The sequence below is a fragment of the Neodiprion fabricii genome, chromosome 1 (assembly GCF_021155785.1).
Source record: "Neodiprion fabricii isolate iyNeoFabr1 chromosome 1, iyNeoFabr1.1, whole genome shotgun sequence".
Lineage (NCBI taxonomy): Eukaryota > Metazoa > Arthropoda > Insecta > Hymenoptera > Diprionidae > Neodiprion > Neodiprion fabricii.
Genome location: NC_060239.1, coordinates 6,037,140 through 6,153,065, shown reverse-complemented (window position 1 = coordinate 6,153,065; position 115,926 = coordinate 6,037,140). Strand labels below are relative to the sequence as shown.

At 37.9% G+C, this 115,926-nt stretch overlaps 3 protein-coding genes across 4 annotated transcripts; 1 reads left to right on the top strand and 2 right to left on the bottom strand.

The window, feature by feature from the left end:
- Positions 1-8,272: 8,272 nt before the first annotated feature.
- Positions 8,273-111,554, top strand: LOC124184052 (RING finger protein 17). 2 transcript variants are annotated; one of them, XM_046573411.1, is made up of 28 exons: positions 8,278-8,677; positions 9,446-9,721; positions 10,210-10,292; positions 10,445-10,648; positions 10,987-11,067; positions 103,223-103,456; positions 103,600-103,727; positions 103,835-103,989; positions 104,214-104,330; positions 104,436-104,585; positions 104,803-105,082; positions 105,287-105,446; positions 105,553-105,666; positions 105,774-105,876; positions 105,978-106,150; positions 106,255-106,484; positions 107,117-107,711; positions 107,802-107,944; positions 108,154-108,500; positions 108,642-108,817; positions 108,923-109,042; positions 109,178-109,288; positions 109,373-109,669; positions 109,748-109,960; positions 110,322-110,415; positions 110,548-110,683; positions 110,837-110,999; positions 111,119-111,554. In XM_046573411.1, exons 1-28 carry the CDS (start codon positions 8,569-8,571, stop codon positions 111,227-111,229), a joined length of 5,103 nt encoding a protein of 1,700 aa, XP_046429367.1. In that variant the 5' UTR covers positions 8,278-8,568; the 3' UTR covers positions 111,230-111,554. The 2 variants fall into 2 exon arrangements, 1 of the variants encoding a protein (XP_046429367.1); XR_006871116.1 differs by lacking the exon at positions 111,119-111,554 and having other exon boundaries at positions 8,273-8,677; positions 110,322-110,405; positions 110,837-110,978.
- On the bottom strand, positions 11,886-43,259 carry LOC124184065. The gene is made up of 3 exons (XM_046573443.1): positions 42,919-43,259; positions 12,389-14,010; positions 11,886-12,295 (listed from the first exon to the last, which is right to left on the bottom strand). The coding sequence occupies exons 1-3, from the start codon at positions 43,010-43,012 to the stop codon at positions 11,957-11,959; spliced, it is 2,055 nt and encodes a 684-aa protein (XP_046429399.1). The 5' UTR covers positions 43,013-43,259; the 3' UTR covers positions 11,886-11,956.
- LOC124184245 lies at positions 78,849-102,128 on the bottom strand. Its single transcript, XM_046573760.1, has 3 exons — positions 101,776-102,128; positions 84,208-84,402; positions 78,849-80,165 (listed from the first exon to the last, which is right to left on the bottom strand). The coding sequence occupies exons 1-3, from the start codon at positions 101,834-101,836 to the stop codon at positions 79,819-79,821; spliced, it is 603 nt and encodes a 200-aa protein (XP_046429716.1). The 5' UTR covers positions 101,837-102,128; the 3' UTR covers positions 78,849-79,818.
- Positions 111,555-115,926: the final 4,372 nt, after the last annotated feature.

The following is a 115,926-nucleotide window of genomic DNA, read 5'->3' as shown; positions in this document are numbered from 1 at the left end:
AACAACGCGGAGTGGTAAAATTTTATTTTCTAATTTCTAATTAAATTTTGAATTTAAAAACTGTCCATAAGTAGATAGCCTGCAGCTCGGTAAACTTCGGGCCCAGCTAGGTTTATTATAATTCTTGAAATCTCGACCTCGCCAGATACTCGGAAAAATCATTGCGATCAGCTGTTATGGGATTTCATTTCTTATTTCTCCGAATACATATTTCAATAAAAAGAAAAATTTTACACAGCCATTCAGAAGACAGACTGAAGTGATCAACATTTTTTATCACCTGAGCTTCTTGATACTAGAATTTTAACGAAGATTATCATCTCGAGGAGAAAATTTCAAGCGAAAAGATGTACAGAACACTCGACGTTCAAATCAAGCGCGTTTCTTGGAGAGTTTTTACTGAACAGATTTACAGAAATTTAATAATAATAATTATTTATTATTATAATTAATAATAATAATTTAATAAAAATTTAATAATCACAGCCATACTGGGCAAACCATAAACTTTCATGGATAAAGAAATAAGATGGGAAAAGTGTGAAGAACCGTTTTTTTTTAAATAGCCTATACGATAGTATACAGTAGTCACGTAATTCAGTTACCTGGAATTGCAAAAAAAAGATTAAGATTTTTGTACCGAATATAATAAAAATTACAAAAAATTAATAAAATGGTAATTGAAAGCATTGAAGCGTCGAATTCAAGTTAAAAACTTTGCATGCCAAAATTTTTGACGCCACAGCTTTGACTCGACGTAGAAAAACATGGTTTTAAGACTATTTCGCAATGCATTTTTTACACAATCGGTGCAAACCGCGTTTAAGTTGATGTTATCGCTACCTTCATTTCCCGAAACGTATACATAGCGATTAATATGGTAATCAAGTAAAACGTGTCTACTAGTCGAAGACGGTTAAAAATGCAATGGTGCCTGGGTTAAAGCTGCAGACATATAAACGTAGACGACCCAGCATCCCTTACGCTTCAAATTATTAACAATGATTTGGGATGTCTCTATGCTTACTTCCTGTCTCTATGATATGCGTCCATCAGTGATACGAAAAACAGTATTCAACTAGCGTTGAATTCGTCTCGTCCAATTACGCTGATGATATTTTTTGACAGAATTTGTGGAAATAAATATTTTTCAACCGCAATCTCATTGCAGAACGGTTGAAAATATGTTTCTACAGTATTTCGGATGGGCTCTTTTCCTGGATAGAGGAATGTATAATACCTGTTTAATTCCCGGTTAAAATTACCGCAGCTCGAAATCCTCTGGTATTCATTACCTTTGACATTTTCCTACTCTACAAATACGTACAGGTATATATATATATACATATATATATACATATATATATATATATATATATATATATATACATATACCTGCAGCACTCTTGGCTGAGTACAACCCATCGACTCGATAATTTCTACCGATTGTATGTACGTACGTACAGGACAACCTGCGCTGTATCGTTGAAGTAATCAGTCCGTAATTAGAGCAATTTTTCACCCCCCTGTAACAAAGTATGTATAATTCAAAAATCGCGGGAGTTCGAGGATAAAGGTATTAAGAGACGAAATCCCAAGCATTAGTAAGCTGGTAGACGGAGAACGCGTACGCCTTCAGGGTACCATGGATTACAATTTTGCCTTTGAGTTTATACTTAATTGAATAAATTTTGATTCTATAAATGGTGTTATAACCAAAATCTACATTTCTTACTTATAAAGTTTGTTTTCGTCCTTTTTACAACGTGAATAAGTTTTTACCGCGTAACGTAAATATTTTTTCTTTTAGCAGTTACGTAGAAGGAATACAAATTTTACATCTAGAACCCGGACTGATAATTCGTGTTGACCGGTGTTTGACTCTCAAGTATGTATATTTAGGAATGAATATTTTTTCATACACCAAAGCGGTAAAAACGATTGGTTTATCAAATGAGGAGATTTGCACAGCGTTTGAACGACGGAGTGACCTCGCGTTACGTCACGCGTGTCAGACCAATCAGAGAGCTCGATATTGTCGCCATTGTTACGTCACAGCCAACTACGTTCTGTGGGAATTGCGTGAAGTTGCCGCTGTGGTGACATATGAGGCCCATACCGCCGTCTGGAAGCGATCAACGCTGTTTTCGAAAAGTTGGAAAAAATGGCGTGAATTTGAATTTCAATCAGGGAATCAAAGTGTGAAATGAGATTACGTTCGGAAGAGATTCGATACACGGCGAAAAGTCGGACTATTTTCGAGGAACTAATAATAGCGACATGGTTGATTATTGGGTCCTATTTCCGTCATTTCGTAGGTACAATATATCGAACGAATTCGAGGATTTTCCTATTTTATTTCAAACGAAACCGCACATCAGATTCAATCTAATGTAATGCGAAAATTGCCACGTGTGTTCTACATACGGCCATAATGTATTTATTGATCGCTGATTCCGAGTGCGAGTGTTAAAAACTCTCGCTATATCGAGATTTGAGAATAAACCTTGTAACATGTACGTTCCGTTGAATTTATCTTTTGCATTATACATACCTATATACATGTGGGTAACGACGTCAGATATCAAACAATTGCTATGGTTTATACATGACTATAATGTTCATATTTATTTTACAAGTGTCCTAATAGAAATTTATTGAATTAAAACCCTTATATTTAAATAAATTTCAAATGTATTGATTTTCGTTCACATTATATCGGATTTAATGTTATTACTTTCCACTTTCTAAATCTAGATATTATATCAGCCCTGATAACAAAAAAAAAAAAAAAAAGACGAGACGAAAATTCCATCGATTTGCTAATAATAGAAAAATTTTACCGTTTTTGTAGTCGGATTTTTGTGTCCAGTTCGTTGCCGTTGCGTAAATTATTCCGATTTCGCGTTAGCTGTTAAATCAATTTTGCCGGTCGCAACCAATTAACCTTTCCAGGATAGCTTTTACGCGACGATAAATTCCAAATAATAGCCCTGGTCAGCGGACTTGTAAAGTTCGATCTCTAATACACCGAAACGTCGGAAAAAAAAGAAAAGAAAAAAACAAAAAACAAATAAGGTAACAAGGAATAAGATTCCGCGGTCTTTTCCTACGGTAGAATTTTCACGTGAAATAAAAACGAATCATTTCCAGTTCATTCTCTGCACCGGAGACAGGATAAAACCTGGCAAATTTATTCACCCAGGTAACCCAGAGTTATTTTGCAATTCGGCTTCCACCGATTTCCATTGTTTCCTCCTCTTAATGTTAGCGACTACAGTCAGGGCTTGAAACCAAGAGTCGAGGCAGCTCCGAGCGACAGGTAGCTCACGGGAGCTATTAGCAACATGTAGTTCCCTGTATCCGTGTACTCGTGGGTGGTCGGCGGAGGTGGCCGACAGGTTCCGATAGGTGCCAAGCTTCTCCCTCTTTCCTCATTCTCTCTCTCTCTCTCGGTGTTCCTCACGCTTAGAGGGCGGATCGTCTTCCCATTTTCCCATTTTCCTCTTCTTTCCACCGTTCCCAGAATCACCAGGATCAAATGCCGCGGGTAGGGAAGTAATTGACCACTTGGTTCGAGGCACGTGTACAAGGACGAAGATTTTCAGGACCTACACCCAGCGCGTAATGAATTCAACGCGTGGGTTCTTACTCTCACGAGCAAATGTTTCCCTTGCTTGAATGATCGCCAAGGACCTAATCATAGTCATGTAAATTTTGTACGTACTGTAACGTACCGGAAGACCTTTCCGGGATTTTGTATGTACATAGAGATTGTTTGCTTGGAAAGATGAACACTCCTGAAATTTGGTATGGAAATTTCAGGAGTCTCTCTTCGAACCTTACACAAAGGAAAAATGCATTACGCATCTCTGATTTTATCACCTTAAGAATTAATGGGCTACAGAACGGGAAAAATTCTAATCTTTTTTCCAAAATTCATTCCAAAATATTGTTCGAAATGGTAAATAAAATAGGATGTGCTAGTTTCATCTCTCAATATTAATATTTAGAGGTAGTTCATCGCGATTTTATATTTTCCATTTAAATAACACGAGAAATTTTTATTTCGATCCTTAGTGTTTTATAACTCGTTAACGCGTCAGTGTACTGATAAGACTGGAATGTATTCTTGTAGGGAATTGAACGATGTATAAATAAGGTCCCTTATTATTCTGTGATCAATGTATTCTTTGAAAAGTTATTCAACAGGTATTTAAGGACCTTGAATATTTTTTGAAAGAGTAGATTCATCACAAACTTGTAAGGAACCTTTATTGCAGAGCGTTCGATTCGCTATAAAAATACGTTCTGGTATTATCAGTACACTAATGCGTTGAGGAGTCATAAGATTGGAAAGTGTGAAAAAACAAAAAACTTTCCCATATCATTTAAATGGGAAATATAAAATCTCAACAATGCACTTCTGAATATTAATCGCCGAAACTTGGGCAGCATATTTATTTCGTCATTTGGAGCAATATTTTGGACTTGAATTCTGAAAAAAAATAGTCGATTTTTATCGTACAGTCTCGGCTAGAAAAAAGACCACAGCTAATTCACATATTTTTACTGCAGATGTCGTAGTTCGTTTTAGTTTCTGGATCCACGGGGTGTGCAGTGAGTTTATTTGAACTTCGCAAAATCCCGGTCTCGGGTAGACACGTCCACGTAAATACATCCACGACGGTCCATATATATGGATAGGCGGGTATGTAAACAAGCATGTATGTACCCACTGTTACAGATCGCACACGTTTTCCTTCATTCCATTTCTTCTCCAGTGAACCGCTCTCCTCCTACCTCGCGTCCTACATTTGCCACTCTACATCTACATTCAGCAGCGTGCAATTTCAGACCCTCTTACGTCACGGCGCATTGTTCGTTGGGCTGCGAAGGTACGCTCACGGCACGTTGTTCCTACGGGTACATTACGTATTATACCTGTGCAGAGGAAAAATGTGTTTTATACCTAAACGTTGTCGCGTCGAGTCGGGTCACACCCGCGACACGAGTTGCAGGGATGGACGAATCAAGAAAATATGTCGATAAATATATCGTATCGATATTGATCGACTAAAAAACAATAATAACAATAATAATGAATACAGATAAACATCGATATTTTCACGCCAAAATCAGTAATTACCTAAAAGTATTCTCAAAGCGTGTTGAAATATTTGAGTAAGATTTGAAAAATTAAATACACGTGTAGAAGTTGTAGAAAGTTTTATTAATTTGTTTATTTTTACGATCAATCGAACCAGTGTTCCTCTGATATAGATATCGGAAGAATACTCTGTTTTATATGTTACATCCGATGTAAGTACGTAAGGCACGAAGTTGGATACTGAGATTAGAAATATGGATTATTTTATGAAGAAATGTCGAAATTTTGATACATCGACATATTTTGCCCATCCCTAACGCACTTTTTCAAACAGCGCAACGCGTTCTTCTCTTCAGTCGATCTGCTTCCTGTCGAGTACCGTTCGTGAAGTACATGAGTACCTGCAAGAAACTCACGGGTATACGTCCATACCCTTTTTATTATTATCATTTGCGCCATTTCTATCTGGATCGATAGAAAAAATAACTGATGGGGGAAAAAAACCGTTCATTCCATCCGAGAGTTCAATTCGCGATAAACCTTCGCCGCAGTCTTTGCGGAATGAAAAATTGATGAGGTTTATTTTTAAAGTCAAACCACAACACCCGCGGCTCCCAGCGTCGCCGTATTTCCTCAAATTACATAAGCGAGCCCTTCCTTATACATTCGCCCGATGCCGAATTCATCGATAAATATTAAGCTTGAATCCTTGTTATCCTCCCTCCGGGGGGCGATCGAACAATTTCTTGTAGAAATTTGTCTCTCTTTTAACAAAACTGCAGCAAATTAGATAATATCGCGCGGTATTTATTGCCACTGATTATACGTTATATATAATTATTATATATGTATACGAAAAAGGGTGGAAATAGCGTGCTACCAGTTATCGACCATTATAATCTGCATGCAGTCGCAGGTATAGGAAATAGGTAATTGTCGAGTAGGTTCAGTTGCATCGACGTAAAGAGCTTCGAGGAGGGCGGGAGTCGGAGTGATAGGGAAATAATAGATTGAAGCGCACGGTATTTTTATGGATAAATCGATGCTGCGGAGTGCACTGTGTGCAGAGCGAAATGTAAGGGCCGATAGTCAAGCCGTGCATGGATGACGGCTGGGAGGGAGGACGGGAGGGACGCGCGGATCCGGGCTTTGCGCTCAACATACGACCTTGAACGGCGAAAACAAGTGTGCAGGACACACACGGACGTCGTCCCGCGTCCAGGAGCGCGATTTCGACGTGTGTTCGCGAACGCACACCCTTACAACCATTACGTCGTGCACACGCACGCGTACAGGATGCGGAAATAAAATGCATCCACGATGTGCATGCATGTCCTATAGATCCTACTTGTATAATCTATATACGTATGGACGTGTGGCCTGAACGTAGTTATACATCGGCGCGCATGTAACGATGGCAACCTAGACCTTGTGCCGCAATTGCAATAAGCGATTGTGGCATATCTTACGGAAATTTAACAATTTTTTAAATCGTGTAATGTTGTGACCGAAATCAACGTGATTCGAGATCAACGCATTTTTCGTGATTTTTCATATAGGTATATTTTTCTCGAATTTAGAAGATAAATCTTGTAATAATTGCAGGTTGATTTCGGTACATAATATCGTACGATTTAAGACACGCGGGTTATTTCCAGTAGGATAAAGACCTGGTGGAGTGGAATTATGACATTAATAACGGCTCTTGCCTGCCGCCACGCTTATTGTTAGACCTGCAGGGTAGCGTCGCTGAGGATCGCTGAGGATCGCTGAAAGCTCGATTTGCGCAGCTCCAAGTGCTAATGCAATGGTTCCCGGGAAATAGTTGTTCCAGCTAAAGCTGAAGCTGAAGCCGCGCGAGTCTTATCGTCGAAGCGATCGAGCACACCGGATTTTACCGTGTGTAGATGGCGCGATACCGTACAACACCTTTTTCAGGCTCCGGTATTTATAGGATATTTATATTATTTAGGCGGATGGATACGTGGACGGCTTCGTTGGCCGGGAGCAACGCGTCAACTTTTAACGAGCCTTGCATACAAAGCTCTCGTTCCTTACTTCGGAGTACATACTTTAGACTCATCACGTGCCGGTCTGTCGCAGGCTGATAGTGAGCGTATAACAGTATTTAAATATGTGTACCTATACGTACACGTATAAATTCGTGTATACGTGAAAGGCGACGTAAGCGTTCTGGGGACGACCAGTTTTGATCCCGCGAACAAAAATAGAAGCAAGAACAAAAACAAAAATTTTATCGTCTGGTTCTCGGAGTAGTGAATGTAAAGGTCCTTGTAATATTACGGGCTAATACACGTCAGATTCTTGTCTTAATTGATTTTTTTCTAACGTTTATACCGTGATTGCGGTTGTACAAGACCCTCGACATTCGGATCGACGCTTGTGGTTCTAATTTCGTAATGATTACTTATACACGACGCTGGGTGCGGGCAGTGGAACGAATAAGTACCAGCAATGTAATACTAAAGAAAAAAATACCAAGAACGGCCGTCCCGTTAGATCTACCGTTTGTCCCTACCTGTATACTATACACGGAAACTCTTATTTTCCAAACGAATCAATTGTCAGCACATATTATGGGTGGTTATTTACTTGAAAGCCATATATCAACCCTTCTGACTGTTTATATCCGTGTGTTTTACTCCTTTGCAGGCTTTTACCCGTCATGAATTAAGTTCATCGAGTTATTAAAGATTCAGCGTCTCAGCAAGAAAAATTAATGAGTCAGTAGCCTTAGGTAAAAGTAATATTTTTGTACATGCGGCGTGTGGCAAGTCTATCACTTGTTTTCATAACAAGTTCTAGCACACTGTCGCCTTGAAAATACGATTTAAATTCTTGATACGCGAGATTCTCATGACAGAAGAATCTGCCTTACCTACACTTGCGATGTCAAGTCATGCTTGAGCGAAACACCGCGCTTGGTAAATACCACTACTGTAAAATATGTACTTTCGATTCTGACTGTCCAAGCAACGTGTTTAGAAACCGAGAAAAGAATACATGGTTCAGAAATACCGTTGATATTCTCTCACCATCAGATAATTGATTTTATTTGCGGTCGGCACGGTCGGTAATGGCGACCAGACTTACAATTTATCGATTTTATTTCAGCCATATTTGTCCAGTCTGTTTAGAATTCGAACATCAGCGAATGCCTTCTGTGAATTCAGCTGTAAGCAGCGTGAAGTGTGCGCTTTAAGACGATACTACCGCGTACCCGTACAGTTACGAACATTTCCGATCGTGTGAACAGTGTTGAATGAACTGGACAAATATTTGAAAAATTTAAGTTCGGGATTCAGATGGCAGTGGCTTAACATGTACGTCCGTAAGCATACCGCTGAGTGTGGTAACCCCCAACACTACGCATTGCGCGAGACGATGTAGGACCACGAGTGCAAAAGTGTTTGAAAGAGTAATTGTACATCGTGTAAATGCAGTACAATCAAAGTGTTAATTTGCGAATAAAAATGCATTCGATTCTTCAGACAAAACTGAAATACTCAACATGTGCCAATTGCAAACACACCTTCTCGTTTCGAGGTAAGTTAATTATACGTACACTTTTCATTTTATTGTTTTCGTTTCGAGGATGGATCCTGCATGCGTGCCGGCTTCATTTCGATACTTAACGCAAGAGGATTTCCTGGCATAGATTTTCGCATACAGAGAAAGAAGAATAATTAAGTTACAGGAAACTGGAGAGCAGGACCTGATAACGGCCGATTATCATTATGCATCGCGTTAATCTGACGTGCAGTTTTTGACGTACCTTGTACATGGAGCACGTGTTGACACATTGTCGTCCACGCTTGTTGCATCTCGATGCAAATTTCGCTATTATGGGTTTCTTTCTTTCACAGGCTGTAAGACGATTTATTCTACACAATTCTCATCAACCAATCTTTCGAGATCACCTAGTCTGTACGATATTAGACCATTTCTGTTCGCTTTATATCAACCTTTCGTTGTAGTTGTACGATTGATTCCCTCTGAAGTAAATCTACAGTCGCCAACAATCATGATACATGTCATTGGCGTTCAGTTCTTTACGACACTTTTTAAGGTAATACTTCGAGTCTAAACTCTACGAAGAGACCAAAAGCTAACGCCGAGATGGCAAAGCCGAAGAAAGCACAATTTTTTACTTTAAGTCTAGTGCTTCTTGAGGCATGGGTCATGCAGATTGATTTCTTAAATATACCTGATTTGCTGTTGTGTGATAGTACAGACTGCATTGATTGCCTGATTTTTGCCTTTTTTAATTTATCTTGTATCAATTTTTTTTATTATTTAATTTTTTTATTACAGGAACACATCAGTTTCGCGGAAAGACTCCGCTACTGCTACAATGTGGACACGCGATATGCGAGATATGTGTCAAGACTTGTACGACAAAGATGTGTGGAGTTTGTGGCACAATTTTTCAACCAAATACCAACGAGCAGGCCAATTTTTCACCTAACTTATATACCTTGGGGTTAATTACTGCAAGTCAATCCGCAGGATTGAATTGCGCTGAGCCAAATATTACTTTTCAGCAATCGGCGGCGGCTCGACACAAAAAATCTTTGAGTGAAAATATAGGTGCGTGGCTGCCTACGGAAACAATGAATTATAAGAATATACAATTTTATTGCGAAGACAGTCTGACTTTCGGCTTATCTATGCTTTGAGTTGATTGTAAAAATGAGAAATATTGAAGAAAATTCAGAAAAATTTTAAATTCAGTATGTCATGTATTAAAACGATAATCCATTCTGGTTGTGCTATAGTTTTGTTTGACGTTGGTTAATTCTGATATGAAAAGTTGTTCTTGTGAAACTTTGTCGAGGATGTGGAGTAGATATTTTTGCATTAGCATATGTACACACATTTTTTACTTTGACTTTTATTTGAGAGAAACTTGATTAAGTTTGAGGAGTAATTTCTCAGAGTCTAGTTAATTTTCTTTTTACCTTCCATGTAGAGAAGTACAGTAACATTTATATTGAAGATTAAAAAAAAACATTCTTGCATTTCATTGACTAGCTTTTTACGCGTATGCTTGATATAACTTATTTTTGTTTTTAAAGAGCATTGTTCAGAATGCGGACTCAAGGCAGATTTTCGATGTCGGCAGTGCAACGTTTTTTTCTGCAACTTGTGTTACACTAAGGTTTGTGTTAAATATTTCATGGAATAATTTTTGTGTTTTTTCTTTTAATCGCTTTCCGTATGCAGAATTCAATCGACTATTTATTATGCGACTTCGCTTAAGATGGTTGGCATTACGTTTTGAAATCGGATATGCTTCTTTAACTGAAACAGATTCATGGAAGAGCTCTGCAGAGTCATCAGAAAGTGTCCTTGATAGAAGATAGTCACGACTTCTGGAAATTATTATCAAATGAGTGTCACATCCATCCCAAAGAAAGCGTCCAATTTCATTGTCAAAAATGTAACGTATCAGCCTGCACACACTGCCTGCTTCTCTCTCATCGAGATCACAGTATAGTCACTCAGTCGGAGAAGGTTTGTTATTTTTTTATTTATAGGTTATCTCCAATTTGACTGCATTTAGTTTTACATTACCTGTTGTAAGTTCGAGCGTATCGAATTGTGAATAACAAAGAAAAGACATCTTTCTAAATTTCTAAAAAATATTTACATATTATATTTCATATTTTATTATAAAAATATATTCTACACTTGAAAAGGTATATTTTTAGAAAAGTGACGCCGAATGATTTAATTCGTTCATTAGTTTCAACCAAATTAGATAGTCTTCACAAAACTGCTTGGGTAAACTTTTTGGAAAAACCCTCAATGCTTCTAAATTTAATTTTATAAAATATGTTTTTATTTTATAGAATCAGGAGTTGAAACCGCAGCTTCAGGATGTAATCGAGAAATTAACTGAGATGTTGCTGCGGGTGAAACAGACTGAAAAGGTAAGAAAAATTAATCATATTGTTAACACGTACCTGTCCTTTTCTGTATTTGCAACTGATGACCAAACAACATACGAGGGATAAGTGTGTGCAAATAATCAGTGCATGAAGTATAGAAAAATGAATAAATATTTTTATTCAATAATTTTAATATAACAAAACTAAAGAAAAAAAAAGATTTAGGTACTCTTGTAGAATCAATTTAATGCTATAATCTCATTTTACTTCGTATCTTCGATTGACTGTAAAACTTGACGATAGTTTCTTTCGTCGTTAATAAGAACAAAATATGTTCAGCGTATTTGTGCGTTTACTACAAGCGAACGTTTTTTCATGAGTTAAACACAATCTAAAGTGAACATAGTTCCGATCGTTAAATTTGATTAGTAGATATATATATAATATTTATGTAACCTTCACCATAAATACCGTATCTGAGGAAAAAATGACAGCGAGGAAAAAAGAAAAATCTTTTTTCCTGCGTACCCATCGCTGGTAAAAATCGATCTATAGTCTTGAAAATTCTTTTCTACACAATATGCATAGCACCGAATATACGTAATAATGGGTTTGTCACAGTCTCGCATAAATATTTATTACACATACTTATAAAAGTTATTATGACTAGAGGAATCGAAGAAAACTCTTACAAAACACCGTTTATCATCTCCGTACAATGAAGCGACGAAAATATTTCACTGAAATCCATTAATTGCATCTATAGATTTAAGATTTAAGTCCGTCAAGTAATTATCATTTGCACGCGACTGTTGAGATTTCATATTAGGCAATTGTAAAATTTGAAATGCAAATTCGTTGCAGTGTCAATTGTTACCGGTTATTAGCAGAGGAAAATAAATATTGAAGAAGGGAATATCGAATCGTCAATCTATTGCTTAATATTGTCTTCAATCTGCGTGCTGTTCTTTGTCTTATTTTTGTCCACCTGTTGTTTTCTAAGCTTCTTCTCCTTCATTTTTGCCTCTATTTCTTTAAATTTCAATTCCAAGTATCGATCCACTTCCGGCCCACTAAAATCTTCTGGAAACTTGGGCATCACTGGAAGTATGTACTTGTACAATCGTTCGTTGAGCACGTAAAGCTGTGCCGTTGATTCACATTTGACGTTGAACCACCAGTCACAAGTCAGAGCTACCTGACTAAAGATCGTACCGTTTGGACACAAGAAAGAGGACATTCCACCGTTCAAGTCGCAGTAATGCCAGACCTAACAAACAAAAAATGGTCGTTGGTGAATCCACAATTCCTGTACAATCAATCTGATAACGATAAAAATGAATCGAATAAAAGATCAACTTACTTGACACCCCGTGTCGGGGTCTCCGAAGAAGCCTTTATACCGTTGGGTCGAGCAGCTGAATCCTGTTTTTGGTATCGTAGCGTATGCAGGGTAATCGACATTAGGTTTACCTCTGGTTGCTCCGTATTTCAGTGGCGTCGGTGGAAAATTTTGAACATGAGACGAGGCTCCGTCAGGTGGTGGATAATTTTGTGCCGCAGGTTCTTCGGTTGTCAGAGGAAAGATCGTCACTGCGACATTGTCGTCCACCGGAGGATCTCCAGGAGTTTCTTCATTTATTTTATACCCTTGCGACGTTGTGGTTTCAACGATTCGCGGTCGCTCCGAGAGCCCGGTAGCCTCTTTCTGATTCTCCGGCAAAATTGTCGGTAAGTATTTTCTCCCTATAATGTCGATCACATTGACGTGATAGGGTCCGTTAGATGGCCTCGTGTTATCTTGAACTACGATTGGTCTGATTCGAGTCGGTTTCAACGGCCTCTTCGTAGAGGGCTTGGGCCTAGCCTGAGCAACTTCGTAAGCGTCTTGATACTCCTGAACGTACTTCGGAGAGGAGTCGACAACCGGCAAAACAGACCCTGAATTTTGCTGAGAGTGCGGCAGCTCGTACTTCCTTCCATTGTTCAACAGACTAAGTATTTCCACAAGGGTCTTAATACTCTCGTCAATATTATCCGCGTTCAACATCTCTGGGAGCTGATTAGTTAGTTGAAGACTTTTTACTATGTGGTTCAGGGTCGCCTGTGTCGACGGATTTCGCTGTCTCTGGCCAAGCTGATGAGCAGAAGAAGTAAAGTGAGAAGACTGCAAAGATGCCGAAGCCTGTTCCGGGAGTCTGAAGGGCTGCGGTCTGACGTATCGCTGAGGTTCGAATTCAGCCCCAGGATAATTTATCGTTTCTCCTTGGTCATACTTGACGTAAGGCGGTCTCTGAGTGGGTCGTTTAGGCAGCGATTCCTTCCGAACCAAGATCTCGGCGTACGATCCAGCAGGTGTGAAATTCATCGTGGTTGGTCTGTGCGTTGTGAAGTACAACTGAAGCGGTCGCTGTTGGTGCTGATGTTCGTTGACGCGTAGAGTCGACGAGGATGTCGTCGGCCTCGGTGTCAGGTAACTGGGCCTCTGATAGTGGGACGATTGGTAGTCTTCAATATTGGGACTCTGGGTGTATCGCACAGGCGTAAAGTACTCCTCGTTATCGGTATCTTTCGGGTCATATTGGACAGACGGTATGAATTTTTCATGAGGAACCGTCGGCGGACTCACGTAGTACTGTTGGGTCTGTTTTACGCCGTTTCCAACCCCCTTTGGGTGGTTGTTTCTTGTTCCATAATTGTTGTATCGCAGGTGAGAAGCTGGAGGTACCGGTCTTCTTTGCACATTTGGTGAAATTCTCATCATTCCCTTGTAGGGAGTCGACGACTGCGATTGCGATTGCTGGTTCACGTTGTTGTTCGAGACGTAAAATGTCATGTACGGTATCAGTCTTCGGTACCGATCTTTGAATTCTGCATCCTCATCTACCGGCGACGATTCATCTTCATCGCCAACCGAAAACATTGTTTCCGCCAGGTTCAACCCCGTTGTGGAGTTAGCCGTCACATTCTTCATCGGCAACGCCACTGTGGAATAAAAAACAGAGAATATAAAAATTAGTACTATTGTTTGTTTCATCTCTAAATTTAAGTACGATACATAGTTCTTGAGACGACGAATAATATTTTGGCAAACTTTTTTTTATCTCAAGTATACTTGAACTTCGTACTTTTTTCTTTCAAGTTTAACATGTCTCTTGATTCGCTCTGAATCTCATACACCAACCGCGTTCTAGAAAAAGTTTTTTCTAATCAAAATTCGTAAAAATTGTCGTACCTTCTTTCAACCGTTTAAATATTCGAGATTTTAGGATAGTTTTTTGTCTCAGTTTTTTTATACCTTATTTTATAATATTTATTGTGCAGAATCTATGAAAGAAAAAATATTATTAATAAATAAAGGGTAAGAAAAATAGGTAGAAAATTTTCCGATAGCTCGAACTGTGCTGAACCGCTAAAATGTTTGAGTCTAAAATTAGAATAACTAGAAAACTGTGTAACTGGCTGAGCCTAAGTTTTTGCGAATTTTCATAAACAGATGATGCGACGGGGTCAATCTGTAAAAAAGATTGCGTAACAAATTGTCCGATACTCGTTTTGCGGTTACACGTTAAAAAGAATTCCAATGTATGCATATTGCATAACGATATACAACCGTGATTCCGCAGATTACTGTGGAGGATCGAAACACGTGCGTACACCGAGAAAAGAGTTTATTTATCGTTAATAAAACGTACACTTGAATGTGGCGAACTAAATGTTTCGTTATTATTGTCAAATTTTATTCGACAAAACTTTGTTAATCGTTGACAAATCATATTTGACTCAACCAAAATTTGATCCTAACAACGAAACCTTTGTTTTGTCGTATGAAAATATACGTTTGTTAAAAGTAAATAAACTTTTTTTTCACTTTATAATACCATCAATATTGTAAGAAACCGCGGGTGCAAAAATTTGGTAATTTTCCATTATTGAATGCATTTTTGCTAGGAGTTTAAAGCGCGGAAGGGGAAAAAATGAAAAAACCATTGCTTGTACCTCAATTTTAACGAAATTCTCGCTGCATCGCATTGGTGAAAATTTCCGCCACCTGTACACACGTTATAGACCTCTAGGTACATTAGGCACGTATGTATAGGTCGCTGTACCAGCTGATTAAATTGCCCCGACCCGTCTGCGGGACTAAATTACTACGTTTTACTCCGCAGGGAACAATTCGCGAAGATTCAGTTCGCGCTTCGGTCTTTACCTGTCGGATCAAATTACTTCGATGCATTTAATGTTCCTGCATGTTCGCAATCGCAAACGAGCCATTGATGAAACTCATTTTTTCACAAAAATTCTTTTTTGGGTCACGCGTGATTTCGTCATTGTTTTCTTTTTTATTTTTCCATTGCGTTTCTTTTTCTTCATTTCTTATCTTTATCGAACTTTCCCGCACCACCAGTTCTAGCGATGGCCACTAAGCTAAAAGTAATCGATGCGTCGATTAATCTAGTTAAAAAAAATAATCGAACACGACTCGATTGAATCGGCAAAAATTAATTGATTAATCGATTATATCGCTTTTTTTAAACTTTGCACGTGAATCCAAAATTTTATAAATTTCAATACGTAGTTTTAATAGCAGAAAAGTTCGTTGATAATTTACAGTTTTATTCAAAATATTTTTTAATTTCAGGTAAAAATATTCATCTATCTTTCACTTGTTATGTCAAACGGGTACTTAGTAAGCAAGACAATTATAATAATCGATATTTTAATCACATGAATTGAAATTGTATAGCGTCGTGCGTGAGAGTAAAAAACAAAAATCTATCATGCGGGAAAATGATCGAGTCCGTCGATTAATCGAGTTTGAAAAATGATTGATTATTTTTGGTCATTCTTTGCCAGTTCGATCACCTTCTCAATCTTTTTCCTCGTCTTCGATCCTTGAATCGCAGACACGGTCTCGTAATTGAAACAATATATCGACTCGGTGAACAGCCAAACTAGGCTATTGTTAATTTATAAGCACGTTATGTTGTTATCGACAATTCACTTCGTGCGATGCCTGAGTATCCGCACTCATTTGTGTTGTACATATATGTATACACACGACATATCGAAAGAGAAATGAGACACAGATTCGAGATTGTGGATTAATTTCACTTCCCTGGCTCTCGTGAAAGGAAATTAATCGTTTTTTTCTTTGTCGACGTATGTAAAAAAAGAATTGAGCAACCCCCGAACTCCGACAAGTATCTCTCATTCCAATTAGCTGATGAATTTATACCTGTCTAGTTTGAGAGGAGAAATTCTTGTCACTTTTCGCCTTCGTTCAATTTCTGTAAACTCAGGAACGTTTTGTATTGGTGATTCTACGAGCCGACGGATAAAAACTTTAAAATCGGTCCTGTACCAGGTTTCATTTGATTTTCTATGTTGTAATTGTTCATAGAAATTAACATAGAAACTCTCTTGTTATCTCTCTCTCCCACTCTCTGCCGTGAATTTAGGCCGGGTCGACTTTTTCACATATACATATTTTTTAAACAAAGAAAAGACCAATTCTATTTTCCGTGAAAAAATTCTGCATAATTTGTTATTTATTTTTTTCCTCTACGCATATTTGAATTATGTAAGAAATTACGCTGAACCCCGCTTTCTCTGAAACAAATTCAGCGACTAATAGAGCTTGACAAAATGAATATAACGGAGAGTTAGATATAAATTATAGACTCACTTGAGGCCGTGCAGTTTTTGAGATAATGTATATTATTACAGTATTCGCAAATTGTTTCGTAATATTTGAATGGAAATAATAATAATTGTAAAAAGAAAAACGCGCGATGATAGTTTCCGGTTACGACCTTTCCTACAATAAGTCCGCTTTCACGCAAACGCGTGCAGCAAGTAATATAATAATATCCCTGATCGAGATTAAGCGCGAGGCCCAGTTTCCGAGTTGATGTATAAAAAGAGGTAGAAAATCGTACTCGGAGAAAACCAGTTTCACGTTTCTGTCGAAAAACCAGAAATCAAGTCGCAGTAATTCGATTATATATTTATAATATATTAAATCAACATTCGGGGAAAAGGTTTCCCTTCGAATTATCCAAATTTTATCGCTGGACAAAATTTCCTTCATACATTCCTCTATTTTCACGCTGAAATTCACGATTCGAGGATGCAGAAGCAGCAGGAGCAGCAGCGGCAACGGCATGAATTATTCAGGTTGTTATTTTCACATTGGAAAGCTCTCTCGTTCAAGGTATATTACCACGGTCCAATTTTGCGAAACTGAAAATTTCCCCGCTCCTGCAGCAGACCGAGTTCTTGTTTCCGGTTCTTGCGACGGATTTGTTTCCTCCCCCTTTTCCTCGCCTCGACGAATTTAATCAATTTCGTATGTCCAGTTCGTCGGAACGTGTTTTTATAATTTCCCCATTCAGCGTGACTGGCAATTCTTTGTACAACAAGTTTGTAATGCGGGAAAACAGGTCTTGCATTTTTTTTTTATACACGTTATGCCGTACTTTCAAAGCTGTTTTCTAACGTTCATTAAGCCTCGAGTTGACCTTAACCGAGAATACAGTCGATCCTTAAAGTGTTACAACCAACATGTTTTCGTCACGTTTTCAACAGTCGCGTTATGTTTTTTTTTTCCTCCGTTAATGTATATAAATATAAATTCAAGATCGAATTCAATAGCTTCGATTTAATCGATGTTTCAATCAGAATTTCATATTTTCACGTACTTTTTACCGACGTATTTAGGCAAATTTACGATGAATAATTACGACGGTCATTATGTACGTATCACGGACATTTGTATATATGAGTACGTGCATACATTTGAGTGAAATTAAACCCGTATTGGGTTAGTTGGTTACTCGGACTTTCTATTCTCTCGCTGTATACCGTTAATCCACCTTGTTTAAATATTCGACGATTCAATTTCTTCTATTTCTTCCATATACGGTAAAAATTACGTTATCATCGTCGCGATGAGTTCATTCTGAATTTGCATTACCTATATCTGTTAAGTACACTCGCGGCTCGACGAGATTTTTTTACAATACTATGTGTAAACATTTGATTCCCCTCCGAAATTTGCACAATAATTCAAGACCCGAACGTGCTAAAAACATGAGCCGAATTTTTCCTCACGATTTCAACCTTAAAAAGTTTTTACATATATCGGGACCCGAGAGTTAATCCTTATTGCGTGTTGAAAAAAATATTTATAATACATTTAATAATCGCATAGTTTATGCTCTACCTGTTTCTTTGGGGGAAAAAAAAAAGAATTGTTAACAAAGTTTTCTTTTCATTTCAACGCCGTAAGAATAAAAAATCTACAATCGATAAAAAAAGAAAAGGTCCTAAAGATTAATAATCATTCATTGATTATCGTATCATATTTGCAGGGTTAATAATACGAACGAAATTAGGGTATAAATAAATAAAAATCGAAAGTACCGAATATGCCCGTATGGTTGTAAAAGTTATTACTTCGTGAATCGTCAGATCAGTATAATTCGAATATCGGCAATGATCCAGAAAGTAGGATAAAATAAGAGATGAACGATATCCAAGTAAAATAGGTGTTCGAAATTTTTAGCATCAGTTTATAATTCGCTCTTTAATTTTCGCACGCAAGGCAAAACGTGTTTTCTGTTAATACCGAGCAAGGAAGCAGGCAAGCAGCGGTTGGACTCGATTAATTTGCCGGACTTGCACAAATTAAATATTGGTGTTAACGTGCATTCGAACTTGCCTCATATATATATATATATATATGTATATATATATACACACACACACATATGCACGTAACGCAACGCATGCCGTGGTAGTCGTCGTCATATAATCGCAACAGTTGCAAACTCCTGAGGCAAAGTCTGATTGCAATTCTCACAGTTGCTGGTGCAACGTTTCGTCGGCCTTTTTTATCGCCTTGTGCGTGACGCTGTATTCCATGCACATTGCATACACGTAAACACATCGTCCGTTACATGTGCATGTGCATTGCGCAGAAATTACACGTGACGTATATTTAGTCGAAAGCGGGAAACTTCCATTCTACGTTACACTAATTGCACCGAACACTTTATTCTCTCTCTCTCTTTGTTTTAACTTCGCCGTGTATAAAATCAACGGCGATGGAAAAAAGAAAAGATGAAAAAAATATAGAAAGAAGGAGGAAACAGGAGAAGAGAAAGAAATGTAGTCACGTTCGGTTACGTTTCGTCGCTGTACCTACGCTCTGATTACTTTTAGTTTTATTTATTTATTTATTTTTTTTCTAATCTTCTTTTTCACGTCGCGGCAGCAATATTTTTGAACGAGTAACAAAATTCAGTTGCGCATCCCCGTTTTCCTATCGTTATTTTACGAGCATTGGTCACAGTTTACGATGTAGATTGTACGGGGTACGGTTTTTGCATCCGCTTTCTGTACCATCCGGTTGTAAAAAAATTCAATCAATCCAACACGCGGTAATTCTTTCATTCTTTCGTAAGGTAGATTTAGAGGGTGGACACACAGCTGAAAAACTTTTCAATATCAGGGTATTTAAAAAGGGCCATGGAAAACCTGGAATTGTTGGAGGATTTTTAATTGTCTCGTGGAAAAAATGAAAATATCAGTTTACTATCGTTGGAATTGGGAACGATTTTGTAGGGTAAATGATTTACTTTAGTAGAGGATTTTTTTTTTTTTTTTTTTAACAAAATCACAAATGTTGAGAGTCGGGCGTTGGTCGGGTTCGCATGGAATTCCCCTTACATAATATCCTTTTTTTATTTTTTATTTCAACAAATTTTCACGACCGACGTGTATCCCGCAGATGGACGTGTTTTTTAAAATTCGACGGCACGAGGGAGAAGAATAAGGCGGAACGGTAATTTGAAACGAGTAATTCGATCATTCCGATGCAGTTTGCTCTGATATGCGGGAAACTCGACACACATACATACGTACATACGTACGTACATACATAGGAAGGAACAAACCATGGGACCCGGGGTGATGTGGGATTTCAAACTGCACGGCGCGAGGAGAGAGAGAGAGAGAGAGAGTGAGAGGGAGAGGGCGGGGGAGAAGGGGATAGATACTAGAAATTGAGATATACCTGCGGTAAGGAGTTCCAGGAGTACACAGAGACAGACAGGCGGAGAAATTCAGTTTGACACAGTGGGTTCGGGTTCGGGGTTTGTACATCCATGTACGTACGTGCAGGCATGCGTGCATCGAGTGCATTCGAAATTAGTGGCTGGATTCTGTACTTTGCATACAGTTGCGAAAATGGCGAAACATCAAGTACGTGTGTGCAGGGTAGATCAGGGAGGCGAGCGATGCGCTTGCTTGTTTCCTTCCCTTGCAGGAGTTCGAATCGTACAATATTGGCAAGGGCTTCGGTTCTTGCACAGTTGGCCCCGCCGCCGTCGCACAAACTTGTTATCTTCTACAGTCTATTGTAAATTGTTGCTACAGAGTTTCGCCACCCCTTCGCGACCACCACCCCTATTGGGAATAACTCGCCGCAGCTTACTTATTGTACTGCTACAATTCCGCAACGCAGATCTACTTTGCCAATTATTATACAAATGTGCACCCGGCGAACAATCTTATTTGTTGTATATATGGGTATATTTTAAAAAAAAATTTATACGTATATCTACAGCTAATACTTTGTTAACGAGCGATTTCACCCTATCAGTCACAGTAGCATTTGTATCCATTTTTTGTAAGCGATCTTTTTAACGTACTTCTTTCCATTTTTTTTTTAATTTATTTTTTTTTTATTTTTTGCCGTTTCTGATAATATACGAATAGGTTTTTTCAATACTCGAGAATAATTATTGCGATATAATGTAAATTATTAATGTTAGAAAGAAATTGATTGAAGCGAATTTAATCGGCGAGCCCGAAAACATGAGAAGAGTTAAAGACGAGACAAACTAATCCGGTAAAAGATTGATTGATTGATTGCATATTTTTTTTCTTTATTCTCAGTTCCAAACACCCTAATTTGTGAAACTGAAAAGTATTATATAACTTATCGCGTCCTTTTTACTACGACGTAATATAACAAGGTTCGTACAGCTGGTATATGCATTTCCAGGCATTATTATATCCTGAACCCCCCGTACGCGTAGCTTACTATAATCTAAACTCGATATGACAATTCAGTCGCGAAGATCCCATATCTAATTAGCAATGCCGACAGGTAGTTTGCGGTTAGTTCTATTTGTGCTTAGCGGCGTTATATTCCACGGTATGTATAATAATATGAAGCATGTGTTATCTATGTACGAATATAGCGATGTATAAGGTATGTTATTATTGTGGAGGAATAATTAACCTCATTCGGTCTTTTTTTATTTTTTATTTATTTTTTTATTGGGTAAACGACAAGTCAGTTTAAATCATTCAACTTTTGAATTCTGTCCGTATCTGGTTTCTTGAAGCTTCTCTCAAAATTTGGTCATCGCGTTGTGATTTGTTTTCTTCTCTTATTATAAAAAAATGTTTTCCCTTTCTCCTTTCGACGAACAAACCGTTCGAAAATACGGTTAAACGCATAGAAAACAACGAGACTGAATTCCTGTTTCGAGGAGTAAAAAGTTTTTCAAAATCCGTTGAAAGTCTACACTCTCTTTACCTTCGTAAAGTCCCAATTACACAATTGTTATTACAAATAGAGAAAGGCAACGAAAAAAAAAAATAAATAAACAAATAAATATATATGAAAAACCGCTAACATAGATGCGGAAAAAAAAATGTTTCAGAATGCGATAGCGAGCTCGAAAAGACAAGCGTGACGCGAATTGCCGGGCGAGAGATTGCTTCGTATACCATATATATGTATGTATATATATATGTATATTATATGCATGCGGGGGGTGTACGGCAGTAGATCCAATTAGTGGACGTAGTGCAAACATTCAGAATAATATGATGCAGATCCGTGCTTTGGGTCAGGCTGGGTTTACTCGACTCTACCTACTAATTTAGACTAGGTGCGAGAACTCGGCAGGAGTCACGCAGCGTTAGGTAAATAATGCTCCGACTTGCAAGTATGAAACGTAGGTGCATCACGCGGAATCAGAGGTGCGGAATTCTCGCGGTAAGGTTACAACGTCTCTTCGATTTATCGAGACTAACGATAAATTAGTCGATGCGATCGGTAGCGAAAGTTGCAATAAATACATATATATATATTTATTTATAATTTTTATAATTATTTATAATTAAACAATGAAGCGAATGCAGCGTTTTGTGGAAATTCACTGTAAAAACTGCAAAGGATAAATTATACGGAGCTGCTGCTGCTGCTTTCTTGGACTTCTTAAACTTCTTGAAGAAAGTATAACGCGAAGGTTTTCATTAAAAGTTGCTACGAGGGTTAAAAAATAACATAGAGGGTGTTTGACGAACCGATCCGTTATATCACGGCGTATCAAACAACAATTGCAGCTGTTCGCACCTGCTGCGTTATTGCAGGCAGACTAGATTATGCCAAACGCATAAGTTTCTTGGATCAGCTTGCAGACTCTGTTTGCCATCCTTTTATAAACCGGCGACTACCCCGCTACACTTGAACGATTTCTAAACACGGTAAAATGCTTTCTTTCTTTCTCTCTCTCTCTCTCTATTTGTAAATGGGGCGTCAAATTTACATGATTTATTGGTAAATTACACGAAGAACGAAGTCAAGAAAAATAATTTGCGATTTTCCACCATGGCATCTCCTAAAAAATTTGTTTGGGTTAAAAGAAAGGTTCTGGAAAAAGATAAGCGTTTTACGTTATGTGGAAGATAGCGATCATTTGATTTTTCATTTATACATTTTTTTTTTTTTAATTCATGAAGAATTGGGAATAAATTTTTATTTTATCGCTTACATCAATCGTAATATCAATTTACGTCACTGAGCAGACCCAGACTTGTAATATCAAGTCTCCGGTTGATATTTGAGAAGTGGATCCGACGACTTTTTCATTATTAATCGATCTCATAAAATAGTTATAATTTAATATGAAATTTTAATTCAGAAACTGTGAAAAAAAAAGTGAAATATCGAGTGAGCGCAATTTTTTCACAGAATCTTTCTTTCGATCTAAACAAAATTTTTAAATGGCGCCACATTGGAAGATCGCAAATTATTCTCTTCTGAAACACCCTAAGGTACACGTATAATATTCTTATCATCATTCTAGCTTTTAATTGAAGAAATTCTGTTCAGTGAGTCGTACAAAATTATATGTGCACATATGTATATATATATATATATATCATCCCCTTGTACGCAACGTGGACGATTATAAAGTTAATCCGCGGAAAAACATCGAGTGTGAAAATCCACCGTCTAAAGTAAACTTTCCGTATTTCTCCTTCGGAGATGCTCGGATGGAACGGATGGATGGATGGATTGGGATGGTCATAGTTAGTCGCAGTAGCTGGAACTGAAAGGACGTTGAACGTAGCCGAGTGTAAGATGATGTCTCTTCTGCCATGCCTTTGGCCTCCTCCTCCTCCTTCTCCTCCTCTCGTCGTCTTTTCGCGCTCGCTGTATAGTAAAAGTTAAGTTCTTCTCTACTGGAAAATTTTAATTATTCCTATCGCAAGTCTTCTTCATCATCATCTTCTTCTTCTTCTTCTTCTTCTTCTTCTTCTTCTTCTTTTTTATTTCTTCCTCGAGTCAGCTTCTTCATTCACTTCGTCGTCCGTGCCATGCAGTTTCACCTCGCAGGCTACATTTTATCCGAATATACCTTCACGTATATCATGGTAATCACCGTAGGTACAATTCTTAACTATTTTCATTTTCTATCGGTAACCGAAAAAAATTGTTACAAGTACCTACTTCTGGTCAGTAGAGCGGAATGGAAATTATGGTTTCCTTAACTGTAATCAAAAAATCTAACGCTTGTTGCCATTATGTTTTTTCTTTTTTGTTTTATCATCGTTACTCGTACTACGATTAACAATAATATAATATATTCGAGGAATGAATTAAGTCGAGCGTATTTGTATTTGTATTTGTATTTGTATTGTTATTGTTGTTGTTATTATTATTATTATTGTTGTTGTTATTATTCCCCTTCTTTCATTCTTATATTTTCATCGTTTCGACAGAGACGGGGTGCCGCTGCGGCAAGTTTATTGCGGTGACAGCGTCTCCGCGGATGTGTGTGATACATGCGATGTTACCCGGCACGATATAAATACGCGTGGTTATACGACACAGCTGCACATGTGACCGTAATAACGCGTCAAGTGTAGTTGGAAAAATAATTTTGCACGATGGTGAAAACGTTGAGCGCAATTAACATAACGACCCCGTGTCAAAGTCGGTTAGTTTTTCCTACCCTCGAGTTTGAGGAAAAAAAAAGTAAAGGAAAAGAAAAATCGTCCACCTTTAGTTTTGTTTCTTTTTCTTCTCTCCTACTACCGTGACTTGGATACACACACGCGATGTGAAAACGATGAAAACCGGCGCATAATCCGCTCGCAAACATCTCAAGTTATATCTGCGAACGCCGGCGACTTTAATTTCTTTAATTATGTACGTATAACATGCCTGTATATGTATATATATGTATGTATATATGTATACGCGTGTGTGCGTACACGCTATTTTATACAGTCTCAGACTTCGTTTATACATTTGTTTATATGCATAAACACACATTTTATTACACATTACTGCAGCCGAGGTTGAGAAACAAGTACACACGTATTCGTGTATGCACGTACCTATGTATTATATATGTATTACGTGTGTGTATACATATGTATGATCGGAAACGCAACAGGTTAAGAAGCGTGTAAGTCGTATCTTAACCTGCGGAATTGATGCCGCGTCCCTGCTACCGCACAACGTGATTAATTTTTCAACAAGCTTTGCACCTGCCGCAGGCTTATTGTTAGTTTAATTTTATATCAGATACTGAAAAATGAAACACCGTCCACGGGATTGATACGTCTATAAATGCTGCAGCAGTCTGGAGGTGCATTTCTTCATTATAAAATCGTAAATCTGATCCTGGATATACTCAATAGAGGCGTTCTAATTCACATCTACAACGTAACGCGTATAATATATGTGCGCGTGTGTGTGCGTGTAGGTACACATAGAGTTGTAGGTCCGCTCGTCTCTCTTCTCAGCAGAGAGTTTACGGCGATACTTAATTGTCAAAAGACATCCTGAGTCCGCCGTAAAAGTTAACTGCTCTCCGTTTTACTTCCTTCGCTTTCGTTCGTCTTCTTCTTCTTCTTCTTCTTATTCTTTTTATTTTTCTTATTCTTCTTCTTCTTCTTCGTCTTCTTCTTCATCTTCTTCCTCCTCCGAAATCCCGCATGCACCTTGGCAGTATCTCTTTTACTCTTGATTTGCCCCTTCGCCATGCCTTCCCGCTATGCTTGATGGGTATAAAAGGTGCCGGAGGGATGGGAATCGCATGCTGCACAGTCTTCGAACCGTGTCTTAACGATCCAATCTTGGCTGCTGCCTTGGCATGCACGTCTTCCGACTCCGCAAATCGCAAAATGCAATTAGGGTGAAATGACGCAATGTCGTAGAGTGAAATTCGTGACGCGATACCAAAAGCGTATCGATCCAAAGAAAATTGGTTAATCGCCGCACTTTTTATTTATCTATTTATTTTTTTTTTAAACTTCCTTTCATCATTCTCGTATTATTATTACAAACCCAGGGTGTCTGGCTATTGGAAAAACGTAGAAAACCGAGAATTGTCAGGAGATCCGGTCATTTTTTCTATTTTTTTCCTCTATGATGTACGATTCTTATAAACGTAGGAAATTACTCGCAGTGAGACGTTTGAAGTGGAGGGATTTTGAAAATTGCTAAATCGATGTTGAGCACCGTGTAAAATTTATGAAAAATATAAACAAGTACCAGAAACAGTCGATACCTTCAGATCGATGCTTCTATCATTCATATTTCGAAAGAATGGTTAATCCTAAACCTCCGTTAGTTTCTTCAAATTCGAGTGTTTATTCACATATTTGGTAATTAATTTTAAACAAAATTAAACCGAAAGAAAAATTGGACTATTTTAACTTACGACGGAGACATCTGATGATTAATTTTTAACTAGTTTGGATGAAAAGTGAGAGTTTTTTTTTTTTTTTTTTTCACTAACGTTGGGTTAAAAAGAGTTCTGGAAAATGTTTATTTTCGTTTGGAAAACTGAGAAATGACAAGGAGTTTGATTTGTCACTGACGCTGGATACCCTGAGTCGGTTTCTTGTTGTAAAAAAAAAAAAAAAGAAAAAAAAAAGAAAATGGAGAGAGAGAGAAACGTATTTTTCACCGAAACAAAGCTCGGAGTATGGGAGTGTCCGAGGCTGCAGCACCGCAGTCGCAACTTTGAGAATTCGAATTACAGGATTGAAAGGGCACCGGGGGTTTTGTGTTAATTGAGGCTGGTAATGGAGTTGGCAGTTATTTTGGATTTGCTTTCGCTAAGTAAAGCAAGGGACAATTGGATCGTCCTGCAACAGACGGTGCAGCTGCCTAGCTCTACACCCTGAACAGAGTTTCCAATCCGTTCCCGATTTCTCACCCTCTCCAATTCAACCCGCCTACGCTGCACCAACGTCTATACAAATATACATGATACACGTACAAATAGTCGTACAAATAGAACGTCGTCGACAATTTACAATACGTTAGCTGCTGTAAACTTTGGTACTGAATCTCATTTGTTCAGAGTAACAAATTTTTAAAATCAAAGAAAGTAATTAATTTAACGGTAGAGTTCTGCAAATGTCGTTTGAAATTTTATTATTTGCACGACTAGTGCCGAAGTGGTTGCAACTTCTTTTTTTCTCTCTTTTACCGTAAGATCTGAAATTCACGATGGCAAATTATTACTCAAAATTGACGTCAGGATTTTTTAACGAGGTTGGTTGGCCAAAAATCGATAATATCTATTCATTTTATTACGAGATTGTCGTGAGTATTGAATAGTTGTGAAATGTGGATCGATTCTGGTCTTATCGGTGCACTAATTCGTCGACGGGTTATTGAGACGTTTCAAAGTATGAAAAAAAAATTTTCCATGTTATTCAAATGGGAAATAGAAAATCGCTACGAGACATCTCTAAATGTTAATATTAATCGCTGAAATTTGGACAGCATAATTTTTTTCTCAATTCAAACAATATTTTCGACTCGAATTTTGAAAAAAAAAACATAATTTATAAATAGTCGATGTTTTTTTATACAGTCTAAGGTATACCTGTAACATATGGGCTATTCCGCGTCAACCGGATCAGTCATCTCTCAGATATTTTTTTAATTTGGCATGTGGATTGTGTAAGGGGAGTTAGATTTTTGTGCCAAAGCGCGAATCTCATAATGCAAAATTCGATTTTTTATTAACAATAACAAATTAGACTCCCATTTTTTTCAAAAATTCATAACTTCGGCAACAAATTAGATACAATTTTTTTTTTTTTTTCAAATTACGCGGAAAGCTCCATAGAATTTAAAAAAAAATACGAAATGGTAAAAAAAAGTTGTTATCAATTGTTTATTTAACAATTAATTTTTCAAAGATTTTTAAAACAGTGACCGACACGATCAAAAAATTTTTTTAAAATTCTGACATGTTCCTTGAACTGTACTACAACCTGTGAATTAATTCCAGAGGGGTGTTTTTCTTCGTTTTCGAGTAAAAAATCATTAAAGGTGTCGATGCGCATGAAATTGCGGCGCGTCGAGTCTCTACGTAATGGCGGGCGGCCGGTTGCCGTCCACCGCTACCCCGCGGCGGCGTCGCGGCGTTATTTTAGAGTCATTTTCACGATGTAGGACATGATTGAAAAATCTGAAAAAAATACTGTACCTTCACAAGGCCTGCTCAAAGCGATAAGTGAAGTTTCAAGAATGTGTTTTTCACCGTTTTTTTATTACAGAGATTCGAAATTTGGTGGTGCGTAACTGTTATTTTGAATCTCTGTAATAAAAAAACGGTGAAAAACACATTCTTGAAACTTCACTTATCGCTTTGAGCAGGCCTTGTGAAGGTACAGTATTTTTTTCAGATTTTTCAATCATGTCCTACATCGTGAAAATGACTCTAAAATAACGCCGCGACGCCGCCGCGGGGTAGCGGTGGACGGCAACCGGCCGCCCGCCATTACGTAGAGACTCGACGCGCCGCAATTTCATGCGCATCGACACCTTTAATGATTTTTTACTCGAAAACGAAGAAAAACACCCCTCTGGAATTAATTCACAGGTTGTAGTACAGTTCAAGGAACATGTCAGAATTTTAAAAAAATTTTTTGATCGTGTCGGTCACTGTTTTAAAAATCTTTGAAAAATTAATTGTTAAATAAACAATTGATAACAACTTTTTTTTACCATTTCGTATTTTTTTTTAAATTCTATGGAGCTTTCCGCGTAATTTGAAAAAAAAAAAAAAATTGTATCTAATTTGTTGCCGAAGTTATGAATTTTTGAAAAAAATGGGAGTCTAATTTGTTATTGTTAATAAAAAATCGAATTTTGCATTATGAGATTCGCGCTTTGGCACAAAAATCTAACTCCCCTTACACAATCCACATGCCAAATTAAAAAAATATCTGAGAGATGACTGATCCGGTTGACGCGGAATAGCCCATATATATACACGATTCCACGCTGCAAAACTCACGATGTACTATAATTATGTATCTGTATTTTAGCGGCAAAGGACGGTAAAAATTTCAATGCTCAAAAGTTTATGAAATTTCGTCCACCAAACGGAATATATTTACTCAAAGGTATACATATAATACCGGTTATACGCAAATACGTTTTCCTGTATGTGAAGTTGGTAAATGTGCATTTTATACACATACAGATATATTTTACGACGGTATAATATCGCATTGCGAACGTGTATTTTTGTTTTATCCGTTTGCATGTACACGTTTCGTTTCCATTGCGGAATTCATATCGCTGCATCTATGCGAGTTATGCGGATAAACGTGTGTAAAATTTGTATCCGTTGCGGGACATTAATAATCGTTAAGAATGGTGCAGTTGTAAGAGTGTTTAAAATGAGCGCGAAAAATAGCAGCCGAGATGTGTAAAACGAGATATATATTTCGGGGGTTAGATGTTGCAGTGCGAACGGAAAAACGGATTCACGAAATGCGAAATATTTCGCGCTACTGTTTGCCGGGCGATTTTCGACTTTTAGGTATTGCAATATTCCACTGATAATTTTGTCCGTTACTCTGTACCGGGAAAACGGAACAAAATAAAATAAAATTTATAAAAATCGCACGCTTGTTTTGCGGCTTAAGTAAAACCAAAGAATAAAAAAATAAATAATGTAGATAAAATACAGAGAGAAAAACAAAATTCGATATTTAATACCATAAATGCAGCTGCTCGATTCTTCGCACGGAACGAATATGTTATTTCAACAAATGCTTCACGTTACTCGCTATCGCCCTTGCTCCGCTAATTTCATTTACAACGAGTTCTGGAATTTGGAGATGCATCGGAGTTAGTTTCTCGGAGAATTTGAAACAATCTGTAAACAACGAGGCTGAACTTAGTAACGTTAATCCGATCGTATAAATATCGTCACGTCGGGTAAAGATCTATGCGTGATTTTCCAAGAATTTGTTAATTATGTGTGATGAAAAAATGTCATTTAAATAGAAGCTCGATCCACCTGACGTAAAATTATATCCCGTATTATAAAACAAATATCACATGTCATAAAAATCGTAAATTATCCACTTTTACTCCGCACCGGAATCTATTTTCTACTTTTGTCATTTCTCTTCCTCGCTGCTTCATAATATCTCTAAAATAGCAAATACGAATAAATTGTTATTCAGTCGAAACCGCGACTGCAAAATATCCGTATATACTTTTGCACAATTGATCTATACGATTGATGTAATATACGTACAGCAGGCAACCTGCTTAACGACACAACCAAGTATCATAAACATTATATTTACACGTTGTTTAACGGTATTCAAAGCGAAAGAAAAACGACGGATGGCGTAGCATCAACGTATATCGTGCATGCGTATATATAATTATACATATACATATATATATATATATATATACATGTAAAGCCGCAAAAGCGCGGGGAGTACGTGCCGCGTTCGCGAAACTCAAGCTTTCTACGCCGATCCTAGAACATACAATAACGCTGCACGCGTTGCTCGCCTCCCTCGTTGTCCGGCTGCAGGATCCAGCGTTAATTTGCACCTCTTACCCGAAGGTATCGAGCACCTTACACTTGGAAATTATGCGTATAGTTGCAGGTATCGTTAACAAGCTGCTTTTCAAACTTGTCTGTTATATACCTGTAATTATAACTTGCGTTATACGTAACGCGGTGATTGCAGGAAGTGAGATTGCTTAGATAACGATTAGCCTCTTAAAAATGTTTGCAAATTACATGCGAGATACTTTGATACAAGTATTATATCATATCGTGCGGTTATTATAGTTGATATTACGATTTCTGGTAATTTTCATTCTTATCGAATCGGTTTGTTGAAAAACAAAATTCTTTCATTTCTTTTCCTTACGTCGCACACCGGAGTCAAAAATTTAGCGATAGACGCGGTGATAAAAATGACCGATGCGTCGATTGAATTGGCAAAAATTAAGCGATTATTTCGTTTTATTTTTCAACGGTATATTTGGAACCAAAATTTCGTAAATTTCAGTGCGCAGTCTTAATAGCGAAAAAGTTTTTTTTATGATTTATAGTTTGAGTAAAAATATTTTTTAACCGCAGGTGAAAATATTCATTCATCATTCGCTTGTTGTATCAAACAGGTACTTGGTAAGTACGACAATGATAATAATCGATACTTTGACCACATAAATCGATATTGCAATATTGCATATCAGGAGTAAAAAAACAAAAACCGACTGCGAGGAAAAACAATCGATTATACTCGATTAATCGGTAAAAAACGTTCGTTTTAATCAAAAATCAATTGTTTACGGTCACATTCTTAAGTCGCTTTACAAACAGAGTTGGTCGTCGAATAATATAACATTAGCGACGCGGCGCTTATAAAAGCATATACGTATATATATATACGTGCATAGCTAGCTGCCTGCAGGAGGACATGAGGTTGTATTTGCGAATTGTTTCCTGTAGCGATCCATACGTGAAACAGGGTGTACACATGCACTTACTTACTTAATCCTACTAATAGCGAGGTATTGAATCCTGCGGGCCGTAACCGCAGCATTTCTGTCTCTGCACGCACGTCGAGCATTCCACGCGAACAGAGGTATCGGATATGCATACTTGGTGTCGAACAATAACCGAAGGTTTTACTCGAAACTATGCATCTCCGATCCCTCTCTCTCTCTCTCTCTCTGCGTCTGTGTTTCCGTTCTTCCCCGTTATGCACACCTTATATATAATATACGTGTATTATATGCGGATGCATGTATGTGTATACACATACGCGTGGTGTGAAATCTCTGCTCTATGCGCTATCGAAAATCCGTGATTATATCGTGGACGCGGTGTACGAGGTACACCCCCGCACCCCTTTGCAGAAGAGAAACGCGCGGTGCATTATAAAATAGTGCCTGAATTCGCAAAAAACCGAACCGGAAATTCACCTTCGATTCAACGTCGCTGATTCGTATCTGTAATTATTTCTGTCTACGGAATTATTTGCACGCGTATCGGATGGTTTACCAAATTTTTACACTCGTTCACCTATCTGCATGAAAATTCTACCAGTTTGTTCATCTATAAATGTTGTTATACCCTCTGTGAGAAATACGTTGATCACGAACGAACTCGTTACGTTTCGAACGTTGAAATAGATCTTCAAGAACTGAAAAAAAAAGAACAACTGAAGAATAAATTGTGTTTTTATTTTATTTCCATTTTTTTTTCTTTTCTTTTCTTTTTTACTCAAAAACGCGTCGGGTAGGTAGCGGTTTTTTTTTTCACCGACTGCAGGACTCGCGTTAAAAATTGGAAAACGCGATAAAAGTGAGTTGACGCGAGACTCTAAGGATTTTCGTACCTTGAAATTATATATCGCGCGGGTATGCGGTGTAATATAATATTTTAGCATGCGGTACCTAGATGTAGGTATGCATAATAAACCGCATCCTCGTAGCATCCCGAGTTTGCATCGTTGGTTAAACAGGCGAAGTGTGCCCTAATCTCATTACAACCTCTGCAGTGTACTCTTGCAACGGCGTCAAAAACTTTATAGAGGCGTCGAACCATGCCGGGAGTTATATATCTGGATACCTACGTCCCTTTTGCGCCTTCTCGATCCAAAGTCGGCAGCTTTGTGGTGGAAAACCCTAGGCAGCAAGGAGGGGGAGGAGGGGGAAGAGGTTCAGCTCGTGACAAGGCGCGTGATCGTGTAACCAACAACACGCAAAGGGTCCAGTGTCCGGAAAAATTACCCTCGCAAGTTTATCTAGGTATACGTGTTATACCTGTAATAACGTGCGGTGTTTAATACGCGACAATCCAAAGTTATAACGAAAGCGGAGTTAATTCCGCAACGCGACTGACGGTCGTCTGCTGCTGAAAGTTTACCAGAAATCTGCTAATGTCGGGCTAATTTCACGCCGTGGAAAAATTATTTTAATACCTTGTCACTGTCTCTGTGTGGGTGCGTTAAACGTATTTTACTCGACGTTGTTCGTTGGCGAGAGATACCGTTGCAGTTTCTACTCGGGCATTGTTTTGGCAAAGTTGGAGGACTGCTAGTTGAAAACGGAAAAAGATAAAATGTATTCACGATTAGAAATTTAAATGTACGGTATGACGATTTGTGATGTGAGATTAGGGACTTTTTTTTGACAGATCGGTATGTTTCGAAACTTTTTGATTGCACGATATTCGGTTGATCGGATTTGGGTGTCTGGCTGTTGCATGTTGGGGAAATTTGGAAAACTGGGAATTTGCACGGAATTTGGGAATGTTGACTGGGATTTTTGTATTTTCTTTCTCAATGGTGTAAAAATACGGTTTTTGGGAGAATTTTTAAAAGTGATAAATCCGTGTTGAGCACCGTATAAAATTTATGAATAACATGAACAAGAACCAGAAACAGTCAATACTTTCAGATCGATTTTTCTATCATTCTTGTTTCGAAAGAATGGCTAATCCTAATCCTAAGTTAGTTTATTAAAATTGGAGTTTTCATTGATATGTTTGGTAATTGAGCTTGAGCAAAATTGAACTGAAAGAAAAATTTGACTATTTTATCACATCCTGTGATCACGATAATTATTGCAATTACCAACGTATAATTAAACCGCTACTTATCCGCATATTTTCGAACACGGAACTGTTTCAAAGTCCGTCTCAAAGTCGTGAAACTCTGATTTTTTCTGAATCGCTTTCTTACCTTGATATAACTTTAATAAATTGAACCTAGTTTGTTGATACGTGAAATAAAAAAGGCGGGCTCGCTTAGCCGGATGCCATTTACAAACTTCAGGCAACTCAAACATCGACTTTATCTTTTTCAAACTCAGCGGTAAATCATTATTCAGAATTTTTCTTCGACTAACTAAACTTGAATGAAATTACGAATGTTTCGAATTTATTGATCAATCGTTGTTCGTCGAAATTTGGGAACAAGATCGTAATGTCCAGTGTCTGTTATTCTGATTCGATGAAACGGTAACGGGAACGAAAACGGTAAATATTTTTGTTTAATTTTTGTTACATGAGAGTATTTGGGGTCGCTGATCACGAATCAAAAATCAATATTTGATGATTTCTTAAGCCAAGATGGCGGATCCAATTCGGCTGATTTAAGATCGAGAAAACTATCAAAATTCGATGATTCTGGCCGAAACTCATTCCTCGGGGGTTTTTGGGGTCGTTGATCACGGATTTAAAGTCGGAATTTGATAATTTTTTAATCCAACCTGTAAATAAACTGCGACAAGGCTAGGACATGGAAATTTTCGACGTTGGACGCTGAGCATCCCACTGTGACTGAAAGTGTTTTTCTGACAACCGTCGATCTTTTTCTCGCGATATTTTTCACTTTTTGGTACATAGACATTATTTCATTCTGACTCGTCAGCCTGACGGATCTATTCGAGTAGATCGCTGGAGCAAATGCGTATATCGACCTAAATCTCACCGAGATTCCGTCTTTCATCCGGCGTGCCTCGATCTGTTTGTACCTACTTGATTTTCTCCATCTCGTATGTGTACGTATATAGGACATTCCACGTCAAATTAGTAGCTCAAAATTTCATTTGTTACAGTTACCAGAAAAATTCAGTAAAACTGGTATTGTTAAAAAAATTGTGGGAATTACGAAAAACGAGGTACGCGTAACCATTTTGCGCTATTGTCGATTCTTTTTTCGGTACTTGCAACGCAAAATCAGTTTGTTCGGTTTACTTTACTTTTTCAGTCAAATAAGGCTTTAACGTTAATTTATCTCGTTCTATGATGTTTATATCGACCCAAGAATGTCTCGGAATTTTCGTTAAATTTTCTTAGCCACCGTTGAAATTTGAAAAAAAATCGCAAAACCAATTCCGAAAATTCCATTTTTAAAAATCTGAAAAATTTCACACAGATTCTACGATTTGAAATGTGATTTATGAGCACCACGCGATAATGATTTCTCGATATTTACGATTTTTCTCAAATTTCTCAGGTGGCTAAGAAAATTTGACAAAAATTCCGAGTTCTTTTCGGGTACGATAATCATGCTGAAAATGATTGAATTCGAAGAGAGCGAGGTAACATGGGTTGCTAATTTGACGTGGAATGCCCCATATATATCTATACACGCGCAGGTACTCGACGTCGACGTTGGCGAAGAGCTCGTTTGATAACCGCTCAAGTTTTACCTTATAGCTTCAAGTTTATCGTAAATTCTGCGTGTTCCCCGGCTTACCGAGACGTGATTCTAAACGACTTGCTTCACACACCCAACCCGAAGCCGACGGAGAAGCCGAGCTTGCAGTTCGTGCATCCGTTACGACGGTTAACGTGAAATATGTAACAATGGAATTTATTCCCGTCCCCGGGGAGAAAATGAGCGAATACAAACAAATCTGGTAAAATTTGCACGTTACGCAGATTTCTATTACATTCATTACGAGTTTTGTATTGTATCGAGGTATTTTTTCGTAAGATTCGTCAAATTCTTTTTATACGGGAATTGCTAGGTTTCGAATATTTATATCTTTCTTGTCTTCGCAACAATGATCGTGATGGTCATTCAAAAATTAATAATTCATTTGCAATGTTTTTACACATCTTTAAAAAAAACAAGGAATTTTCATAGTACAAACATTTCTGTTGCGAATAAATTTGCAAGTTTTTCAATTCTACATTCTTTTTGTTTCTTCATATGTTTTTTTTTTTTTTTTAATTTTTAATTTTTTTCTGTTTTTTTCGCATATTCATCCGATTTGACAGCAATTACCAAGTGTCAATTCCTATTCTCATTATGTCTTTAACGGATAGAATTTGGGGAAAAGCTTTTACATTATATTTCAGACTTTGATATTCGAGAGGATATGGATTTTAATTTTCACCCTTATATGAACGGATATATAGATATATATATACACACACGGACACACATGTATATGTTATATGTTTCCTGACAAACGTATCACCATATCCCGCGCCATTCAAAAGCTATATTGAAATGTGAAAAATATGTCCACTTTTATACACATGCATTATGTATGTGTAATACATGTATACACTCTCCTCATGTATACCTTTATACGAATTCACCAATGAAATATTTACCGACTGTACGGGTTTATAGTAGAAATTTGATACTGGATGTACATTCATATTTATAAATACATACATATGCATACGTGTGTGTGTGTGTGTGTGTGTTTATGTATATAATACGAAAGAAACGATCGGTTTATATTATCCCGCAGATATTTCTGCCCGGTAGATAGATGACACGGGTATTTCCATTTAATTTTGTAGCCCCGGATGCAACGTCAAACGAATTCGTCGTGGCAATGTTTGATTTTGATATAGTGAGGTATTTGAATGAAAAAAAGTAAAAAATATAATAAAAATAGTGGGGAAAAAAACCCTATTCGTTATATTAATATCACTGAAAGTCGAGATTTTGGGGATAATATTCAGGGAATAAAAATCTCCTGCATCTATAAATTAACGAGAAACAATTCTACGTATAACGTTTTAAGCTGCTGTTTCTTTAGAAAATTGTTAATTTTTTAATCAGATGTTATGTCTATATATATATATTATATTATATATTATGGTATCTATAAATCGAATTCGCCGTGCAATTCAGAGACAATATATCGAGGTTAATAATTGCTTGCAGATTTCTGTTTTTTTTTTTTTTTTTATTCACATTATCTTAACCGCGCTGTTTAATGAACTTGAGGCTCTGTTGTCGCAATCATGATAATCGTGAAAGGTGTAATTTACACTAATCATCATCGCCTCGCGTGTCATTTGATAATTATGACGTTTTATCGTTTGAAAGGATGTATAAAAATCGTATAATTTTCGTCACCTGTTCAAAAGCGAGAAACGAACGATGCGGTTGTAATTATTCGTCGTAGTTGAGTACGTTGTATTTAATATTCGCGATTTCACGCGGCAAAAAAAGATAGAAAAAGAGGAAAAAAAAACGGAAGAAATTTCGCAATTCCCATCAGTCGATTTTTACAAAAAGTTGCTGTGTAAAACGTTATGCCGACGAATCGGTGGAAAATATCGTAGAGCGCGTAGGAAAATGTATTCATATATATATATATAATATGTATGTATAGATAAATCGAGATGGTACACCGAGCATTTTTTCGAGTCAGCATAGTTTTTTCTTTTCATTCTTTTCCTTCCTCTGCATCTTTCGCGAAGAAAGCATTTTCCGGCAAACTCGATAGTGTTGAGAGAAAAAACAGCAATACAGAATAATTCTCACGCGCGACTCGTTTCGCGGCGTGAATTTCCCGTTTTTTTTATTTATTTTATTTATTTTTTCTTTTACCGTTTTTACATTTTTATTTTCATTCGACATGGCAGGTTTCTACGATTGTCTGTCACATTTTTATACCTATTTATCATATTTCGCGAGGATTATATACGCGCATTGGTAGATTAGGCGCAGGTGTATATGATATTTTGTAATAGCTACCGACGAATGTTATACCGCAGCACGACGCAACTATCAAAATTGATCCAATCTTTTACCCCCCGAGGGTTTTCATTATAATCCCCAACGATTTTCAAACGCGTTATTGTCACGCGTTACAGATAACGAGATGAAAACGATATTGCAACGCCGTTCATTGCGTGACGTAAATTCGTATTTGCCAATTTATACGGTGTACATTTTGCACGCGGCTGTTACATGTCATCGGTCCGCGTTGTATGTATGTAATAATCGTTGCTTCAAATGTCGAAAGTAAAGTATAAGTATTTTTCTTAATTTTACAATATTTAAAATTTCTTCTACAATACCTGTGTATAATAAATATTTACATAAAAATATACAACGTATACAGAAACATTTGAAGATAATAACAAAGGTAGTACATATTTCTACTTTTCATTGTATTATATTTGTATTATATCAGATATATATGTGTGTGTGTATAATACACTTGATATATTTATCTATGTATCACTTGGAATTTGTTTTTCTCTGTATATGTACGGCGAATTTTTAATTGAGACAAATATGTGTACATATCTACTAAACGTTCGCACGTGTATAATTTATATATATATGTATATAAATGTGTAATATATATATGTATATTATACACACGAGTTCGTCGAATTACCACCAATTAAAAATATACCTCACGTTTAACGCGACGAGATTACAGTGGTAATGATGCTGCTCCGGAAGCTATCCTCGTCATTTGAATTTTTATTTGTTTATTTTTTCCACCTCTCTGTGTGATATTTTCTTCTTTCTCTCTTTATTATTTACGTACGCACACGTGGTGCAAAGTGAAATTAACGGAAGAGACGAAGAAAGAAAGAAAAGATACAAGCGAAAGAAAGAAAGAGCGAAAATAACTGAAACGATTGAAAAATAAAGTTGAACTGAAAAAAAATAAATAAATAAATAGTTTGATGAGAAAAACTGGAATCCCACAATTTATTTTCACATTTAAATTTGCATAATATGCAGCCTGCGAAACGAGCGCACGATGCTCGTCTCTACTTGGTACTGCATCTGATCTTTTCGGTTCGTTAACCAAAATGCTGTGTAATTAACGACTCTGCAGATTATTATTTATTTTTTTTCTTCCTCACACACACTCCGCATATCATGCTCGGTACGTTTTATCATCTTGTGCTTCGTTCCGCTTTTAAGGATGTATCGAGTACAATTTTTGAGAAACCCTTCTAATCTACTTTCTTTTCTTTTTTTTTTTATATAAAATAATAACGGTAACGATGATAGTAAAAAGAAAAAGAACGACGTATGTCTAATTCAATAAATCACAGCTCATTCTTGTTGCGTTAATGGATTATCTGCAAGTCGTTGGAACTTAAACTTTTATCCAATTCTTCGATTGAGCGAAAAGAACAACTTGGGTAAAATCGATTTGGGTTAGGATTAATGAAACAATTTTTGATTCCAAACATGTTAATTTTATAAAATAAATTATACAATATAACAGACAGCGAGAATACGATGAGTAATTCTAGTATCTCAAGTCTATACAATGACAAAATGCATGTATATCATTTATTAGGGTGTTTCAGAAAAAAATAATTAACGATTTTTCACCATGACAGCCACTGAAAAGTTTGATCAGGTTAAAAGAAAGGTTCTGTTAAAAGACGAGCGTTCTACGTTACGTGGAAGATCACGCTCAGTTGATTTTTCACCTCATTACATTTTTTTTTTTTACTTTACGAAGAATTGTGAATGAATTTTTATTTTGTCGGTTACATCAATCGTAATATCAATTTACGTCACTGAGAAGACCCAGACTTGTAATATCAAGTCTCCGGTTGATATTTGAGAAGCGTGTCTGACGACTTTTTCATTATTAATTCAATCTCAATAAAGTATTTGTAATCCAGTATGAACTTTTAATTTAGGAGAATAAGATTCCCGGGTGATACATCGTTGCGTTATGGATCGCGATCCTTGGGTTGAACACAAATGTCAGTAAAGAAATAATAACTGAAATGCTACAACGTATTTCATCACGAATTTAATAAAATGTTTAAAAGTTAAAAATCAACTGATCGCGATCTTCCACATAACGTAGAACGCTCGTCTTTTCACAGAATCTTTCCTTTAACCTAAACAAACTTTTTAGGGAAATGCGACGGTGGATAATCGTAAAATGTTTTTTCCCGAAACACCCTATAATAATAAACATATACGACGCACGAAACACAATTTCACACACATACATTTCCATCGGCTGTTGTTATGCTGTTTCGAAACGTTCATCTCGATCGTCCGACAGACTTTATGGGGTTTCGTTATAGGTATTCGATATTTCAGTAACCGACTAGGAAAGCTACAACTCCATACGGTACGGAGATAAACAATGAAACACACACGTAATAAGGCCATGTGTGTAACGTACGTACACGTGTACATATATGTATATATATATATACGATGATGGAATTTGTTCGCTTACGAAGTGATGGAAATATTTTTATGGTGATCAAGTATAATATGTTGCGGACGTATCGTAGGTGCAACCCATCTCAAGGCGTGTGTGTATATGCACGCATGCTCATCCACTCTTTTCGCGAAACTCTACGTTTCCACCTACGTGGCTGGAATTCCGTACGTCGTTGGTAAATCGGCGAGAGGAAAGGGGCGGAAATAAAAAGAGGATACGCTCGAAAGCCAGGGAACTCTGAAACGCTGCATCGAGGAAAGCGTTGCGATAGAATAACGGAAAACCGGGTGAAACGCGATTACCGTGCCCGGAAGGGTGCGAGGATCATCGCCGAACAAACGTTTCCGGCTTTGTGCCGCACGCGCCTTTTTACTCTCTACCTAAATTTTCTCATCTTCGAGTATATTATATTTCTGTAAACTTGATTGATCGTTCGATTGTGACTTCTTTTTTCCCGCTCTACTTTCGCCTTTTCTCTTTCGTGTGTTTGACATCGACGGCAAAAAAGAAAAAGAAAAAATTATCATGATTTTTGTGATATTTTATTATTCACGTTTATTTCAAGAAATTTTTATTGTTCTATCGGATTATTTTTGGTTCCGGTTACCGCTCGGTCCTTGACTATTTTCATTTTTTTGCCACAATCGAAAAATATAATTCTAGGTACGAAATGAAAATTTGTTTTCTATTAATATATTTTCTTGCAACTGTTGCGAAAATTTAATGCTTGTGCAACGATAAATTAACGTTAAAGCCTTGTTTAACTAACAAAAATAGAGTAAACCTCGTGATCTGATTTTGCGTTGCAATTACCAAAAAAGTATCGACAATAGCGCAAAATGGTTAGGCGTACCTCGTTTTTCGTAATTCCAACAATATTCGAACAGTTTTTTAGTTATTCTAACAAATGAAATTTTTCTCAGTGTACACCTGCGAGGATCTTAAAATTTGGTTGAATTCTGAATTCGTTATGTAAGTTTACAGCGAAGAACTTCATTTTTTTTAATGTTATTTATTAGGGATTTTTTTGTTTATAATCTTTCATTTCCGTTTCTGTTGATATTTTTATTTATTTTTTTTTTTCCACAACTTTAATAAAATTTGTTCCGATCGTCGAGACGCGTCAACGTATCTATCGGAAGTCCAATAACCCTGTGCATAGAAAAGGATGCACTATACGTCTATTGGATGCATTCTCAATTCGATTCCAGCGGAAAATATATCATTCGTTTCCTATACGATCTTTGGTGTGGAAAGTAGAATTGAAAAATGTATCCGGTGACCGAAAAAAGAAAGGATATCTTACAGAAAAAAGTGATGTGATTTCACGTACAAGTTAATCAAGATCCGTCGAATGCGTTTCACAATTTCTGAGATGAGTATAAAATAGTGAATAGTTTTTGCATTTTTAAATTCAAATTTCTAGAAATCCGGACGCGTCACGCGATTAGTATTGTTGTTGTTTTTTTTTTCTTTTTTTTTTTTTACCTCTACTTTTTACGGTAGATTTTTCGATCGTGGAAAAAACCTCGACGGAAACAAAATCTGCACATCGGCGAAACAAGTTGGAATATCATTTACGGCAAAGCTCGACTTATTTGATGCACAAGCGAAATTATACGTACGATTATATTCGCATAGTCAGATCTGATAGTTTATATGCAGAACATCTGTCGGTCAAACGTGATATATACCCGCAAGTTCCATCACTTTATGCAAATAAAATCACCGCGGATGCTTGATTTCCCCTGGTGTTGTCTTCTCGGTCCGCGATCCTCATCTCAAAATACGCCTGTATTATAATTCCCTACCTCTTTATCTAAAAATTGTCATTTTTATCACCGCAAGCTTCCGCAGAAATCATTATTCTTTCATCGTCTTTTCTCATTTTCTTTGTTTCGTCTCATCCGTTGATCAACGACTCGATAAAATCTCTCGTCGATGTGATACGCTTTTTATTTTTTCCTACATTTTTTTTTTTATTATTTATTCATTTTTTTTCACCTTCTATACTTCAAGTTAATTACTTTATTACACACAAACTAGGTACGGTATTATTATGGTATAATATATGTGAAAGATTGGAATCGTCGACAAATTTCATCGGTGTCGATTTTACGAGATTGGCGCCGGGTGAGTAAAGATTTCCTTGTTCTCAATTTCGTTCAATTCTCTCCAGCCCGGCGTAAAAATGAGATCGCAGAATTTCGGTCGCAATCTTCTTTACGGTTCTTTGAATTCAATTTTCATCAAACCCGTACTCAAATATTTATTTTCATTCGCTGTACTAGACATAACTAATAAGGATATATAGAATAGTATTTTTCATTTGTCGTTTGGTTTTACTCTTACGCAAATTTTTTATTATTTTTTTTTTTTTTCATACATTATTAAACAAAGGAAAATACGTTGTTATTTAACAACAGATAAAATCGTACAAATATCGCACGAGTATAAAGATCGAAGATTTTACCAAAAGTTATATAATGATAAGACTGTAGACCAGTGTTTTGAAACGCCTATCCGAATACCAAATTTACGGAATCCAACATCTTCGATAATAATAATAATAGCAATAATAATAACAATTATTATTATCGATGAAATATTTTCGAATAACAAGTCCACTATAGTTTGGTATATTTTTATTTCCACATCGTTGATTAAATAATACAATTGCTGAAATCTTGCACAATCATGCCAAATGGTATATAAATATAAAGCCGGATTAGAAATCCATTTTTATACGAAACTAAATCGTCTACCTGTCCTTGATACTCGTTGTAAATAAAAAATTTCCGCAGATACTTAAGCGCGGTCGTAATTCTCTTGAAATAATAAATGCGCGGCTGTGACCGTTGATTTCCGTCACTGATTTATCATCTCTACAAACGTCTCAAGTCGCATAATGAAATTTATTCGTCACCACCGTTATAAGAACACGATTCTGCGAATCTCGGTAAAACATTATAAATTTTTCATTGAATTACAATGAAATTATTATAATCGTACCAACGATTTTATATACCTGTATTTACTTATTGATATTTTACCAACTGTACACAGAACTCTTGTTCAATGAATTATTTTAATCCTACAGTGATTAACTAACGTGAATGTTATTGTAAAAACAATTTGTTTATTCAAATTTTTCTCTCTCTCTCTTTTTTCTTTCTCTTCATTCTTTGACCAGATTCAAAGTAAAAAGAAAAATTACAAAATATACGCGAGTTTGCTTTTTTATTTCTGAAAAAATACGAGCACAGAATTTTTCGACTCACCCGCGGCGACGAGAAGAGCGGTTATCACGATCCTGCGGTTCGACGAACGTGGCATCCTGATTGTTAGATGTGAAAAACGCACTCCCTGGATCATCGATTATCGTACAATTACACGGACCGCGAAGCAAAGCGAACTACAACAACTTTCGGCTCGGGTAAACTGTTCAAAGAAGGTCTCGGCGAGGAAAGGCGATACGAAGGGAGACGCCGTCTCACCACTACTACCTGGAGCAAAAGTTGTCTTTGGCTTTTGCCTTCTCGCAGGCGACGGTAACGTGGGGGAATCAATGTGTCGTCGCTTCTGTATGCCGCTGGTTCGACTTGTACACCTTTTTCACTTTTTTTTTATGCGGCCAGCAAATAAACGGGGATGGATCTCGCCTCGGAACCTCCGTTCTCTTCTCGTCCCCTTCCCTCAGCAAACGCGATAACTTCATCAGCCGGAAAAATTGATTTTCATTGCACGGGTCAACGAAAAAGAACGAAAAATAATAAAAACAAAAAAAAAAAAAAAACAAACTTTATCTGATGAAAATATTTTTTCATTTATCAATTACGTAGAAGAAAGCAACATTTAACATCCAAATACTCAAAATACGCGTTGACCGGGGTTATTTATCATGAAATTTAATTTTCGCTTGCGAAAGGTAAAGAAAAGAAAAACGATCTTCCTCGACGATTGTGCACCCGTATTAAAAGTAATTATTATCGAAATTATAACAGCTGATCAAAACGGCGGTTCAACCGTTTAATCTGGGAAATATATTTTCATCTTGAAGCTTGCGGTCTTTGAGACGAGAGAGGGAATAAATTATCAATTTCAATCACGTTATTTTGTCGCAAAGGGGACCGAGCTTGCATCGGACGTTGAGCTTATACACCGCGCCGCAATTTTATATTATATGTCGTTGCGGTTGTTATCATTATCATTATCATTATCATTATTATTATTATTATTATTATTACACGACATTACCTGATGTTAGATATAAAATATTCGTCAGACTTCGCCTCTCTGTGATTTACGGGGCGGTGATTGCTTCCTCCAATATTGCGCGTATACATCGAACTAATAACGTACAAAATGCAGAATTTAATGTAAGGTACACGAATTTTTATATCCGGTTTCTTGATGGGAGGATTTTTTTTTTTTTATTTTTTATTTTTATCCAGACTTGGAGCAAAAAAGAAATGATATTTGGTACGACACTCGAGATGAAATCTTACGTGGAGTTTTATAGTATAATCTTCTGATCTTTGGCATTGCGTAGATTTTTCTATAATCGAGGAGTTGAGAATTGAAGTGTCGATGATAGTCAGTTTGACATCATTTTTCATTCAATTAGTAGCAGTTTTGCAGGTGAGAGAAAAAATTGTATTATTATGATTTTGTTTTACGTTGTAACAATAGTTGGAAAAATTATTGTTGATAAAATATTAAGTTTGAATTATCAAACCCCGATGTAAGAAGTAGGAAATTGTTACAACGCAATTAGAATCTTTGGAAATCGAAGTTCGTAACGTTATTACTAACGGTTCAATTTTAGAAAGAAATCATCATTTCGCAACTATAGGATAATTGTCTGAAATCGAGTGATTATGTATTTAATATTTTTTAAATAAGTAAAGAGCGCATGTTCAGATTCTTTCGAAACCGAACTCCTTCGATGATCTTCTTTTCAATATTTCGTTACGTTAAACGTTAGCAACTCCGATCTGCTAAATTTCTAAAATATCGGTAAACTAACAGAAAACATTAATTTTAACCGCGGTTGATTAATCGGTTATAGGATAGAAACGGGATTGAAATGTACGCGTTTTCGATATGACGCGAAAATGGCGACGACGACGACGAGGACGACGACGACCTTCGCCTGAATGTAAAATAAGGTAAAACGAGACGTGTGAGAAGTAGGTACGAGCATAAAAGTGAGCTGGATTGTAACAACACTCTTTATACATACCGCGTAGCTGCGGCGTAAAAGAGAATCCAACGTGAGATTTGAAGCGTAAAGCGTTGAGACATGTGATACTTTGGTGTAGGCGTGTTTATAATTTTCAAACCGTTGCACAAGCAATTACAGGAGGTTATATACCGTACGTTTTATACGCAGGTCGTACGAGCCGTGTGCTTTTCCTTTCTTCTTCTTTCTTTTCCTTTCTTTATCTTCGTTGTTGTTGTTATTATTATATATATATATATATATATATATATATATATATATATATATACATATATATATATATATATATACGTATATACATAATGCATCATTATCCTTTTTTTTTTCAATTCTACAACGAGTGGAATTTTTCATATAATTGTGGTTACCATACACGGTATTCGACCGTTTTTACTTTTTCACCGTAACAGAAAAACCAGGATTTCTAATTGTGGACACTAAATGACTCGAGTCTTGTACCTGTAACGAGAAATTCTAGTACATCCATTTCTACTATATTTTCTTCCAGCTCTGGAACAATAAATAATTCATGTCACGGGCTTGTTTTATTGGATAAATGTGGTAAACTGAAGAAAACAAATTCAGTGTTACGGTAACCGTAAAATGTATTATTGACAAGTTTAATTAGACTAAACACTAAACAGTCGTTAGTTTCTTGTTATTTCATCGATAATATATTATATGTATAATGTATCGAATTGAACGGAATTTTCGTACCAACCGTAACGATAAATGAAATTTTTTTTCTCTGTATTTAGGGGAAAATAAGAGAGTCCGCAGTGACATGGAAGAGAGTTTAATTAGTGGCTTCGCGGAATATCACAAACCACCTCCTCCTCCTCCTCCTCCTTCTCCACTTTGTCTGACAAATTCTGACGGTGTCGGTATTATTTGTGGCTGTAGCCAGGTCGAGTCGTGGCTGTGGCTGTGGCTGTGGCTGTGGCTGTGGATGTGGATGTGGATGTGGACGTCGGAGCTACGGCACCTGGTTGAAAGGAGTAGAGTTTCGCTCTCCGCACCTCTTATGCACCTTCGGTCTTGCAGTTCTTGCCGTTTCAACGAGCAGCCAGCCAGAGTAGTCGCCTCTCTCAGCTTGTCGTAAACTGTCTCTCGGTACACTCACACGCTTCGGGGATAATTACCGGCTGCCGGGGAGGAGAACCGCGGCGACTCTATTAGCATGGCTCTATCCGCAGTTGTGTCTCGGTTCGCGGTATCATCCCTATCCTCGTTCACGGGGACAGACCACCTTTTCCGCGACCAGTATCCTCGGTTTGTTGAATGCGATCGCACTTCTCTGATCTCCTCAATTATGCAACATTTTCAATTCGCCTCTTGTCGTTTGTTGCAAATTAACTTAATTATATACTACGGTTTTCCAACATCGGAATCAGTTTATTGAAAATAACAAAAAGAACACACGTCCTTTTACAATTTTTTATTATACCGAGAGCGGTTTAATTTCTTTTTATTTTCGGAACAAATGAAAAATATTTCGCCAAAAATTCCGTACAACGATGCGAAAAAATTTCTTTCCCAGGAGATCGAATTTTTGTTTTCTTTTTGTTTTTCGGACTAATTAATTAACTTCAAACTTTTTAGAACATGGTCAAACTTTACTTCTTGACCCCTACTATAAGAAATTGTACACCGCGTTCTCAAGTTGAATTCCCTGGCGTTATACTTTCGGCATTCGTTAATGATGAAAAAGCTACTTTTCCCCGCTCCCGATGCTCTCGATTTGTTGTCCGCCACATCGTCAATTTTTGTGTCGAACCAATCCACCACACTCTCCCCGTTTGTTTCGTAATATGCAACGCTTTTAATACACCGCGAGTACAAAATACGCCGGCAATGCCGAATAGACTTTCTCCTTATTGCAGTTGTATCATATTATGTTTAACAATGGGCAAAGGTCGTTTCGCAGAGAAGTTCATTCATTGTGTTTGATCTTGGCAATGCTCTCGCCGCTTTTTTCGCTCTGCATGCATGACGACTTCCGTTTTTGCCAAACGTACGGGTTACGATATCAGCGTGGGATGTATTTCAAAATCTGCCTTCTGTTCGCTCGAACTTGGCCAAAATGCCTGACAACGTCGATTTTTCATTTTATTTTAAGGTTTTCAAACAATTTATTGCACATTTATTGGGGAGGGGGGGGGGGGGGGGCAACAACAATTTCAAAACAATCATTTCAAATTCCATTGAAGAATGTTTTTTTATTCCTCTCTTTCCCCCTCCGATCAGTAAAAACATGGAATGGTTTTCAGTTTGTCGGGTGATTTTTTGAGCGTATTCGTAGAAAAGTACCAAAAAATATATACAAATAACAATAGTAAAAAAAAAAAACCAAAAAGACAAAGTTAAAGAAAGTCTATATCTATTCTCTCTTTCTTCCGCGACTTTCCTTTTAGAACAATTCCATCCGCTCTTTGCACCATCGACTGAATTATTCCCGTATAACGGATGTAAATTATCTCTACCAAGTTCTAAGCGACACCGTTACAACGTTTGCGTCGTCGTTGAAACGACGCCGTAATTTTTTTTTTTCTCTCTCATTCTCGTTTTCTATCCCGACGGCGAAGAAACGACGGATACCATTCTTCGATAAAAAAAAAAAAAAAAAAAAAAAAAAACGGGTTAAAAAACTTTGCGAATGCATTATACTGCAGATAGAATCATTTACGTACAGAACATTTCCGTGTCTTTAAGATGCTTATCGATGTAGAGGCATATCGAATTATTCTAGTCGAAGAATTTAACGCTGGAAAGAGGAAATGATTTTTTTTTTTTTTTTTATTTTTTATTTAACAACGTGCGAAAAGATATCACATGTGTGCGTGTGCTTTATTTGTTATATTGTACGCGCTGGGAATTTAGGTTTATGAACCATGAAGATGAAGTTAGTAACGTTACTGTAATGTTTTACCATGCAGGTTTAGGAAAATATTTAATCCGCACCTTCAGCAATGTCCAAAATTTAGTAAACCATGATAACAAAAAGATATATTCTTATTTTGAAAAACCAAATCCTTAAAAGTTATTCTAAAATTACGCAATGACGATTTTTTCTCCTGATGTTTCGTTACGATAACGTTAATAATTTCAGCCTAATTATGAGCTACATTTCGCGGTAACATTATGATTCGCGTACACGTAGTACAGAGTTTACGAATGCAACAAGTAGTGTAAATAGTTGGACGATGTTATATTCCGAAAGTTGACATTTTTTAATGCGCCTCTTTGAATTAATTATAATCGACTAATTATTCGGCTTGATAAATTTAATTCATGTACACCTGGCAACAAGTATCGAAGTATGAATGGAGAGTATATTATTTGGGAGAGAGGAAAAAAAAAAAAAAAGAAAAAGATGTTACTTACACAATGAGAAGAAATAGTTTAAATTGAGTCAGGGACGAAACGTCGTCCGATTGCGGTGACATTATTTGTTTAAAAGACGTTTCGTCACCTCGTAATCGTAATAAATGACATCTGCATAGCTCGGTTGGCAGGCTAAGCGGTCTATAAATTATGTGAACGAGATGGTTCGGATTGTAAGAATTTCGCCCCCGGCTTTATCCCGAATTCTCGTATATTATAGAAACATGCGACGTTGTTCGCGGATTTCATTTAAACTCGGAACGTCCCACCGAATGGAAAGTAATCGAGATTCTTGTTTGGTTACGTAATCGATGAACGTGCCGCGTATTACGATCTCGTTTTAATAACTTTGCCAAATAGATCGCAAATTTTTCGTTAAAATTATAATATAACCGGTAGTGATAAGGAGAAATAAAAATAACGAGACGTCATTTTTTTTTTCCTTTTTTTTGTTTTTTCTCTTACTGACGAAATTTCGACGCCAATTTAAATTCCAATCACGACATCGGAACGGAAAGAACAGTCCGAGAATCAGGCCTTAATGTTATCGTTGCATAACCTTACGATCCAAGATCATCCGCCCATGAATTTAAATTTCGTTCGATTTTAATGCGTTCTGCCGTATGATAATGTAACGTTGATAATAATCGCTTGTGTCGGGGATTCCGTTACACGATTATTTATTATACCTGACACATCCAATTCGAGAATATCTCGAAACTCATCCTGGGCATAAATAATCGTTGAGTAAATTGCGGGTGCGGCATTACGGAATGCAACGCTCGGGTTCTAGATCTCCTTTCTCGATCTTCGACACACACACGCACACGTATATATATATCTATGTACGCATACGAACGTATGAAAAAAAAAACTAAAGAAATAAAGTAAAAACAAATGTAATGTAAATTTATATTCAATTCGATTTTTTTTTTTCACTTTTCAACTACTTGTTCTCGCCTCTAGCTTCTGAACCAAAAGCTTGCCCGCTTCCATTCTTGTTTGAGAAAATTATCATTTGTTAGCGAAGAATTTGTTATCGGGGCTATTCGTTCGAAAGTTGGATTTTCGAATTTTTCGGAGCAGTAAAAATCAAACCAGTGGTCGAAAAAATTAGAAACTCGACGAAAGATGATCTTTTTTGTACATTCTACACCGTACTTCGAAAATAAAAATAAATAATTGGTTTAGGGTGGAATGCCTCGTATGTATAGATATTTATACTGCGATATGTAACCTGCATGGTGAAATGAAACGATAGCAATCGGAATTTGTGCTCTGATACTAATTTTGAATAAAAATTCCTCTCAATTTTATTCTGATCCATGTAATAAACGACCTGCTTTAATTGCGTCGCAATTACATTGGCTTCGTTATTTTAACCTTTATTTACTTGTTTAATTACTTAGTCTCTTTTCTCAGAATTAACGAAGCAGATGTGTCATTAGTTTAACGCGAGGTTCATCGTAAAGCGAATCGATTGCTTCTTATTGTACCTGTTGGCATGTCGTCATTGTTATTATTATCATCATCACCATCACCATCATTGACAATTTATCTCCGCTCTTATTAGAGAACCACTTCCTTGTATTTATACAGTACAATACGTAATACAGGCAGTTATTTCAAATGCATGTATAAATATGCGGATGATGGACGCTTCTGTCAACGCACGATTACTTCTATTGCGTATAAGTGTACATTATACGCGATATCGTGATGATTAATGACAGTTCTGCATCGTTGAGCGTGAAGGATAGAAAAATACTTACGAGTTGGCCCCGATTTTTTCACTTCTTTTTTTATTTATTTGTTTTCATAGAATTAAACGTACTACAGTATGAACTTTTTCGATAAACGTTTTTTGTAATAATTTCTATCTCATTTTAGTCGATGGTCATTGTTTTGAAGAGATTTCTTTTTCGTCTTTTCGACAGCAGGAACTTTTCAAAAAATTGATTTATAAATAAACAAGATCAGCGTCAGTTGCGCTTTTTGAATCCTTCTTTTGCCACCTTTATTTTTCACTTGATTGTATCACTTATGTTTGGATTTGAAAGAAGATAAATAAAATTTACTGTCCTAACCTAAACCTAATCGATTCGCAGCAATAATAATACACGCGTCTGCTTACTGTAATATATAATATATATCGATCTGTAATTGGTCTGTAAAAGTGCGAACGCTTCGGGTGAAAGCATTACGGTGCAATAATATTTTAATTACCTTATCTAATTAAGGTTACAGGCGGTTGATGTTGTTGTCATTATTATTATTATGCGTATACCACGTGCATGTGTACTTTGCGTGTATTATATACATAATTTACATCTCGTACACAGGTATATGCATTTGTAGTTACCGCACGACACGAGGAAGAACGTCTTACAGGCTAGAATCCACAGGTTTCACTTGTTCCGCTTACGCTTTCGTCCGCTTCTATTTTTTTATACGTATAAATATATTTATCTATGTATATGCGTATTGTTTACACACCATATGCGTTTAACATACCGAAGCTACTTTGTAATTACCCTGAATTCGACGGGTTTACTTGCCTGTTCACTTATATCAGCTCTGGATATTATTACCCTATTATTTAACGGTACCTATAAACTTATGAACAAGCGAACGGAAGAATATTTTTCTCATTGTCTTAATCACTGACACGGGATCCAGTTGATTACGGAACAAATTTTAACGTGTAATTTTAAGCTCAGCGTGCTTGAATCAGGAATGTTCGTGCAAGTAAAATGAAGAATGATTGAAAAAACATTATGACACAAGTCTCGGAGATTGCATATTGTTTTACATTTTTTGATTCAAGAATTTCTCCCACATCCTCCATCGTTTTTTTTCTAAAACTAAGTCTCGAGTCTATTTCTGAATTGTTAAATTTTGTCTCAGAATTTTATTCGAGTCGTAACTGCGCTCAACGCAATGTTGCGTACAGTAATAACGTTAGTAATTTTTAATTTTTTTTTTTTCTCCTCTTCCTATTTTCGATAGAACAACAATCAATTTGTCGACGGCAGAACGAATCAACGCGACAAAATTGTTACGTCGTGGAAAGTTTGGCTCAATTTCAATCCTTGGTAATACCTTCATTTTTCTACCATGCAGGTATACAAATTGATACATCCTCTTATATTTCTCGTTCATCTTTTGCCAGGTTTTTTTTTTTTCTCTCTCTTTTCATCTCCTTTTCCTTTTCTTTTCCCTTCTCTTTCTTCTACCGACGTTAACGTAACACCCGCGTCTCTTCCCACAGCACTGTTCGTAATATAAGAAAATAAGTGGGTACGTATATCCATTATACCATCGAACTTCACGAGTGAAAGGCGAAACACGCGCGTCCTGAGGTAAAAACGTGTCGTACCTTTATCTTTCATTATTTCCATGTCTCGTACCTTACACATTCACTCAACTTCCGCACGTATACTCTTGGATTGGATTTCACGGAATTATATTCCTCGCACGCGTGTCTCACTCCTCGATTAATTCATTAATTAATTAATATCGTTGAATCGGTTCGAAATCCATCAATAATTAATTAATCAACCGATCCGTAAATAGCGAACATATTAATTATTTGACAATAATCAACGCTCCGAACAGTTATAAACTTTTTCAATCATTTTCTCGATTATATTATGTACCCATTATCGATTGCACTTACATTTCGAATATAATTTTTTCTTCTTCATCGATATTATATACGTATAGAGTTTATACAGCTAATCTTACGTTACAAACAATCATGGGAAACGCCCTGCACGCGATGCGGCTACCGTAAATATGACTAAGGCGAATAATTAACAATATCGCAGAGCTGCGGCATGAAAATTGTAATAACGGACAGGATATGGAACGGAAGAATCGTAATTCGCGGCTTTTCCGCATGCGACTGCGGCCGCTGGATCCACCGTGTATGCGGTAATTTGTAACTGTCATTCGCACCTCGGCGTCGCAGCAGTCTGCTCGTCGACTGTTAACGAAATTGTAACGAGCGTTAATTGAAGTAACGAGGGTTCGATGAAGGGAGAGGGTGAATCGCAGGATCGCTACCAGCAGTCTTCTACAGGATAAGGTATAACGTTCGAATCGTTCGGTCATCTCCGACACTCGGCTGGATTTGCTACCTATGCCCACTGAGTTGAAAATGATCGACGCATCGATCAATCGTGTACAAAGAAATAATCAGGTAAAAATTGTAGGTAAAAATGTGAAACCAAAATTTCGTAAATTTCAGTACGTAATGTAATAACAGGTAGTCGGTAAGTAAAACAATGATAATAATTGAAACTTTAATCACATAAATTGATATTGCATCGGGTCGTTCATTGGAGTAAAAACAAAAATCGATTGTGAGGAAAAAGAATCGATTATTTTTAGTAATTATTAGTCGTTGCTGCAGGGATTATGCAGTTTGGCCAAAGATTTATATCTCGGTATATTTCCGTAGGAATGTTTGCAGGCAAATAACTATCCCAGCAAAATTTGCCAAGTCTTGATTGACCTTCTCTCCGCTCATTTTTTTTTTTTTTTTTTTTTTTTTTTTCGAGCGAAAACCACGACGTCCGTTCTGGAATTTATTCAGAATACTAATATACTTCGTCATCGGAACGAAATGCCATGCCGATCCATATATCTACGGCCAAATTTCAAATTGACTCGGAATATATTATTTCTAATCCATATTCCGTGTCGCCGACGAATCCTTGGTAACATTATCGCTCGGATCGGTTCGCAAGAAAATATCACCTATTTTAACTTTTACCTCCTCTTCCGTTTTTATTGCATCACATATACGGACGATTGAATTATACTGCGGCGGATTTCCTCCTACATAAATCCTGTACGATACGATATACAATAAAAAAAAGTATTTCAAAGGTAAACTATTTTCATTTCGTTTGACATACGGTATAAAAATTAGGACAAACCTGAGTGGTGTTTTTTTTTTTTACAAAAAATTTGCGTATATGTGTGTATGTATATATATATATTTTTTTTTTCTTCTTTCCATCACGACGTCAAAACTTTGCCTGCATTTCCATAACCAAATACGTCTAACATAACGTGTGTAACAACCTTAACGTGCCGCCTGGCCTAGAAACTGCAACACAGCGACGCGGAATGAGTTGAATTATTTTGTTGGCACGGATTTCTCTCTACGAGCAGCTCAGATTTGCTTCCAGACTTTGGTTACACCTGTTTCCGGATGCGTGTCAGACTCTGTCAGCTAATGTTTCCTGTTTTTCTTTCTCTCGCTAACCCGGATTTCGGTGGTGCATGTTGTTGTTTTCTACGTTGCGCCGAACCGCATCGAGTCGTTGATTTTGAGGGTTAGACGACTTCTTGTACGTTAATCCGTTCGTTTTGTTGGGTTTTTAAGATTCTCTCTCTAATGCCGTTGACGAACAAAGACCGACGAATCGGTGGTCGATCGTATTTCGATCATGAAATTTTCCTTCCCTCACTTCCTATCTTGGTACGGGTAGCTAGTAATCCTCTGTGTCAAATGGGAATTTTCGACGATGACCGCAAAATAAATTACATATACCAAACCGTCAAATGCCAATAACTGTTTTCATCGTTTGGAGGAAAATTTTGCGCGTCAGCGGTTATCTGCATTTGTTTCGTCGTTATGTTACGTACGTATACAATTATACGTATAATATTTATACAAAGGGTATGAAAATATTTATGGAGAATTCCATGCGAACCCAACCAACGTCCGAATCCTATCATTTTTTATTGTGTTAAAAAGATTTTTTCCAATTGTACGAAATCTGAAACGGTGCCCTGAATTTTGTCAGATTTTTCATTCAACTGCTCAGTTATGTGTAAACGTTTAAAGTGATTTTGAAAAGAACCTTTTTTAAAATTCGTAAAACTTTTGTTTTTTACTTTGAAAATTTGTAAACCGGTTTCGTTACGAAGTTGATGAAAAAACAAAGTTAAATGTGCCAAAGAGACACGTGAGAAAATAAAGTTTTTGACAATTTGTTGAGAGTTTTAAAAAAGGTCCCTTTCAAAATCACTTTAAATATTTATAAATAATTGAGCAGTTGCATAAAAAATCTGAAAAAAATTTAGGGTACCGTTTCAGAGTCGGGACAGTTGCGGCGATTTTTTTAAACAAAATCAGAAATGGCGAGGGTCGGACGTTGGTCGAATTTGCACGGCATTCCCCTTATACACAAGGTATGAGGCGATAATATTCCATCCGAGAGGTGTGGACGCTTTTCGAAATCAATATATTACGGCAACGGGAACAAGGGTCGTTTACCGCCGTAATTTCAACGGTGTTTAAAGCACCCTTCAATCCATTTATCCATCCTTTGTGTCCGGTCGTTTAACAAATTACTCTCGAATAGTGTCACAATCATTATTCTTCTCCGAATATCGCCGAGATTATTACACTTGACGAAATCAATCTCGCAATTCGCCAATTTGTTACTTCGCAAATAGTTTCCGATTTTGTTTTTCAACTCCTTTCCCGGTTCTTTCTACCCACGGATAAAAGAAATTACGTGCATTCGATCGAAGAATAAATTTCGCGGGCGTGATTTAGATTACTTAAACTTGTTTCACTGTATCGATTTCATTCGCCGTATAGAACTGGTCAGATTTTCAGTGAAATTGGTAATTCGATCACTGAGTATGTATAATTGTGCGATAATGAGAATCTATTTTCTAAAAAAAAAAAAAAAAAAATCGTTGTTCTCGTAAATAGCGGATGTAAAAGAAAACGTGGACAACAATTGTTCCTTTCAACAGATAGAATATAAATGTATAATTCCAGTTGACGCATGGATTTCAATTTTTATAAAGATTCTTTTCCGTCCCTCTTTCACTCGCCGTTGTATTATCCAGTTGTTGACGAACAATTTTTCCCCGATTGAGCAAAATACTTGAAAATTTCGAATACTTAAGAAGCAGCGAATTCCTAGGTAAATCTTAGGTGTGTTCGTGTGATAAAAATACCTTGCACATTATATGCAGCGTGAAAGAAAAAGGTTCTTCCGGCATGCTCTGCAGAATGCATGCACGTAGGTATTATGACGGGGATAGCAGACCAGGTAGGATGAAGCTTAAATTTTATTCCAAGTTGTAAAAGTTACGTTATGCTTTCGTTTAGAAATTCCCCTGGAGATTCTTTACCGCCCCCCCCCTCCCCCCCTTCCCCTTCATCCCCTTGCCACCCTCGAATTACATCATGCTCTTCGGCTAGGTGTGTACATAAAACCGGGAGAGCCGCCACGAAGCGGCGTATCGGGTGGCGTTAAACCGACGTTCGTTCGTGTATCCTGAATCCCAACTTAACATCCTTACCGAGAAACGGGGGCGGAAGGGAGGCGAAGGATGAGGAAGAGGAGGTGGAGGCGGAGGAGGAGGAGGGAGGGGGAGGACCTCATCCGCCCGGAAACCTAGTTGCATGGAAAGGAATTACGATTCGCGGTTGCCGCATTCGCGATCTGCTGCTTTTATTGTATAAATATACGTGTTTATAATGTTTTACTTTGGGGTAAAGTATTCAATTTTTACACCCTGGTGAATGGTTGGAAAATTTTTGAAGATACTAATTACGAGGAAGTGAAAATGATTGTTATTATAGCATAATTGGAAAGTCGCGGTAGGAAGAAGGATATTTTATTCTGTTTTTAGGAGGAATTTTTGGGAGCGGGTATCGATGCTGAGTATGTAAACTAGGGCGTTTCAGAAAAAATTATTTACAATTTTTCACCGTGGGACATCTTTGAAAAATTTTTAAGGTTGAAAGAAAGATTCGGTGAAAAAATTAAGGTTCTGTCTTACGTGGAAGATCGCGGTCAATTGATTTTTCGCAATTTTTTGAATTCCTGTAGAAACACGTCGTAGCATTTCAATTATTATGTCTTTACCGACATTTATATTCAACCGAAAGATCGCGATCCATAACACAACGATGTATCATCCGGGAATCTTATTCTCGTAAATTATAATTTCATATTAAATCATAACTGTCTTATGAGATTGAATTGATAATGAAAAAGTGGTCGGATCCACTTCTCAATCATCAACTGGAGATTTGATATTACAAGTCTGGGTCTTCTTTGTGACGTAGACTGATATGATTGCTGCAAGAAATGAAATTTTTTTTTTTTTTATTGCCGACGCTCATCTTTCGACAGAATCTTTCTTCTAACCTGAACAAACTTTTCGGGGATGCCAAGGTGAAAAATCGCAAATTAATTTCTTCCGGAGTTTTAAAGGGGAGAGGAAACAAGATTTCGAATTATTAAAATCGATGGAAAATCGTTGCATCTTGATGTGTGAAATTTGACGAATAAGAAACGATAAAAATAACGAGACCGATATAGTCTTGCGTCAAACGCGTGCAACGTTGAATTTCAGTTGAGAGGAAAATTCAATAGTCGAAGAAATAAAATCCAACACACAACCACGCGGAGCGATTCTAAAGCCAGAGTACAGCTGTATCTGCGAGGCGTACGTGAGGCATGAGCGAGTACAATATCGCCTGCTTGGAAGAAACTTGTGGAAGAAATAAAAACTGGCTTCCCTGCGAAAGTTGTCGGGGCCAAATGAAAACCGGATGTACCCTGGAGAATTTCTTTAAAAATTTGATCTACACGCTTACCCCAAAATTTAAACCGAGTAAATTACCTTAACATCTGCAAAAAAATGTCAGAAAATTCTGTACGTTTCATGAAAACTTGAACAATGTACATATAAGGGCTATTCCGCGTCAACCGGATCAGTCATCTCTCAGATATTTTTTTAATTTGGCATGTGGATTGTGTAAGGGGAGTTAGATTTTTGTGCCAAAGCGCGAATCTCATAATGCAAAATTCGATTTTTTATTAACAATAACAAATTAGACTCCCATTTTTTTCAAAAATTCATAACTTCGGCAACAAATTAGATACAATTTTTTTTTTGTTTTCAAATTACGCGGAAAGCTCCATAGAATTTAAAAAAAAATACGAAATGGTAAAAAAAAGTTGTTATCAATTGTTTATTTAACAATTAATTTTTCAAAGATTTTTAAAACAGTGACCGACACGATCAAAAAATTTTTTTAAAATTCTGACATGTTCCTTGAACTGTACTACAACCTGTGAATTAATTCCAGAGGGGTGTTTTTCTTCGTTTTCGAGTAAAAAATCATTAAAGGTGTCGATGCGCATGAAATTGCGGCGCGTCGAGTCTCTACGTAATGGCGGGCGGCCGGTTGCCGTCCACCGCTACCCCGCGGCGGCGTCGCGGCGTTATTTTAGAGTCATTTTCACGATGTAGGACATGATTGAAAAATCTGAAAAAAATACTGTACCTTCACAAGGCCTGCTCAAAGCGATAAGTGAAGTTTCAAGAATGTGTTTTTCACCGTTTTTTTATTACAGAGATTCGAAATTTGGTGGTGCGTAACTGTTATTTTGAATCTCTGTAATAAAAAAACGGTGAAAAACACATTCTTGAAACTTCACTTATCGCTTTGAGCAGGCCTTGTGAAGGTACAGTATTTTTTTCAGATTTTTCAATCATGTCCTACATCGTGAAAATGACTCTAAAATAACGCCGCGACGCCGCCGCGGGGTAGCGGTGGACGGCAACCGGCCGCCCGCCATTACGTAGAGACTCGACGCGCCGCAATTTCATGCGCATCGACACCTTTAATGATTTTTTACTCGAAAACGAAGAAAAACACCCCTCTGGAATTAATTCACAGGTTGTAGTACAGTTCAAGGAACATGTCAGAATTTTAAAAAAATTTTTTGATCGTGTCGGTCACTGTTTTAAAAATCTTTGAAAAATTAATTGTTAAATAAACAATTGATAACAACTTTTTTTTACCATTTCGTATTTTTTTTTAAATTCTATGGAGCTTTCCGCGTAATTTGAAAACAAAAAAAAAATTGTATCTAATTTGTTGCCGAAGTTATGAATTTTTGAAAAAAATGGGAGTCTAATTTGTTATTGTTAATAAAAAATCGAATTTTGCATTATGAGATTCGCGCTTTGGCACAAAAATCTAACTCCCCTTACACAATCCACATGCCAAATTAAAAAAATATCTGAGAGATGACTGATCCGGTTGACGCGGAATAGCCCATAAATGAAATTTCGACTGTACGCGCTTTCGGATAATTCAAACTTTATTCTTACAAATGTATATTTACGTAATTTTTACATCGATGTATAAAATATAGGTAATGCAGGTATTATAACAAAACAATAATACGAAAATATTGACACAAAATGTCTTTATTTGATCGAAGAAACACTTTTTGGACGATTTTGAGATATATTGAACATGTTTCAGGAGTAGTTTTTTTATTTTTTGCCTCTTTTTCCTCGCAAGTGAAAATAATTTTATAAAATAAATAGCTGCAATCGATTCGCCAAAAAATTTTAACCCTGCTTCATACACCGTGACAATTATTCAATACGCGGTATACGTGTCTCTGGAAAATCGTTAAAAAACAAAATCAATATTGCACACCGTTCGTATAGTGCAGGAAAAAAGTAATCGAGTTACAAGATCGCGCGTGGAATTTAAGTAGAATACGTAAGACAGGCTTAGCTTAAGTGACTTTGAGGAATCTTGAGGCGGATGCACGGCTCGTGCGCCGGTTGCAGGAGCGTAATGGAGTTGAGTATGTTTTTGGAATGTTGGCGAAGATTTCCTTCTCCTCCTTTTTCCTCTTTCTCGAGTTAGAATCTAATACGCAGCGCAGGCGAAGATCGTAACGCGAAGCGTTTTCCACTCTCTTGAGCAAACTTCTTTTCATCAGAAGTTACGTAATACACGCGCAGAGCGACGGCTTCTTCCTCCCTCTCCCTCTCCCTCTCTCTCTCTCTCTCTCTCTATTTGCGAATTCACGCCGTTCCGTTCCGTGCAATAAGTTTCACGTTACCCTACTGATAAAACAAATTGCCAGCAAGTCGATAGAGCTCGGCTCTGGTGACGTTTGCTGTCTCCAAGTTCCACGGTGTGCAGGTATTGCTTACACTCACTGCCAAAGTGCCGCGGAGCACCAGGCTCGGAATTGCCGCACCCCCGCACTACTTCGTACTCTCTCAATTTCGTGTAATCGCATACTTCATACTGCACTCGGGTAATCGCACGGCCACTCGAAACCGTGACTCCTGCAGGGCTGCGTCGCGTACAGTCCTTGAAAAAAATCCGCGATTCTGCAACGGCCGAACATTCGCGGATATCGTACAGGCACGGAAATAACCGAAATGTAATATTATACCTGCATCAGCGAATACTGCGATTCGGGCTGCAGACGCGATACTTTTGTTGGTTTCGTCCATTTTTCATCCCTGTCTGTTTTTTTACTAGGGCCCGGATTAATGTGTCGATACGTACTTTTTATTTTCATCATTTGCATTACTTATTTGGTTTTTGTATGTGAGGTATAGATGTTTGGAGTCAGAAAATATAGTTTCTGTTTTTCATGGTTTCTAGTTTTTCAAGTCCATACGTATTTATCCGAGTCCTGGTTTTTATGAAATTTATTTTGTGGGAAATTTAATTTTGGGACTATTTACTCTTCGGCGTACAGTTGGTGTACACATGTTACATACATGGGTATTAACGTGACGACATTCAATGTGTTACATCTGGCATTTGTTACATGCCTACAGCGAGTCGAGGTGAAGGTGAACGGTTTGCACGCGATGCAATATCGATTGCTATAATTTATTCAAAAAAAAAAGAGAGAGAAAGAAAGAAGAAAATATTGAGGTGGTAGGGACGGAGTCTATTGTATACGTATACACATGTATATGGGGCTTTCCGTGTGAAATCAACCGATGATTTTACTCACAATTTTGATTCGCTTCACGATTTTTTAATACAGTTTGCCGATCTCAAAAAACGCACTCTTCAATTTTTTTAAATACTTTTTCCCTACAACCGTTAATTCTTTATGATTATTCGGACTTGTCTGAAAGTTTACAAAAATTCCAAAAGAAATCTTATTTTTCATTACGATCATTTTTACACCCGCAGTTTAAACATTTCCAACAAACGCAATACCATGTTTCAACGTTTCAAAAATTCTCAATAAATGACCAAAACTCGTGTGTTCAAGTCGGAATCTTTCGACGCAAGAACACAGAATTTTTCGAGAATTTTCGAAACGTTGAAACATGGGATCTCGTTTGTTCAACATGTTTAAAGTGCTAAGAAAAAAAGAGATTAAGAAAATCGTTTCATCGTAGGACGGATGTTAAAATGATCGGAATGAAAAATTACATTTTTGGATATTTACCGAGATTTTTAAAAAAGGCCGATTTTCAGATGGGTTCGAATAATGATAAAAATTTGATGGTTGGAGGAAAAAATTTGCAAAATATTTAAGAGCGCTTTTGCGAGCTCGGAGAATCGTATAAAAAATCGTGAAACGAATCAAAATTTTTTTTCAAGGAAAATCATCGGTCGATTTGACATGGAATGCCCGATACACAGGGTCGTGACTTCCTCTCTGCGGTGCTGCACTCTCCGGAAGTTGCGGAAAATCGACGATATATCCATTCGCCGTGCACAGAGTTTGTCTGTTGGTGGTATAAACTGCACGCGACAACGTCGTGTATCGGAAATAAAGTATCATTTTGAAAATACCGAATTGCTACAACTGATTGTATGCAATATTCGAGGTTATCTCAAGAGTCTTTTCCAAATGTTTTTCAGTACGATATTAATTGGAATTCAAAATTAACCAAGACTCTACCTGCGATTACACTCGTTGCGAGTAAATCAATCAGATACTCTTTGTAAGTAGGACTGTTATCTCGAAATCTTATCGCTTTTTTTCCCCCTTCTTTTTCTTCTTTGTTTTTCTTTTTCTTCCGCGCATATCCAATTCAATCTTCTGCCGAAATCAAGGACACGCATTCGAGAGTTGCAGAGAGTGTCAATCAGAAAACGGAGACGCGGTCGTTTCACGGTATATCCGTGTGTATATATATATGTGTGTGTGTGTGCGTGTGTGTGTTTGCTAAAAAAATTATTTTTTTCTTCCATTTTTTTTTTTCTCAAATCTTCCACGGTAGTAAATCATTCAGCGCGCGCTAACGATGTTGTTCGCAGCGAAAGATGACCGCGATCTAAAAGCTATCGAAACGATCGGTGTCTTCGGTTCCTTGACTCTTCTCTTCCGTTATTTTTCTAACCATCCACACACGCGCACATCTGCCAGCAGGGAATATATTTCGAGGTCGGTTTTAATCAATCGCGCTGAAACGAGTATATCAAGGTGAATCCTCGACCGTATTACAAGATATGGATCTCGTTTAAAATTGAGGAGGAGGAGGATCAGAAGGACGCGATCTTTCGCCCGGTCGATTCGACGATTAATTCGATCCATCGAAAGGGTGTGAAATTGCAAGCGCAGGTCCGATCGGCGAGAGGTAAAATTTTGCCAAATAATACAGAGCCGGGTGTCGCGGCCCGGTTGAAGTGCTGAAAGGATTTTACGATCGGGTTGTTTGACGGACGTGTGCGGAGTGCAGATAGCGCGGCTTGCTGCAGGACCAGGCGGTGTATAATCAACGCGATCCTCTATTTATGAACCAGCTATGCCCGACTCTTTGCTGCGGTCCGAGCCCTGCGCCTCCCGTGCTTGCAGCGGCCATCCGACACCCATTAAATTTTGGAAACGCGCTCCTCTCTCTCTCTCTCTCTCTCTCTCTCTCTCTCCCTCTCTGTCGCCGTGCCATGTTCACCCCCTCGCTTCCATTTCACACCCTCGCATTGAATTGGTCTTTGCGTTTGCGCGTCCCGTGGTCATCGTCGTACCTCTGCGGCTAAAAGTAATCGATGCATCGATGTACCGAGTACGAAAAAACAATCGAACGCGACTCGATTGCGTGGGTAAGAATTAATCGATTCGTCGATTATCGCGTTGTTGGTGCTCTTATTTTTTTTTTTTTTTCCCTTGACAATTTCAGTACGTGGTCTTAATTGGCGGAAAAGTTTTGTTGATAATTTATCGTTTCGTTAGAAATATTATTCAATTTCAAGTGAGAATAATCACTTATTTTTTACTCGTTATTTCAAACAGGTACTCGGGTAAGTCAGACAGTGATAACAATTGTTACTCTAACCATATAAATTGATATTGATAAAAAAGAAGAACAGATTGCGAGGGAAAAAAGTCGAGTAGATTAATTTTTGGTCATTCTTAATGAATTTAACGTACCTATCTTGCTTTTTCTCCTCGAAAAATGCTGACTCCCCGTTATCAGCATGTACTTCGATAAAAACGCGTATGTCTGGCTGACTGTAATATATGTAATATAGCTATAAAATGCATAATTTTGATTCTTCACATTCGCCGGAATATTTTATAATATCGATCTATGAACCAGGCAGGTACGTGTATAACATACTCGTCCTGCTGTTGTCAGAATCGTGCCGCAAGCTCCGCATTGCACGCATAAAATGTACGTTATTCAAAAACTGTCATCAGCTGTAGCTGAAACCGGGCGTGATCGTAATACTCGCTGTTTTATTCGGCTTTTATTAGAGCAGCGTGTTGGTTGATTTTGGTTTTCACGAGCTTCTCTACGTGCGGAGACACGTCTCTATGTACGTACGATATTCCGCAGTCGTAAATGCCGATTATAGGCAAGTGTAAAATGTGTGTAATAACACACGAGCCGCGTAGAATGACGAGAACGAGAAACAAAAGAAAAAAAAAAAATTCTCTCACGAAATATGCGTTGAATCCGGGTTTTTATTATTAAACTATTTATCAGTGTCGTTATTTTATATTATATTTTACCCCCATACGACTCGGTTCCTGTAATATGCATTTGTAACGCGTCCCACTTATGTTAGTTCAGAGTCCTCGACTCGCGTAAAACTTTCTTTTACGCCGATTCCAGTTTTACCGAATACACATCTGCTGGAAATAACAACGAAATACGAATATCAGACCGAAGCGAAATTTATTGCAGGGATTTTCAATTACATGTATAACGAAATTCGATCTTCCATATTTATGCAACAAAAAGTATATGCGCGTATCGGTATTGTTGAAATAAAAAGAAAAAAAAAGTTGGAACCAAAAATCATTTTTTACAACCAAACGAAGGAGAGATGTACGGTGTACAGAGAAAAAAGAAGAGGAAACAATGAATAATTGAAAATAAATACAACTTCACCGAGCCAATTTAGAGATGTCAATCCGTTTCGTTGGTCGGTCAAATTTCACCCGATGTGTGAAAATATTTTCCATACTAAGTAGTTTTCAACTTCGCATCGAGTTTTACCTTTACAGGTCGAATTTGAAACTCCGACTCTTGTCAGTATAAATGCTAAACTAATATTGAAGCAAAATTTGACGCACGGTTTAATAGACGATTAAACATCTCTAAATAGATATTTTTCAGTTCATATTACAATTAGCTTTTATGTTCATTCTTACGTCAAAGATGCAATCGAATAATAATAATTGTCTTTTTTTTTTCATTTTTCTATTTCATCTTTCCAAGTTATGAAATATCCATTTTCCAACAGGTGTAAAAAATTTTTTTCCAGACTTTATAAAGTGACTTTTGTTTTCAAATTTTTTAATTATACTCTTTACATACGCTGGGTAGAAAAATTCTTTTAAAAAATTGCGAATGCGTTGTTCGTCGTGTACTTTGACTTTCGTACGAGAAAAGAAAAAAAAAAAAAAATAGTTGCAAAAGTCAATCTCGATCGAGATATCACGGAATGCCCCGTATACAGTTAATTACGTGCAATGACTGTAACCGCAGAAAAAAAGTTAATATTTTTTTCTCTTCCTTTTCTTTCTCGCTCATCTCGTTCCACTTTCGATCCGGCACGCATGATTTCTGCATACAATTACCGTATGCCTTGCCTACGTGTACCTATCCGATATATTCAATATTGCGTATAGTCCGTTAAGCCACTCAAGGGACGTTCTCCACGTTCTCCGTGCACCGCTGTCGGTGGTAAAAGGCGAGATTCCAGGTCGAATATCGCGGACGTCGCGAACGGAAATCGTACGGCCTCGACATCTCCTTGGCAATAGGTATAAACTACTGAACGACGCGACTGTCAACAGTTTGCACGCGTTCGCGATGTTCTGTTTAAACGGACAAAAAGTAAGGTAAAGAAAAAAGTAAGAAATCTTCATGCCGTTCTCCGGTCACGGTGATCAACGATTAGTTACGGATGACGGTACGTGAGTGCGAACTCGTCTCGATGCGTATAAAGCTGAAAGAAATATATGACGAAATCAAAGATTGAAAAGATGCCGGTGAAGTGAAGCAAGACGAATCGAATCGAGACTACATATTCTCGCTATTCGCACGACGTTGTTGGTTTATTTTTTTTTTTTTCTTCTACTCGTTAGGTCATTGAATACATTCTGTAAAAGGTATTGAATGAGTAAATATGGAGAAAAACTCGATCCATCCGGTAGTTTACATTTCATTACGATTTGTCTTATATAATTTTGCAGCGATAATTATGTAAAATTGCGCTATCAAGTTCTCTGAATTTTTAAACTTCGTTCGTCAGACTTTACGATTCGACGTTGCTTGTGATTTTTGAAAGGAGATCGACGCACGAATTGTTTTTTATCAAGACTTGTAGACGGAAGTACGAAGCCGATTACATGTATATTAGAAAAACGAAAAGAAAGAAAGAAAAAAAAAAGTGCAGTAAACCGCAAGCCGGATAATGTAGCAAAAATCACCATTCTATCTGAGAACAATGGTGTTGTTTTATTTTTTTAAGTTTTTTTTTTTTTTATTTGGTCTTGTACAATTTCTCATCCACTACGATGAAATCTTGGAAACACTCGTTAAAAGTATGAAACAAATCAAACTCCCGTTAAACCTGATACGAGGCTGAAGCTGACAGCCAGAATTAGCAACAAAACGTTCTAACGTTCATTCGAATCTAGTAGTGAAGTCGGAAAATGGAAACTTTTGTGAAATACCTCGAAAAGTCCGAATACTTTGATAAAATTAATAGGACAATAGCGAACTGCAATCTCCGATTTCCAAAGAGTTCAACACGTTTGGTTGCTAGTTTCAGCTTCATCCTAATTCAACTTATAATTCCTCGAAGCTCGTACGTAAGTTCTTTGAATCGGTGAGCGGTTACAAAGTTTCCCAACATCTGAACTCCAACCGCATTATCGCCCGTACGTTACATCCTGCATACGTAGAAGGAATACTTCGTATTGCGAAATCTACCAACTGCCGATTCGCAATTCGAATGTCTCGGCTTCGGTCCGTGGGAAAGGGACAGTGTTTCACCACCTTGCGCTGCATGCTTCCACTGTTTTCCCAGATAGAGAGCACAGTCGAAGCCCCGTGTTAAGAACGATCTGCTCGTATTTGCTAATAAGCTTATGGCGAGCATGTTCCGCTGCATAACCATTGTTCGCGCAAAAACCCCGCTTCGACCGACGCAACGAGTATACGAGTCGGGGAAATTTCAACCAATGGGACATTGACGTGTCTGCTGCATTGGACGTTCCGGGCGTTTCGTTTGTTTCCTGTAGTTTCGCGACTTGTTGTACGTACTTGACTGCGAATGCGAAATTTCTACGTTTGTTTCTAATATATATATATACACGGAGTAAAATTTCATTTGTTATGGTGACTAGAAAAATTCAGTAAAACGGGTGTCGTTAGAAAAACTGTTCGAATATTGTTGGAATTACGAAAAACGAGGCAAATTTTCTATAAAAGCAAAATTAAAGCGAATTTGTTCCGTTTGAAACGCCGTTTGGGAAATTTGGCTATCTCTATTTTTCACTCCGCTGTCTAAGTCTTTCAGTGCGGCAAGAAATTTCGACTAGTGAATACAAAGTTTTCAGCGGTCAAGGAAGTTAATGGGATTGGGCTTAAAGAGAAAGGAAATTCTTCGCTGAAAATAATAAATAGAAATTCAAAAATTTCGATCACCCGATCGTCCTTATGAGAATAAGAATTTCTTTTTTCTTGCGGAAGGCAAAATTTAAAAAAAAAATTATTTTGAACTAATTTGAGGGGTGCGACCATCGAAATCCGATTTCACTCTTAAGGACCGCTCTAATATATATATATATATATATATATATATATATTATACATGTGCTCACTGCTTGTCGAGGAATATAATTAATTATTCTCCGCAGAGCGCGGATTCCTATTTCATATTCTGATTTAACGCGGGTTATGACCAAGTTCTGCTAATTAAATAGAATTTTTGTTTTATATTAACAATTCATCCAAGGTCGTAATACGCGACGGTCCGGTATGTGTATAACTAATGAAACTCTACTAATAAGGTATATAAACTTTTGCTGTATCGAAACATTCTAGTTTGTACGGCGAGTTGACAATGTTTCAACGTTTCGCTTTGTCTTGTTGTTTTAAATATTTTCCGTTGTTATCATTGTTGTTATATTATAACTTACCGTTGTGCATTATGACATCCGATTCCCAGTTTAATGAATATTCACTTGTTCGCGGTACATACACGGTGCAGCAAAATATCCGATTTAGATCTGTAATTTATGTAACGATTTATTTACATTTATATTATTTATGTATTATTGTAATTTCGTAACCGACTTTTTACCGTTTGATAAACAGAAACATGCGCTTTTGATACACACACATTATAATATGTATACGATTTGTATATTGGACGGTGTAAAATTTCAATTCTGTATAATTTGTCAATTTTGCATCTCATTTCGTGTCTTAAATGTCTACAATCCGCTTCTATGATATGTTTATCACACGTCGATTTGTATATAGGACAGAAAACTTGACGTTGCTTAATGTAAAGGATCGGTATTACGTATGAATTAGGTTGACAAAAATTTCACAAGCATTACCTATACACCTAAAGCTACCGTAGCAAATAGTTTGTGACGACAGGATTTGCATGAGGTGTTTTCACTTTTTTCACATAGTTTTCTTCTTCGTGCAAGTGCAACAACCGAATGTGGAGAATCGAGAGTCTCGAAGCGCATTCGCTATTGCCATAATTATTCGGTCAATTTTTTTTTTTTTTAATGCGATTATTAGTTGGCAATAACGGTTATACCTAATATTGTAACGATTCTCGTCAGTGAAAGTCTATAGTTCTTTGCTATACTCGGTCAGATCATAAAATTATGGTTTAATTTGGTCGTTAATTTGTACGGTCCAATGCAGAAATTACACACGCGATTCGTTATTTCACTTGTACAAGTTTTATCACCGTCTGTTCCAGTCAATCTTTCATATACTCAAGGAGCTGTTACTCAATAGTACTATCACTGCAGTCGCAGACTTAACGACCTTTTTTTTTATATATATACACATATATGCGTGATGACAAGAACAGATTTTACGGTCACAAAAATTGGCAAATTGAGGAGAAACTAAGCATATTTGTTTCTCGTTGATAAAATTTTTTTGTTTTACGTACATGTATATATCCATATAAAATATTCGATTATATCGCGAATTATATTATGTCTTATCGACAAACGATAAGTGTAAAAGTTATTTACAATTTTATCGTTATATTATGTCCTTATAATTTGCTTCTTTATACAAAAATCGTACGTATCCATTATCGTATTATCCGATACGAACAATCCTTGTAGCAATTACGTTTGCTCGATGTTTTCTTACAACGCTCGCAACTTGGCACGTTGAAAGTTTAATGTTACTTTTATTGACGATACATGTATGTATATAATATATAGATTCGTGCAGGCTGTTGATAGCCGATGCGTAATCAGTAAGCGGGGTTTATACTATTTTCCCAAAGCCGAATATCCACCTGCTAGCCGCTGTTTCTGTCAGAGTGTGTATATATACATGCATATATACCCTAATGTATATATTTACATTCTCTGTAGGTATGTGTACATCGGATGCGAGTTCCGAGTCACTTTGCTAGCGTTTTCAGTCTAATGCTGTTCATTTCGATTTGGTGTTTACGCATTCAGCAGCCGTATGTGCCGTCTACACACGTGTGTCGTACGTAGTATATACATACACGTAGGCACACTTCGGCATAAATGGCAATCAGGATCAAAGAACGTTTTCCTATATTCCCGCTGCGCCGTTTTTTATAACATTTTTTTTTTTTTTTTATTATTCTTTTTTTTATTCTTTTACTGCACGCGGTGAAAACTGTGCGGCTGCAGTTGTGGAAAAAAGAAAAAAGATGAAAGAAAAAAAATTCGTCCCAATGAAAATTTTTGTATGTAATACGTATATGATATTTTAGCATCTGTAAACAGACGATATGTTTCTCGGAGCTCGGTTTATTGCTTTTCACCAAATCCCGCGTATAATGGTTGGGCAACGTTGTTGAATGTAACGTTTCGCATCTTTCGTCAGATTTTTATCGTCGTTACATCGACTCCTGGTCCAACTTAACAAGCGACGTATTTTACTTTTGAAGAAAACTCTCGAGGTGTCGAGAACGACGTTATAACCGAACATAGTCAATTATCAATTTAAAACGCGTGCATTTGGTGGTAAATAAAATTTCTAAAGTGAAAATATTTAACAGCTGTTTAATATACGATAATTCGTCGAGTATAACAGGGACGAAAGTAAACCGAATACGTACGTTACATATACCGATTTACTTTCGAAATTTTTATTTGTACAGATCGTTAGTCGTGAATATACGTATAGGTATGTGTAATTCGAACGATGTAGGTGCATGTAATTAGAACAAAATACCGAATTCCAAGTGCAACGAAAGCTGCTGAATTAATTCACGTGAGAAAAGTCTATTTCTTACACCGCGGTAGGTTTTATCTATTTAAATATACCCATCGCGTGACGATCCCAACGAATTTTTCCGATCATTTCTAACTGATTATATAATTATTGGAAATTTCTCTGGGTATAAATAATATTTATTTGCAAGAAAAACACAAAAAAAAAAAAAATTAAAAATCAAGACTAAAAAAAAATCCTCACTCGCATGAAGTACAAAGCAAACGTTGCGTACATATTGTTATAGATATTATTCATGCACGTCAAAGCCGTATGGACAGCTTCGTGCATGCGGAGAAAATTGTGAACCGATATTCACGTTCTATGGTTCACGTACGTCTCGCTGCCTTTGTACTTTATAATTGAAACAAATTTCTAATACCTCCGGATTCGTTTTGCTCTCATCTTCCTCTTCTCTTCTCTTCTCTTCTCTTCTCTTATCCTCCCTATTTCCCCTCCCCATCGGAAACACACTCTGCGTTGTTGGTAAACAAGCGTACACCACACCGTACATCGTATGCATTACATACGTATATGCATTCGTACGCACGCATTTCACGCTCAAGTGTTAAGTTCTCTCAACAGGCTTCGCAATTTCTAGATATGCAGTTCGTACCTACGTAGCTGTGGATGCAAATTAGCTCAGCTGCGACCATCTCTTAGCTGATTGGGGCTGCACCCCAAAGTTTGACGAGCTTCTCATTTGGAAGTGCACATCTAAACAGGTGCGACGATGCTGCAATACGTTGAAAGCATCCGGCTCTGTCGTTCTTGGCCGTACCCGCGCAACAGTTATTCATTCGTTTCACTTATTACCGCTACTTTTCTCAATTTTTGTTTTTTTTCCTTTCTTTTTATCATTTTCTTTTTTTCTTCCCTTCATCGGCCGGGTAATTGAGTTGCCAATTTCCGTGGAATCGAAGCGGGAGAGAAGAGCGAAGGGGTAGTTTGTGGGAGGGGAGCGAGCTGCGCGTACGTACCTAATTGGGGAAATCGCTGGATACGAGCTATCGATTATTTCATACGCTACGCGTTACAGGTACGTACGTGTGTATGTATGTAACATACGTACGTGATATAGATTCGCACGTGTTTGTGAGTGCAATTCTTTGGGAGTGCAGGATTTATTGAGAGAACAGAAAACTGTTTTATGTTTGATTTTACTTCTCTTCGAAGCTACTGCTGTTTGCGATGCCACTGCAGGTGCTCCATATTATTGTACTTTCGTCATTTTTTTTTTTTCATATACTCGATTTGCTTGCTTTTCTGTCTTCAAATCTTTTTAACTCTAATCCACCGCATGCATTGTATAGATGAGTGAAAATAAAAACTAACAACTTTACGATATGAGAAGGTACATGCTTGTGTAGGTATATCATGATATGTCATTTATAAATCGAGTTTTGCAAAGTAATGTTATACGAAATGTGAAAATGACAGTTGCTGGTTTTGATAAAAATGAACTGAATTTTTTGAAACGAAGATTATACGTATAATCGAAAGCTTCGAAGACGATATCAAAAACTTTATATTTTTTTTTCTCCTTTCAATGCACGGGTTACATTATTATTGATAAATGTAATATTCCGAGCTTCATTGCGAGTGAAGATATTATTCGAAAGTTACTGTATAACTATGCGGTAATCGGAATCTTTTCCGACAGTAAAATGTTTCTTACATTTCTTTTTCCAAGTTTCAACTTGTAACGTATTGTGAAAAGTGATTTAAAAAAATAGTGAAAAAATTTATCGAATTCGATTTACAGAGTGACAAAAATGTGACGTAGATCGTGTTGTGGAAGTCGGTTGAACAGGTTCTATGCGACAACTTGTATGTTTTTCCTAGAACGCCTGAGGGATGATTGTAAATTGACCTAAATACGTATAGAAATAACCTGAATAGGTTCGTTATACTCGCTGACTACAGCCTCGTAATTGCTAATGTAACGCTTTTTCAATTCTTGTAAACAATGCACAATCACCGACTACGCACAATTAATAGAATTTCATGACCGTAATTTTGAAGCGTTGAATAATCATCGAATGAAATTCCGCGCTTTGAACTCTCGTCTCTTTCTCTCTCTCTCTCTCTCTCTCCCTCCCTTTCCGTTTCGAAATTCTACCTACCAGTGGGTATTATGTTATATGCGAATAGCTCCCTGCAATTGCAGCGTATTTTCAACACCCACGTATTGAAAAAGAAAAAATTCACCGTCATTTTTAGCATCAAATTTTCAGATTCTCAGTACTGTACAATTTATTTCTGGGTATCGTGAAAAGAAAAAGTCTTGATGAAAAATTGACTACGTTTTAAATCGTCGATGAAAATTAGTTGACACGATATCGCTTCGTACAGTTCAAAAGTTGATACCTCCTCAACGATGACGGGCACTACGTGCTGGAAAGCGTCTTTCCTGGGCTTATACTGCGATAGATTGTTGGCAAACAGCATTATGACCAAGGAACAGTACAAACATGTGTGCTTTTGATGCAAGACGTAAAGTGGCTGGTGCACCAGAAGCACTAGCAGCAGCAGCAGCAGAAGCAGAAGCAGAAGCAGCAGCTTCGTCAGTTAGGTGGAAGGAAAAATTGGAAGGTTAAATAACGATCAGTACAGTTTACGGTGCGTGAAAGGCTTTCGAAATAAAAGGATTCGGTTGTTAGAACCAGGATACGATCTTTCTTATTCTGCATTTCTCTCCCCGTTTCACGGACCATACAATGATTCTTGATTATCTAATCCATCCGTTTTACGGGTACAATAAGAAAGTCTGGGAATCTAAAATTGAAAGAAACGTTAATTCAGTAATTTCAATTCCATTATTCGATTCAATTCTTATTCGAAGTCTTGCCGTCGAGTAGTGGATTAGAAAATAAGTCTCACGAAACTAGAGAATGTTATATTACAGTTCACACCTCTAGATCGCCCCTTTCTACGTAACAAACATGGGAAATAACTCGATCTGTAACATAACATCCATCATTGGACAAAGACGAATGAAACAATGTCAGCTGTGGCAAATATTATACGTTTTTAACCAGAAGATCTAGAAGAACATTCGTCGAAATATTACGCGCGTTGAATATATAGAACGTCGACTCTCTTCGTCCTTGCGGACTCGCAATCAGACCTGCACACGATCAACTTCAACTTCCCGGTCATTATTAACAATCCAGTCTCATTTGTCCGCCAATTGGCACAAGTATCGCCTTTTCGCATGACGACAGCGAGACGAATCCTACGAACCGATTTCCACGAACCGATTTCTACTCGCTTCCTCGCAGTTTCCATTCGTTTCTTCTCTAATTTCTTCGCCCTAATTGTAATCATCTCAAGACGAGGTTCCGAAAGGTACTAGGTGCAAAAAGAGCAACAGAGCTCTTTCGAAGATGCTTCCTGCGATTATCTTCCCTCTCAATCTCCGTGGTAACAAGTTGGCGCCGAACGAGACGCAGACGCGAACTCGTCGGAGCGAAAACGCGTGATAAAACAATCTTTTGCTCCGTTGGATGTTGCAGGAATATCAGAGAGTTGAGGAGGTGGAGGAGGTGCATCTCACGGTTGTCAAACGATGTCACCTGCCTGCGTTGACGACGTTTATCCTCCGACCCATCGACCTGGGTTGCGACTTCCTTTCTTCCTTCCTCTGCACCTTCGTCCGTTTCTACCTGCATTCAGAGTCGGATCTGTGCGAATAGATTCGTACGTCTTCGGCATACGACGCCACCTTGGCGCTACTGCATCATACGCGTACCTAGATGCACCCGATGCATTATCGTCGATGCGTCTAACTATTCTTCATCCGCCCACCTCTACACCTCTTCGACTCTCTCGCTTCGCCGGAATGCGCCAAAGCGGATTTAATGCTACGGTGCAATAATGAGCACCCGGACGGCTTCAGCTTTTGACGCAGATGCTTCAATCGCTTCCCTCTATAATAACAACTCGCCTCTCGCGTGCAGCTCTCGTCGCTGTCTTTATCACCGAATTTCGATACTACCCAGTCCTTGTTGTGTCTCCGAGCCGTTCTTTGTACTTGTATATAGGTATGTACGTACATACAAGTTTGCCAAAGTGCTCACGATTAATTTCGAGGACGGTTAGCAGACGGTGTTACGGACTGCAAGTTGGTCGCGTCGACGATAACGTAGGAAAGAAAATCGTCGTCCCGGTACTCGAGGAAGTTGTTGATCCCTCAAGTGCGTTGGAACGCTTTCTCAACCAATTACACTCGGATCTGTAATAGTTGAGACCGTGCTCGTACCGACGGACAATTACATTCACATTACGCGTTACTCACGATATTTAGAGATTACGGTGTGAACGGGAATAACGCGCTATTTGTGGAAGTAACGGTACACGTGTACGTACATCAGACGTGCAAGATACTTACAAAAAAGCTGTCACAGGTCGATCTCGCCGATTTGATTTCTTTTGTAATACGTTATAGTAGACTACAAACAAAGAGACACGTATTTTTCTTCATTTGCCATTAAACATTTTCACGGGGTAAAACCACCCTCCAAAGTAAGGCAGGTCGAGGTGTGATTTGGCAGTTTTACCCTCAAGAATATAATATTTTTTAAACCAACCCAACTGGAAAAGATTTCTCATAACGAGCAAGGAAAATATAATTTTCTCAGTAAAAAAAAAACAACCTTCCTTGCTAGAAAATCGATATTATACTTACACTTCGACTTTCGAAGTTTCGGTCAACGATTGATAAAAAGTTGATCTTTTTTTCCGACGGTTTGTTGTTACAAAATTTTCTTCCTCACGGAATATTTCGAACACTTTTATCATCTTATAGGAGTGATCGTCGTTGAGTCGACACTTTCGGAAATGGATGTAGGTATCGGTTAATCCTGACAGATTGCGAAGGTGTATATCTCGATTACAACCTGGAGCTGATGAGACGGCCTTGACGGCGTTGCCAACCGCAGACGAACCGGAAGCGTTACGTCCTTGTCCGTGAAGCAGAAGCGGTTGATGAGGCCAAAGCCGTGCCGGAGGCAGGGAGGCAGGTTGATGTGCCATCGATACCTCGGGGGAACGAGATATTACACGATGAAGGTGGACGTTGTTCCCCGAGGTGAAAGCTGGACGAACCGGACCCAAAGTCGATCGTCGAGTCGCATCTCTGTTACAGACGCGCCGTTCTCGGTCCGATTTCTATATTCAAATCGAGAAAATACAGCTATACGTCTGCAAAGGCCGATGGAAATTCTCGAGATTCTCGAATACGAAATTAGCGATCGAACGATCCGTGTATTCCGGATTTCGACAATTTATTGCCGCGATATTGTATCGGGTCAGAAGACGGGAACGGTACGGCATGGGGTTGGAAACTGAAAGACAATAATGCGAAATGCGGGAGATTTTTCAACTCGCGGATTTAAATCCACTTTTCGCAAATCGACGACCGTGCGCAAACAACTGTGAAACGTATTTATAAAGGGAAACTCTCTTTCCCACTTGTTGGGCGGGACTCTGATGCAGCGGAAAGCATACAATGCGAGGAAAACATCGTTCGTCCACGGCCTCTCTTTCATCTTTCCTTATTCTTCCACTACACGTGTACACGTCCGCAATGTACATCCTATACTTACGTAAAACTCTTTCAAGTATATACTGAAACTGCAAATCCCTCAAAGATTTCAAAACACGCGCTCTCGTGTTTTGCAGACTACGGAAATCCGCGTTTTTCCCTATTCGATTTTACCTCGCGATAAATTTTTCTTTCTATTTCGATACTTACATACGTAGGTACCTGCAACTTTTGTATCGTACACGATTTTGCCGGAGTGGAGAAGGATTGTTTTTTTACATACGGATCTGCACACACGACGCTGCGAATAATCCTCCCTCTCCCTCCCTCCGTTTTTATTTATTTATTTATTTATTTTTTTATTTTTTCGGTTTTTTGTTTTTCGTTTCCTCCGCGTTTGTTAGTACTGATTCGATCAAATCGAGTCACTGGCTCGAAGCTTCATTTTGCTTTTCACGGTTTCATATCGGTTGCAGAACGAATTATTTTCGTTTGTATAAACAAAGCCAAAACTTGAAAGGGATATTTTAATTATTCATACTAGTTTACACGCCCCGGGCATTGCGCTCGCGTCTGTCAGGAAAGATGATTTTGCCGCCGCGGTAGCTTCGAGCGATTCATTGATTAACTCTTGTCCGATACATTCGCTTGGCTAAGGGCAACAACGGATTCTCCGACGAACAACTATCCACCTTTGTCACGCTTCGCCGTGTTCACAATCCTCGCATTAACGGACCGTAAAACTCGGGAGAGAATTTTTATTCCATTTATAGGATTAGGCGCGTATATTCCCGTTGCGCGTGTAATTGTAAGCAAACCGAATACCTCAAAATTTGGAAATTCGACATTTTTTACGCACACACGTTTCGTTAAAGCTTATTAGCTCTGATTCAAACGTCAGGAGAGATGTAAACGTGATCGGGGATCGATAGAAAAACGTTTCAGTGTCGGTAAAAAAGTTTAAAAGCGAACGTTTGGGAGGCGTTGTCGACGTTTTGCGTCTCGCGACGGCTCCAACCCGTAACTAAAAGGATTACTTTCCAACTTTTATACGCCCGCCATACCAAGAGCCGATTGAACAGATTTCTTCAAACTAATTGTAAGGAACCTCTGCGGCGAGTACGGACGCGCGTGCATCTCAAACCACTGGATTAAATAGCTTCGGGGCTAACTGCTTCACCGGTATAAGTGCATCGGCTCTTGCCTCATCTAAATACACTTTGGGGATTACTCAGTGATACGGTAGAAGCTGCTTACGTTCCGCTAAACTCGCGTTTACTTCTAGATTAGCCGAGGATTTTTACTGTAAACCGGTTTCTTTTTTTCTTCGTAAGTATTACGATTCTAAACTTTCCGCTATTGTACACGTACGCTATGGTGGTTCGTTTTGTACGTTTTTTTTCAAATTTTTTATATACGCCACTGGAAAAATTGGTGACAAATACTGAAAAAATATTATCGTAAAACCTGGAGGAGGTAGAAAAATATTTAGACGTCGCAGTTGGCTGTTCACGTCTTTTATCCGAAAGATTGATCATCTAGACGAAATTTGGATAGCAATTTTTCTTGTTCCTATCACCTTGATGTCCCTATTTCGTTTTCAGTACTGATTGTTGCGAACAACGATGAATTGAACCACGATACGGAGAAAATAAACCACTTATATATGAATAGAAATCCTTAAGGTATACACATAAAAATGAATAAAGAGTATTACAATAATTGGTAGCAACCTCTAAATATTTTCAATTTTATTTTATTTTATTTTTTCGCTTTTTTTACAATATTTGGCACAAATTTTTCGAGTAGTACCTAAAAGAAAAAAAAAATTTGAATCTGATCGCAGTAACAGCGAATCATGATGTATTTCAACACGATTATACTACACGGAGTACGAAAAATAGCTGCTGTTGAAAGTTTTGGAAGAATGGAAAAAAAAACAACTCATACGTATGCGTATCGCCTGTATAACATTTACTGTGAAAAATATGTACAACAATTTTTAAAAAAGCCTAGGGTAGCTCGGTTGGCGTCTAACAATAAGTACTAGACGAGTGCTTGCTGCAAAACTCGTCGCTTAAATTGTTTCTCATTTATGGCGAACGCGGTTACACTTCCGCGCAATTGTATGCCAAGTCTGGATATGTGCATATACCCTCCTTGAGTACCTACCTGCTACTTCTTCCCCAACGATGAAATTATCATGCTCGACCTAATTTCGCAATTCCAACGTTTCTGTTGCAAGGGGGAAAAAACAGGATAAAAAGAAAACGAACGTACGTATACGAAGAATAATATAAACAATTCCGAGAATAGTCGGTACTGATGTGTTGTCAAATGGAAATCTCCCTTAAAATGCATGTAATCGTACAATCGATACCATTAGCGTTACGAAAAACACGACGATAATTCTTCAAGTACGAGTCTACCGAATTATCTGAACCTAAAGTTAGATCAAGAAAAAAGTAAAGAAGTCCTGTTTGCGAAAATCAGTGAATCCGTAAAAAAGAACATTCCTAATACGTGTTGAAAATTAATCAGAGTAAATTCGAATAACACAAGATAAAATCTATGATAATTTGAATGAAACTTTTATCACGAGAACGTGAAAAATTATAAAAGTTTGGTGTTTTCGATTTGATTTCGATATTTTGAGCTTAACATTTTCGACATGGAAATTCTTTTTCACTGTCTAGAAAATGTATAAATAGTTGTCTCCATTGTGGATATAAATAGTTTTGTGTAAGTACGGTGCAATAGATGTTCGTAAACAATTATCTTAGAATTAAACGACAGTGTGTACAGATTTTTTGAATATTTTTTAGACTATCTGTGATAATCTGGTGGAACAGGAAAATGTTCCCAAAAAACACGAGAATTGGCTAAAAAATCCCAGAATTTAATCATTTTTAATATTTTGTGTTATTCAAATTTTCTTTGATTTGTTTACCATCACAAACTACACGTAGTTTTAACGGCCATCTACTTTTTCCAAATTTTTTAATCGGACGATCGCACCGATTCGTCGTTAAAAACATTCGTGATATGGCTACATATTTCCATAAAGGGATTTTCGACTCTCCGAAACTCGGATCTAAAGTCATTTTTGAGCTGCATAGCCGGCGTTTCAAGAAAACAGTAAAATTTGAAGTTTTTTGCGTTTTCCTCAAAAACTGCTACGAATACATGAAAAATGACTCGACCATCGTCTAGAGCGGGAAATTCTGCATCGAATTGTGTCCTCGTATGTCGGAAACGGAGTCGAATCAACGAACTGTTTTCTCGAAACGGCGATCGTGGCGCTCAAAAATGACTTCAAATTTGAATTTGAGAAGGTCGAAAATCCCTGTACACAAAAACGCAGCTGTATCTGGAATATTTTTAATTCAGACCTATTCCGACCGCACCATCATTGTAGCCTGTTGCAGAGCCTCGGATCGCCGTGGCGAAATTGGATCGGTAATATCGAGCTCTGTCTCGAATTCGAGGCGCAATGCACCTGAGATTACCCGACAACTCCCCGATGGATTCTCCCCTTTCTCCGCCCCGCGTCTCGGTGTCGCCAACCTCTTTGTCAGGCTGGTTTTCCACCCCTTTCAAATTTTATCGCAAGCCTTGCGTATAGCCGCCGCGTTTGAGGTAAACGTTTTTGTCCCCCTTCGTTGGTGCGAAAATAGCCTCCGTGAATTCGTTTAACTAAAAACAGCCACCTGGTGCGCCGTCTTTAAAATAACCCAAGACGGTTCTGTAACGTGTATTGTTGCGTTTATAAATTTTCGACGGATTATCATCTCGTAAAATCTTGATGCGAAATGTGAAAGTAAATTACGAATAACGATAAAGAAGAGAAAAAGTAAAATTAAACGACGTACGCTCAAAACGGTGAGATTCAATTTAATTAACACACTGCTTCGCGTGTATTTTCATCGGAGTATATAATTATATATCAATGAATTTTTCTGTTGCAAAGTTGTTATGCTAGTTCACAGAATTTTCTATGTACAAAAATAACAATTGTCAATTATAATTATTATAATATACGCTATATACGAAGTTATAACTATACACCGCAAAACTATCCACGTAACCAGGATAACAACAGAGCTTTTACTTTTTACTGGTATTTTTTTTCCCCCTCCTTTTCTTCAACTTTACGTATAATATATTGACAATACAAAATATGTTTTAAATTAACCGTTAGTTAGTTGCTACAGCTATTGTAACAATACCGTATCCGTGTATTTACATTTCTCATCATTCGTCGCTCAACAACAGATGTCGTGAATTGCAAAGATTCGTGACGTATTACAAAAGTTCAATGCCCTAATTTTTTTTTTTTTTTTTTTTTTACAACCTGTACGAACAACGTGAGGGCCGAAAAATAATTTGATATTGAAACGAAGTAAAATACTTTCGATTCGTTGTGCATGCTTGCGAGGTAGTCCAAATGAATCGGTAGCCGATTTATTTCATATTTCCACTCCACCAAGTATAAAATTTTCTAATTTTTTCAGTTTTTGTTCCACCTGTCGCTTAGGAGTAGTTATTTTAGATCTCATCTTGCAGAACTCGAAAACTGTGCATCTGGAAGAAAATTGGGTTGTTTTTTTTGAATTGGTCGAAAATAATTTTTTCAGAATTTTCTGAAAATCGTGAGTCGTCGTTTTTTTACCGAGTGGATGAATAATGGTTCGAAGAAATATTGCGGCCAATTGTTAAAATCCGTGTAACATGCATATTGATGTGCAAAAAGAAACTTAGCTACCAAACAACGGCCGGGCGATTTTACGTGAAATATAAAAGAAAGTTTTCCTTTTAGTCAAAAGTAAATTGAAAAAAAAGTTTGAAATTTGTCGAGAATGTAGTTTTTGAGAAAAATCGATTTTTGTACATTTTCGTCGAAAACAATGACTTGCGACTGTCGGAAAATTCTGACAAAAATAATTTACGACCAATTCAGAATTTTAAATTTATATTTGAGTAGAGTAGAAGTAGGAAATAAATCGGCGACGAATTCGATGGGGGTCGAGGTCAAACCTTGTTCACGTTTATTTTGACTACCCCCATATATACGGTTTAAGTACTAAGGATGTTACATCGTTACGCGTAATAATTCACCGCAAGAATCGAATAGTAATTTGTCCATTTTGAATTTTCCGTTTTTTACCCTCTCGTAAAAAGGCGTATCTTTGTTCGAATTATTCTCCCTTCTTTCGTATCGTCTTCGATTTCCTCTCATTTTCGCTTGACGAAGATGTTTTCGAGTAACTCCTTGGTTATGACACGATGCGGCCTCGTCGGGCTTTCCGTCGGCCTTTGGTAGAGGCGACTGTTGATGGCGTAAAGCTTGGGGCTTAGTTCGCACCTGACGTTGAACCACCAATCGCAGACGAATACCGCCTGGCTGAATTGAGTACCGTTCGGACAGAGAAAGCTCGCCTGTCTTCCGTCTATGTCGCAGTAATGCCATCCCTGGCACCTTGTTTCAACGTCGGCGAAAAAACCGGGATAGGCTTGATCGTCGCAGTAAAAATTCGTGTATGGCACTGTCCCTAGGACCGGGTAATCCGTTCCTGGCCTTCCTGCAACAAAGTTAATCGTTATTAATCGGGGTAGGTTACAAATATACGAAAGATCAAACAGTCGACGGGACGGAATCCCGAAAGTCTAATTACCGACGGTTGAAAATGTGGACAGACCGTAAATACGAAAAGATGATCTGTCGAAAAATGAAAATTTAGAACGCAAAAATGTATAAATAAATTTATACCGACATTTTTTTTTTTTCTAGATTGTCCAAGATTACGAAGGGCAAAATATTGAATTGAGAAAACAGCGAACAGTTAAAAATTCGACTTTTCAGATGTCAGAATCGTGCCTTTGTCGAAAATTTACGAATCTGAATTTATCAAAAACGACTGACCGAAGACTCGAAAGGTCGAAATCCCGAAACCCGCTACGACAGAATTGCCAAAATGCCGAAAGTTTGAATTCGGCATTCTGGTTCTTCTGCATTTTGTGAATCTTAATTTTGCTCCTACGGAACTTTGATCGTCGACATTTAATTTTTTTTTTCGGTTTTGCGGGTGTCCGAAGTATCAGCCGCTCTCAATTTTCAATTTCGGAACTTTCATTTTTCTGCATCTCCACATTCTGTGCTTCGGTTATTCGGAACGCCGACTGTTCTGAAAATACATTTTCGGATAAGAAAGCGTTCGGTTAAATGAACTTTCGGGAAAATTGTTTTATCAAAAATCCCAGCTTCGGTGCGCTGATCGTTCGTTTTAAAATTCGTCTCTTGAAAATTTCGGGTTTTCGACCAGACGACTTTTTGGTCTTTAGGGATTTTGACCCCCACCCGTTATTCCGTTTAACGTATGCGGCATTCTCAGCCGATTACCAGCAAGCGAATGTATACGTGATGAAGTGTGGAATAAGGATGATTTGTAATATACTGTATCCTTAACGCGCGCGTGTCCTTGCTTACTTGTGTAATTCGAAAATTGGGATAATCAGACGGCGAGTTTGACGTGTATACTCTAATCATGTTCCGTCTCAACCTCCTGGGACAACTTCGTGGTATACGGCGTAAATCGTTCTACAAGTGGTAACGATGCAGCATGTCGTTAGCTACGATTGACCATTTTATAACGTGCGGGAAGTTGGGATTTTGAAGATGGCCAACAGCATCGTACAATTTCACAACAGCGTTTCGAATCGATGTAGAGGTAGAATTAGACTATATTAGCTGAAGGGATTCGATCTCTGTCAGCGACCGCAAGATATAGAGAAGCAGTGCACGGTCTGTTTCCGTTCTTCCCGCTAGTCGGAGAGCCTTGAAATTAGCGGAGTTTGATTCGGTAATCAACGTGCTTCTTGGTACATACCCAGCGTATACACGTATAATACGGATACACGTGAACTACTTCAGAATCTTCGCAAGTTAGCTCCAAGTAATTATATCTTGGATCCACGAAGGGTAAATTCAGTTCGCTGCTGTACTTCGGGCTGGTCGGAGGGAGGAAACTTTGCAATTTTGTATAAACCTGTCAACAAAATTTATTTTCCCCGCGGAGTGACGGCTCTCCGTACATGTTCCGTTCCTACGTATACACGCATACGTATATATTACATACACATCTATTGCACACGCCAATCGTCGCATCGAGGTTGCAGCTTGCACTGCTCGATGCAGTCGAAATAGAAACGTTTGCGGCACGGGTATGGAAGAAGTAGAAGAAGAAAAAAATCGAAGGTAAATTGAAGAAAAGTAAAAATAGAGTACAAAACTGAACGGGAAAACTACTCGATGTTATTTTACATACACAACTTTTGCAAAGTATTAAAAGTTAAATTGCGCCTTGTGTAGGGTACGCGATATTTTTTTTTTTTTCCATTTAATATTACACGTATAAGCAAACACTTTTGTACATGCGGTGCGTAGTGCAATTATATCCAGAGTTATGACTGTAAAATGAATAATTAACATCGTTTCGTAAAAGTGAAACTTATTTTTTAATCTTTAATTATTGCAAGAGGGAAGAAGAGAAAATCTTTCTTCAATCGGGCCGAACGCGACGGTCTTTTAATCACGTTAATTTGTATTTAAAAATTTTTCCTATTTTTGTTTTTGCACGTGGCGTGGAATTGTCTTTGTCAATAATCCGCAATGATTTCCCAGTGTATAAACGTGCGTATACTACGTTAATTTTTCAAAACTTCACGTGAACTCGGTTTTATTATTCTGTGTATTTTGTTTGTTCGAACGCGCGTTGTTCGAATTATTATCGTTTCAAGCTTTTATACAACGGCCGCAGTGGGCAGGCTGCCGGATATGTACAACAGAGAGCGGAGAATGCAGATAAATATCTGGCAATTAGTACATGCACACACCCTAATTGGAGTTATGTGTTCTAATTTTTATAAAATGAACTCTGGCAGCGATTTCGAGTCACCGAGGTAGGTACCTAAATTCCTCCGCGGTTCGGGGCAGGCAAAACCTCTCCGTTCAGTTTGAAAACTCGAATTACTGTTGTTGCCATTTTGTTTCGTTCCATCTTTTCCTCCTCTCTTGTGGTACCTTGTCTCTCTCTTAGTGATCGAGATCGGGGGTTGTTTGTGAAACAAAAGCCTTTCGCCTCTCCTCCCTCCCTCCCTCCCGCCCTCAAATAAGAAAAAAAAAAAAAAAACTCGAAAACAGAAAATACAGCTCTTGTCAAAGTTTTTCAAAGACTTCATCAACTTTGCAAAACTTTGATGGCATCGCTGTCCGATTGCTGGGACAGTGTACAATTCGAAATGAACGATGGAGTCTGAAAGACTGAAGTAGAAGTAGAAAGGAGTAGAAGGGAAAGGGTAAAAAAAAAAGTAAAAAAAAAGTAAAAAAACATTCCTCCTTCATCCGCACCTGCAGCTGTAAAACATTGTGGGATAGAGCGGTGATCCCGTTCAATACCGCGACGTTTGACGTTACCACCGGTTACTATGACAACCAAAACAAAAGAGCACTAGGTGAATGGCAGTAGGTATGCATCACCACCACCACAACTACCACCGCCACGACCACCACCACTAACCATACCATCGGCATCGATGTACACACTACCGGCACGCCCGGACAGGATGAAAATGCTGCGTGAAGAGGAGGAACGCCAACGCGAGTTCGGGGACATGACATGATGGAGCCATTCCCGTATGGTTATAAAGAGTCTGAAGAGAGATACTCCTTCTTCGGCAACAGAGGTTGCAATGGTTTCGATTTTTACGCACGACGGGCGGCAGGCTTGGCCGTCACCTAATGCCCGAGTCGCGGCAGGTGAGAAAACGTCGAGGAAGAGGAATAGGAATAGGAATAGAGATAGAGATAGAAATAGAAATAGGAATAGGAAGATGCAGCAGCAGGGGTAAATGGGAAGTAGGAAGGCGGGAAAGGTTATCTCGCATGAAAATCTACTTCTCATGTTTGGCAAATGAAGGACCGTAGTTGAGCTTTAGAGCTTCTCTTTTACATTTCCGCTCGCCCATCATCGTAAAATCAGTGAAGCGGATGAAACTGCTGCTGCTGCTGGTGGTGGTGGTGGTGGTGGTGAACCCTGCAAGGCCGCACACACGTCGCAAGCTGCAGCTCTGCATCGCGGTGATGCATCCGTGATACTTGTGGGCGGTAACAGGGGTGTGTGCATGTGTAAGTTCGTGCATGTTTTCGCGTGTGTCCCGGCGTGACGCGAAACCAGAATCTCCTCGACGTTGATCTAGTCTGGAGGGAGAGGTATTTCATTATCCTATACCAGACTGCCAGGAATAGCATAACCCTTCAGGAGATTGAGAATCGTCAGGTCAATGAGATAACTTTAGACATGCCGGCTGCTATATTGATTCAATCGCCGATCCGTATAAGACGTCCGAGACTATTGATATGACTCTTTTTCAATTAAATCCATACGGCGTTACGACGAAACTCGTTCGACATTTTACCTTAGTTTCGTTTCTGCATCAGCCGACGATAACTAACTAATGATAGTTATTTTCATGACACCTGATCAGGGTGTCCATTGTGACGGATAAATAATTGGGATACTGTTGGGGGAGGTTTTTTAACGTCTTGCCAGAATTTTTTTCACTTACCGGGTATAGATTTACCAAGATCCAGGTACTCTCTCACCGAAGGACTCAGAAATCCTGGGGGCGCGACTGGCGCTCCATTCGTTGGATTGTTCCGCTCGTCTACATCGTCGTAATAATAATCCTCCTCCTCCGGGTCGAGAGGCTTCGTCCTTTTAGTGATCTTCGATCCGCTCTGGCCTCGATCTTCGACTCCGTCTGGAATAATTGCGTCAAGTTTCATACATATCTACGTATAACGCCTACGTTATGAATTTCCGAGCAAATATTTGTGTAAACTGTTTTTAATGATCGAGAAAAAATTGTTTAGCGCTCACGCGTGCTTTGGTAGGTACGGTTGGTAGATTTGGTACATATTACGCATACGTGTATGATGTATCGTATGCCTACAAATTTATTATTAACCTGGCAAAATTCATATATATAATATATATATAAAGGTACGTGGATTTACATGTACAGAGCGATGAAAACTTCTCAGAAGCTTTTCAAATAATTGACTTCGTTATACAGTCGACGTAACGAGGGGAAGCGTCCCTGGATTTTTCTGAATTGATTACGGGGAGCAAGTTTTTTTTTTTGCTCTTACCTCTTCGTTTTCTTCTTCCTTTACCTTCCCTCTTTTTCACCAGAAAGCCAACGTAACATTGATTACTTATCGTCGTTAGCAATGAACTAATTATTAATTCGCATTGAAATACCTTCGCTTTGCTCTAAGTATACTTTATACTTTTATACTTTTATACACGCATTGCTCTCTGCAATGAAATTCCAAGTTTTTATCGAATAGTTACGTAATGACGAAGTTTTCTTTCCCCGTTCATCCACGGTACAAGGCAAATTCTTTTAATCTCGCTAACTTGCTAAATTATTATAGAAAGATTGCTCTTTTTCTGATTCATCCTTGATTAATAACCGAGTGTTATGTTTTAAAAGGTAATATAAATAATTCATACTTTTCAATGCCGAACATGCAGAGAGAAATATACGCATACGTATGATGAAAACTGTGACGATCGTGAATTGGGTCTGCAGCCTGTTAAGAATGCAAGAGACAAAGGCTTCGTTTTGTTCCACCTCGCATTGGCGGTAAATGCAAAATAAAATTTCGTCATAATGTATCGTTGATTATGTCGACAGATTATGAATCCGTTACGCACGTACCGAATGGCAAATTTTTAAGTCGAGAGCCTCGTATCTACAACCTGCATACGCATCCATTGTCTGCGCAACGATCAAGACGATGCAATCGATTTGACGTAATATCATGGGCGGTGTTCTCCTTGACTTATGGCCGAGTGCCAATGAAAAATATTCGAGTTCGAATTGTTTTAAGTGCGTGCCTCACGCTGCATATCGGGTGAAAGGTGTTGCTCTTGCAAGAAGGGATTATCCCGCGTGGCGTCATCGCGTTTTACATATCAGGCTCGTGTTTGTCGTTACGAAGCATGCAAAGTGCAGTGATTCGTTGTAAACGGAAAAGTACATTTCCACGGTCACTAGTGAAAAGCAAAGTTTGAACGATACCGAAGTCAAGTATAAGGCGCGTAGTGACGTTATTATGATTTACGTTTGTTTAATAACGAAGAAGGAACAAAACGAAGGGGGTAAAGAAGCAAATAAACAAACGAAATCAGACGATATTGATGAATAATAATTTGAACGTAATGTGGGAAAGCACGTGACAAATTCCCGGGATAAGGGATCACTCAATAATTCAAATTTATTCGTACGCGAATATATGTATACAGTTATAGGCGATGGAGGCAAATCGTTGATTTATGCGTACTGTGAAAATTATGATATAACATAGCTGTGCTCGTACGTAATGTTAAAAAAGTATCACTCGTTCATTCGTTTATTTATTTATTTATTTATTCGAGAATGGAAAATGTTTACGGATCATACTCACCGCGATCATGCATTGCTAAACAATTATTATCGCTCGCGTTATGAACGCCTGCACGGCGTGCAGTTTAATATCCCGCACGCTGCAGGGATCGAGGGAAACGAGTGAAATACACACACGGCGGAGTCACGCGTGACCCCTTTCTCCTTTGGTTGGGGTCGTTAATAACCCCCGTGGTCACGCATTCCGCAAACGATAATACGTCCGGATCTCTGCGTTTGCGTTCGGAACGTGCCGCGTTTCGCGTCCCGCGAATCCACTTCTGTTTCCGATCGTCCAGGTATCGTGCATGCCTCCTCGTCCACTTTGTCCTCCTCCTACTCCATCCATCCCGTTCGGGACTCGCAACGGAGCTGTCCCAGGTCGATCACTCCGATTTCGTTTCTTTTTTAATATGTCAGAGTAGACCAAAAACTAGAACGGGATACCTTCCTCGTAAGACACGTGGTCGATTCAGCGTCGTTGAAAAAGTGTAGGAAACTCGTCGGCACGAATCACCGTATCGTCGGCATTCCGAAATGCAAACGGAATTCAGTTTTCCTCAGCTTTACGCGTCACGCGGTATAGCAGAAGTTTGTGTAATTGAACGCGGAAAATTTGTTCCCATTGGTGCAATTCAATTTATTCCTTCTAAAGTCCTTTCAATTTTATAGACTGAAAAGGATCGTTAAACTGGGTGATTGAATTCCCTCGGTTTTCTGCGAGTTTCTTTTTTCAAATTTGTTTTTTACAAAGCAGTCCAGTCTCTGATTTCGAAAGTAAGACGACACCGTTGATATTACTTTTGTGGATCACGTTCGCTTCTTACTTTTATTCTCGCGTTAAATGTTTTTTTGTTTATTTGTTTTTGTTTCCACGCCGAGCGTTTGTTGCGCTCTTCACTTCAGCTAGTAAATTCGTCGACATACCAGCATCGGTACCTGGAAACCTCGGCGCCGTTTCGCACCATCTTCAATCTCAGGACCAATTATTTCACACCTAAGAAGGCTTCGACTTCGAAGTCACGTTCTCATTAGTAATTCCAATTCGAACGGCTTTGCGTATACGTACTTATATACATATACATATACATGCATCTATAATTTTTCTTCCCGGTTATCTCTTCGTACAAATTGAACGGCTTTTCCGTAACTCGACGCACACGGTTTAATTGATTACTTCCTCATTAATCGACGTCGTTTTAGAAATTCACAATGGTATACCGTCTCTCTTATAATCTTGTCGTACAGTTGAACAATTGACATTAAAAATGTAACAATGACAGCTTTGTTATCATATAGTCGAAATGAAATTCTTTCTAAAAAGTGCGGATTGAAAGGAATACCAGACACGTATAGGTACTTGAGAATAAATGTCACGATTCAATTTGTGGCAAACTTTTCATCAAACTTTTTACCTCATCTCGCATCTTTTCATTCACATACCAAACACGATCACCCGACCACGACTAGACGGTATATTCATTTCACAATCAATCCCAACTTTCCGTGTAGTCAAATTGAAAGAGAATAACTACGAATGAAAAATAAAGAAAAATGAGTAGCTATTGAAAAGAAGGGTATGTACAAAAAATAAAAAAGAAATGAAAAAAAAAAAAAACATCCCGGGAGTAAAGATTCCGCATCGTTGCCAAGGTAGAAGCGCTCGGCCGTATCCTAAGTCGGTACCTGCAGAATTGGAAAACTTTCCTTCTCCGTGCATTTGCCTATAAAAGTTGTGTGCGTCAGATACGCGAGGTTCCTGCGACGTGTTTCATTAACGGCGTCGTCGAATCGCGCAAAAGACACCTTTCAAGGTAGCCTGGAATCGTGACCGGCGTTCGGTCCACGTCGCTTTGCGGCTATACCGTACTCTGACATTGGTCAAGATATGGAAATTCGTCGGGGCGTTATCGAGGCGGCGGAAGGCCGTTGGAGACGATGCTCTAAACTCGGACGGTGTCACGGCCGTCGCGTGGTGTCAACTACGTAACGACTTTCCTGCAGGACCGCTGGTGGAAAACGTGATTAGAAGTGGAATCTCATTCCATCCTCGGCTAACGCCACGCGGTGCGGGCGCGGCTTATGAGAGAAGATGTGGGGGGGGGGGGGGGAGAGGAGAGGAGCGTGCGGGGAACCGTCAAGCTGGTTTCCCTATTTTCCGATAGGTTGCCTCGACAAAGTGCGGTCCCCCGGGCGTACGAGGTGGCGAACTCCGTGTCGAAGGAAAACAGTAATCAGGACGCGAAAGGCGGTTGGTGCTGGCTGCTGTCGCTGTCGCTGCTCCTTCTGCAGGTACCGTCGTCGCCGATACTTGGGAAGGAGGAGAAATGACGGTTCGGAGATGTCGAGCGTGTTGGCCGAGGGTTGGAACCGCTCGGGCTCACCACCGACCCAGGAAATACTGCACTCGATGCAATGCATACAAATGTCGACACCCGGTCACCTTTTTGCATTCAACTCGTCATCGTCGTCCGTTTCCCTCCGTCGAGAGACTCGACTTGAGGATCGATCGACTGGACCGTGTAAATCGAAAGTTGGGAAGAGACGGGGTGGCCACGAACCAGGACACGTCGGGGTATTTAAAGGAGGTCGTTGGGGATTTTTTATTTGGTCATGGAAAAATTGAAAATATCAATTTTCTATCCTGGGAATTGGAAATCATTTTTTCAGGCAACGAGTTTACTTTTTTTCGTCGAGAAAACAATTTGGCGCTTGAACTGACTTTTTTTGTACCTGCATCATATTTTTCTTCAATTCAGAAATACACCAGAATCCAATCATTTTCAACCCTCTCTGGTATAAATGAGGTTGAAATTGGTAACGTCACTTCGACACGATGCACGTTTAGAAAAATCGTTACTTCGCAGCCTTAGGATTGTCTGAGATTCAACTAGTAAGTAATAACATTGGTAAAGATTTTGTTAAAAATTGTTCACCTCTGTTTCTAACTTTGATTTCGGGGCCTATTGATCCTTGAAGTTTTTATCAAGTTTTTAAACCAAAAAACTTGTAAGTTTTACACAAGAGTACGTCGATTCTCGTTGACGCGTTACATATATTGCGAGTGAAAAAATCTACTTGAGAAACTTTGCACGAAAGGTTTTCCTTTAGCGTGGTTGCCATTTTCGTCTTCTATTGCAACTTTATTTTGTCATATAAAAAACAAAAGAAGAAAAAAAAAAAAAATATCATTTCAACGATTATGCCGCGAACTACGCGCGGTTTAATTAATTGTTCGAGTTTACCGATGCAAGTATCTTGAGGCGAGTTTTTGTTACGCTGCAGAGGTTGATTCATTTAGGCAATTTCTTTCCTCATTGTGACCCATTAACGAATTAAGCTGCTGCTTATAAGCTGGCTTGTGAAACTCTAACGAGAGGTTTAATCCAGCTACCACGAGGCTTGTGGAAAGATGACCATTTTAAGGATTGCCATTTATACTTTTTCTATCTGCAAATGCAGTTCATACATTTATAGAAATTTATACAGCATTTATCACTTTGAAATACGCCATGACTGAAGCAATCTTCGTCTTATGGAACGGTAGAAAATTCGTTAATTAATCACACTTGTTTTTTACTCGACATAAATGTTCTTATTTTTATATTCGTTTTAAATTTGCGCTGTAAATGTTCTCGAACCGAACGGTTATTTCGGAAAGAAACTGTCCACGTTAATTGCTGAACCTTTCGGCGAAACTGTGCAGTTGCATAAAACGGAAAATTCAATGTTTACGTATAGCTAAATGCATACTTCAAGATTTGAGTTGATTAATTATACCCCGAGTTACAATAACTCATTTTTTGTTCCTCGCCTCGATTCACCTCGCGATTATTTCCGATCTTAAATTTTTCGCTGATTCATTAGAAATTGAAATTTATCTTCCAAACCATAATTCACTACTTTCTGATGTACCGGTTCAGTTAACCGGCTTACCCAACGCAATTTATCAGCGAATATACATGTATATTGTGTGTACATTTCGATCCGATATTTGGCGCTTTTTATTCCATTCCGCATGCGGGCGATTGAAAAATCGTTGAGAATCAATCCCGCGTTGCGGTTAAGTCTATATATATATATATATACATGTATAAAGTGGACGTATTTATATGAAGAGAAATCCATGCCTATACAGCATAGATAGATCAGCCAAGGCTCTAGACTTGATAAATGTCTGGCAAAGAAAGAGAGAAGGAGGATGAAAAAAATCAGAACAACTTCCTGAACAAGGTCATCGTCTATGCGTGCCCATTTAAGCTTATAATATATACGTTGTCGAGTAGAATTTTTCACTACTTGTTCTCGGCGGTGTTTCGCGATATTTTAAAAGCGGAATGTTTGCAATTCCGAATCGCTGTTACGTCTGCTTGCTGTTCGAATCGGCTGACAATGAGAGAAAACAATTAATAACAAATTAACGAATCGTTGAAAAAATGTTTTTATTCATCCGTGTACATGCACAAATGCATGTAAGGCTTTTCACTGAGTCAAAACCTTTCGAGTAACATCTTTTGAATACCTTGAATAGTGAAACTTTTATAACTGCGAGGCTTATACGCGCGGTAAAATGCGAATAAAAGAATCACCCCAAAGCAAACACGCGACCGCAAGAAAAAGAGGCTCAAGCAATTTGTCTCTGCGGCAGTTTGGCTCTAACCTGTTGCGTCGTTTCACATTCACCCTTGGAATTCCCGTCGCGTCTTAGAAACGACGAAATTATTCATAGGGTATGTCACGCGTTCGTGAATTTGCACTGTTATCGATATTTGTACACCTTTCATTCGTGGCCGATACTCTGAAATCTTTGTTACTTCGACGATTGGTAATAAAATCGAAAAAATTTCAATATTTCACCGATCTGTTAAAATCAGGCTTTCGATTTTTCTCTCTCGCATGGGAACCGGAAAGACTGCGAAAGAAAGTAGAGGGGGTAAATAAATTCCTCGAACATTCAAACCTAGGCACATTTTCCACGTAATTTTTTTGTCTCTAACCCCCCCCCCCCCCCCCCACTTCCTCTATTGTACGAACGTATATAACTTTCCTACTGCAGTAACGGCGGGTCGGCTGTAATTTGTAAAACTAATCTCATCGCGTTCTCACGCGTTCCGTGTCCGTGTATTTTTGATGCGCATGCATAAATACATACACACGAACACGCGTGTCTATCCCACACGAGGTGGATTTTTTTCCTTTCTTTTATCTCTCTTTCATCTATACAACGTGTCGCCCTGACAATTTTAACCTGCCGGGAAATAAAAAGTACGTATATTACCGCGGTGGGAAAAAAAAAATCGTCCGTAGAATCCGCAGACCTCGGTTGAAACTTGCTTCGGAATAAAATGAGTTTTTTTATGATATTCATTTATATTGTATAATTTTTTTATTTCGTGTGTTTTTATAAAAGCTAGATTTACACATCCGATAAATATCGAATGGAACATTATATTTCATATGTATCGTATACGCGCGGGTCAGGTATAGATAAAACAATCGACAGACTCGCGATTTAACAATGAATGAATGAATGAATGAATGAATGAATGAATGAATGAATGAATGAATGAATGAATGAATGAAGGAATGAAGGGACACACGAATATTACAGCGGAGCTGTGATATCCAGAATATTTATATATGCATTCAATATATTCGGCAAGCAGGTCAATGCCAGGCGCGGCGAGTTCTATCTTGCTCATTCTATAGTCGAAGACGTCTCTTATCTTTCTCCCTCTCCGATGCTGCGTCAACCTTTCTTCTTTCCCTACATATATCTTTCCCTCTCCCTCCCCCTCTTTCATCCGTATAGTACAAGGATTTATGCAACAAGTTGACGCTTCGCAGCTACAACGGTAATCGTGAAACGATGAAATCTTGGCAGTTCGTTTTTTTCCTCATGAAATTCGCATAAAACGTGAAATATCGCGAATTTGACTCGGGGGGATTTGAAAACGAAAAATACCGACGCGGGCCAATTAAGTTCGTAATCTCAAAATTCTCCGTACGATGTACTCGAGGTTCCTTTTTTACATTGTACATAAACACGTACATGCATACACGCGTCTTATTTAATTGAGTGGGAATTTTTCTACGTTGCCAACAGCATTGTCACGATGTACCAGCTCTTCTAGCTCCAACCTTTCGTAGGCTCGAGCTGCTGCTGCCGCTGCTGCTGGTGCTGCTTTCTCTTTCGTGTGTCAAAGCTGTCTATGCAGTTGTCTATGCTGCAAGGATGTAAGCCCCGTTGGAAAACACGTTGTTAAGTTTAATCACTGTACAGCGATATGATGAAAGACGCGTTACTAATTCCAAAGAAGTGTAATAATGTCCGATACATCGTGTAAGTATAGATGTTGATAACTAATTGATACACGGATCGTGAAAATTGACCGGTTAATTAAATCGATAAATGTAATTGGATGGTTTATTATACTTATTTCGTTATATCGTACCTCGAAGGGAATATTCTTTTCGCAATACTGCACAAATATGCCATTTTGAAATTGAAACGTCGAACGGTACAATTGTGTCGTTTGTTTTATTTTCATTTTCCCTCTTTGTTCAGTAATATCGTCGAAATTTCAACTAGAAATCCTTCGCATACATCGCTTTTCGCGCCATGAGTCTACAATCGAACAAAATTAATGCATATTTAATTGATCGGTCAGTCGCGTATTATTGTCTGCGTTTATTTGAATATCATTATTATAATTTAGCGATTGAACACGTACGGATGTGTTATACGTATACATATACGAATACGTACATGTACACCTAGAAGATTATCACAGGCTCTCTCAATTTGACGTAGGAATAACAAACAGCCATCAATATAATTCATTGTCCGTGTACAGCACGGTGCATATCTTGATGCATTCGCATGCATACGTAACGGAAAAATAAAAAGTTTACCATTTTTTCTCGATTTATTCATTCAATAATATACACCGTTCCGTTTCGCACGAATATGCGCCGGGAAATTTTTTTTTTTTTTATTTGTGTTCTCGAAACCTTGTCAAATTGCAAAACTTTTTTCACCTCTTATTACGTGTAACTTGACTTTCCTCCGAAGCCGACGACGACAAACAGTCGTTGTCATGTAACAGTACACACGCACAATGTGAATCTCTGGTGACGTTACCGCAGATGTAAGTATTTTTTAAAGCGTTCTCATCGCGAATATAAAAAGAAAGCTTCATCTAACGGGGAAAACTTCGTTATATCTTATCGCTTGCTTATTAATTAGATTGCGGCTGAAATGAGTAGAATAATAATAATAATGATAAAAACAATGAACGAACACGATTATACCCGGAATGCATAAGAGTTCCGATAAATCTTATACAGATGGAAGAAAATATAATATCTTATAAAAAGTTCTCTCAAGTTAGAAGGGAAATGATTATAATTGTCGAAGAAGCTGTATGAATTCAACTTTTTCCAACTTTTCTTCTTTAATACCTGTCCTACTTATTATACATACTTCGTTATGCCAGAGATAGATGTGTACATATATACACGCATATATATGCACTCGGCTACGCCTTTTCAATTCATTCCTTCTCTTTCTCTATTTTTATCTTTCTCTTACTTTACCACCGCCTTCAAAGATCTTACGAATTTTTCTACACCACGTTTAGGATGAAAATAACTTTCATAAAAATAAATTTCCTGCTAAAATCGCCCGTACAAAGGCATTTGTTGTTGGCTCTCTCGCGTCTGCTGCTTTTGTCGATCTAGGCACATGTATGCATACATAGTATGTGTACATATATATATATATATGTGTGCCACCTACTATTATTGTACCTATTAATGCCCTAGACGATGGCTCATGTGTCTATTTCTACATCATCACACGGCGTAAGTACTTTGCCGTGACGATAACAGGGGATCGAGTACCGCACACCGACATCTTGATACCGTAATTTTTTATATTTAAGTAATTATTACAGAGATTTGCAGGCCGATGTGTCAAACCGAGTCCCAATCTTTCCTGCGTAACAAATAATTACTCATCTAAATCTCTAACGCCCCTCCACCTCACCTATCAATAAGCCATGAATTTCTCTCATCGTCGGCACGATTTCGACAGCGTGTAAAGTAAACCATTTTTATTACAAACGATAGATATATATATATATATATATACAGAGATACCGTGTAATCGATAGATTTTAGCTAATCGTTGAAACAACATCGCGTTGCAAAAATTTGCGGAACTAATTGCGATTATTTTGAAGTTTTTTTTTTTTTTTTTCTTCAATATAGGATAAGGCAACGTCTCATTTATCATACAAAGTTTACGTGCAGACTGGCCGATTTAATTTGGTTCACGAATGAATTGTAGAAAAAACTTACAAGAAGGAACAAGGAACCAAGACGACGAAGACGACTAAGAAATAAAAAAAAAAAAAAGAGAGAAGAAATTGTTAGAAAAGTTCGTGTCGTAAATCCGACGCTAAAACTGAACCGGGGGTTGTAACAATTTCCGATTTTACTACCGCATTCGTATAACTGAGCGCAGTAGCTTGGCTGCCCTCGCCTTTCTTTCTCCTGCACACTGCAGACGCATTAGGAGTTAAGGATCCTTATTTTACGGCAATTCTTCCTATATATATATATATATACACACATGTGTGCATTTCCCGTATGTGCAATAGTAAAACGTTCGTAAATTATGTAGCGCTGTGCAAAGAAGGAAAGAAAAGAAAAGAAGTAAACGAAAAAAAAAAAAAACTTATTGAGATAAAGAGAATCCGATTCATTTTATAACACGACGATGATCATACAAGTTCAGCTCCTTCAACCTAAACATATTTATTAATACTTACAATTAGTGCCCCCGGTTATCGACCATTACATAATATCAGGCTGCTTCGGCACTTCCGGATACCAGGCGAATAATCACGATTTGTCGGTACGTACGTACGCATGTACACGGAAAATGAATATCTGCGGCTTAGCTTTTACATGCCTCGCTGCGTAAATACGATTACAGTCGTGCACAGGTCAATCGATTTGATTAAATTAAGTAGGAAAATCAACTCCGTTTCGTGCCGCCGGCGCGCAGTCGGAGGCTGAATTGACGGTAATTTTGATGTTTTTTTTTTAATTTTCTAATTTTATTTTTATTTTTTGTTTAGATTTTCTCTACGTTTATTCATCGTTTTAAATTCTCTTCGCCCTGAAAAAGCTTCAATTTAATTGGATTTATATTTATACAAGCAAGTGCGTGGATTGAATTTCTAGCTCGTAGGACAAATACAGCTGACGTGCGTGTTAATGCTGTTCATCCCACGGATCGAAAAAACAGAACTAAAATTACCGACAATGAGCGAAGTTTCAGTGATAAATACGAGGAATTGAAATATTCGATAATTCTGAGCCGTATAAAATTCATACTAGCAATGGCCGCTGAACTAAACTAAACTAAAAATAATGGAACACGACTCGATTGATATTAAACCAAAATTTCGTAAATATCAGTACGTAGTCTTGGTAGCGGAAAAGTTTTTTGATAATTTGTAGTTTCGTTAAAAATATTTTACAGTTTCAGGTGAAAGTGTGCATATATCTGTCGATTATTGTATCAAACAGGTACTCAGTAAGTATGACAATGATAACAATTGATACTTTATTGAGACGAATTGATATTGTATATTGCTTCGTTCGTGGGAGTAAAAAAACAAAAATCGATTGTCGGGAAAAATAAGCGAGTTTAAAAAATAATGAATCATACTCGGTTAATCGGTAAAATACAATCGATTATTTTTGGCCATTCTTTTAATTCGTACATCTAGGAATTTAGACGCACATGCGACGTAAAAATGACGTGCATGAATAATATTACACTGCGACGAATCAAAGACCACGTTGTCGAATTCGCGTTTGACGAACGACGATATGCGTTGCAATGCGAGTACCTTAATCGGAGGTTGAATAATATTAGTCTAGTCGCGAACGTAGTGAATATTGCGCAAAGTGCTGCTGCTGCTGCTGTGTAATAATAATAAAATTCGGTCCAAATTTGTAAACGTTACACAATGAAACGCCGCGCGTTTTGAATAATGCTTGCAGTGTTCGCAATGGGCGTTCAATATTACAGTTTACACGCCTGCGGCACGTGGCTTAAGAACCCCTTCGTCTTTATCGACTTTTGATAAGTCCCCTTGACGAGAATGGCTGTGTGGTAAATATCAAAGCGGAGACTTTAATGGTTGTGTAAGAAATAAACAATAGTGAAAGTGCGCACGTTTTGCGGCTCGTATTAGGCGGAGGCGTTTACGCTGTATCGCCGTTACCGGACTTCACCTTGAAAACCGTCTTGCCGCGAGATTTCTGGGTTAAGGTGGTGCATCTTTGTAATTCGTCCCCTCGATTGTCCAGTTATTTTTTCTTTTTTTTTTTTCATCATCCTTCATACGCGACAAATCCGCATTCTGACGCGGCCGATTTTTATTCTTATACAGTCACCCGTTGTATCGCAGTTTGGTCAAATGCAGGCTGGCTGCGACTCGTGAAAACTATGATTTACTGCTACAAACACTCACAGATATCGAGGAAAAACTGTGCTAATTTTTTCTCATTGCTCGCTTTATATTTGACCGTTGATATTCTGTACATCGATTATAAGTAATTTTCTTTCCGTATGTTTATGTTATTAAAACGCTATGTTTTCGCGCATAATATCATTCATTAATCGATCAAGATTTCGGTTATAGTATGTGTAATACTTTTTTTTTTTTAGTGGAGAAGTTGGTTCCGGACTGGACCTTTTTTCTTTCGTGCAGTTTCTCTTAATTTGCCAATTACGAGACCTGGACATCTAATTGTCCGTATCGAAAAAATTCCCACGTCAGTTTTGAGACTAGAATCTAAACTTCTACCTGAGAAGAGAGGAAAAGAGAAAAAAAAAGTGCTCTTAATATTTTACTTGCAATTAAATCTCATGCGAGCAAATGGGCTACGGTTACTTTTCGTTTTTCGTTCGTACATGATGGGGATAGAATGACTTAATGACTCATTCTTGTAGCCAGCAAGTCCGTATTCGCATTGTTTATTGTTCTTGTGTACCTACGTGCACGATTTCCTTTTTTGTTCTTTCTACAATTTGCTTTTTTACATCCTTTTTTTCTCCCTGCTCCTCGACTTGTCGTCGAGTCTGCAGAACCATTATAACAGGGTTTCTCAGTTTCATATTCTTCCGCACAAGAAAAAAAAAACAAAAATTGTTTCAGATTGTAAATTTCTCGGTTGGTCTACGTGACGCAAAATATCACCAAACATGGCAAAAAAGTTTCTTCCTTTCGACGATCAAATATGCCGCAAGGAACAGACTGCGGTTTTTTCTCTTTTTCTTTTTTTTTTTTTTTTTTTTTATTTCTCAAATTTTCGGTACTTTCTTTCCCCTTCTAGGTATAACAAAATCCAAGCACGTCGTCTCTCGGTATTCTGAAACTCGAGACACGTCGAGTACTTTATACCTTATACAATAACTCGATAATTATTATACGTGAGTCAAATCACTCGTTCCCACGACCATTTTTTTTTTTATGTCTCTTTTTTTGATCCGCTTTCCGTTTCGGGCCTTCGTACAACAATGCTGGTGAACATGCCGCTGTTTCAGCCTTGGCTCTTTTGATCAGAGATCCGAGATATCGTTGTCCGCATTTTAATTGCTTGTAAATATTATTCAGCTGTCTGGAATCATTCGGTTTGATTGTTGGGCGATTAACTGTTACTGTCGTAGTTTGTAGTGTTGTTACATAACAACTAAGTGAAATTGTACGCGCATATTTACAAAAAACAATTCATCGTTTACACAGCTTCACTTGACAAAACTACAGTTCCAGGTCTTACTGCAAATTATCTAACGAGGTAACTCCGTCGTCAACCAAGTGCTAACTTCTCGTTTCTGCGTGTCGCAACGAATTTCAACCGTATATGCATGTATCTCTGCGTATCCGTTTAAACTTTAACGCAAATCGTACAAAACTTTGCCAAGAAGCGCACACTTGATAACGTACGAGCGTGCGTCGACTTGTTAATTGCCTTTCGTTACGAGTGCATAATTGTTAGTTACACACTGTGATATTAGTAATATAAGTTATTTTGACGACGGTGGATCGAGGGAGGCTGTAGGTTATTATTCGTAAACGTGTTATGCAAGACCTATCGTCGTATGTACGCTAAGAATCGGAGGCTAAAAACCGAATTCAAGGCTAGCAAATTCATCATTAGAGAATTCTCGATAGTTCCGCGTTCTTTCAATAATACACATCTCTTATCGTTGAAGTATGACGTAATGGTTTAAGCGAGAGAAAAAGCAAACAAACAAAAACAAAAAAAACGTGGTATCGACGAGGAAACAACGTTTGCGGCGATTGAAATCTATCTAACGGGTAAAATTCATATATTAAAGTTGAAACGTTAGATAACAGCTTTAATTTCGACAAAGTTAAATTTTCTTTTAAATACGTCGCTCGTTATCAAACTTGCGATAATGTAATTATAAAACGGACGTTTGTCTCGAAACTACATTTCCGTTATTTCAATCCGTTAACCAATTCCTAACAATTTATTCCAGCTTAAGGAATAGGCCAAGGTGATGAACTATAGTGAAACAAACGAGGAAATGGGTTGCTACTGCAAAGTTTTGCGAACCTACGAGTCACTCGATATATATATATATATATACACCATATATACAGTATACACGTAACGAGCTTAACGTCGTACATAATAATCCCTGTTTCTCATAGATCATGAGATTAATCTCTCAAACGTCGTTGTTCCGAGTGAGTCATGCGGTGTTCTCAGTTTCCAAGCATCCGTTCAGCTTGTGTACGAGTCTATGTACAATACAGCGATCGAAACAGCGGCTTGAAACGTGCGCATTGCTAGCCTAGATAATTTAAAATTAATAAATAGTGCAATTTATAGCCGAGTTTCAAAGGTTTCCGCTTCGCTTTGTTCAAAGCCAAACCCCTGTTGTGTTACAGGGCTAGGACATATCTTCTCAGCGATAAAAAAATTACCGAGAAACTCACCGGAAGTCGCGATGATCTTAACGCTTCTAGGCTCTTTGCAGACGTTTAGAAATAAGAGTAGCCGTTTGAAATTTTTATACGAATCTCTAAGAAATCGTAGCTAAGATGCCGTACACGCGCATTCACTCGAAATTGTCTTAATGCTGGAAACCGCTGAGTTGTAAAGATCTGGTATATCCAAAGTGACGAGACGAAGTCGACGCCGGTCTTACCGAGCTGTTTTATGGTCGTTTACGCCTAAACTTTTACGTCTGTTTCTAACGCTCCGTATACTGCTCATGATTTACCAACAATTGTCCGCAATAATTCCTGCCCGATCATCAATGGCGCAATTTGAATGTACTACCAGGTAATCAACAACCAGTCAACTATTATACACAGGCTAAACGATCGTATCTCTTACGGACCAATTTCATCCAGCGTTGATAATCGCGCCAAGTATCGCGAGACGCGTCAATTTAGCACCTAATTTTCATTGTTTATTTGTCACTTCGGACGTGTGTATCGGACAGTATTATTTTATCCCATTAAGATCCCTCGGCTGCGTAGCGTAACGCCTTCGGCAGGCTGTTCTTGGAGTCCTTGTCGTCCGAACAACCTCGCCCTCCTTCGAAATCCCTTCCTCTCCGCGTGTTGTTTGTCCTTTAAATCAACAACGCTTAGCCGCGTAACCGTGACCGATGCAGTGTTTTCTGCACGCAAAGTGCAACTTACTCCCGCGGTGTTATCCTGCCTGATATTTCGTCCTTCCGTCAGACTTTTAACACGCGCGTACCGTGTTAATGTGCTTGGTAGACCGACAGGCCGCAGGCGTTCTTCCCGACTATTCGCTCGGTTTTGTTGAACAACGAGAGAGCGAGAGAGGAGAGAAGAGAGAAGCTGGAAGGTTCCGAGGGTTCTTTTCTCTTTCGAGTATTTGATTAGGTACATGCGCTCTCTCGTTAACCAAGAAAATATGTTCAAGCTCGCCTAGGATGTGTTTTTATTCGATATTCGAATGTGAGATTAAAATGAATGAGTTCGGCACTTTTCTGCCATCGTTTTATCGTCGATTCAGTTTAATAACGGTATAACCGAGATCTCTATCTTACCGACAATGATTCATCGAAACAGATTTGCAATCAAAAAGCACGTGCTGCAATATCTATACTTTCGCAGCTAGCTCCGGTCGAAGATCGGATTACGTAACCTTTACAACGTCGTGACAGATATTCGAAGTTAACGTTGAAGAATATTAAAAAAAAAATATATATACATAATAAAATCGTCCACTTGTTACCTAAAAACGTTGAAACTGTTTACCGTCTAACCGATTTCAATATCCAATTCAATCGACTTAAGGATTAATTGTGGTGCTAATTAATCTAATTTCGTTTTTCGCACATTTCATAATTCGAGAACAGCTTGTAGAGGCTACGATTTCAATGGTAAAGCGATTTGACGGATTGATTATTCGTATCTTTTTGTTATTTGCAAAACGAATTATGTAAAAAACAAAACGTTTGCAACATCTTACGATTAATTCTCCAACGCTGTTACGGATTGGATAACCGAGCCTGTCTCTCGATACAATCCTTTGTCAAAACTTTCAGCACAAGTTTAAATGGCAAATATGTGATATTCATTATTCTACGTGGTGCAGAAGCTTTAAATCGAAACACCACTCCCAGTGATAATAACTTTTGCTTTCTTACCCCGAGGCGCGGTCCGAAGACAAGGATTTTAAGAGACACGACACAATCCCCATGTGTTTCTCCGATCACCGCCCATGGTATCATATAGGTATACATATACGGCGTATGCACGAATCGGTAACAAAGTTCATTAGCCTGTGTAAAAATATGAGAGAGCATCGAACGCCCACAAAACTGTGCCGAGTGCAGGGACGACGATCCTTTAAATTTCAACGCATTTTGTATCCTTCCATTCCTTTTTTTTTTTTTTTTTTATGTTTTTTTTATTAAATATTTTTTCACCGTTTGTCCGGATTCGTGGAAATAAGTTTACAGTTTCAAAATGGGCTCCTGCAACGTACCGTGTTATTTCTTGTCGGGTAGAGAAATCCCGTAATTCGGTTGCCATGGTAACACCATTCCGGGACGCGCTAGTCGAGCTTTACCCGTTGTTTACCTCGTTGCCGAGTAAATCTGTGAGCTTTTTTTTTTTTCTCTTCATTCTTTACCGTATGCATTGGTAGGTATACGTAGAAGCTTCCGCGGAATAATAATTACGTTTTATTAACTCTTTCCTACAAATATTTTCATATCGTTAACGGTATTTTTCCGATTTTGTGTTTGGATAAATCTGGAATGTCCCGCATGATTCGTATGTATAAGGAAAATAGAATATCAACCGATTTCGCGCAACGAAATTTTTACCGTTGTAAATAAGACAATGGTATCGTTGTAAAAAAAAAAAATTGTCGGGTATTAGTTAATCTATATGACTGTTCAAAATCTATTTCATACGAAAATTAGAATTACGCGTTTTAAGTTTCATTTGTCGTAGAGCTTGAAAAGCGTGGAACCAAACACACGAGATCAGCGGAAGACTGGGAAGTTTGAACGTTGTCAAAACCAAAATTTTGACATTTGTTGACGTCGACGAATTTTTGTACCAAACTCACCTGTTGCAGGTAGGAGAATATCAATACTGATGAAAATTACTACGGTGCTTAAAACCCTCATGATCACTGGGATTCTCCTGCGTAGAGGCGACGGGTTTTTCTCTCTGTTCACTTAAAGAGAGAATCGTATGAAAATTCGTGCGATTTTCACGATTTTCGCGAACCGATCGGACGCTGCATCATTCCTCGAAATCGAAGCAACCCCAATCACGTATTCTATTCGACGTTATCGCGGAACTCTCTCGTCGTTTCTATAACGATCTACGCGAAATATTTTTCAGAGCCTCTTCTCGGCTTGATTCGTTTTAAAACCGCGTCTTGGCTGCCTGTAGGAACGAGAAAGACTGAAGCTGAACGCTCATCGGCCGGCAGAATGCATTGGAGGGAGTGCTGCTGGCCTCCGAGTTCCTCTTTCATCTTTAGGTAGACACGACGATGTACGGTTCGTTCCATTCTACCTCACCGAGGCATTCCAATAGCAGCCTTGTTCCTCGGTCTCGATCAACGATCGAAAGAATCTTACACCGTGTGCGTACCTTGCAGGCTCCTTGGGAGGAGGATTCGATACAAATCACGATTTACTCTTATCATTATAATTGCCTTGGAAATTAAACGCGGCTTCGATGCTCAGCCGGCTTTGACGAATGTCACTTTCTGTTCGCGACGATCGTTACTATCGTTATAACTATTCCTACGACATATCTTACCTTTTTCTACTACCACGCTCGTTTTGTCTCAATTATCACGAGATTCAAGTTCGTCACGTTACTTCAACGTCGTGCTTACGAAATAACTCGATACTTCACAAGTATTTTTAAATTCCCATGTAGGGATTTTTCTTTCAAATATCCGTTGATTTTATCAACAGAAAAAAATGCTTCAACAATTTTTTTTTTTTATCAAGGATTTTTTCCTTTCCTTTTTTGCTGCACTTGGTGAACAAAAATGCTTTTCTCGTTGCATCTACGACGTGCGAGGTAAACGGTTCTGTGAGGAGGCTGTGGCGTCTTAAATGATTTACGTCTGTTCATAGTACCGTTAAGAACGAGATAGTTTTTCAACTACATTTAATTGCTGGCGCGACTTGACCCAGTTGAAAAGAAGGTACCAACTCACCTGCTGCTCTCTGCGACTTTCTTTTACGTTTCCTCAGATGCGTGCCTGTGTTTGTATAAACCTATCTTCATCTTTTCTTCCGCCCTTTTTCGCAAGTTTCAGGATTCTCATTATTCCCAGGAGATTGGTCGGCGTAACTTTACTTCTTAAATTGTACAAAAATAAAATAACTGATGAAATATGTAATTATACGTGAATCGCGGTTCTCGATTTCCGCAGCAGGGCTTTGCGATCACTTTTTGACACAGCTGTATCCAAAAATTTTTATCCCCATGTTTCAGTGAAGAAGACGGTAAAATTATTTACACGGTATATTCTTTTTCTGTTTCAGAAATTGTCGAAACCTCTACCCGTCCTCGACACATCATACGGCAGTGATACGGATAGAGAAAAAGTCGAAGCCGCACTTATCCAACATTTTACTTACCTACACGGTGTTTTGCAAAATATTGAACACCGTTTGATCAACCAGCTACAGGAGCAGCAGAATTTTGTTGGAAGTAATGTTGCTGCGATAAAGGAACGACTAAAAGAACAGAAAAATGAAATTGAAAATGGATTAAATGTACGCTTTTACGTTTAGGTTTTACTTGAAATTGCCTTATTTTACTTGTTGTTGAAGAAATTTTTATTTTACCTTTCTCTTTTTACTCTAGTCAAGCTATCATTGTCATTACAAGCTTGTTAATTACTTTTTTTTTCTCACAGGCAGGAACAGTAGCATTACAAGAAAGTGAGTCTGCCGTAAATATGACAGCAATTATCGATAAACTGGAGCAGATTTTAGACTTGCCTTGTCATCTTTTTCGTAACTCTGTCCCCGGCGAGAAATTTTCGTAAGATGAAAATTTGACCTCAATATCATACGTTCTTGATGAGGTTTCTTTGTTATTGTTTGTCTTGTTTGTATGCTGTAAATTTGACTTGCGCTCTCATTTTCTAGACTGCATATCGACGAAACCATAACTGAATCTCTCAAGGAACACTGCTGTGTTGAAATCCCACCTATTCCGAATTATTGCTTATTAAAGACTGAAGAATTGCCAGAAGACTACGAAATAGAACCGATTAATCGCGAGGAAATCACATTACCAAAAAGTAAACTGTTCAAAAATTATTTGCAGTACATTTTAGAAATATTCGTATTCGAACATGATGGTGAAATTTACATCATTCTGTCTTTTTTCTCATATATTAAGAACCGTACTAAATCTGGCAATGTAGTTGGCAATGTCACAGCTATCTATGTCAACAATTCTGAATTATAGTCATCCATATTTTTGTATGTATTGATCCTACTGTTTTTCGTTTCTTTTTTGCAGAGCCTGGGATACCTACTTTGAAATCGTCTCCGATAAGTTTGAATAGAAGTTTAACAGCCATCAGTACTTCTTCACTATTAGCATCTGATCCAAACATGAACAACGGTCTTATGGAAGGTATCGTGTCGATATGCATTATATTTTAAAATCAATTATTGTATCAATCGGTATTTCTAATACGTATATGATTATTAGATAAGAAAAAATAATAATATATTTCAGGTGTTAGTGAGAATGTTACAATTCCGTACATCAAGGATCCATCGTATTTTTATACTCAACCATTGTCCCGTAGCTCAGAATTGGTTCAACTGCACAAAGCACTCGCGAAACAAGCAGCTACTTCAGCCCTACCTGCAGAATTAGAATTGAGTAAGAATTTGCCAAGCTTAACTTTGAAAAGAATTGAACACGATATTATAATGATAATATGATAATAACAATAAACACTTCAGTACCGCCATACCGTTTCAGGTATGTCCCTATAAGCTGATAGCTTGTGCGGGTCGAGTGAGGGATGATGTTAGTGACGTTATTATGCGCCTAAGACGCATAAGGCGTTACATCATTAATTCTGTTTCTGTTACAGATAAATTATATCTGGTTCAGTACGGAAATGATATGAAATGGTATCGGGGTCGTATCGTAAAGCTGTATTTGGATAAAAATGGTTCTCAGGTCGGTGACGTTTTTTACATAGACTATGGGAATACGGAAATTTTAGTTCCCCTTTCTAGAATGAGAAATATGACGGTACAAAGTTCCCTCGTACCTGTTATGGCCAGACTGTGCGCTCTGTACGACATTGTCCCAAAAGATGGTCAGTGGTCAATAGATGCTAACAAAGCTATGTACGAAATGGTCGGCGGGTAAGTTTTCAATGCTTCTGTTTTCTGTCGTCAACTGCATCCCTTCACTTAATCAATTATTGTGCCCTAATAAGTTCCAACTGTGAACAACTTTGTGTATACTGAAAGTATACGTGAATATTTGCTGCGATTAGAAAATATCTTTAGAATTGTGTATGTCCTTTAAGATTTCACTATTTTTAAAACTTCTCAATTTCATTTCAGTAAATCGCATACAGTCATGCACGTGTATAAAGTGTGCAACGGTATTTGTCATGTCGACATTACAAAAATATCGGCAGGTGATGGGGATCGTCCTGTTTCGATTCGGGATGCTCTTATCTTTCTGGAATACGGCTGTTTCATAACAAATGAAAGATTGAAGGTAAAGTTTGCAGTATTTATTTAACAATACTGGTAAGATGGGGAAAAAAACAAAATCATAAAATAATGTTATTCATAAAATTAATACATGTGTTTTCAATTTACAGAGAACTAATCCCGAATCATTGAGGAAATTCTTTGAAGAAGAAATAGCGATTGAAAATTCTTACGACGTTTATGCGACTTATATAGAGTCGCCAGATTGTTTATACGTACAAAAGGTTTGTATTTGATTGATGTTTGTCTAAGTGAATTCAGGTTTCAATGAGTTTTTATAAATGCTTATTTTATTTATGAGACCTTTTCAACTTTAAGTTATATCTTACAGATCGGCGATGGTCAGATGCATTTGACAAAACTGACAAACGACATGACGATCGAATATGGAAAGATCGGAATAAATAAAGGGATAATTTATACACCGCAAATAGGTATTAATAAACTTTATGGTTTGAATTGATTGATAATCTCTGTAACATTTCGAGTCCATGGTGTTTCGATATAAGTGTCAAATTATGCTAACATTTCTTAGGTATGCCTTGTGCTGTGTTGTCCAATGATGGTATGTGGTATCGAGGAAGAGTCACTAACTTACTTGGAAATCGGAAAGTGGAAGTGTTCTCTGTTGATATTGGATGTAAACGTGAATATGAGTATGACCAAATCAGAAGGCTCCATAATCAATTTATGTCTCTCACTGCTTTGGTGAGTGAACCTATATCGATGAAAATTGTTACGAAATTTCTGCCAATTAAAGTATTTTCTTTCTGGTATCTACTCTGTGGGAATTAAGAAATTTTACGTCTTAGGCATTCAAAATATCACTGAAGGATGTCGTACCTGTGAATGACAGCGAAACAATCTTGGAGTCACAGAAATTTATGATGGAAACCTTGGAATCTCGAATGTTAAAAATATTTGTATTCTCAAAGGAAAGTGATTGCTTTAAAGTTGCTCTTTACATCCCAATGGAAAATAACGATGTCAACTTCAACGCTATGTTAGTTGAAAAAGGATATGCCATTAGCACTGGGACTAGGTACGTTTTTTATACTCCTATTATCAGAAAGTAAAAGTGCTGGTCTTCCAAGGATAACACAATATCTAACTCATCTTAGAAGAGGCTATTCTAGGACATAAATTTAATTGATTCCTTGCTGGGCTAAATTTGTCGCACGCTATGAATATTTTCATGAACAATGACAAAAGAGATGAATAAGAACAAGCTTACTACCATAAGTTTATAGATAGATCATTTTTATTTTAGTCTCCTATTCCCTGCAGGCAGGCAGTATCGTGAAAATTTTTTTGAATTTACTTTAAGCATATAGAAACAATATTCAAAACTATTGGACTCGGTTATTCCGATGTTGCTATTCCTAGACACCTGATCCTGATTGAAAGTGACTAGCTTAGCCGCTCAGTTTCGGATTTCATATGGTGTACATATTGCAATTTGCACTACATCCTACTCCTCAACTCCCTACTATCTGGGTGTGACATCACAGTACACTGTCCGTACGAACAGAGTGGGGATAGCATTGCCAGGAATGTTTCCGGCACCATATCATTTCGAAGCAGATTATCGCTGGAAGGCCACTGTATTACAAAAACATGTGTTTTTGGCGTTATTTAAATATATTACTAATTCTTTTGTTTATTTGCAAATAGCTCAAAGTTTATGAATATGCCAAAAACTGTGACAAAAAAGCGAAAGAAAAAAAGCAATAAGGCTAAAAAATACAGTCAAGTTTCTGAGAACGTTGACGATGAATATTTGGCAAATGATCTGGCAGAACCAGATCCATTTAGGATGTGTGTAAACGTATTACATGTGGTATCTCCGGATTGCATTTATGTTGGTGACGTGAGCTGTACAAAAGTTATAAAAGACATGATGGAAAAATTGCAACAGTTTTATAATGCGTATAAATCTGGAGAAAGCGAAGAGTGGAAGCAAAACGACGTTTGTGTAGCTTATTCTGCTAAGGATAAATTTTACCACCGTGCGAAAATAATCGAAATTGCTTCGCCAACAAAAGTCGTGGTGTTCTTGTATGATATCGGCATTACAGAGACAGTGGGAATTCAAGATTTGCAAACCTTACACCCAGACTATGCAAATATACCATCACGGGCATTTAAAGTTAAATTAGCTGGAATTCTTCCCTGTGGCGGATCAGCAACATGGGTTTCTTCGTCTTGCCAAGTGCTAACTGATATTATAAACGAAAATCAACATTCGCTATTTTATATATCCAAAGTGGTATGTAAAAAACTTTACTGTCAAAGTGTAATCAAACATATCAGTTCATTCCAAAACTATGTAATGAAATTTATTTTGATCATTGTTCAGGCAGGCATAGAAGATGATGCTATATGCGTTGTGCTTTGGGTTCGAGAAACAAGACTGGAAGGGGCATTGGCTCCAACTATTGTTGAAATCAATTCAGTCAATCAAATGCTGATTAAGAAAGGCGTTGCTCTGCCAGTCAGAGGGTGAGTATTGCAGACGTACGAAAACGTGTCTAAAGAAAAAGTAATTCTAAGCTTAGATATTTTATACTTCAAATACAGACACTACAGACAAATTTCAAATATGAATCAATTAATTCAATTTATTTTTCAGCTTTTTTTTCTCAATCTATTAACATACTTGCTTCGTGCCCAAGATAATAAAGTTTTTTTTATTATTTTGAAATTCTTAGATACAAAGATGAGGAAGAGAAAGTATTGGCTGTTGACTTGAGACAGCAGTTGCAACAAAATGATGAAAAACAACATTTCACCGATGTTGAATGGGTGGCAAAAAACAGAATGCACGGTTCCCATTCAGATGTAATGAGTGATGCATCAGTAGCCCCTTTCTCAATCAATATGTCAGAGTCTGATACTGCAAGCAGAGAAGAAAATGACGAATCTGAAGATGAAGATCCGATACCTCCCCCCTTTTCAGCCTGGATACCAGCATCTCCGATCATAGATGATAAATTCTGTGCATTTTCCACTTATGTGGACCTTAACTGCACCATATATCTACACTCACCAAAACAAAGTACGTTGCTGTTACCATCAAAATAACGACTGCAGTTCTGCTGAGAAACACAACTGACCGATACATGTTTACTGCTGCAACTGGTGTAATCCAGTTGTTAAACCTATGCGCTCTAATTTTTAATTTCTAATTACTCATCAGATGGCTATACATTGGCACATATCGATGCTGCGCTGCAAGCCCACTTCAAAGATTCAAAACCGCAGGCATGTGACATGTTTTGGGCACCAAATGACCTTTGTATTGCTCAATATCATGTTGACAAGAAGTGGTACAGAGCTCAAGTTCTTGAACTCTTAGAGAATGATGAAGTCAAGGTATTCCATTCAGTTATTTATCATAGTTGAATGATGTTTTTGATATTTTTTTATCCAGAATTAAACACTCTACAAAACATTACTGCATTTTTCTACTTTTCACAGGTGGTCTTTGTAGATTATGGAAATGTAGATGAATGCAAACTTGGTACATTGAGAAAACGGGTGATTATGGAACACATTCCAATTCAAGCTACAAAATGTGTGGTACACGGTCTAATCCCAGTAAGTTTTATTTTACAATCATGACAGGTATCACTTCTTAGCTGTATCCAATATATAGATGGCTGCGAATTTCTTTGAAAAATATGGTATGCATCTTTAAAATCCATGCACTTTATTCAAACATTTTACTTTCAGGATACACCAGACGATAAGTGGAGTATATCCAATTTAGATACAATCCACGCACTGGTAGTTGACAAAAAGAACGACATTACGATTCTGGATAGAAAATCGGATCACCTTGTTGTGAGCTAGTGAACATCCATCCATAATATTAAATAATGAATTTTTTAAATGTACGTCTCCTTGATTCCATTATTTACATTGCAGATATCAATAAACCTTAGAGAATTCCAAGGAATAGATTTAATTTGTTATTTACGATACACTCTGAATTTCCGAATCCGTGAATTGGACGTAGATTCTCGTCACGACAGTTCGGATGATGCGGATGTGATTATTGAAGGAAGCATTGAAGGCTGTGATCCCAGAAGTACTTCAGAGCCGATGTTTCAACTGTCTACGAGTCTTCAATCCAAATCTCCAGAAATGAAATCTGCAAATTTCGATAAAATAATTTCTGGTTCGCTTGACATCTCTGGAATACAGAACCATATTACCACGAATGTTAGTTTATAAATGACTCTTCATTCAAATATAATATCAATGGAATATACGAATCATTCGTTGTGTTTATGTTTACAGGATTCTAAAGAATCAATTACTGTATCTTCTACTCCACAAAATGAAGTCGATGATGGCGGTCATGACGAAGAATCTGAAGATAATAACGTTTGCCCTCAAAATTATTATATGTTCGATATTCCAAATCATGTAGAAATTATAAATCTTGATCCCTGCCATATGATAACCGCCACTGAGTTCTGTGCACAGCTCCACCCTTCCTCCGAACTCGAGGTATCTAAGTATAGTAATTCCATATTTTCTATCGGTCAAAACAGCATCTTATTGAAATTTAATATCTCCCACTTTTTTTTCTTGGTACACTTACTCGTAATATGATGTTTCACGGAAAATAAATTGAAAACAGTTAATTCTGACAAAACTTGAAACTGTGAGATTCCTGCAAAGCTATCTTTGTGAATATCATATTCTTCCTCATTAAAAGTCGTTTCTAAAATCACATTTAACGGTCATTTACCTCATATGTCACATTTTTAGACATTGTTTCGCCCCACTCTGATGCAGTTCTTGAACATACTCTATGCAAATTATACCTTAATAACAATTTTCCAAATACTATATTAATCTTTCACAGTTTCTAAGTATGTGTCACCAAGAACTCAAACGTGTTGAAAATGATATGCAAGAAGAAGCATGTGATCAACCAGTGCTCAAAGAAGTAAGATTAGGTAATTACACTTGTAATGATTACCTCTTTTTTTTCTAATCTGGGACAGCACAATATTATTATTTTTTTTTTTATTATTATCTCCATCCCGATTCTGAACTGCAACAAGTGTCACTCTGTCATATTATTACAGGTGCTCCGTGCTGCGCCAAGTATGGAAGTAATGGTATATGGTACCGAGCTTCTATAACTGAAATTGAACCTGATACTGAACGTGTCAAAGTAATGTACATGGACTATGGAGACGAGGAACACCAGTACATTGGAAAGTTAGTTTATCATTATTTTTTAATCGGTAGTTGAATAATTTTATAATTTTTCATTAATATTGTAAATCAAAGATTGAATGACATTTTGTGAGAAACTCTTTTCTTTTCTGAATTACACACTTGAATAATCGTTACAATTTTTTATTACCCCAGAATACATTCATTGAAGAAAGACTGGCTGGACGTACCTGTCATGACTTATCGATGTAAATTATGGAATATTCATCAAGATCAGGATGCGGAAATATCTCTACCGGTGATGGTTCAGAAAGTTGAACATGTATTTTATAGCGGAGTTGTAAAAGCTAAAGTCAAGGTACGTAAGGTGATCCCGAATTTGATTGACTGCTGAATAAACTATGTTTATTTTTTTACTTGACGCTTCGTCAACTAATGATTAATTTTGCAATAACTATTTACTCATCGCTGTTCCAGAATCGTTGTTCTAATAAATTGGATGTGGAGCTGTACTCTGATGATGAATGCAATAGGCTGCTCTACGAAAACCTAATACAAGACGGTGTGTTTAAAATAGTGCAGGAGTAATTCAGAAGTTCTGATAGGCCAAACAAATTTGTGATCTTTTAGTTTTTTTCTAAGTAACAACAGAGTTTTATTTCCGGACATGATACATGAATGATTACACAATGACTGAGATATTGTGACAGATTTTTTAGTTTCATTGCCCACCAAAGTAGGACTGTACTAGGACATGTTCACTCAGATGAGTCAGATTTGCATAAGTGCGATTACAATTTATAATATATAATCGTATTACTTTCATTCTATGATATTCTATTAGTTTTATTCAAGACATTAGTTATTTCGTGTAAGATTATGTTGAATAAAGCGCACATGACAATTTTCACAATTCCTTCAGCCAACTGGAAGTTATTTTTTCCTTCTCCAGTTAAACTAGTTCTGCCATGATAATTATATCCAAAAAAAGTGCTCAAAAAGACGTAATACATGTAAGAAATTTTGTAGATTACTTTAAGAGATATCAAATGAATATACAACTGTTCTATGCTGTTCTCTGAACCTATGGTTGAGGAACCTCTATGGATTTTGGCAACAATTTTCGCGATTTTCAAAAGTGCTGGAATAAATTAATTGTTGCACTATTCCGACGTAATTTTGCGAGAGAAATCGATTGGGCGCAGTCCCAATACGCTGCGATCAACGCATCGAAAATTAGAGCCAAAAAACGAAAACCTGAATTTTCGACATTTTTCAGCAGGTGCTTTTTTCCTCGTATCTTCTCACCCGTTGATCCCACGCTCCTTTTGCTGAGTTTTCTGAGTTCCTTGGGGTCCGATTGGTCGGGAAAGAGTCATACGAATCAATTCTGAGACGAAAAATTTTTTGGTCAAAAAAAAAGGAAGGTTAACCCCTTTGCATGATATTTCATTATAAATACGTATGTTTCAATGTATTGAGGAATAATTTATCAAATATCCAGAGGTCATGTGCAAATAATAAATGAATTGATTCGACCGCAGTTTGATGTATTCATTAGAGCTTTCACAATAAATTTGAGCTTTGTTACTTCTTTTATTTTATTATGGATAATCAAAAACATTTCCGACTATTCGTGCTGTGGAAGCATGGGGATTAAACCAAATGTAGCAAAAGATTAGAAACAGTGTATGTAGAGTACGGGTATTTTTCTAATAATGCAAATAGAATAGAACACCACGCCTTGCGAATTACCTTTCCAGACAGAGATGAATGATGAATTTTAAGGACTGCATTATCGTTGTTGAATACTCTATGCCTCATGGAAAAAGAAAATCTGTAACGATAAAATTGATGCACGGAATCATCGTCGACTTTAACTTTTGAAATGTCCTACCATTTCCGAACACCTCCAACCATCCTATTTACCTACATTACTAGATTAGCTATGATATGAAAAGAGAAGAATTATTCATTCCGAAATGGGATTCTATTCGACGCGCGCTCGATGTATTCCATAACATTAGTCTTCACAATTATTCCAACAACTTTTCATTTGCTCTCTCGGTCTTGAATTTTCATAGGCATAGAATCGAAACACTGTTTTAGCTGGTCGCCAGTGAAGCATCTGCGTTGGGTGGAGAAGCGGAATTGTTTTTCGGAAAGTATTCGGATGGAAAAAAATTCAGAGTAACTGCAATACATAACGGATGCGCTAATTCTGAACGAGATGAAATGGATGCTTCGTACATGAGACAGTATTTAACGCTGCGTAGTGATTTAAAGACCTAGAAAGGTGATAGGGAGAGAAAGAACGACGCTTCTTAACACTTCGAGTGTATTTTAACACACATTTGAAAGATACGAGCGAAATTTTTCATCATCCAACTGTCGCAGAACGGCAGCGTTATTAGCCGACCCGTTCACTGAAGAATACATCTTCAGTCAACGGGTAACGATCGAAGGGCCTGGCCGCTTGAGTCTGGAATCGGCAGGAGAGATAAGGTGTGTATTTCATGTATGAAATGTGAAAGCTAAAATCATTATACATCATATCGTATCATCGTACATCATACATCATACATCATACATCGTACATCATACATCATCATACATAGTATCAAAGTTCGAAACCATAGTTTGGATGTCGGATGTTCAGAAAGTGACGTCACCAATTCAAAATCAGCTAGTCGAATTCCTCAGTCGGGAAACAACCGCGCAGTAGAGCGGACGCATGAGAGTCGCGCTCCGCAAATTTCGAGTACCGGGTTCTCAACCTCTCGGATCCCGCGCTTCGGGTCCGCTACGCGGTGAAACTCGACTTCCAGGATAAGCGCTCCGTGGCTCCTCGTTCATGTTTACAATAAATTATTTCAATTCGTTTTTCGCGCAAGCCCAAATTCGGTAGCTCTCAGTCCGCTAATAAAATATCTCGACTTCCAGGATAAGCGCTCCGTGGTTCCTCGTTCATGTTTACAATAAATTATTTCAATTCGTTTTTCGCGCAAGCCCAAATTCGGTAGCTCTCAGTCCGCTAATAAAATATCTCGACTTCCAGGATAAGCGCTCCGTGGTTCCTCGTTCATGTTTACAATAAATTATTTCAATTCGTTTTTCGCGCAAGCCCAAATTCGGTAGCTCTCAGTCCGCTGATAAAATATCTCGACTTCCAGGATAAGCGCTCCGTGGCTCCTCGTTCATGTTTACAATAAATTATTTCAATTCGTTTTTCGCGCAACCCCAAATTCGGTAGCTGTCAGTCCGCTAATAAAATATCTCGACTTCCAGGATAAGCGCTCCGTGGTTCCTCGTTCATGTTTACAATAAATTATTTCAATTCGTTTTTCGCGCAAGCCCAAATTCGGTAGCTCTCAGTCCGCTAATAAAATATCTCGACTTCCAGGATAAGCGCTCCGTGGTTCCTCGTTCATGTTTACAATAAATTATTTCAATTCGTTTTTCGCGCAAGCCCAAATTCGGTAGCTCTCAGTCCGCTGATAAAATATCTCGACTTCCAGGATAAGCGCTCCGTGGCTCCTCGTTCATGTTTACAATAAATTATTTCAATTCGTTTTTCGCGCAACCCCAAATTCGGTAGCTGTCAGTCCGCTGATAAAATATCTCGACTTCCAGGATAAGCGCTCCGTGGTTCCTCGTTCATGTTTACAATAAATTATTTCAATTCGTTTTTCGCGCAACCCCAAATTCGGTAGCTGTCAGTCCGCTAATAAAATATCTCGACTTCCAGGATAAGCGCTCCGTGGTTCCTCGTTCATGTTTACAATAAATTATTTCAATTCGTTTTTCGCGCAAGCCCAAATTCGGTAGCTCTCAGTCCGCTAATAAAATTTCTCGACTTCCACGATAAGCGCTCCGTGGCTCCTCGTTCATGTTTACAATAAATTATTTCAATTCGTTTTTCGCGCAACCCCAAATTCGGTAGCTGTCAGTCCGCTAATAAAATATCTCGACTTCCAGGATAAGCGCTCCGTGGCTCCTCGTTCATGTTTACAATAAATTATTTCAATTCGTTTTTCGCGCAAGCCCAAATTCGGTAGCTGTCAGTACGCTAATAAAATTTCTATAACTTTATAATCTTCTCATAATCTTTCTGGTAGATTATATCGATAAAAAAATTATATCAAACCTTACACATTATTTTTGATTTGTTCTTACGCTGAAAATATTTATTAGTATTCGGGGTATAACTCGAGGTGGTTGAAGGTGGTCGGAGGTGGACGAGGAGGAGGACGAGGAGGACGAGGATTTGTGCTGGGTGAGTAAAACACTTTTATAATATTTGATGGCAATTATAATTATATTTCATCTGAAATATTACAAACTTGTCACGTTTACAATAAATTATTTCAATTCATTTGTCGTGCAAGCACATATTCAGTAGCAATGAATGATCTTATACAATTTATTATATTATTGAATAATTAATTAATATTCTTATAATATATAATGGCAATTGTAATTATATTTCATCTGAAATATTACAAACTTGTCACGTTTACAATAAATTATTTCAATTCATTTTTCGTGCAAGCACATATTCAGTAGCTATGAATAATCCTATACAATTTATTGTATTATCAATTAATTAATTAATATTCTTATAATATTAAATGGCAATTGTAATTATATTTCATCTGAAATATTACAAACTTGTCACGTTTACAATAAATTATTTCAATTCATTTTTCGTGCAAGCACATATTCAGCAGCTATGAATAATCTTGTACAATTTATTATGTTATTAATTAATTGATTAAATACATTAATCCTTACACAATATTTTCGATGTCTTCCTATACTAAAAATATTCATTACTATTCCAGGTATCACCCGAGGTGGTCGGAGGTGGACGAGGAGGAGGACGAGCTGGACGAGGAGGAGGACCAGGTGGACGAGGAGGAGGACGAGGTGGACGAGGAGGAGGCGGGGTGGGTCGTGGGAGAGGACCTCTCCTCTCCTCAGAGGAGAGGAGGGGGAGGGGCAGGGAAGGGGGAGAGGTGGGCGGGGGGAGGAAGGGGGATGGGAAGGGAAGGGGAGGGGCGGGCGGCGGGGAGGGTGAGGGGAAGGGAAGGGGTGGGGAGGGGGGTGGGCGGGCGGGAGGGAGGGAGGGAGGGGGGGTGGGAGGGCGGGAGGGCGGGAGGGAGGGAGGGAGGGAGGGAGAGAGTGTAAGACGGATGTCGATGCGAGCCCGTTAGAGTTAATAGAGCAGTACACCCCCCCCCCCCCCCTCCTGCGCCCTCCCGCCCTCCCTCCCACCCTCCCTC

Excerpts from the sequence above, each read along its gene's own strand:
- LOC124184052 (XM_046573411.1), top strand. The coding sequence starts at position 8,569 with ATGCAGTACAATCAAAGTGTTAATTTGCGAATAAAAATGCATTCGATT. Across the intron at positions 107,945-108,153 it reads GTTGCTCTGCCAGTCAGAGG|ATACAAAGATGAGGAAGAGA; the intron begins GTGAGTATTGCA and ends TGAAATTCTTAG. Across the intron at positions 109,961-110,321 it reads ACCCTTCCTCCGAACTCGAG|TTTCTAAGTATGTGTCACCA; the intron begins GTATCTAAGTAT and ends AATCTTTCACAG.
- LOC124184065 (XM_046573443.1), bottom strand. The coding sequence starts at position 43,012 with ATGATCCAGGGAGTGCGTTTTTCACATCTAACAATCAGGATGCCACGT. Across the intron at positions 14,011-42,918 it reads CGCTCTTCTCGTCGCCGCGG|TGGCGTTGCCGATGAAGAAT; the intron begins GTGAGTCGAAAA and ends TTTATTCCACAG. Across the intron at positions 12,296-12,388 it reads ACCCCGACACGGGGTGTCAA|GTCTGGCATTACTGCGACTT; the intron begins GTAAGTTGATCT and ends TTTGTTTGTTAG.
- LOC124184245 (XM_046573760.1), bottom strand. The coding sequence starts at position 101,836 with ATGAGGGTTTTAAGCACCGTAGTAATTTTCATCAGTATTGATATTCTC. Across the intron at positions 84,403-101,775 it reads TATTCTCCTACCTGCAACAG|ACGGAGTCGAAGATCGAGGC; the intron begins GTGAGTTTGGTA and ends CAATTATTCCAG. Across the intron at positions 80,166-84,207 it reads TCTTGGTAAATCTATACCCG|GAAGGCCAGGAACGGATTAC; the intron begins GTAAGTGAAAAA and ends ACTTTGTTGCAG.